A 140072-nucleotide genomic window follows, 5' to 3' on the forward strand; every position below is an offset into this window, starting at 1 on the left:
GTGAAAATGCGTCAACATCAGTACTGGGAATTCTTTACTCAAAACAAATGTTAAACTATCATGTTCAATACCGTTATGTCTTGATACCTACTCATTGTATTGTCTTCAAATTAGTTATTTAAATAGATCAGGGAGGGAGTCTAGATATTCCTGATAATTTGCAGGTAAACATCTAATATTAGAAGAAAAATATATAGATCGCCACGACATAGATAAATTAATTAAAATAATTAATGTAAAAACGATTATTGTATAATTTTTGCCAATAAAATGTCAAAATTAATCAAATGAAATGGGCAATTAAGATGTTAAAAAACATGTTAATCGTGCGTGCGTAGCGCTCTGTATGTAAACACGCAGTTTTTTGCACAAATATTTATTCTAACCATCCCGCAAATTACTCAACTGGTAATGCTCGTGACCTTCCACCTATCAGTCTTCTAAATTCGAAAAAAATAATCGCATAACGCCCTCCAATTAAAAAACTTCCTCGTTCGACTCTATGGTAGCATCTCCCTTTCTTGCACAACTGCCATACCTATCCTTTCTCCGCCCCACCGCGGCCATTTAGCTATATAGTACCTGATAGCATCCAAGAACATCACACTACTTCACTAGTTACCGAAGTGACCCATCACTAAGCATCATGAAAGCCTTCGTAGCGGTAAGTCCAGTGCAGTGCCCGTGCCAAGTGAATTAAAAAAACTAAAAAGTGACAAGTGATTGTGACGTTCCGAAATCAAGTTTGACAGTGCATCGGTATTTTAAATTTGGAATCCGAATTAATCGATGATTTAATGATTATTGAAATGTGTTTTGGTTCACAGGATGTGATTAAATTTTTTTGGACTGTTTTTATGCACTGAAGTTGATTTCAGAACTTTTCAGCTTGAGTTTAGTGACCAACACTATTTAATTACGATTAAATTAATAACTTTATCAACACGATATACAAGTTAATCCTATTTATTTCAAAGTGATGAATAAGTTCAGATAATTTAAGAAATTTAAAACGGGAAGTTTAAGCAATTAGTTTGATCATCTTGAACACATTGTCAACATTGGCGTTTTCTTTAACAATTATGTTTTAAGCAACAAAATAATGAGTAATGTTGTATCTCTATTCAAATTGAGTTCACACCATAAATCGTTAGTCAACTGTTTTTGTCCCATCACTCAGTACGCTCCACACAATATATCATTACCTAACGATAATTATCTATTCTATGGTTTTAGTAATGATGGTATCTAAATTCTGTCTACTCTGAAACGTATCAGCTATAAGTTTTCAGAGATTTGTGTGATCAGATCAGGGAAATCCTAAAAAAAGGATAGGTCAAGAGCACCCTAAACCGGCGAGCGCGTATGAGGAATGTTATGAAAGTGAAGGAAGCGAAAGAGGTATGTTCAGGATCGTAGCAAGTGGAAATCCGTGGTCTCTTCCTACCCATCCGGGAAATAGGCGTGATTATATGTATGTTTGTATGTATAAGTTTTCTAGCGGGTCAAAAGTTCAATTGCTTCCAGACATTATTTATGTAGTAATGGCCCTAAAGTTAGCACGTAGGTGAAAATGGCGATATTTTATAGGTTCAAACAACATTTTAATAGTATTTAATTAAGGCTGTAAAAGACGAGATACTAAGGTACAAGCTAACTTTCCGTAACATTAAACTTTCTGTCGTTTTGTTGTTCTTCGGAAAATTTTACGTCTTGGTAACATTTATAGTGATAAATGAATTATTAAGTATAATATGAATCTTTTGCCGTTAACACACATGTAGTACCTACCGTTTACAGTTTTCATTATTTAGCCATTGTGATGCTATGAAGTACAATTTTCAATTTTTAGTGTTCTTTGTTTTGACAAACTGAACACTTATGAGATCACTTGGGTCTTGCAAATCAGTTAAATGCGTTTTTCTCAGAGACCGTTTGGGGTAGATACTAGATACCTAAAATTTGAAACAGTTATAACAATTACCACCACTAATATTGTAAATATTTTATCAACTGCTGTCAGAATATAGCAGAGTGTTATTAACATTGAATATAGCAATGTATACCCAAACATCTATAATTTGAAAACAGAGAGAATAAGCTAAATAGCATTTCTTTCAAAAATTAACATATATACAAAGTATAAAAATATAGGTAACCAAAGCAGCAATATTTTTTTAAGAAGGACCAATTTGCTCTTACAAAATTGTTTTAAAAATACCGACATAATTTTTTGGTGCGTACATTATTTGGATATTCTAGGTAGGGTCCAGTTTGGCAACAATCCTTCAGTTTCCGCTCCGTTCACTTACGCTACGCAGTATACTACGCCAATTATATTCTATTGCACAAGTGCGTATCTTTCCATGAGCAAGCCTAGACCGCGGGTCAGAGGTTACGCATATCTTAAAACTTACAAACTCCAGTTAAAAGTAATTAAATTCCGATGTAACGTTCAAGTAATTGAGCATGCATTGCTTAAGTCTTTATAATACGATGGTAAGTAATTCAATAATTCCTAAATAGAACTTTTTTAACCGAGTAAAAAATTGGAATCACATAATAAATTGAACCATATCAATTCTCCGTAAAAAAAACAGACTTATATTTATGACAAAGCCAATATACCTAATATTATATAACGCTACCTATAGTCAAAAGTTCCACTCTTGTTCATGTGTTTAGATGAACTTTATGAGCGGTTTAATAATCGGTTTAATTTTGAATAAAATGACGAGACACACACACAGCGTAAACAAATGAGACGTAGAGCTCGTCTTCGTCAATATTGAGTATTGACTTTACGATGTGCTTAAATACAAGCTTTGATACAATAGTTATTAAAAAACAGTATGTATACGCATTATTAAGAATTGCAAATTGATAATGATAAGGATTTGAGCGAATAAATATTTGCGTTTACGAATTTGACACATTCTTTATTTAAAAAAAATTGTGTAGGTACGTTCTTAGTCATAATCAAGTATAGACAAATTGATTGGGATTGAAAACTTAAAATAATATTAACATCTTAACTCATAAGGCTTAATTCGCTAAAGATAAAAGAATGCATTATTTAAACTTGTATATTGTACATACTACTCTTACATAACAAAACACTTAAATACCTATCTGATTCCTAACACGGACCCTGCTGATTTAATTCAGAAATCGAACACCGTTTGACTATCAAAATGTATCTACGGTTGAGCAAGTGAGCGAAATTTATTTTTTCCTAAATTTGTATATTATTTTTAATACGCCATTTTATATTACGTAGTTTTAGATCGACATACAATTTAATATACATAGGTACAGTCGCCAATTAAGATATGTTTACATTTTTCGCCTTAAGTATTACAAAGGAGTAAAGCAGAAAAGTGTAAACATAACTATGAAGTCGACTGTACCTACCTATAAAATGTAATTAATAGGTTTTAATTGTATAAGCCTCAGAAAAAAAACAATTAAGTACTTTTTAGTATACTTAAATCGTTTATTTTCTATAGTTTGTCAAAGGACTGTCTCATTTCAAACATAGACAGAGAGAATCATACTATCTTTGTCTTACACTAGTACTAGCACCCAAAAAAAAGGATGAGTATAGTTTTTTTTTGTTCTCATTTACTGACAATTTGGTTTGACCAACTATAATTATATCCGGGACGTTATTACCTATAAAGTTTATTATGAGAAAACTACCCATTGTCTGTGCCTAATGCATAAGCATAGCATGATCGAGCACCATAGACATTAGACATCTCGATCGTCGAAAGCTCAGAACTTAATGACACTAGCGTGACTTCCGCCACGGAAGCCTTGCATAACCTAGTGCATCATCATGTATCCATAGAGCATAGAATTAAAAAAAGTAAGTATGTCAATTGAACATGCGGAGACAATTTAAATTTGGAATACAGACATTTTTTATTCATTGTTCAAGATTCCTCGTGATAACATTTTGGAAAATTTTGCTTGCTTGGATATCAATATTATAGCATAAGGGGTTAAATAAAACCGGACAAGTGCGAGTCGGACTCGCCCACCGAGGGTTCCGTACTTTTTAGTATTACTTGTTATAGCGGCAACAGAAATACATCATCTGTGAAAATTTCAATTTTCTAGCTATCACGGTTCATGAGATACAGCCTGGTGACAGACAGACAAACGGACAGAGAAGTCTTAGTAATAGGGTTCCGTTTTTACCCTTTGGGTACCGAACCCTAAAAACAATTTGGCGCGGTAAAAAAATATATTTTAATATATTACATATACTACTTCTTTCAGTTGGGTACTGTCAATCTGGGTCATGAATTTATCTTTTATTTTTTTAGTGTTTATGAGGGCAAAAGATCATCTAGGGCGTCTAACATTTAAGCCGAGTGCATTCGTGATGTAACAGAGACACTATATCACCTCTGACCTTTCTTGTGAACTTTCACTTGCCGTTTCCGATGTTGTTTCATCACGTATTAGACAAAATTTTATCGCGTTTAAGAAAACAATCCATTAAATTCAGTAATAAAATTATAATTGTATAATTTCGCTTGTATTTACATACAACGAGCAGCGAATGTTACGTGCGTGACGCGAGGAAAGTAAAATTATTAAGAATGGCGACATGCTGCCTAACCTTATGCCACTTGACCCAAACCATGCTCGTGAGAACTTAACAAATTTCACTTTCAACTCACTCGAACATCTTAAAAAACAACTGAAGTCCGTTGGTCAGAGATTGTGCAACGGTAGCTCACGTATTTGCATATTATACGGTTTATGGTAGCGAAGACTTATTTAGCAAATAAAATGCTCAGAATTGGAAAGCAAGATAATGCACGTTTCACATAATTTACATTTGCGAATGGTTGGGTCATAAAGCATTTTAAGAGAGGCATTAGCGTTTGAATCACCATATTTATGTAGATATAGTCTCAACTTAAGTAGTAACTTTGTCACGATTATTATCAGATTTAAATTTCATTTTATTTATCGATTGTATGAATAGTTCCAGTTGTCTAATTAGTATTCTTTTTCGCAGTGCATAGCCCTCGCGTTGGTGGCGGCCATCCGTGCCGAGGCTCCCTTGTCTGGTGGCGGCTACAACTACAACCGCCCGTCCGGCGGCTCCGGCTTCGGTGGTGGATTCAGCGGTGGCCTGAGCGGCGGTGGCCTTAGCGGCGGTGGCGGCTACCGCGCCGTCTCCTCCGGCTACCAGACCTCAGAGGGCCAGAACGTTGACCAGCAACTCCTCGAGCAAGTCCGTCAAATCCTCCTGAAGGAAGAGTCCTCCGCTTCCTCCGGCAGCATCAGCGGTGGTTTTGGCGCTAGTGCTCCTTCCTCCTCTTACGGCGCTCCCTCATCCTCCTACGGTGCTCCCTCGTCGTCCTACGGAGCGCCCGCTTCCGGTGGCCGCGTCGTTGGCATCAACCTTGAGGGAGTCCGTCAGGCCATCCAGGTCGCGCAATTCGAGCAGTCCGGTGGCTCTTCCGGCGGATACCCATCTGGCCCATCCTCCTCCTACGGAGCTCCCGCCCGCGCCCCCTCCGGCAGCTACGGTGCCCCCTACTAAGTCTCTAACAAGATTCCGAACGCAAAACATCGACTGGACCCTCCCGTGATCGGGTTTTACCAACTAACAAGCGAATAGCTGAGTACTCCGTTACTTCTAGTCCATGCGAAGGTCCTCGATAGCCACTGAGCGTTCGGATATTGTTTTATTCGGGCGACTTCGTAAAATCTCTGGAGCGGCCGAATGTTTAATCAATTTGGTCGGCAGTCACGTACAATGTAGGTGATGCCGGCCTACCAGGCTCTTGTCTCACCAAATCCAACACTTGCGACTATGCACGCGAACGGGTTGCAACTTCCCAGCGGCCGGCCAGTCGTCATTGGCTCGCGCCCTGGTTATACTGAGAGCCTCCTGCGGCTCTCAGCGGCTGGTCCGTGTGCCGAAACGCGCGAAGTGGCCGGCCGTTGGGCTAAACACTTGTATAAAGTTAATTATAAGTATAGCTTAATATTTTTATATTTTAAGATTTATTGTTTTTATTTTTATTTACAAAAAATAAATACATTTCGACACCGTAAAACATAGTCTCTCTTTAGCGCAACTGTCACCCCCTGAAGTTTTCTAATCGTACATATATAAAATATGTATATGCTGTTCTTCACCGACCTTGGAATGCAAATCGAAGCAGTGACGCAACTCTTATTACCTACTATATAAACCGATAATTGTAATTCTATTCGGCGATTGTTTATATCTATTCGATTTATATTCCATCCGTAACTTTATAGGCCGAATGTAGATGCAAGGTGTAGAATTAGGCCGTTGCATCACCGTAAAAGGCGAATGCAAGGCCAGACCACCATCGGAGTGAACTAAGCTATGTCCATGCAACGATCTCGCAATGGACCCTAAATAAATAGTTTTAAAAATATTTTAAGATTTACTACTGAGCAATATGCGTACCTAATGGATAAAATGAGTGACTTATGAACTTATCTATGTAATGTAACCATTAGAAACTAACGATCACTGAAGCTCCTAGTGAGTAAGCTGATACCTCAGTAAAAAGTAATTAGCTTTTCCCCTCACTAACTCGGAAAGCCGTCTTTTATCCTTTAAAACAAGCGGGGAAAAACGCATTTTATCCACTAGTGGGGAAAGTAATTTGACCTTGGATGGAGCGTGTTTAAGTAGCTTTTGACAGATAACAAAACGTAAAACGCTCATAATAATGGTTCGTTCGATATTAAATATCATTAAATAAATAGTTGGAGAATTTAATAACGAATACCAAATTTAGCTATATTTAATGATTTTAAGTCATAAACCTTAAATTCCATAAGAAACATTTGTTTTTTTTTAATGATGCTGAATGTAATTCTGAACGCACAAGTTGAGTCGATGCAAGTTCAAAACGCATCGTCAGAAATGTCATTGTCAACAAAAAAAATCTCACCAACACGTAAAAATACACAACTTCCAGAGTTTTCTGTTATAATATCGTATTATCGTAAAAAAATGAGTGATTCCAGTGATGATGATCTAAGTGGATGTTGCACTTTCCTCGCTATAGTGAGGGGAATAGTTTTGTGTTACACACGGGTGCAAATGTATTTTACTTCTCGTGTGTCAAAACACTCGCTACGCTCAGGATTCTATTTTAGAACCACTCGCTTCGCTTGTGGTTCAACGATAGAATCCTTTCGCTTGCTCGTGTTTCAATTCCACACTCGCGGGTAAAACACAACTTTGCACCCTTGTATAACAAATAACTATTAAATACTTCAGATAATACGAAGATAAGGTCTAACGTCAAGGGATTTGTCAATCAGCGATAGTCTTTATATCTCGCCGAGTCGATTACGTATGTATACATATTATAAGTCACAAGCTTAAGCAATATCGTAGGCACTTCAAAATCGACCACCATATAGCACTTTTAAATTGTTACTTAACATAACATAATGTTGATCTCAGCACTTCCTAACCACAGACAAGCTTTCGTCTCAGCCAAAGCAATATAAGCGTGATTATCCTATATATAGGTAATTAAGTAGATGTAAAAGATTACTTTGATGCCGATGCCCGTGAGGCAAACAAGAGCTTTATTCACTTACGGAAAAATATCGCGTGATACTAACATAAGATACTATACAATGGAACAAGGGACTTTAATAAATCAGTCGCTTACGTTGAAAAGTCATTAGTATGTTGTTATATTGAAGCAACACTCATAATGATGTAAGCGCCGGCCGCACTAAGGTCACATTCCCTTGAAAAAGACACATTCAAAGTTAATATGTACCTTTGTACATCTTCAACGGTGGGAGACAGGGATTATGAAAGCAGTCCCACGTCTAATCTGCGATCGCATGATATCGTGTTATGTAAAGTTGCATCATGTCGAACAATGGTCAGCCTCTGGCAATTCGGTACATCTGTGATCTGTGAGTAATATAATAATTGTAGCTTTTTGGTTGAAAAGCAAGTAAATAAGACAAACACGGTTATCCCTGCTATCCCATTCTATCCCACTCCCTCAGCCAAAAATAGAACATAAGACATCAACGAGCGTTTGGCTCATTAGACCTGTAAGTACTTTATTTCGCCGGGCCTTAGACGTTATACATTCATTAGATACCTAGTTTGTTTGATTTGGTCTTTCGGTAGACCTGTAGAAAAAGTATTATATACAATATTATATACAAAAGTATTATATACAAAAAGTATTATATACAATGACATAATTATCATATAAATTTCTTAGGCCAACACAGAAGACTTTTCAATCGAGATTGGAAAGCTTATTCTGTTAAGATCTCACGATTGTACCTATAAAATACTAGGTACATGTTTAGGTGTTTTTAAAACTAAGTAATAGATACTATTAATTACGAGTACTTACTTAGTGCTGTGGCGCAACGACCCGAAGTGGATGTTGGCCGAAGTTATAGGTGCAAAATGTAATTAATATCAAGCCATCCATGTACAGCTAGCTGCAAAATTGCATGGACACTTTATGATTGAGTTCATTCACAAAGTGGCCATGCAATTTTTCAGCGCAAGCTGTATTATACATTTAAGACCTGTTGTACCTATGTTTAACAAATAAATAATTTGGAATTGGAAAGCCTTTAAAGGACGCTCAAAGAAGTAGTCAGACGTCTAATTTTGGATCGCAAATATCGCAATGACAAAATTGTGGCCTTTGTAATATTGCATTGCGCACAATGGAAATGGCCAGCAACCCCGGTGATTCGGTACAGCAGAGCTATTCTCAATACGATAATTACACCGAAAGTCAGATAATGGAGTACAATTGCTGACTGTTTGTGGGGAAGTGGGTAAGTAGGGTAATGTGGCAAATATGCTATTTTATAATAAATATTCAAAGGACTACATAGATAGAGCTGCGCTGCTCAAGTAACTCGTTTTAAGCCAGGATGCCGACGTGTTCGCCGATAGCTGGCACACTTTGATTTACATATATTGTTTCATTATGTATTGTTAAATACTGTTGTTAGCATTATTAGGCGCTTTGGCTGTAAGCTTATAATTGAGGAGTGTCTTTTCAAAAGGGTTTATTTATATATGAAAACCATACAAAAATAAGCCTTTCAAAAGACACACAAGGCTTATTTTTGTATGGTTTCTAATCACTTTACAGGCAAATCGACCCAAGTATAAAATACCAAAGACCAAATAAGAAAAATACAACGAAACTAACGGTCTAACGTCCAATAACTAGAATCAAGTAAAAGTCCGTCTTAGAAAACTTACCTCCGATTTGAATAGAACATAGTGAGGGAATGTCAATATAAACGTTATATTTTCATATAAATTTGACATCAATGATGACATGGCTACACTTTGTCAATACAATTGCAGATATTGCAGAGTTAGCTTGGTCAGACTACCTACCAAGCAAGCTCTAAAATATCTCATCGATTTTTTTTAAAAGCAGAAACCATTCTCTTAACAGGTTCTGGATTGTGGTCGTCTTAATTATTCTTCTGGCATATTCTTTATTATGAAATTTGAAAAATAGCTTATTGAGCACTTACCTTCCATATCCTGGTACCAGCACAAAGCACTCAAATCACTTTACTACGGCTATCTCTGTTTACACTAAATAAATTCACAGCTTATTTTATTATCACTAGATTCGGCTATGTTATTAATATTTATTTCCAAATATGCAAGTTTACAGTTCTAAACCAAAGCACTTACATACTATTGATGTTATATCGGTATTTCATATTTTTAAAGTTAATATTTATATTAAAGCATAGCTTGCCTATGACAATATTGACAACTATTTGCAGATTGTTTGTCACTAAGTAGACTGACGTTCAGTTATTCTGCCTTTTCTATATAAAGGAGGTATGTACCTGATGCATAGAGGAAGGATTTTATTCGCAGCTCGCCGATTTCTCTGGTAGAGCTATAAAAAAAATTCGTTATAGTCAGCCTCCTATTGCTGGGTACGGGCCGCTTCTCATTATACAAGAAGATTTTTAGTATCCACACTGACTTACAATGTTTCAGGGCTTAGTGTACAGTAGTTTGTGAAACAGCCGGCGCACGAAGCCTGAGGGACAAGGCAGCGGGAGGATTGGCGTCACATCGTGCCAGAGAGCGGATACCGGTATTTTTGTATGGGAACGAAAACGGTATTTTTCGTTTTTTGCTAATTATTTCATTTCTAAATTGGGCAATCTAATAATGCGATGTCGTTACCTAAAAACACAACTGAGCCCTACATTTCGAGTACAAAATAATTCAAAATATATGGATATTTCGAAGTTTTTGCAAAAAACCGGTTCCGATCCCTGCATCGTGCACTAAACACGAGGGCGCAAGGGGCAAGCAGGATTCTTCTAGTATCCAGTGTGCGGTCTCTTCTTCCCAGATCTTATCCCATTTACTTGGGGTCGGCCCTCCCTGTCCTCTTCTTCTATTCTGCACGGTTTAGTGCTAGGTGTGCGTCCTTTATCCCTTGCTCTCTCAGGCTTTTCTCCACCGTCGTCAACCAAGTGGCTGGTGGTCTCCCGCGTCCTCGAGTGACCCGCGTCCCTGGAGTGTGCGGTATTGGTATAAATAAATATGAGAAGGTTGTTAGTCTGATCCAAAGTGGTCATCAAAGCGGGTGCGAGGTGCGTAGCAGGATGTGGAGTACGTAAGCTGCCTCGTAGCACAACACAGACTAAAGGTTATGTGTGGTGACTGCGATTTGTCGTAAGTTAAGGTAGTCTGCGCGTATTCCTTAGGGCGTCCTCTAGGTGGCGCGGGTGCACGGAGCGGGCGCACCCACGCTCGGCACGTACCATTGTAGGTAAAACCCGTCGCATGCATGCGCGCCAGTTAGTGTCGGTTGCACCAAACTGTTTGTCATCGTTCGCTAAATTTTATTTTATATGGAAAGTTTCATAGTAAACCGCCGCAGCGCGCTGGTGACGTTGATCGGTTTGTCAAGTGCGGACGGTGCAACTGGCACTAAAGGGGCCCACTGATTACCAGTCCGCCGGATGATATCGGCCTGTCAGTTGTTAGGAACTGTAAAATTTTTGTTCTAACTGATAGGCCGATATCGTCCGACGGACTGATAATCAGTGGGCACCTTTAGCCCGCTCACCCGCTGCGTGCAACCGTGCCATCTAATGCTTACGCCCTTAGTTATAAGGTATGTGACGTAATTGGTACGACATGTAGAAAACTTATGTAGTACAGTCAGCATCAAAATTAGCGAATCAGACGTGTCAAAAGTACAGTTGGTCAAACCAAATTGCCAGTAAAATCTCTACTTTATTTGGAAAAATTTCAGGGTGGCAGATACTTTTGAAGCGTTGTTTCATCCGCTACTATTGTTGCTGACTGTACTCATGACAGTTACCGAATAATGAAAACACTGCTGTAGATAAAAATAATATTTAATTTAATTTCGTACTTTCAATCACTTTCAAATCACATTGCCGCTTCCGTTCAATAAAAACATTAATATCAACACAAAAATATAACGGTTTGCGTTCAATTCTAATATTTACCTACTTACGACTAACGATTGGCACTTAACATGTGAGCACATGACATTTACAGCTTATTTACAAAATATATCGTCCAAGAAAAAAGAACCTTAATGAGATTAACATGCGTTAGCCTTAGCCCTATGAACTCCTATCGTATGCGGCGCGTCAATGTGAACCTTATCGGAATGCAGGAAGGTTGATATTGGGCTGTAGCCTGATTTAATAAAAATACAATAAGCAATTTATGATACAAGCACCAATCATCACAAAGTCCTTTTAACCGGAGATTAACAAAAAAAAACTTACCTACAATAATTTATTATTATGACAAATGGGACGTTTTCGACAGTGAAAAGTGGCCAATTTTTTACGTCATACCAAATATTTATTAATTGTGTAAGATGAGGAAAGTCTAAGGGGGCCCACTGATTACAAGTCCGCCGGACGATATCGGCCTGTCAGTTGTTCGGAACTCAAATTTTTGTTCTAACTGACAGGCCGATATCGTCCGGCGGACTGATAATCAGACAGACTTAAGACAATTTCGTGTTTTGTATTTGACGCCAAAACGAAATGGCGCTGTACGACGATACGATTATTACGATCTGTGCCCTGTTTATCAAAAGCTTGTAGCTTGTAATACAAGTGGAAGTCCCTTTCTAACAAAAGCTGTCAAAAAGTGAGTTCCGCTTGTATTACAAGCTACAAGCTTTTGATAAACAGGGCACTGATGTTTGACAACAATGACAACAAAACACATGGTGCAGTACAGCACCAACTGTTTCGACTGTCAAACTAGCGGGCATGTTTATCTTAGACTTTACTCTCTAAAACATTTAATAACTCTTAGTTATACTCGTACCACAGATCAGAACACAAAGTGTAAGGTTAGCATCCACCACTGCTGCACTAAGTTGTGAAGCGGTGCGAGCGAAAAGGCATCCGTATTAATTCGTGCGTTTCTATTCGGTACTGGATCTATTAGTTATACTTAATTATATTCTCAATTTTCTCAAGAATCTGCATCTCAAGCACTCAAATGTAGCAATGACGATAGAGATGAGAAAAACCTTTTTCCTCGTGCTTTGCTCCGCTGTTGTGCCTCGCTTAGCTCTGGTGGATGCCTATTCGCCAATTCTTATTATGTAGGCACCCTAGTAGACACGTGATTCTCAAACAAAAACAGAAATGGTATCTATCTTTATTTATCCCCAAAAACGCTAATTAAATGGTGAAAGAATTATAGAAAAAGTAATTTGGCAACGAATTTTTATATAGAGTAAACGTATCTACTATAACATTTGTGATCTGTAGCGACATTTTTGTATTTTATAAATAAAACAAATACAGTTTGACAATTAATTTGGTCCAAACTTACAAGTTGTGACTTTTTAGTGTAACTATAGTAAATCTACAAAAACAGTAAAATTGCGACATGTAAAAGTTAAAATCGCGCAGGTAAAAGTTGTTGTGTAATATTGTACATATCTACAAATGCTCAAGAATGTTCTGAAGTTATTAAATAAGTAATTATTGCCTTTAAGTGATAGCTTGTACAAAATATATGTTTAGTTCACAACCAGCTTAGGGTAATAATACAGTCGATCATATAACGAGTATGTTTAATTCAAGTAAAAGGGAAAGAAATATGAAAAGGTAAAATATAGATAAGATTCCATAAAGGGGTATAAAACAGCTAAGGTTCATACTTGGAGCATGAGACCCATCGGTTTTATAACCTCATTAGGTAATTTGGTTGGCTAACAATTGAAAGAATAAATCCAATGCGCTTAATCTAATTAAAATTTAAGAGCATCACCACTATCACCAGGTATGATCTAATATTTTCCACCTGTCTCAATTTATAAACTAAATTTTATTCAATAGTTCTTATAAAGTAACTATTGTCATATACGGCAGTAATACTTTCTTGCATGCTCCAAGAAGTTATTGATAGTATTCATCAAGTACGGTAGTAACGTAGTGAGAATTTAACATTTATTTGTCTAACTATAGGAACAATTATACCTAAGTGAATTTAACTCTGTTAACACATTCACTGCCAGAAACCCGCTTAGTGGGCAGTCGTATCTTTTACTCGGATGCCCATCAACTCACTAGGCGGGTTGTTGCTATAATATTGCTATACCCACTTAGCGGGCACACATTGTAACGACTATCGGGGTTGACACCAGCAAAGAAGTTTTAATTATTGTATTAAGCAACATGGAAAAGTGGCTTTACCATGTTGCTTTAATGCTCTTGATAGAAGATGAATTCTGATTAAAAGGCTGCGTTTCCTGCAGATACGTGCGAGCATGCGTAGCGAGGGAAGTATTATAGTACACTACACAGAGCTGCACTGAGTGAGGATAGGTAAATGATTCTATTGGTTCTTAACAAATACAATCCTCGCTACGGATCTTCGTACATATCTGGTGGAAACGCAGCTTAAAGTTGGTAAAGTTTTTTTATGGTAATGATTACATGGAAAGACTACTTTTCCACCAATATTCACAATTAAATGCTTTTAATTGTTTACGTATGTTCTGATGGTTATACCGTTTTAACAAAAATAAATAGAGAATTATGCTTAGTAATGAACAGATTGCTAAAGTCAAGTTTTATATAAACTGACTTCAGACTAGCAATCTCTAAGTAAAAATTAAAAGCCAGGTTTTTTATATAACTAAAATAAAAATTGTTCATTAGGATAAAACAAAACTACAAGATATCATGTAGCATTCCTCATAAAAATATCAAACTTTTATAGTCTTCATCTTCTCAAATGATTTTTACGTTTAAGACGGTAATTTGTTAAACAAAAGCCTTTGTCTCTTTTGTGCTAGCGGTCGGCCTTTGTGTGCCATGGTGTGTGCCGCACGCGCCGTGGCACGCGCCAACACCGACCGATAAGGCCGATAGGTAGCGAAACAATACCTTTTGTTTAACAGATTAGGGCCCGATCCTGAAAAAATGATCTGAGATAATTCATACTATACTTGTTGTAATTACTTGAAAATTTTGCCAGTTTTTTCTATTTACATTATTTCATGAAATTTATTTTTTTTAAACGTAAAAATACTAATAATGGTAATTTAATAAAACTGACTAAAAAAGTACATACCTATATAATATACGTTTGACTTTCGTAATAGTTATACCAAATGCAGATTGAGTAGACGTAATTTTAATTACATTTACAATTACATACAACCCCTTCACAAAAGGGGATTCTTAGTTATAAAATAAGCTAAGCCTGAACCCTGTACTAGCTAGCACCTTTCTCCGCGTCTGGCCACAGCACATCCGGGTGGTTCAACATGTAATATGTCATGTGTTTGTCATTACCATGAGTCGAAGCCTTCGTCCCTAGGCACATCAAAAACTGACTCTTCTCCAAATGCTTATCACAGTCTACCGAGTGGAAGATATGTACCAAACTGTCATCTGGACCTCGATACACAGTCAAATTCGACTTGATCATAGTTTCAAATAATTGAACGTCTTCCAACCCCCAACCCCTAATGGTTAGATCGAACCCGCCCACCCTTTCAAAGTCCCTTTTAAAGATACTCAGTATACCAAAACCGTATTGCCTAAAGTACCCATAATCGTCATGTATCTCTTTACTGTACTTCAAATTAGTGAGTTCTCGCTCCGATTTAGCACCACTTTCGGAACTGTCCACGTACTTACCTAAATCACTATTTATAACGAACCTTTCGCCTTGGAATTTGTTATAGTCCTCTCCATTAACAACGTCCGGATCATATTCGCTGAACACTATAGGGAAGTACACTTGATTGTATTTGATTGTGTTTATCCTTATCCGCCTAAGACTTTCGAAATTGAACATTACGTCGACGTCTATAAAGGAAACTAAGTCGTCGTTTAAGCACTGCTTCAGGCCTTCGGTGAGCGCAGCGCCTCTTGAAAATGTCGTCGATCCCATTCGGACGACTTTTATTTCTTTTCCGTATAGATCCTTATAATAGGTGATGAGGGATTCTGTATTACCGTAGTCCAGCGGATTCTTACTGTCTAAATATAGTACGACTATTAATGTCACAGCCTCGTTAGTTTTCAGGACAATGTCTTCATAATTTTTCATGAAACGTCCGAAGATTTCTTGCCTGCCCATAAGCGGCAGTATAAAATTGATTATTCTACTATACACGGGATACTCTTCTATATCAGCGTCGCTCCATTTGAGAACATTAGGTAGATTCTGGAGCTTCATTAGTCCCGTTTCAAGAGCCTCTTTGACCCCCAATTTCCCGAAGTCGAGGAAGCTATTCTGTTGCTGACTAGACTCGTCAAAGTCGTAGTCCATGGGGTCCTTTGAGTCGGCATTGTCCGACAACTCAGGGTCCTCGCTCGGTGCTGGCTCTCCCATTGGAAGTTCTCTTATCTCCATGCCTGAAAATATAAATAATTTAATAAATTTCATGTTCATTTGCTATAACTTTCTGTAACCGCATCCGTCCTTATTCCTCATTCTACCATTTTCCTCAAATACGTCATATTCCATAAACCTCACATTAAATATCATATTTTAACTTTTCTTTCTTATGAACTCAACTATTTGGGGTATTCATTCGAGATTTGGTATACGAATTCCATGCCAAATTTAAGACGACCGACCATCACTTTTCTATCGCTATGGCAACAGTCACTCATCGTAATTATGTTGGGAACGAGATGGAGTACCTAAGTGTAACTCGAATGAACAAGTAAATATTACTTACCAGCAGCAAGCCCCCTGACTAAGGGGATAGTTTTTCGTTCCTGATACCTACGGTTCCGTGGTAGGTAAATATAGGATGATATATTTGGTCAGCATCACTGCACCATGTAAGGGATCAAAACTCCAGTCCTGTGTAGCCATATCTTAGAAGCTCATTGAAGTCGATTACGTACTTATCAAGCTGTAGCATTATTATAAAAACATTTCCTACCAGTAAACGACCGCTGTAAATAAGCATGCCTTCTAACTGCAGCGGTTATTTTGCATCCTCGATACCTCAGCAGGTCCAGTATATGATCAGCACCATCATCCTGTACTGGCTGGTTTCGGCCTCGGCAACTGAGCTTGTACTGGCTAGTGAGAGCGATGATCGTGAGCTGTCAGATGGCTGACGTAGCCTATAGGTATTTTTGCAGTAGGTAAATGTACGTCCACACTCACCGCAAGTCAGCACCCCTCCGACAAAATTGTAGTTTATGACCGCAGGTGGTCGGGCCTTTAACTCGTCACGCTTCGCATCGAGATCCACTCGCCTCTGCTCTTCAAAGGCTTACACTATAGTACTCACTGTATGCCTCTACTTCGGCCGATCTTGTGCCTAAGTCTCCCAGTGCGATAGTTCAATGTCACACCTCCGCATGTGACGCTTCAGCACATCTTTGTAGCGCAAAAGTTGTCAGCGCGATGCAGTGATTCCAACCTCATGTACCTAACCGTATTTATAAAAGCTTATAAAAACCATAATTAAACATTTCTTACCAGTAAACGTCTGCTGCAGATAAGCATGTCTCCTAACCGCAGCAGTCATTTTACGTCCTCGATACCTCCGGTACCGGAGCAGCAGGTCCAAAATATGATCAGCACCGTGCAGCGGATCCAATCTCGTGTAGCCGTATAGAAGCTCATTGAAGTCGATTACTCGACCGCGCTGTCTTGATGGCGCGTTAATTATTTCCATTACCTGGAATTAAATAGGAAACATATGATTTTTGATGCAATAGTAAGAAAAGTAGTATCAGTCTACTTTATTTTGATCTTAATTATGGCCTACGGTTCCTAATTTTACTTCCTAAACACAGTTTCTCCGAAAACCCAATCTTTAATTGTTTTTCTTTTACTTTAACTTTTCGACTAAGTAAAAATTGCATAGAGTCGAACCAAGCAAGCAAGTCTGTATTGCATTTACTCAGACAAAGTATGTAAATGTCATCATAAATGTAAATTTTCAATGTAAATATGATATAATGACACCCACACTTTGATCTGTCAAAGTCGGTGCAGAGTTCGTCTAAGGCCTAAGCTACCTCATATTATCTCTGGGCGATACTGCCTGTGCCTTGATGCTCGCAAGTAGGGGATACTTGTGACATATTAAACCTCTATATCACTCGCCTTGTTAATCGCTGTGCTGGTGCTGGCCAGCTGACGAAAAAAAAATTCTTGCGCGGGGAGCGGTCTGTCATAAAGAACAAATGTGAATAATCTACTAAATATGGACGGTATAGAAAGGACGACAATCTCTTATGGCAGAACTATTGCAAAAGTGACCAGCTTTCAGCTGTAAATAATAGTTCCTAGTCTCTCCGGTGGCGCTAGTTAGGCTCTGGGACATGAGTATAACATGAACCATATAAGGCAACAAATAACCCGACCAAATTATGTAGGTTGTTTTTGGTAGTATTTCGGTGTATGGTGGGGCCGCCTAATTACCGTTTTTTGATGGACACTTTTCATACATAGAGATTTGGCTCCTTTATATAGTCTCCATGCTACTAGTTTTCAAAATTTGTTACCTTAAATTTAACTGTCAAGTTAACAAAGAGTCAAAAGTTAATTGGGGACGTAGGACATCCTACGTAGGTACTGTAGGACGCGGGTCGTCAGGAGGTTAAGTTGTCAAGAAATAATTTTAACTGTTCCTGTTTATGTGGCACCGATGTCAAAATATTGCTTTCAGATAATTCAGATAACTTAACAAGCCTACATTTGCGTTGAGGTTGTATTTGCCGAATCGCAGTCACTTGTGCAAGTATCGGACTTTTTCTTACATGTCCAATTCTTAGGGATCAAATCTGGGGAGTAAAGAACTATAGGTAAGCTCTCCGACCCACGGCCGCAAGTGGTCTGACGCATGACTAACGTACGCGATTTATTCCTGTTTAATGTTCTTCGAACCCAATTCTATTCTGAATAAAAAGATATACTGTCAAATGAATAAAAAAATATACCTACTACTTACTCCTGGTGCTGCGTTGTGAAAGGGAATGATTTTTAAATACTTGTTTTACGTTTTATGCCAAAGTCGAACTCCGACCAGTCTTACTGTATAGGTACTATTCTTCCTATCCTACAGTTAATTTTTAATACACAAGTTTCGTTACCGTTTTCTATAACTAACTATCCGAAATGTCACAATTCATATGGTCGGTAAGGTCCACAGACTGGCCAATATTCTCTCTGAGGATACTCATAAAAGGTAAAGGATAATGACATAATGAGATAACATACTTCTCGAATAACGTCGTCCAGCGCCTCTTTCAGCGGGGACTCGATCCTTCTCTTCGGGTTTGAGTGCATGGTGGAGTATATCGATTTGCTGATAAAGTCGAACGTCAGTATGTCATTCAGAGTCGTCGGTTGATATCGGCTCATGTCGATGGGGGCACCTGAAAAAAAGGTAAACAAGTTGGAATAAATACTTTCTATACAGATGTGAAGAAGTTAGTATCTAATCATTATTGTGGATCACAAAGTAGAAAAAACGGACAAGTGCGAGTCGGACTCGCCCACCGAGAGTTCCTTGCTTTTTAGTACATATTTTTTGTTACAGCCGGCAACAGAAATACATTAACTGACGTCCCAGCAAAATGTCAAAACAGATATTTGTGTGTCCGTTAATTTTATTGTAAAAGCGATTTAAACCTCATAAGTCCCGATGTCCTTTAATAGGACAAAATCATTTTTTTTTTAACTGTAATGAAATAAAAGAAGGTTGTTTCAGTCCCAAAGCTCAGCTGCCTTCGACTAGAAAATCACCGAGCAACTTCTTTTCCAACGGTCTGAGATAAGTGGTAAAACTAGATACAGATATAGATGTAATGCACAATCCTTTGCCATCGTTCTACAGACAAAAGATTAACTCACCTGATATAGTGTTGTCTCCCGCGTAGTAATTGTCTCCTATCTTGGCAGGGAAGAGAGATACGTCGTCTGGAAGCATGTATAGGTAGTCCACCACTTGCTGTTGCGGTAAGTGCAAGTCCTTCCACATTGCAATGTATCTGTGTAGCTCTACAGACAACTTACCCAATATGGTGTTGTCTCCCGCGTAGTCCTTGTCTCTGATCTTGGCAGGGAAGAGAGACACGTCCCCTGGAAGCATGTAGTCCGCCACTTGCTCTTGCGGTACGTCAGATACGTGCAAATCCTTCCACATTGCAATGTATCTGTGTAGTTCTACAGACAACTCACCAAATATATCTAGTTTTGTCTCCCGCGTAGTCCTTGTCTTCTATCTTAACTGAGATAGAAGACAAGAGTCAGTCGTATCTTGAGAGAGGTACGTCCCCTGGAAGCATGTATAGGTAGTCCACCACTTGCTGTTGCAATACGTGCAAGTTCTTCACAATTGCATTGTATCTGTGTGTAGTTCTACAGACAACTTACCCAATATGGTGTTGTCTCCCGCGTAGTCCTTGTCTCCGATCTTGGCAGGGAAGAGAGACACGTCCCCTGGAAGCATGTAGTCCGCCACTTGCTCTTGCGGTACGTGCAACTCCTTCATGCACATCGCTATATCTCTGTGTAGGTCTACTGATAGCTCACGGGTGTCTTGTATACGGAGGTTCTGAAATAATAAAAGGTATCTATTATTATTGATGACAAAACAGAGGTTTTATTTAACAGAGGTCATTATGATCTACGCAAATTATTATATGATTAAATTTCAAATAGATTTTTAGTGACAACAAATAATAAAAGCAACTTAGGTTATAATTTATGCCGCTTAGTGTTATTTTTCTACGTGTCTACGTGTAAACTACTCATAACAGAGCCATGAAGGTTCGCAGAAAATTACACTTTGAAGTTTCACAGAATAGAAGAGACACATATTTGCTTATTTTAAAACTAAAGGTTTACAAATTGGAATTCTTTAGGAGCGTCCCATGTATCTATCTGGACTCTGTTGACAAGACGTTACATGTTCAGATGTTAAAGGAAACCCTGTTTATGTGCTAGTAAATTCAGATATATTTGAAGCAAAGAATTCCGAAACTCATTACATTTGGTATTAAGACAGAGAACGCACGTGTGTTTAGACTTGGTACAAGCGGTGTATAGTGCTAAACTACAAACGTCTTTGATGTTTTACGATCATTACATGGCTGTTACATGGTCAGTTATTTTTAGTTAGTCTTGATCTTAATCACCATGCAGTTTATTAGGCCTTTGCCCTTCGTAGAATATGTTCACGTACGGCCTATGGATACCAAAACTAGTAATAATCAAAAATAGCGAAACTGAAATAGAAATCTGGACCAAAGTCCGGAAAATGACACAGTAAGAAGTCAGTCAAGATAATACATCAAGACTGAAATCGATTTGTATGAAACCGATAGTTAGTTGTCCTATTGACTGCAATTCGAGTCTATTCTATCATATTATCTAGTCTAGTTCTAGTCTATTGACACCCTAATTATTGACTAGTACCAAAAAAAACCGGCCAAGTGCGAGTCGGACTCGCGTTCCAAGGGTTCCGTATATTACACAATTTAAACAATGTATTTTTTATGTAAACGTGAGTGAATCAAAAACTAAGTAATTAAGTCCGACTCACGCTTGACTGCAATATCTAATAGGTTTTCCTGTAATCTATAGGTAAAGATCTATTTTATTTATTTTTTTCAAAATTTTAGACCCAGTAGTTTCGGAGATAAAGGGGGGAATGGTCATATTTTGCCTATTTTCCTGAATAACTTCTAAATTGTTTATCCTACAATTATAAAAAAAATATATTTGAGATTCTCACAGCTGAGCTCTTTCATTTGATATATAACATGATATAGTTTGAAAAACTTTATTTTTTAATTTTCTCATTTACCCCCCAAAAGTGGCCCCCATGTTTAAAATTCATTTGTTTGGGTTACATGTCAGTCTTTGGGTCACAAACTTACATATGTATACCAAATTTCAACTTAATTGGTCCAGTAACTTCGGAGAAAATAGGCTGTGACAGACGGACAGACAGACAGACAGACAGACGCACGAGTGATCCTATAAGGGTTCCGTTTTTTTTCCTTTTGAGGTACAGAACCCTAAAAAACGATGAGAGATCAACCATTAGCGCCTACCTAAGTAAACTTACTAATCAATCTTGTCACTCGGGCAATGTGTGTCACTCGGACAGTGACCATAAAGGTTATAAGTCTTTTCAACTCGAGGATATGATATTATTTATTATTATTTATTTATTCAAGAGATAATTCCAGGCCGTTGAACTAATTAAAATTATCATATCGCAGTCGAAGAAGCTTGGATTGTCTGTTCGTGAGCAATGGGCATTAAAAATAATAATGGCATTGTTCTAGGCCATTAGCTATACCGACCAAGAAATATTGCAAATAAATGAGAGTGAAGCGATAGCGGATTTCAATGAATAATAAATACCTATACCTAACTACGTTGTAATTAAAACTAACGCATAGAGTAAAGAACGAAAAACCACTCTCTTTTTTGGGCAGTCGTGTAAAAAGGAAGTCGTCGGCCGTACCTATACACGAAATTGATTAGAACGCACTGCGATTAATTTCTTGCGGTTTCAGTCTTTTAAGTGCGTGCGCTTATGAAGCATGCCGTACGTTACACTTTTTGCGGTTCTGAAATCGCAAAAAAATTATCGCAGGTGCGTTCTCAGCCTTACCTCTGAAAAAAAACTTCATTTCGATCTCTGGTTGGACAAACACTTGTGTAAAAAGTACGTAGTACGTACGTATTTAAATAGGTTTATTTAAATAATGTTTGCCTCAGTGACGTCAGTCGCACGCGCCTGTCTAGCTCTCAGAAATAAATTTGTTGCGAAAACAACTCGTGTGCAAAGGAAGTGTTGCTGTTGCCTACTTAGTCATTCATTTGTTATAATTGTTAGACGCCTCAACTAAGTAAATAAAGAGTATTAGTAGTTTTGTGAGGAATAGCGAAGGTGCACACGGGACTAGGTGGAAAAATATAGCATGATCATGCAAAAACAACTATTGCAAATAGTTACAGCTTTAACGAATTTAGCACAAATAATAAGAATTTTTGTCTAGATCTAGGTACGTTGAGAAAATCGTGATCAAAGGCCAATGCAAGAAATACTAAAATTTAAGAAGGTGTAAGAAAATAACGTCCACTTTTGTTTGTTTTTCAGGCGATACCCTATTTCATCATTTTGTCAAATGAGATGAGAGTTAAATAATAATAACCAGCTATAAAGCGAGGGTTCAACATTTCTATTCAGCGTTAAAACAACCCTTACGCAAAATAAAAACCTAGACAGTGAATTACAAACAATCAATAAGCTCAAACTAGGAACTAGAAATGTCTATATAGATATGTCATATTTCTAAAAGTTCATTGCCACTTGTAAAGGTCTGCCACGTGTCAAAGTATTTGCAAGGATTGAAATTTAAAACAAGGTTTACATTACGAAACTACCTGTTGTGTTGTCGTTTGAGTAACGACTGACGAGACTCAGCATAGTTGTCTGATTACTTAGTTTGAAGTTTTGCTTTGTATGAAAGTTTTTGTTGTCATGAAAACATTGGTGTTTCTGCATTAAACGGAATCTTTTTGGACGCATGGCAATGGTACTTTCTCAGTTTCATGTTTCTGTTTCGTTGTATACCCGGTCTTACCATAGAGAAAGCCAATTGTTCTGCAGAAAGTGAGTGTAGGTGTTAAGTGTGTAAGCAATCAAGCAGTATTAGCTAATAAAGTGTCTGTTTTATTACTGAGGAGGAATCACATACTATGAACTGCAGTATATTGTATCTTTACGACTCTTTTTGACAGACATGAATTGAATTCTAGCTTAGTCCAAACCTAAGCTAGGGTTTAAATAAAAAATCTAAATGTTAATTAAGGTTACAAATTGAATTCCTAAATTCTACCCAAATGTGTTAATTTTTTTATTTAATCCCAGACACTATGACAGATTAATCGGATTCACTTCAGCCTAGCTAAACGGCATTTAATCGTTATTCAACGGAGCATCGCGTCGCCGACTTTAATCACCTGGCACCTGCCAAGTATTTAAAAGTAGCATGATAGGAGCAAATTTTATTTAGTGGTATGCAGCTTGTGCATGGGTCTTCACGAGGTGCAGCGCCACTTTAAACTAGTTCAAACGCCAGGCATATGTACCGACACTACCGACTGCTGTGGTGCAAGACCTTTTAACAAGCTAGGACTCTTGACAGCTGAAATCGAGCTCGGTACCTTAAAGTAAGTATGCAGCCTGTACATGTGGCGGTGGTCCTTCACGGGATGCAACGTGATGGCTCGGTGCACTTCGCGCCGCTTCAGACGCCCGGTGTACGCTGCTGCGCCGCTGCCGTTGTGGTGTAGGATCGTTTGCATCTGAAAACGAAAGAGGATTATATGCTTTTAGCACTTGCGAATTTTTAAAATAAATTATGCTATATTCCTTTAACGTTTTATAGTTCTCAGCTGAGTTTAGTTAATCATCAACCCATCAATTGTGATTGATGCAACCGGGCGGCCCGGGTCTAAGGTCTAATCTACGCTCCGTAAGGAGGACAATAATAAAATTATGTGGCCATCTGTTGTGTCAGACTGTAGATAAGTATGTTATAGAAAAAGTAAATTAAATCGTTTCATGTTACTAGAAATTGATAACGGTATAGTAAAAAATTGATTATTCATCAACAATTGTACGCATTCTCATTTATATGTATTGACTTAAAAGTTATCATTCTAACCACTTTTCGTGAGGATGCGTGCATGCATTATAATGGAGTCCCCGGTACGTCAAGAAAGTTATCACGAAAGTCGAAGTCACTATTCACTGGTTCTTCTGAAAACACAACTCGCCCGCGCCACAGAATAAATAATAGTACTACGTAGAGAAGGCTCACTGTATAACAAAACCACTGCAAATGGGCTTAAACGTTGCCGAATGGACATATTATATATACTTATGTGTAGTCAGCATTTTTGTCATTGTTCCTGCAACCAGCTGCGATGCAGTGTTTACTTGCTTTAGACATATTTGTATGCGACACCAGATCTGGTGACGGCAGCGCGACGCGGAGTGACACACGCCTGCCCGCGCGCAATAGCAATGACAATACACGACCAGTAAACATGCCTACTCAAACAAATCTAATTGAGCACACAATGCAACCAAAATCATCGCGCGCTCGAGATGTATGTGACACTATACGAGCCAGGGACGTTTTTACATGGCGGTTTATCGTTATGCACACACAGATTATCTCATACGTGACGCTATTTGGCATGACCGTGGTCTGAATGTCAATTTTGTTTGAATTTACAATTATACTGAGCGTAAAATTAAACGTCAGTATTTATCGGAAACTTCACACTACCCGCTTTGCATTACTCTAAAGTTATAGAGGTACTACATTATTGTATTTATTCCATATTACTTACTAACCGGTCGTTGTGGAGATCCCTGGGGGAGGCCTATGTCCAGCAGTGGACGCCTTTCGGCTAATGTGATAACTGATAACTCAGACAATGTAATACTTATAGCACAGAAAACAGTGCTAATTATAGCAGCTACAACAACCTCAAAGCCGACTATATCTACATATAATAGTAAGAAAACTCAAACATCTTTACTTGGCACCCTGGGTATCGAGTAAGCTACATAGGTACTTTGTATTTAAATGAGAAGCGACATTGCATTAATAACTGCCATATTAATAAAATGTAAATAAATAAGTAGGTAGGTACTTAATACTACTCGGTGCTATATCAGGCACAATCAGTGTTTACAAGTTTTTACTTAACTATGTATGTTCATTGTAAGGGTACCAAATCTTTCAATTTAAATTTGAAGAACAAGACGTTGAAAATTTGCATACATTTGTAAGTTGGGTGACATTGCAATGACCACCGAGCTGATCTTATGATGGAGACTGCAGGTGGCCATAGGAACTCGGTGAGTCGGTGATAACACAACACAATCTAATTGTGTTTGGGTTTATTTAGCATTGTACCTATGTTATACTCATTATTAGTTGCCTGTTGAAAGGAAAGCACATTCAGCAATAAAAACTTGAGTATCAAAATGAATGAATGAATGAATTTTTTGACAAATAAATTTATTATTTGCAACTGCATTTTGTCCATCAGTTTTGGAATATTTTGTTGCTACGAAGCGTTTGAGCAAATAGTTACACACTAATTCTACAAAAGTGTCGGCCACCTCTTAATGACTGTGGTAATTATAGTATGAACCTTCTCAAATGATTTTTAGCGGTCGGCCATTGTGTCTGAGCGCGTGGCCATTGTGCCACAGACACAAATGACACAATGGCCGACCGCTCGCACAAAAAAACAATGGCTTTTGTTTAACAGATTAGGGTCTTAGGCGTAAAATTAATTTGAGAAGGTTCATACTATAACAAGGGTGTTGTGGTGGTGATATGGTAGGGTTAAAAAATCCGCGGCTAGAAATAATTATTGAACTTTTATCTGTATCTATCAGAAGTACATTTGGAATTTGGGATCACGGTAAAGTTATTGTATCGAATAATGAACGTAACGTTGCTGCATTACCAAGATAATAGGTAATCATATGATATGACGTATGGAAGTAGTTCTAGACACTTATCAAACCCGAAACGGAGATTATAGTGATAAGATAAGAACAATCGCGAAGTGGCGCCGATGACTGTGTTAGCTCTCTATAAAGTGGTTCCGATCTTCCGATTTATGTTTTCTGCAGTGCACTTGCAACCAACACTAGAGACAAGTTTACTTTGGTAGGTCTACCAAAGTAAATTAAACACCTAATCTATTAGTTACTTTCAAGATCTTTTAAATCAATTTGAGTATTATTTGTAACGCACTTATAAATAAATGGCATAAATTAATCTGACCAGCGAGCTGATACCCTGAACATTGAGGTTATCTATGTCGCGATATGGGTTATACGTTAATTAATTGGATATTAATGAAAATAATATTAATATCGTATATTATATATTTCGATAAAACATTGTAGGCAGTTGTACAGTCGCCATCAGATATATCGGAGCGGCCGAGGCGCTCACAAATATCTGAACACGCCTCTATTGTCAGGGCGCTAGAGTGCGTGTTCAGATATTTTTGAGCACCTCGGCCGCTCCGATGTATCTGATGGCGACTGTATTTTACAGTAGCGTAGGTGAATTATTTCTGTGTATAGTGTATACCAATGAGTAGGCTAACGGGTTTTAGTGTCTTAGTTAGGTACTATTTTAATTGTTTTAGTTACACCGGAAGTTGTGTTCGACCGAAAATTATTCGGCGTCGGCGTCTAAACTGTTACAAACGCGACAGCAACTGTCTGTTTGTTATGTGAAAACGCTCTTATCCAGCTTATTTACAACTTATAGTTCTCGTGAGAATCCACAGCATCTGACATCTGATCTGAGCTCATAGCGAGTTTTATTGGGTAATTAATTACGTAATTTAAACATTACGCTACAGCAAGATCAGATCTCACTTGCAGTTTTACTTGTAAGAAAACGTATGACTCAGAACTTGCATGTTAGTCTTTTTTTCAATCTAGTAAATTATTCATACATAAATCATAAATGTTTCCGATCGCGACTAATTATGGTTTGGTACAAGACGAAATTTAATGGATAGTCAACAATTTTATGATAAGGTACTTATTTTTTAAAAATCAGTTATTTTCTATTCGTGATCAGTTTTATAGTTAGCTTTAGCCATGGTATAATACAATATAGTACAAATATTCCGTTCAACGAATTTAAGTAGGTACCTAATGTTTCAATTTATTTTTTCGTCGCAGGTGTTAAACTTGTCTAAGTAAATAATTTAACTTTTGACTATGTACTTACCTACTTTTTTTATTTAAGAAAAACTTGCAGTCGTTCAGATTTAGGATATATAGAAATATCTACGAGAGCATGTATTTGGACGCTGAAACATCTGGATTTTATCTACTTCCTGGTGTTTATATCTGAATGTAAATCACGGTTAATACTGCACACACTTTTATTAATCGTAGTTACGTATTGATTATTTATAACGCGTAAAACAATCTCTGAAGGAATTCTTTCAGAAATGGTAGTTGTTAAATTATATGTAAGTAGGTAGCATACTAGATAGTGAATTATTGGACAACACGGTCAGGTGATTTTTGTTTTTTTTTTCACGAAATTGGCGGTAATTTAATAAATTAAGAAATTACAAGAATATTTTTATCTGCTTGTGCCGCTAAAATGCTTTTTTTGCAATCTAAGATAGAATGAAATGATACATACTGTCATACAAATCCTAAAATTACGTTATGTTATTTATAATCCGATGACAATGAAGGTATGACTGGCAGTCTTAGCCGGCAGTACATTCATAATAGCATTTTGCCTATATGTGAGCCGTTACCTAGCAACAGAAAGTGAAATGATGACAGCCAATCATCGTAAGAGCATCACAATGATCTGATCTACAAGATAACATTATAGATATGACACACCGTCACTACCCACACGGAACGTTTAACTTTCAACAGCTGATATGATCTTTCGAAAGTGAATTCGTCAGTGACACTAGCACCGGTATGGCTGACTTTAGTATGTTTATAATACCTAATTGTTTCCAATTCAGTATCTTAACTTCATAATAATGAAACTAACTTTTTCTCCGTGTCAAAGAAATACGCCAAATTATTAATTTATTGAATGGTCAAGAAAAGGGATTTTACAACTTATTTTTTACTGATAGTATTTTATTATAAAAATCTGCTGTGATTTTACTGAGCTGACATAGTCATTATTTTTTAATGTCTTATGCCACCGACGCAATATTACCTACCTATGTTTTTTTGTTAGGCTGAAGTTGAAGATCATTGAAAGTACGTAGTACTGAAAGTTACAGTGGGCAATAGAAGCATGCGTTTATTTGATAACCGCACGAGACAATTTTGTACACCTGCATAATGGGTAGAACATAGAGATCTAACGTATATTTATGTATCTACCATCTTTCATGTAACCTATGTTTAACAAAATAAATGAACTGAACTGAACTGAACTGAAGTGAACTGAAGTATCTTGTTGAAAATTATATTTTTGTTCTGTATTTTGTTGCAAGTAAAAGTTACAAAAATATATTTACACGTCACCAAGACACTGAAAATAAGGTCCTATTTTGGGGACATTGGCTTGTAAAGATGTAAACTCGACCGTACCTAAGTAGGAATATTTTAGAAATGCTTATCAAACATCTACCGACATTGTGTGTGGCCATGAAACTTCGTGGTAAAATGTTAAAATACTGTAAGATTTTTATATTGCAGTTAGTCGAGTGCCCGACTTCTTGTCCCATTGTGTGGTAATCGGTCGCCTTAATATGTGGAACAAACGGACGTTAGGATCCCGTGTCTGCCGCGCTAACGCTAACCAACACATTTAAGTATCCGTTAGTACCTTATCTGATTGCAATAAGGATAATAATTGGTAAATGGTGAATCATTGTTGGTGCGGGTCACAAAAAGTGTCGTAAAAATGAGCATATAGCTGTGGAACAATGGTCGCAATTTATTTAGATAAAAAACAAAACAATCGAACCCGCTTACGCACTAAAAATCGTTATATTTAGGTTAGTGATTGAAAAAAAAATATTTCTAATTTAACCAGAAAAGAATTTGATTCTAAGCTTACATACTTATACTCCTTACATACTTATTCATACGTCTCCAGTTTTTAAATTATTTTTTACTCAATTCGGCAAGAGTGTATAGCTAATAATTATATACCTATTAGATTCATACGTCATGTTAGGTAAATACAAAGTGCGGTAGGGCATTTCTGAAGCTAACTGCTAACTGTATGCTACGGTTCAGTAGGTAACAATGAATTTATCAAAGTAGAAGATTGCTATAAACGAAATAAAATAGTACTTATTGTTAGTGTAAGTACTTAATTAAAATATTTTCATAGAAAGTAATTTAATTTGTTCTCAGAAGATTGCTCCCTAATTTTGCAGGATTTATCAGTCAACGTAAAAATCTATACATATCTATCTCAATTTTTTTCCTAGTGTTACGTCGTACACAATAAGTACATACATGTGTAATTTTTCTCCCTCATTTATGATGAAACATGCCTAGAAAATAATAATGAATAAGAATTAAGTATTTGTAAACTGAAATACCTATATTAAAGAAAAAGTGACCAAGCCCTCCAGTAGCCGAGGCCGGAACCTAACCGGCGTTACGTGACATCCTGATAAAAGTGTCCGTCACTTTCAATCCCGCGGTGTTAAAAAGTGACGGTTATTTTATCACGTGAATAAAGCCACCCATAAGACGCTTGCAGAATAAAAATAAACCTATCGTAACTTGACAGGGAAGACCTCATAAATATTATCACTATTATCAGCCCATATCCTCTCTCACAGTGAGACAGTCTTTCTCACGCTAATTACGACGAGTAATTAAATAAAGTGCGTTTGTCTAAAGTACTTTTAATCAAGAAACTTTTTGATAACCGTCTGGGCATGTGAGAGTCAGAATTCGATTCAGCTCGGAAATGGAAAGTGAGTTGTACAAATTGAAAGTAGGTACAGATGTAGTGCATTATTGTTCTCGTTCGTATTTTCTCGGAAACGTTCGTATTTGTCATGCTTCTTCAATCAACCTCAGTACTTTTTGTACCGAGGCTGACTGAAATAGGGAGACACGGTAGTACGTTTCCCTGAAAATACGAAGAAAAATAATTATGTATTTTGTTTCCTGAATGCTTTATTTATTTTACAGCAATGTGATATTCAAATAAAATTAACTTTTATATACGTTGCATAAATTAACGAGACTCGTACAAATATGGTAAGAATTTTGTGGTCATTTTCGAAACATCTGCAAATTGGCCGATGTTTTACAGTCCCAAGCATCTTTTGTCACTCTTTTTTACCATAATTATGCAGATTATTTAAATTGCTTTTGGAAGGCAACTAAATGGATTTAAGTACGGAAAAAGGAAATGAACCTTCAAGATATAATTTTATCGCTGCTTGTAAGTACTAAAAAGAATCAGGTGAGTGGAAACGCATTTTACGATGTTTTATACATAAGCACGTAGCACCCTAATATTATACCCAACCTATATCCAGTAGTGGGAGGACCGGAGGTGGGTACATAATATAGGCGCCTAGAATCTAGATAGCCTTGAAACTAGACCCAATCATGGCTTTCTCGCGTGTCTCGCGTTCCTAACTGGTTCCTCGACCCAGCTTCTCTGCACTACTTTGTACATCTCGTTACCTGGGTTGTTATTGCCATAGCTGATGTGCGTGATCATAGACGAACCAGAATAATCCCTTCCTGGAAGCTATAAACAATTAATCATCCGTTGAAACAGTCTTTTGCGCCAAAACAGATTTTTGTGAAAAGATCCAATAATTTGTAGTTTTGTGATTAGGTATCGTGATCACATTTCCTGTCAATGGTATTTACATGGATACCAAAACGAACTTAGTGGTCCGGTTAGCATGGTGATGGCCAAAGTGGTCAAATATATTTCGGAACACATCCTTAATTCAAAGTAACAAAGGGCCGGCCTGAAACTGTGACGTTACGATATAATTGGACCGTCACTCTTTTTGAAGCTGTCGTATGTCCGAAAATAAATAGCATGTAATACAATACCATTACATCTACAGTCGACGACAATAGTACATTATTGTCGAGGCTCGGAAGTAGCAACTTGCTGGCTGAGGATTTGTTTTAAACGGACGACCTTGGGAGTCCGTTTAATTGAATCCGAAGCCAGCAAGTAGCCTTCCAGCCGAGTCATATATAGTGCTTTTCTCAAAAATGGCGCAATAAATGCAAATATAATAGAAATATTTTACAGAAGCAACATTGTTATGTATATATTTTCACAGAAAAAAGTAAAAAGATTTGCTTTGCCGCCGTTTTATTTTTTTAATTAAAAATGGAAGTGTATTTTTCTGCTGAAAATACGCCAACCTATTTGAGACACCTAAATAGTCGCGGTACCAACATTATAATAATAAGTACTGATCATCTGTTTGGCTGTTTAATGGACCTATGCCTTCATTTGATATGGCCACTTCAACTTTTAAAAAGTTTGGAACTCGACAAATAATGGAATTTGTATGCAACATTGCAGTCCCGAAATCGAGACTGCAATGTTTTTAACTTTTTAATTTTTTGACTGACCATAAACTACGCACTTCGCGACCTACTTTTTAACCGGCAACGTCGACTTTGCCGTCCATTTTTGAGAAAAGATATGTTTACATATTACGCCTTATTGCATAGAAGGAAGGTGCAACAATTTTAATTAAAATTAAGGAAACTTTAATGAGTCTTGGTGTGGAACTCTGAACGTTATTTTGTGCTCTACATTCAAAAGTGGTAGGTATATTAAGTTTGTTTACAGTCATAATCATAACAACAAAATGGGATTTGTCACGAAATTTATGGTCCATCAACTTTCCGCTGATCTTGTCGTGAGTGAAGACAAAAGACGCTCGTCATCTTTGGTCACTTTAGGCCCACTTTTAGCCGATTATGGAGAAAGCACGGAACACTTCAAACACAGGCGTTTTGGTACAGTCGCCATCAGATGTATCGGAGTGGCCAAGGAGCTCACAAATATCTGAACACACCTCTATTGTCAAGGCGTTAGAGTGCGTGTTCAGATATTTTTGAGCCTCGGCCGCTCCGATATATCTTATGGCGACTGTAGAAGTGACGATAGACTTTCGTATTCGTATTTCGTTTCTTGTATTTTACAGTCTATTTTTATTGACAGTACATGACTAGGTCATCCTCACTAGGTTTCCGTCATTCATTTTCATTCGTTAGTTTTGTCCTTAATTTTAGTAATTTGATAGTAGGTAACTTAATTTTATGGAGACCGTTTACGTTTGTTTACAAACAATTTTTCCCTAACATTTCAATTTAGCATAAATAAATGTAATTCTGGCTCTAATAGTTCAGAGTCGTATTTTGCATAGCGAATTTAAACTTCATAATAAAGTACTTATGAAACAAATAAACTGTAAAATAATCAACCGACTCGGTCAATCTTCTCAATAAAGAAACGGTTACTTTAATGAAAGTGCACTTGCTTTTTTATAGGCCAACATATTTTCAGTCATGACCTAAATCTATCTAATTCAGTACCCAGACTTGCGTAGATACGAGTCCCATCTTTAAATTTCATTATTCACCGGTCATTCACTTGTTTTAATTTAGGTAGGTATTTAAATGATAGAGGATTGCTTTTATTTAAATTAAGAATGGAAAAAATTACTTCAATATCAGCAGTTTCAAATACATACCTACCATAATCACTCGCTTGCCCTTTTTCCATTCACTTGGAGTCGGCAGAGATGTATTTTTTTTCCACACCTCTCTGTTGTTCGTCATCTCATTATTCACCTGCTTTATTACTCTTTACCTTACCCTCATCTCCTTACTTTCTTGTCGCTCACACAGTCCATCCACATTTCCTAGGTTTCCCTTTCGCAGCACATAATGAAATTTGGAATACCCATAATCTCTAGTACAAAAGTCGAGTTTTAAGGATTACACATCAAGGATTAATTTGGTTACGTCAGCTTTTCAATTAACTGATTATTCTAATTAGCGTCCATTTTGTTTATGTTATCAGTATTTACTAAATATCATGATGAGTCCCGGAATTCATGTTACTAAATGTCATGATAAGTCCCGAAATTCATGTTTAAGGGGTTAAAATGCTGGTATGTTTCCACTGTAGTACATATTCTATTGATTATCACATTCAGATTAAACGTCCACAGAGAACCATTATGATATTAGGTAGGTAATATAGACTTGAAAATTAATATACACGGTGTTACTTGAGCCACTGAAAACCTGAGACACCCCAACAGATTTTTTTTATTTTAAACTCATCTTGAGTATTTATTCTTTAATCCGATAAACATTTAAAAAAATATTCGTTGCAATTCTATTCGACTGGTAATTCTTCACAAGATACTTCATCGTTTGAGTGACATCAAACAATTGCTAGTTACCATCGTAAACACTGTTAACTGACCATTTGCATACTTTACTGCAACGAGATAAGGTTTACCAATGGACAGTTAAGGGTGTTGCTCATTGACAAATAACGTGTCAAATGCTAGTTATTGATGTTGTTGCATTACAAACTTGTAGACTGAGCATGTAGAAATAATAAAATATTATAAAAAAATTACCCCTATTAAAATATAGCGCAATCGATTCTCCTATCGATTCTGAACAAACTGTTTTTAGGATTTCAGTGGGTCATGAAACACCCTGTATACTTAATGCATAGGTAGGTATTACTGACAAGTAAATATAAATATTATAAGGTATAATTACGAGAAAATAGCTATGGTGCTTTATTACCAATACCATCACAAATTAAAAATACTTTTCAAAAATTAGCAGTATAGCAGTGCCCTCTGGTGAATTACGCTCTATCCTAGAACTCCATCGCTGATGAAATTAGTTTGTGCACAAACATACAAGCAACTTTTGCCCTACATAAAAAAAAACAAGAAAACGTAAGAAGAAAAACGAAGGTAAACGGAAAAAGAAAAAAACGGCGGGTAAAGAATGAAAACGTTAACGGAACTTTGTTTGGTGAAAACCACAGTTGTTTTCTATATGGCTTCATCAAACGTTGCAACATATATATGCGCTAAATAATTGCCGGCTTAGTAGGAGCCACAAATTAAAACGCTCGGTCAAATGCCGCAATGTATCGCAAATCGCATGCGATTATCAGTGACAATTGTAGAAGCCAATAATATCCGTCGACGATCCCAAACTCACAAGCGGTATTGAACCTTTAAGTCTAAGGAGAGACTTCGCCTCCTTATGCGTGTTCTACCGCTTGTACAATGGGCTGTGCTCTGAAGAATTGTTTGACATGATGCCAACGGCCGCTTTCTATCACCGCACCGCTCGCCATCGGCAGGGTGTTCATCCTCATACCCTAGCACCTAAATGGTCGCGTACTGTGCGATTTAAGAGGAATTTCCTCCCGCGTACGCTTCGGCTGTGGAATGAGCTCCCTGCCGAGATTTTCCCGAGGGGCTACAGTATGGGGTTCTTCAAAAAAGGAGTGTACAGGTTTTTAAAGGGTCGGCAACGCGCGTGTAATATCTCCGGTAATGCAGGCGTCCATAGGCTACGGTAACTGCTTACCATCAGGCGGGCCGTATGCTTGATTGCCACCGACGTGGTATAAAAAAATTAATAATATCAAAGTTATTTCCAAACATGTCAACAATTCTGTGTCGAGTACCGGCAGATCGCAATCATACAAGACAGAGGAAGCACTTACTTGCCCCCAGCCGTTTAACAACTTGGTCATCTCTGGACCATTACTTTAGGAATACCTATGTCGCGAAAAGAGCAAGTGAACATTCAGGAAAATTGAAGGATAACTATTATGCTGGAATGTTTGTTTCATTGCCTATCATTGTCCCATTACGTGCCAGGTTGTTTACCTGATACATTGGCAAATTGGCACCTAAATGAATGCACAGAGTCATATCAGCTCTAGAGGAATATCCATGTGCATGTGAGGTTCTAAAATCATTACATTAGGTATAATTATGATTTTTCAAGGAATAGACAGAGTTTAAAAAGGCCTGCAACGCGCACTTGAACATGTAGGCGCTATTGCCGTATATAAAGCGCATACAAGCACTCAGATGTATATGGTTATCTCTGCCACCGTTAAAGAAGGAAATGTGCTGAAAAAGGACACGCAGTGATTACACTGTCGCGAACAATATCTCACATCCCAATCATCAGGAGGAAGCACCCACTTGCCCCCCTAACATCTTGCGGTGTATAATCTCGCACGCAACTTCAGACACCCAATTTACTTGTTTCCTCCTCTCTAGAACGTGGGTGTTTACGAGGTGTAAATGCTATTTTAGGCTTCAGTACTAATGGCAGCAAAAACTAACCGTTGGTAGTGCTTATCTCGTGGCCATATGGTTTTCGAGTGGTCGACGGCGACATATCAAAGAACAGATAGCTGACCGTGGTCGTTGCGTTGGTGGCGTATATAAGAAGCGCATCAGGTAAGTCGAGTTCAAGGACGAAGTATGGGTATATACCTATATATATATACCTATTTACTTTGTTCTTTCAGGTGTTTAAGAGAAAGGAAATAGATCAATTATAAATGTAGCATCTGGCTCACACGTTGCAAGTGTTATAGAGAGCGCGCAAGATGCACGTGTGAGTGATGTCAAAATGGTATCAATTAACGTCAAGTTCGATTCGGCCTCGTTGCGGTTGCGTTCTAAATCCTAGCAAGTACCATTTAAGATTACATCGGATAAGAACTAAGAAGAACATAGTTTATTTTGCTCGGGGCAACATGAAAACTATGATTATTCCATAAACTGCTTTTCTCGTCCCAGTATTCGTCTTACCCCGTCTCACATATACCAATAATTTTAACTATAAAATTCCCGTGAGACTCAAACATATTAGATTATTTTTAACCGGGCACTCACGTCGACATGCCGAGCTATTCGACTTAATAATACGTGAGTGACCCGGTTTAAAATAATCTAATATACCAATAATTACTTTTCGGTAGCATTATAGGCGCTAAAATAGGTACCTATAGAGCATGTCAACACTACAATAAATACGTTTCGCTATTAGTTACCTAATCCGACATAAGTAATCAGTTTTTTCAAGGAAATAATCAATTAACATAGATTATCCTGTCATCGTCCATTACAAAAAGTATATACTTAATAGTCATAAATATTAACCCTAAAGCAATTATCAAATACCTACACAGATGCAGAGATATAATTCCTTTATCTATAAATAATCTGGTTGAATTTAGGTAAGCTTAATAAATGCATCGATAACATGTCAAGAAAACACTAACCTTGAAAGGTTATCTCAGTTCGACTTCCTATCTACCAAGAAACGATAATTAATTGATTTATCTAATTAGTCTGGTTGTCGGGCCTTTGATGATTGGTGAATATAGGTATTATGATAGCATAGCAAATCAAACATGTAAATCAAGCATGATCTGAATCACATGGAATCGATGGAAAATAATGTAAAATTATCGAAATTATTAATGTTTTTCCTTGTGATAAAGTTAATCATGTTAGGTATGACAGATTCCTAGATTACTCGGCTGCATTTTTACGATACAAACTGATATTAGTAGGAAAATATTGATTTATTTATATACATATAATATACATATTAGTAGTTTATATGAATGCTACATAATGAAAGGCACTAAAACTCGAGTGTGGGTTTATGAAACCAACGAAGTGAGTTTCATAATAGAATCACACGAGTGTTTTAATGCCTAATTATGTATAGTTACATACACTGCTTCATCTACACACATATTATAAACTTTCTATGGTTTATTCACTAACCTCATATTACAGCCGACATTGGGGCATAGTTGCTCTCTGGCGGAATTCGCGGATATGAGGTGGCGTCTCCGAAATATCTTTATCGCACATTTTACACGAAAATTTTGCCAGTTACATTAAAAACAACAAAACAATTTTTTTTTTACTTGCAAACTAATTAAAAGATAAACTGCACGTCAAATGGCGGCAAAGAAAACTTTTTTCACGCATGTCACGCATCTGTAGTTTTTTTTTTAATTCAGAGACAAACTAGAGTGGGGAATCGTTCGATACCTTGGGCCTGACACTCTTTTATAGAGAAAGATAGTCTTATTGCGATTCCTATAAGAGGAAAGAGAAAATAGTACCATGTCGCTGTGGCCGAAATCGGTCAGGAGAGCATCATCATCATCATCAGGGAGGAGGCGATGGCGAAATACCGAAAGAGTGAAAGAGAAAAAAATCCTATGCTGCCCAAATTTTATATGAATATTCTTTCTCTTAAGCGAGGTTTAGACTAGCAAGAACTTGCATGCAATTTTCATTACATTGCGGTATCTGATAAACATTTTGAATGCAGTTTACCTTTGTAGTCGGCAATGTAACGTAAATACGGTCGCTCGGTGGCGCGTCTATAACTACTTGTATATACTATGTCTATGTTCGATACCAACAGTTCAGTTCAGTTTTAGATTCTTATGGCATCTCTGCCGTGTCAGACGTATCTCTGCTATCTTTAGATAGCAGAGATACGCCTAACCAGTGCAAAATGAAACTAGACACTATGCTTTACATAATACTTAAACAAAATTTCAAAAAATGTCTTTAGTTACTGAGATATTTCATGTTTTAAGATAGACGTTTTCGAATTTTTGGACATTGAGTTATGCGTATCTCTTCTAACTCAAGTTAGAATAATTATGCGTAACTCTTCGCAGTTTTTTTGCGGCAAACTGGATATCTACTATCTCGAGTTATCATAGTTTCGCGTAACCATACTCAGGTAGTACGGCGATAGGCGGCTCGCGGTGAGGCGGGCCGCGGAGGGAGCGGCTCGTCGCTCCTTGCCACGTCTATTTGTTTATTTGTGTCGTTTTCAAGCAAAAGGTACCACATTGTCGCTTATCATAAGGACATTCTGACAGGTTTTTCGTATAAAGATACAAGCAATTTTCGTCCTTATGGTAAGCGACAATGTGGTACCTTCTGATTGAAAACGTCACATTTACATTTCATTACGTACGTAATATTGACCCGGTTAAGTTAGCGTTCCGGTGTTTTTTTATGTTGTTTGTTCAAAATATGATAAATTAGTCTTTAAAATGAGTTCTTTACGAAGTAAAGCCTTGTTACGAATGTGTAGTGATAGAAATGTCGTAGAAAACAAAACAAAGGTTGTGCGACTAATTATCTTAGCTAATCTTACTTTGTAATCATTGCTGAAAACCCTGTGAAAAACTAAACTATTTCGTTTTTTTTTTGAAATCTTAAGATAACCTACATAGGTACTGAACTGTTTATCGTCGTCCGCTGTCTGTCATGAACTAGTCGTCAACTGGTCTTGTGATTGTCATGTCATCAAGGCGTGTCGGATGACCAAAACAGCGTTTGCCTACGTTGCACCAAACCAGGGACCGGACAACCCTTTCCGCGATAAAACCCTTTCAATGGGCGACACTTAAACACGGCTAACACATTGAAAGACTTTCCCTTTTGAGCTGCAAGCCCATTCATACCCTTACCTTTGACTAACCCTTACCGAAAAGCTAACCAAAAATAAGGCTAGCTCTTAATAAGGGTTACCCTTATCTTTAAGCGCTTTTTATAAAGGTTTCCCTTTGCGTGAAAGAGGCAGGATTAGTATATATCTACGGTAGTGTATGAAAAGGAAAGAAAATACTTGCCTAGTCAAAGAACGCCGCCGTCGCCGCCGACGATCGCTCGGATTCGAAGTAATGTGTGCTTTATGAACAAGGTAGACGACTTAAATTAGCACGCTTATATGCTAAAAGGGAAGCCCTTTATAAGGCTAACCCTTATAAGCAATATGCAAGGTGTTGGTGAGCGGATGATAAGGGTTTTGTAAGGGTATTTGGGCTACCGATTACTCAAATGTGGTAGCTTTATATAAGGGTTTTTAAAACCAAAACAAAGGGTTTCGTCTGGCAAAGGGTATGGTGAGTTAAGCCTTATGCAATACCCTTATAAAACCCCGATAAGGGATAGCGGGCCGGTCCCTGCACCAAACCTGAGTTCCACTATTAGGTACAGCTCTCCCAAGTGCTCATCAAGGCGTGTCGAATGACCAAAACAGCGTTTGCCTATGTTACACCAAACCTGAGTTCCAATAGGTACAGCCGGGGTTCAGCATCAGCTCTATCTTGGGTACTGCTCTCCCAAGTGCTCATCAAGGCGTGTCGGATGACCAAAACAGCGTTTGCCTACGTTGCACCAAACCTGAGTTCCACTAGGTACAGCCAGGGTTCAGCATCAGCTCTATCTTGGGTACTGCTCTCCCAAGTGCTCATCAAGGCGTGTCGGATGACCAAAACAGCGTTTGCCTACGTTGTATCAAACCTGAGTTCCACTAGGTACAGCCAGGGTTCAGCATCAGCTATATCTTGGGTACTGCTCTCCCAAGTTCTCATCAAGGCGTGTCGGATGACCAAAACAGCGTTTGCCTACGTTGCACCAAACCTGAGTTCCACTAGGTACAGCCGGGGTTCAGCATCAGCTCTATTTTGGGTACTGCTCTCCCAAGTGCTCATCAAGGCGTGTCGGATGACCAAAACAGCGTTTGCCTACGTTGTACCAAACCTGAGTTCCAGTAGGTACAGCCAGGGTTCAGCATCAGCTTTATCTTGGGTACTGCTCCCCCAAGTGCTCATTAAGACGTGTTGGATGACCAAAACAGCGTGTGCCTATGTTGCACCAAACCTGAGTTCCACTAGGTACAGCCAGGGTTCAGCATCAGCTCAGCTCTATGTATACTAAAACCTTCTCCAGAATGTAACAAACACTTTTCTGAAAACCGCATCAAAATAGGTTCAGCCAAACGCGAGATAATCGCGGACAAACATACGGGTCAAACTGAGAACCTTTTTTTAAGGCGGTTAAAAATTTTGGAGTAACTGACCTTCTGCCGTTAATTCCGCCTTTTACACGTACTGGGATTCAATATTAAATAAAGTACATACAAAAAACACACACATACATACATATATACATACACACATACATACATACACATACATGCAAAACATGCATACGCTATTTTAAACATAAGGCTCTTTCCACCAATCGATTGATCTACTTTATAACCAATGATGTAAGGACTGATGGAAATCGGGCTCCTTGTATGTAATGTGAGTTAGCACATTATAAAATGGATTGTCTTGTGTAGTCTGGTTACGCGTTTTACTAGGAGCACTAATACAACGAACTCTTACAACTTAAGATAAAAGAACTACGCGTGACCACCTCAATATTCCCCATGCCCTGCTTATACGTTTTACTAGAAGTTGATACAATATAGTCTTCTAACTTTAGATAAACGAAAAGCTCAATAAGCCCGCGAGCCGTGGCCACGCGAAATAGTATGAGCGCTCATACAACGAACTCGTCTAACTTTAAGTTAACATAGTTACGCGCAACCACCAAATGTATGAAACAGTGGTTACGCCAAACTATGTTTATGCGTTTATTTCAAAAACTATGTACTTTTACAAAAGAAAAATAAAGAAATATTATTCTTCACGTCTATTGAAACACAAAACACATATTAAAAATGACTTAACTCAATAAACTCACGAAATATATGAGTTTATTAGTTTTCACGCTCACCAAAAACTTTAAAGTCGATTTACTCAAAACTGTGTTTTTTGAGATAGCAGAGATACGTCTGACACGGCAGATCTGTCCATTGGGCCAATTTTGCCAGCATCAAGGTTGTGGGAGCAGAATTTCAGTATCAGAACTTGATCCAGTCCGTGTAGATGCTCGATCGGTTGAAGAATCTAAACTACTATAGGAATAAAAATAGAAAAAAGGGACGACCAGAAAAACCAATAGGAACTATAGAAAGTAATTAGCCAACTGCCAGGATCAGGTTTTTTTTTATAAAGGAACATTACAGGAAAGTTTGGGTAAACAAACAGGTAAAAACTTTTGAAAGGAGCTAAAGCTTGATATTAAAATCTTTCATAAACTTAGCAAGGACATAAACAAAGGTAGTGTTAACCAAAGTAAGAATATGGTTTATGTTACTAGGACGTTGAATATAGTCAGGAAGAAAATCATAAAAACTGGCATGAGTATTGGGATAGTTAAAGAAAATGTGATCAAGGGTGCCTTCCTCTAGGCCGCATTCACGTAATGAATGATCTAGAATATGGATTTTAGCTAGCCAAGCAGGGGAAGTATTGTGGCCAAGTCGAAGACGAATAATAGAGGAGGTAACCATGGATGTAATCTATGGAGGTAACCGACTTGTGAATCTCATGGTTCGATACCAACTAACCAGCGAGATTTGTCATAATTGACATTTCATTTCGAATAAAACGTCATCTTGATTGATATTAGAACAGAGGTCAAATCAAATTTCTTTGTTTTTTAGAGATGTTCGAAATTTGAATAAAATAATATTATCAAAATCGATGTTATTATTCAGCAATAATAACATTTTCACACATGAAAAAATTTCCTGTAACAAAACAGTTTATCTTAATGTTGGCCATGTATTGGTTGATCAGTTGGGCAGTATGTATTCCGAGCGAAGTTTTCTTAACGATATTTTGTCAAATTAACAGCATAAAAAGTGTAATAAGCCGGTTTATACAGTTTATTTTAAGTTTTTCTTCAGCTGTGTGCTAATATCTATATATATATTACGCGAGGCCGATTTTTGTTCATCCCATCAGATCTACAGTTATGGTCCGATTTTGATAAATGATATGTCATTAGATTCTTCTCATGCTACAGATTTGCAATAAGCTCTTAGTTTTTTGATTTTTTCCCGAAAAAGTACTAAAAAGTTAATTTTAAAAAATGTACCACGTGACCTTTGTTCTGACTTGAGATTGAATTGAACTCAAACCTATATCCAATGTATGTAAGGTATCCAATCCATTCAAATATTTGTTTTGAGACTGTAACATGCATACACCACACTAAAAATTATATTAAAACACCATAAAATTTTATTTCCCCTCACTAGCTCGGAAAGCCGTCTATTATCCTTTAAAACAAGCGGGGAAAAACGCATTTTATCCACTAGTGGGGAAAGTAATTTGACCTTGGATGGAGCGTGTTTAAGTAGCTTGACAGATAACAAAACGTACAACGTTCATAATAATGGTTCGTTCGATATTATAATTATAATTAAGCCTCTTTATTTCCTTAATAATAATTTGATTTACAATTATATTGTGATTAAAATTTAAATTAATAAATAACATAAATAATAATAACATTTTTATCAAGGACCTCTTTATAGAGTAAAGGCCTCCTCCATTTTTCTCCACATAGATCTGTCATTCGCTTTGTCTGTCCAATTTTTTCCTGCTGCTTTTAAAATCTCATCGAGCCATCTCTCCGCAGGTCTGCCTCTGGGTCTCTTGCCTGCAGGTCCCTTCCATGAAGTTATCTGTTTGGCCCACCTGTCCTCGTTCATACGGGCAATATGACCGGCCCACTTCCATTTTAATCTTTTGCTGTGCTCTAGAGCATCAATCAACTTAGTTGTTTTTCTTATGTCTGTGCTTCTCTTTCTGTGTCTCAATTTTAGATTCAGAATGCTCCGTTCCATGGCTCTTTGGGTTGTTAATATTTTGTTTCTGGTTTGTTTGTTAAAAATCCAAGTTTGGGATGCATAGGTAAGTGAAGGTAAGATGCAAGAATCTAATATCTTTTTCTTTAATTTAATAGAAGTATTTGACTTAAGAATTTCTTTAAAGCTCCAAAATTTATTCCAAGCCAGGTTTACACGTCTCATTAGCTCATCATGATGTCTTGTTTTTTTAAATGACACTTGTTTGCCAAGATATGTATATTCGATATTAATTATCATTAAATAAATGGTTTGAGAATGTAATAAAAAATACCAAATTTCGATTTATTTAATAATTTTAAGTCATAACCCTTAAAATGCCATAAGAAACGTTAGATTTTTTATAATGATGTTAAATATAATTCTGAACGCACAAGTTGAGTCGATGCAATTTCAAAACGCACCGTTGACATTTCATACGTCAGAACAGAAATGTTAACATTGTCAACAAAATTTTTACTATTCTTCTCTGTTATAATATCGTAAAAAAATTAGTGATTCCAGTGATGAAGATGATCTAACGCCTGTGGATGTTGCACTTTCCTCGCTATAGTGAGGGGAAAAGTTTTGTGTTACACACGGGTGCAAATGTATTTTACTTCTCGTGTGTTGAAACACTCGCTACGCTCATGTTTCAATTCCACACTCGCGGGTAAAATACAACTTTGCACCCTTGTATAACAAATAACTATTATTGTGTTTGACAACATGTCAGACATGTGTCATCCACATCGTACTCATCAAAATGACACATGTTTATTTTATTGTAGCTTTGGCCCATAGAAGGTAGGACCCTATAGAAGTGGCGTACCGCGTGCGCCCGTGAGGGACAGAATTTGTAGCCCACCAGCCCACCATAAACCATACAAATCGGTGGGGAAAAGCATCTATATTTACTTCAAAAAGCACGTACGGCGAGGTTTGTTCTTATGAGGATGTTAAATGATGTCGGATCTTTAAGGTAAACGGTCAGTCAATGGGGTTGGCAACTGTCAAAGGTTTGCAGAGATGGCGCCATCATAGCTTGCCCCTTTTTCTGTTAGATTTGGCTTAAAGGGCTGGCATCCAGGGCATTAAAAAAACAAAAATTTGACACAATTCTAGGGATTGCCAGGGCAAGCTATGCTGGCGCCCTCTGTTAATTATTTCGACCGGCCAACCCCATTTGCCAAGCCCTTGGTGCAGTGCGGCGTATGTGCGATCGTGTGTAAAATCCGTAACAGACTACCGCACCGCACCGCGATCTTGGTGCGCCACACCCATAAGTGAGAGCGAGAAAGAGAATATCTCGAAAAGCCGTATTGGTGCGGTCAAAATATCTCTTTCTCGCTCTAACTTATAGCTGCGTCCTTAACGTATGTACAGTGACAACCTTGCACACTATCGATACGTGCGCCGCACCGCACCAAGGCTGCGGTGAGTTGTGGTAGTCTCTAACGGCTTATACGATAGTCTGTTAAATACGGCTATAATATTTCTTTCTCGCTCTAACTTATAGCTGCGTCCTTAACGTACGTACGGTGACCACCTTGCGCACTATCGATACGTGCGCCGCATCGCACCAAGGTCGCGGTGAGGTGTGGTAGTCTCTAACGGCTTTTAAGATAGTCTGTTAAATACGGCTATAAAGCGGCTAACACATTACCGCACCGCACCAAGGTCATTGTGTGACGCACCCATAAGTAAGAGCGAGAAAGCAATATCTCTTTCTCGCTCTTACTTATAGGTGCATCGCACAATGACCAGTGCGGTGCGGTAATGTGTTAGGCGCTTAAGGTGGGCTGCCGTACGCAGAGAGCGAGAAAGAGATATTTTGACGGTACCAAGGTCGCCGTCCAGTCGTTGTACATACTTTCAAAAAAGTAAATTTAAAAAAAACTAAATTAGGTTCAAGGGCCTAACACTCTTTGATAGAGAAAGATAGTCTTATTGCGATTCCTTTAAGAGGAAAGAGAAAATAGTGCCATGCTTTATCTTTATCACCGACCGGGCATTTTTTCATGGTCGGGTTTGCTATGATGGCATAACCCGACCGTGAAAAAATGCCGAATGAAATGGAGGCGATGGCGAAATACCGAAATTTATAAGAGTGAAAGAGAAAAAACCGGCCCAGTGCGAGTCGGACTCGCCCACCGAGGGTTCCGTACTTTTTAGTATTTGATGTTATAGCGGCAACATAAATACATCATCTGTGAAAATTCAACTGTCTAGCTATCACGGTTCGTGAGATACAGCCTGGTAACAGACAGACGGACAGCGGAGTCTTAGTAATAGGGTCCCGTTATTACCCTTTGGGTACGGAACCCTAAAAAGGATTATGCTACCATACATGAAACTGCCTTTCTCATGAATATGTCTTTCTCTTACCCCTGGTCGCTCGGTTTCATGTCTATAACTACGTGTATATACTATGTCTATTATTAGGTCAGAGGGGTCTACCGCGACAACCGAAATTCGCAAATTGCGGGGATCTTTCTCTTTTACTCCAATGAAGGCGTAATTAGAGTGACAGAGAAAGATGCCCGCAATTTGAACTTCGATTTTCGCGGTATAGCCCAGACACGGAATGTCACGGAGGAATGTTTGTAAAATGTTTGTAAACTTCAGTCTCATGAATAATAGGAAAAAGGGAATTATATATGAATTATACTCTAGCCCTATGAAATGTTAGGCATGAGAGCCAAATGACAAGAAGGCATCCTATCCACGAAATCATGATTTACCGTATCATATCGCGGTCGCGTATCATGATTTTTAGTTTAGAAAGATGCGAAAAGATAGACAATAATTATGTCTTTTTTGCATCAAAACTAACGATCACAAAACATGCTGGTAGGTGCTACGCGACCGAAATATAATACGCTAAAATTATACAAACGTGTCGCCATTTTATAAGAAACTAGCTTTTGCCCGCGACTTCGTCTTCGTGGAATTAGTAATTTGGGTATCTTAATTCTTAAACAAATCTGCTTTTTAATCCATCCTTTTTTCACCCCCAAATTGGTCCACACTATACATTTCCACCCCATTTTTTACACCCTTAAGGGATGATTTCGGGGATAAAAGTTATTTTATATCATTTCCCACAGCTCAAACCATCCCCATACCAAGTTTCATCTAAATCGGTTGAGCGGTTATTGATTCCCCATACAAATTTCCACCCCCCTTTTCACCCCCTTGAGGGGTGACTTCTGGGATAAAATGTATCCTATGTCCTTCCCCGGGACTCGAACTATCTGTATACCAAATTTCAACTAAATCGGTTTAGCGGTTTAAGCTTGAAGAGGTAACACACAGACAGACAGACAGACAGACAGAGTTTCGCATTTATAATATTACTAGCTTTTGCCCGCGACTTCGTCTGCGTGGAATTAGCAATTTGGGTACCTTAATTCTTATCTGCTTTTTAATCCATCCTTTATTTACCCCCAAATTTATTTTATTTTATTTTATTTTATTTATTAGGAAAGCAAACAGAAATAAGTGAGCAGGAGATGAGTTTACAAATACACTAAAACTACTCTTAGGGTACTAACTACAGTTAACAATTTACTAACACTAGGTGCAAGCTCATCAAACAAAATTATGACTACTAACGGAAAAAGAGCCAAAGTAAAGAAAAAAAAAACAAAAATAAACAAAGCAGTAACGACTAACAAGACTATTTTACAATAATAGTTACTATGTAGGTATTATGCCTATGATCTCTTATTAACTATCCATTGCCAATTTCAGTACTTTTTTCTTGAATTGCAGTTTACTATAAGATATCGACTGAAACCCAAAACTTATTGTACTCATCACAAATACGGTGCAAAGGTGCGCGAGCGCCAGCGTGGCTTGAGGATAGCGGGACGGCAAAAGAGTGAGCGCGCACTGCGTGTAGGGACTCTAAAGTAAAATTGCTTAAGAAGTTCGGAGCTTTTATAACAGCCCGTACAAATATTAAATAGCGTTGTCGCGTCAGCCATTTTACGCCGAGCTTTAAGAGTTGGAAGGTTATATTTTTTAAGAAGAGCAATGTAGGACATTTTTTACCTGTTAGTCTACGGTGCATTGACCTTAGGAACCGCTTTTGCACCATTTCAATAGCATTGGAATATTTATTATATTTGCGCTTCTAAATTACGGAAGCGTACTCGAGATATGGCCTTACGAGTGCCTTATAAAGCTAACTAACGCTAAAGTTAGCTAAGTATAATTGGTCCACACTATACAATTCCACCCCATTTTTTACACCCTTAACTCCCTTAAAGGATGATTACGTGGATAAAAGTTATTCTATATCCTTTCCCACAGCTCAAACTATCCCCATACCAAGTTTCATCTAAATCGGTTCAGCGGTTATTGATTCCCCATGCAAATTTCCACCCCCCTTTTCACCCCCTTGAGGGGTGAATTCTGGGATAAAAGTATCCTATGTCCTTCCCCGGGACTCAAACTTCATCTAAATCGATTCAGCGGTTTAAGCGTGAAGAGGGAACACACAAACAGACAGACAGATAGACTTTCGCATTTATAATATTAGTATGGATATAGTAAAATATATAGTAATAATATAGTTATATAGTATATAGTATGGATAATTATGTATAAGATTTCATATTCTGTGGGTATAGTCAGCACAGCCAGTGATTCATCTGAAGACGTCACATTTCCTGATTTCATTAAGCGTTCAGTCTTAGGCTGCCTGTCCACAGGAGCGGAGCGAGGTGGCGGAGCGATGAGCGAGGAAAAATCTCCGCTCTGAAATTTTAATGAAATTCTATTGCTGGATTTTTTCCTCGATTACCGCTCCGCTCCAGTGGACAGGCAACCTAACTTTTAGAACCATACTCTAGCGGCGTGTTGACGCCGCAACGGGTCTCTAGTTCTATTATATTAGTCAATAATTTAGAATATTTTGTGTAAAAACATACTGTTACTTTACGCTAGGGCTTGACAAAATGATCGTATGACTGTATCGATAACTTTATTAATTATGTAATTATTTCTTCACAAGATATCATTAACATATTAACCCTTATAACCGACTTCAAATAATAACGCTTTTTATACCTTTTTGAAGGTGCACATGTTTAACGGTAAATTTAACATAAATTAGCTGATATCCCTGCCCCTTCCTTTGCAGATATCCCAAGGACCCTAACTTAACCATTAACAGGGAAACTTTGACTGCACATAAATATTCTGTTGTTTGTGGTAAACATTTTGATTCAAAAATATTTCAGAGGAATAGTAAAAAAATCTCAAGATCGGCTCGATCCCAACTTAATAGTTTTCTACCTGATTTGTTTATATCTTTTAATATTGTCTTCGGTTACCGCGATAGTTACTCATGAAATAAAACTATGAAAACGGATTATATCGCGTATATTGAATTTATAATACATCCCGACGTTTCGAACTCTTTACAGCGTTCGTGGTCAACGGGTGACTGAGGAAAAATTACAAAATGCAAAAATACCCACATACTAAAATAATGAACAATCATAGACTACAAACTTTAAGGCTGGTTGTACATGCAAAATCGGTTCATAAGGCTAGTTATACACTATAATTATTTCCCATATTGGGATACCCTCCTACAATTTAGGAGGGAATTAAATCTTCTCGGGTCCGTGGTGTAGGGTTGGAGCCGGCATAGTTTATTTTTATCGCGTATATATATATATATATCTTTACTTGAAAAATAATTATAGTGTATAACTAGCCTTATGAACCGATTTTGCATGTACAACCAGCCTTAAAGTTTGTAGTCTATGATTGTTCATTATTTTAGTATGTGGGTATTTTTGCATTTTGTAATTTTTCCTCAGTCACCCGTTGACCACGAACGCTGTAAAGAGTTCGAAACGTCGGGATGTATTATAAATTCAATATACGCGATATAATCCGTTTTCATAGTTTTATTTTATATCTTTTAATTTAAAAAATACTGTGATACTCTCCTGGGCCTCCTGGCCCTCCGCGGCAGTTGTCAAACTCAAAAATGGTCAAATAAAAATAAAAATAATTAATAAAAAAAAAACAAAGGAAACAATACATTTGAAAAAGTAGATTATTAATATGTGTATTAATACATCCCTAAATAAATCGCGTAAATTGTCTATGTGAGATCAAAAATAGGGATGTATTAATACACATATTAATAATCTACTTTTTCAAATGTATTGTTTCCTTTGTTTTTTTTTTATTAATTATTTTTATTTTTATTTGACCATTTTTGAGTTTGACAACTGCCGCGGAGGGCCAGGAGGCCCAGGAGAGTATCACAGTATTTTTTAAATTAAAAGATATAAAATAAAACTGCCGTTATTGTTCTTTGTCATCCAGTTCTGTGACACGGACAGATCCGACCCATATCGTTTCTAGATCTAATTTTTAACGTATCGTATATTAAAATTAGAGTCAGGCCGTAAATCTCTTGACTATAAAATAAAGAAACATGCGTATTGCCTAGTTATTAACAATAAACTCGTCTCAATTACCTATTTTGTGCACTCATAATGCGTAGGTTGTTCTAATCATATTTTCGCATTCTCCGTGCAAATTCTTTGTTGTGTACCAAACATTCAAGAGAGATAGATAGACAGACCTAATTCAATACACATGCAAGACACAGAAATGTAATTAAATACGAAGCGCATTCACATGATGAAAGGCATATTTTTCGATATAGGTACATGTCGGTCAACCACAAACTTGCTTTGAGACAAACGTTCTTTATATCGAACATTCACCTTTCAAAGTTTCTTAGTAGGTACTTTCCAGGCATGAACGGTTCAGAGACAGAGACAACGACGAGCCGGAATTCTGACAAAAAAGTTGTGTAACAGTTTGTAATTCAATCTCAATTTATTTTACAAATTTCACAAACTCGCGAGTACTCTTGTGAACTCTACTCGAAACATTTGAGTTATGTAGGTTTGGTAATTTTCACATTTTAATCTTCTTCTTTTCCTTTGCCTTATCCCACATTAGGTGGGGTCGGCTCTCCTTATCCTTCGGCGCCAAGACGATCTGTCTTGAGTTGTCGGGTTGGGTAGTTGGGCTTTTTCCAATAGTTTGGTCATACTCGTCCACCACGTCAGAGGGGGCCTTCCTCTACCTGTTTTGCCTTCTGGCAGAGCTGGTAGAGGCAGAGTTCTGGCAGAGGTTTGGTAATTTTAATATGCAAATTAATTAATTATACCTGCTATACTTTCAAATATTGGTACGATATGGTATAATAAATGTTAACAGATACTTATTTATTAAAATAAGTAATAAGATAAACACTACTTACTATAAAATGCAAATTGCATATCTTGTAACGTTTTCTAACACCCATATCTCAATATTTCAAACATTTCACACTTTCGGTTTTACTTGGATTATGAATCGCAGGCTCTAAATTTGGGTACGCAGGAAGGTCAACGACACGCGCAGTGGCACTGCCCTCTACGCAGAAGAAATTGCCAATCTTCGTAATGAGTTAAATAGTTTGCCCGCTACTTTGAGTTGGTCTACCAGTGCTAAAGAAAACATACGTTTTATGGCGCTTTAGACTCACATCAACTGCATGTAAAAGATAATAACAATTAATTATAATGAATGTCTGCAGAACTTAAAAATCCTTACTAGATAGGTTTGTATATCATAAGTTTTATAACGTACTAGCGACCCGCCCCGGCTTCGCACGGGTTACACAAAACCTTTACAAATTATACACTAAAACCTTCTTCAAGAATTACTCTATTGATAGGTGGAAACCGCATCAAAATTCGTTGCGTAGTTTTAAAGATCTAAGCATACATAGGGACAGACATACAGCGGAAAGCGACTTTGTTTTATACTATGTAGTGATTTACCAAGTGCAACCGGACAAGTGCGAGTCGTATTCGCCGATCGAGGACTCCGTACAGATGTAACATTTTTTAGGGTTCCGTACCCAAAGGGTAAAATCGGGACCCTATTACTAAGACTCCGCTGTCCGTCTGTCCGTCTGTCTGTCACCAGGCTGTATCTCATGAACCGTGATAGCTAAACAGTTGAAAACAAATACCAAAAACCGGCCAAGTGCGAGTTGGACTCGCGCACCGAGGGTTCCGTACTTTTTAGTATTTGTTGTTATAGCGGCAACAGAAATACATCATCTGTAAAAATCATCTAGCTATCACGGTTCATGAGATACAGCCTGGTGACAGACAGACAGACGGACAGCGGAGTCTTAGTAATAGGGTCCCGTTTTTACCGTACGGAACCCTCGGTGCGCGAGTCCGACTCGCACTTGGCCGGTTTTTTTTTTACGTTAACTTAGAAGTTTGATTTTGTCACAGCTTCAAGGGACTGTAGACACTTGAGGTTTTAATTTCAACTCGATACGTCCACGCGTTCCCGAGATAAAGGGTCTTGATAGGCAGTCGGACGGATGGATGGACAACAAAGTGATTCTATAAGCCTTATAGCATAAGAGTTCCATTTTTAAAATGAGAACTTCTTTTTGAAGTGAAAACTTCTTTAGGCGCGTTGGGCATTTTTTGATATGGGAAAAATCCATTGAACTCGCGCCACCGTTACGCGACATCTAATTCACGAAGGCTGATATTTGCTTGTAATTTCGTACAAAATTTTAAGGACAGTAGACCTTATTAACCTTAAATACGGAAGAGCTATTGTCAAATTCAAATAAGTCAAAATACATAAAGAATAATGGGTAACTACGTTAGTAATATTCTACTTTATTTCTAGTACTTAGAGTTCATAGACTTCATAGTCTAGTCTAGGCGGAAAAAAGTGTAAGATTTTACCGTCACAGTCCAAACACCTGCGATAGATGCAAATGTTTGATAGCGTCACAGACCATACACCTGCGATAGATGCAAATGTTTGATAGCGTCACAGTCCATACACCTGCGATAGATGCAAATGTTTGATAGCGTCACAGACCATACACCTGCGATAGATGCAAATGTTTGATAGCGTCACAGACCATACACCTGCGATAGATGCAAAGGTTTGATAGCGTCACAGACCATACACCTGCGACAGATGCAAATGTTTGATATTGGCGTCACATACCATACTAGTGCGATAGATGCAAATGTTTCCTGACGATTCAAAAAATACACACGTAATTGTTCGTCACTTTTTTTCCGTTTGAGGCACGAAACCCTAAAAACTACCTTATTATAAATATAATGATAACATTTACAAGTACCTAAATAGGTACCTGTAAATATCCTCTCAAGGGTACGAAAATAAGGGATGCCTGAAAAATTTGGTACCTACTAACTTTTTGGTTCCTTTTTCGTCTCTCTATCATAATTTGATTTTCGAGTCAACAATGTCAAATATATTCATGACTTAATACTAATACATGTTTTTACTCAAAGTTTGACGCTTATCTGCTACTATGCCACAAGCCGTAATTTTCGGCGGCGGCGCCCGAGACTGCAAGTAAGTGGTTATTAACATCATGTCTTTTTGACCGTCTGCTCTTATTATTCCCCCGTAGCTAAATTGGTTTGCGTTCACGATGTAATTGAGACAGTTTTTGCTTAAATGAATAAGCTTAGGTTTTCCAGTACGGGTAGTTCAATAAATACACCAAGCATGTTATTCCTAAAACTCGCTGTATGCAACTTCCTGTTATCAACTTGTCGGGAGAAAAAGGCGCGCTTTCAAATTTTCCATGGGAGATCAACCCTTGGCGCCTATATTTTTTAAATTTGACGCCTTCTTCTACTGACAAAGTGGCTGTGCCAGAGTATAGTTCAGCAAGTTTTTTTAAGTTAAGACGTTCTTAAACCAAAGGTTTTCATTTATATAGGTAGAGGAGAGATTTATAATATTAATAATAATTAATATTGGTAGAGCTATATGCTCCAGGCGTGGAAGTGAAAGATGCATAAGACGCGAGAATGCACAGTGGCTGTTAACAGCCACTGGGTAGACAGCGGCGCACACCTCTCGACACCCCTGAGCCGCTCACACTGGTGTTGCTCCTGGTCGTCTTCACGACGGCAGTTTCAGGGGCCCATCTAGTCAGCGGAAAGTCACCACCTGCATCGATAACGTGTGTTAACATTGTTATGGCAGGTGTTCGGACTTCTTTACAATAGCCCTGTCTCATTGCCCACCCAAACTTCAATCCATAGACCGGTATTATACTGTTCACTTTTTCTACAATAGTCCCAATACCTGCTGCGACCGGTTCGTGGGTGTCTATTGTTGCGCCTGTGGACGGGTTCCAGCAGGCGTTCTACATGACATTAAAGCTCTCCAAGGGGCCTCTAGTGCCTCTACGTGTTGGATCTATATCCCCACGCAAGCCTATCAAAAGGCCGGGATAATAGGCCCGTGATATCCAAGGAGATACAAATATTATTATTCTCTATACTAATTTAGGATACGGAGTTGCTATCGAAAACTTATCGACCCTTCAATTGTATTCAATGTAAAAAAAACTGATTTACTGTAAAATTTAAATTGAATCGGTTGACAACGCACGAATGGTTTTGCATTAAAAGTGCAATTTCGTTAGAATCATTGAATCATCTGGCTATTTAGACATTTTATTCACTATTTTCCTGTTTACGGAACTCATGCAGAAGAAATTGCCTGACTATTCCAATAAGTGGTATATATTTACAGGCTTAATACTCCAAACTGGTACCTACGCTGGTTTTCACACTGTTCGATACGACTACAAAGAAGCAAAAAGTAAAAAGTGCCTTTTTGTATTTTTATATATAGGTATGTACCTATATATACCTATTGCTTGTTGTTCAAAAGAAAATGTTAGTAAAACATAAAAGGACTTGATGTCATAGAGCATTTCCTACTACATAGATGTTTTTCTCCAAAGGTTATCCGACATCCGATATCGGGTGCATCCGACATTGTTAAGTCAACAGCAGGTAAATTGTTGCTCTAAATCTTGACGATAAAGTTGTGTATAACTCATTTTGGACACATCGCCCACTTAGCCACTTCTGCTACAGACGTTGTCACAAAATAGCAATAAAATATGTCAAATTATGCCTCTGTAAAAGGGACACCGTTATGTCGTCGTGTTCGCTGGCCATACGACACCTAATCACGCAATAAATATGCCTATTTTTAGGGTTCCGTACCTCAAAAGGAAAAAATGGAACCCTTATAGGATCACTCGTGCGTCTGTCTGCCTGTCTGTCCGTCTGTCTGTCTGTCCGTCTGTCACAGCCTATTTTCTCCGAAACTACTGGACCAATTAAGTTGAAATTTGGTACACATATGTAAGTTTGTGACCCAAAGATGGACATGTAACGTAAACATATTAATTTTAAACACGGGGGCCACTTTTGGGGGGTAAATGAGAAAATTAAAAAATAAAGTTTGTCTAACTATATCGTGTTACATATCAAATGAAAGAGCTCTTTGTGAGAATCTCAAATATATTTTTTTTATAATTTTGAAGTAAATAGTTTAGAAGTTATTCAAGAAAATAGGCAAAAAATGACCATTCCCCCTTTATCTCCGAAACTACTGAGTCAAAAATTTTGAAAAAAATACACAAAATAGATCTTTACCTATAGATCACCGGAAAACCTATTAGAAATGTGCAGTCAAGCGTGAGTCGGACTTAATTACTTAGTTTTTGATCCGACCCCTACGGGATTTTTAAAGACATTTCACATAAATAATACATTGTTTAAATTGTGTAATGTACGGAACCCTTGGAACGCGAGTCCGACTCGCACTTGGCCGGTTTTTAAGTACCTACTTACCTACCAGAGTATAATGTGTAACCAACACATATTTTAGACTGCACTAGCAATAAACCGTTAGCCAACAGGATTAAAGTAAAGCACATGCAGGTATGATATTTATAATTTTTAATGTAGCAATTGTGTAGCTAAATTCGAACATGAACATATATAATATTAAATAGGTAATGACAAAGCAAAACAATTTTTTTTTTCTTGATGATGCCAAAATCTAAAACTAGGCAATGTTAACTGCTGATCGTTTAATAGTAAGTAGGTATGTACGTATATAAATGTTGCAATAGTTGTAACTATTGCAACATTTATATACGTACATACATACATACGTACAATAGCGTGTACGCAAGCATTATGTCATTGACTCGAACTTGTCAGCAATCTGCTGTAAACAACTTTACTCATGATGCGTGATGACGCATCAACAAGGCGTTCTACTTGTCATTTATACCGCCAACTAGTCTGCATTTTCCCAAAAATGACGTTCCACGGGAAAAGGTCGGCGCTTACGTCACGTAGCACCGCATTAGGGTCGGTTGCACCTTGCACGAACGGTTTGTCATCTGCATAAGCTTTAACATGTTGAAAGTTAATTCTGAGGAAAAAAGTTTTAGCTTGCCATTTCTGCAAGCGAATATTATCAAGTGCCGCTGGAGTAAGTGTCTCATAGATATGAGATGAGGCACTTGCTCCAAATGATTAAAAATGACATAGTAGTTATATTTATGATACAGGATTTTGTAATACTAAGTATACCTTATTCCTAAGTCAAAATTATTTTCGTTGTCTTATTTTTTGTCCCCAATAAAATAATTGTGATTGCGTCCTTAAACTTTTGGATAAAGATACATTTTTGGATACCAATTTTTTTTAAATTACGTACTCGTATTTTTAACGTAAAGTATATGATGATACAAACGACCAAAATCATAAGTTAATTAATTATTACATAATTATTATTAACACCGAATAGTAGGTTTAAGTACTGTTTTGAAAACAAATATATTAATCAGTTAATCTGTCCACTACATTGGGTTATTGTTGGTACACAATCGGAGATATTGAAGCTGTCATTAAACCGCCTGAATGCGGCCATTGTCTATAATCAGTCCTCCATTTAGGACATCAGGGCACATAAATAAAGGAACACATAACGGACTATTGTTCTCGTTCAAAGGGCCCGCCTACTATCCGGGACGCCGGCCGGTTTAGGAAAAAACGGAACTTCTCCGAAGTGTGAATAACGATAACATGTGCTGCAAACTTTACGAACTACTTTATTACCAGAATAATTATATTTCGGAGAATCCGTAAAAGAGCTGGGAGAGAAATATAAGCAAGTCAATTCGTTCAAAGTTAGGTACTTCCTCGTTTTAATTTTAGATTAATAGGGGTCCCTTTGTTTGACATAATTATTGAAAGTCATAATGTAATGATTGTCAGATTATCATTAGTCATAATTCTGAAACCGTTGACTTCTCAGGATTCTCGTAAGGTTATCCTATAGATAGGTTAGGTTAAGTTTGTTTTATGGCAATCCTGAAAAGTGACACGTTTTTGAGAGAAAAAAAAAAAACAATTTATGACTAACGAAAATGCGGACGAAAAACTGTATGGGAAACAATAGAGACCCAGATTTATAGTATAGCTACTGCATGCACTCGTTAAGGAGCGGGTCGCCGCTGCCCCGTCATTATCTTAAGGACTCAATGTTTGAGTGAGGATCAAACATTGACAGTCCTATAGCATCAGCATCATATCATTAACATCGATATTGCCCTCCTTATTAACAATTGTAGAACTTTAAGAAGTAGACGGCTCTCTAATATCTCTATACAGATTGCCTAATTAAGGCTAATACACTTTCACCTTACATATAACTTGAAGTGAACAAAGAAATGAGTACGTGGCAATGATGTTATCTAGCAATTAGCATAGTTTAGGTAGTCATTAAAAAAATCGTAGCCTTATCGTAGACTAGTGAAAACGGGTTTTTAAGGGTTTAGCTTACCCAGCATACCATTAATGGAACGTAAAAAACCGGACAAGTTCCGTACTTTTTAGTATTTGCTGTTATAGCGGCAACAGAAATACATCATCTGTGAAAATTTCAGCTGTCTATAGCTATCACGGTTCATGAGACACCGCCTGGTGACAGACAGACGGACAGACAGACAGACGGAAAGACGGACAGTCGAACAGTGGAGTCTTAGTAATGGGTCCCGTTTTTACCCTTTGGGTACGGAACCCTAAAAGAGGAAAGAATATTTTTAAGCCCACATGGTTACAAGAATAACCTATAGTATAGGTTAGGAGTTACGACACTCGAGACAATATCAATTATCAAGGTCTAACTTCAAAACCAATCAAGCCGTTTGGACTGCAAGGCAACCCAAAAATGTACATTGACTAAAAAAATATCAAACGAAACTTGTTTTTGAAACAGCACGGGCTACCTCAAATAATTAGTCAGCAGCCACTATCTTTTTCCAACGCAATCGTGCAAAGTTATTTAACGCCAACGGATATGAAATATTTACTTTCCAAACTCGCATGCGCCAAGTGTTAGGCCAAATATGTTCGCCAGAGTAGCTCGTGTACTTATTTGGATTTAGAATATACACTATATGTATTTAGGTATTACATAGATACACTATAAGTTTGTGTAAAAGAAGTTTCTAAGAGGATTATCAATCAGAAATCGGGTGACCGTTTCATTGATGGTACAATTTACATACTGTCATTTAACTGCCATTACTACGGAGCACTAACTTAATCCACGGTTTGTTGCTTACATCTGTGGAACAAGATTCAAATTCGTATAGTTATAATTAACTTGACATTACCTCCGCGTACTTCACCTAGATAGCGCGGTTCACTGCCCCAAGCCAAGATAATTAGTTCGCCATCAAACGGTTACTCAGTCATGGCATAGATAGTCATGGCTGTGAGCTTAAACCATGCTTGGGGCACGCGCACGTTTTTGGCGATCCGTGTAGGGCTGACACTGCTATCTGTGCGGGTTTCCCCGGGTTCGTCCTAATACTCCTGATTGGGAGACCGTCCGGGTTGGTTAAAGTGTCCGGATTAAAATCTGGAAACGTTAAAGAAGCAGAATTGATCTGCAGGGGCTGATTTTGGCAAAAGCTAAGTGTTTTATTTGTAAATATAGGTAGAATTACAGTGGTGGTTTATATAGTTACAGTTTATATATTTATGGTACAGTTTCACCATATTTTGCTAAACGGCGTACAACAAACAACCGCTTAATTATAGGTAACATACATTACATTACAGTCCTGTTCCCTAAGGTGACATTGTGTTCTATTTCGAAATTTTGATGGACTTACAGTAATAAAAGACTTGAGTAATTACTATAGCATCTGCCATCGTTTTACCGAATCTGTTCTTTAAGGTTTTTATATTGTTTAACCATCCGTGATGCCCAATGTTCCGTGTCGATTTTGAACGTTTTCAATAGCGATAGTTTATCGACGGTAAGTATACCTACCTACTACTGTTGCTCAATCAGCTTTTTCAACTCTAATGGACACGCCGAAGACAATACCTCCTTGCTACTGTCATAGAACTAGTTAATAGGGATATTAGTTGTAAATCAAAACATTTGATAAAATAAAATAAAAAAAATTAATAAAATAATTTGTTGGTTCCCTAAGTTGGATTGTTACAACCCTTAAAATAATGAAATAAAGCTCTCACTCCGACAGTCGTCGGGCCTAGCTGAGTTTCTTGCTGGAATCTTCTCGGCTAGGCTAGGTTGTAGCGAACCAGCGGCAGTAGAAAAGAAAGCAGTCGCTGTGGCCGAAAACGGCTAGGAGATGATGAACATTTCCCCTCGCATTTCGTACTGCATAAATTATTAAAAGGAACCCTGGCGTGTATGAACAAGACACGAACGTCAAGCTACACGGCGCCACATTTTTAACGTATGTAAGTAGGTATCATTACCTTCTTACCATAATTGTATAATACGTATACCGCGAGTCAATGACGAAATACCTTAACTATGTCACTTCTACCAGATAGGAATAAGAGTTTTTTTAACTATCTGACATTTATTATTCTGTTATCTTAATTTCTGATGACTCATCAGGTTTAATAAGTTTCTTTCTACTTTCTACCGAGGCCCGGTAGGTTCGGGTTCTTCTCTCACTCTCACTGAGCGTAAGCGTGAGCGAGATGGCTGTGAGTGCCCGGGATATTTTTTTAAGGGATAAGTTTTAACAAACAAAGTAATCAATGAGTTCGGTTAAATTTTCATATTTTTAGCTCTTGTGCAAAACTTATTACAAATTTTTAAGGTCCGTTGAAGACCTATGTTCTTTTTTTATGTTCTTCTTTTAGGATTCGAATCGATAAAGTTACTAGAGAAGGGCCTCAAATTAGCTAATTATTATTTTGGCAACCGTATTGCAATATAAAAATGCGTTACAAATTTTCAAAAACTGTTCTCTGACCCTACGGCACCTTAAAGGTTTTTGTTTCCTATTTACTTTTATAGGGTCCTAAATATCTGCTAGGAATAAACAAGTGAACTTATGGGAGAGATATTTTTCAATTACTTAAATTCTGTTGTGGTAATCAGTTGCTGCGTATTGACTGCGTACCTATAAATAACGTTCCAGATTATAATTTTTTTGAGATAAACGCCGATTTTTAGGGTTCCGTACCCAAAGGGTAAAAACGGAACCCTATTACTAAGACTCCGCTGTCCGTCTGTCCGTCCGTCTGTCTGTCTGTCACCAGGCTGTATCTCATGAACCGTGATAGCTAGACAGCTGAAATTTTCACAGATGATGTATTTCTGTTGCCGCTATAACAACAAATACTAAAAACAGAATAATATAAATATTTAAATGGGGCTCCCATACAACAAACGTGATTTTTTTTGCTGTTTTTTTCCGTGATGGTACGGAACCCTTCGTGCGCGAGTCCGAATCGCACTTGGCAGGTTTTTTTAGCAACTGAGTATACCCATCCTGCTCACAGCAAAAATAAATTGTACAATGCCTCAAGTTTATTGTGTCTGTTATTACCAAGACATTGCATACCTATACATATATGAGGGAAAAATACGACCCATGCCGCTGTGACCCAGGTGGCCCCAGGCGGTTTTAGACATCTGCCGCGATTGCGGAGGGCGCTGGTACTTACGTTTCTAGCCATGGGCACTGGAGGCCTTGGTTTCGTTATATTTTAAATTCATGGACAAATTTAGAGTAACACAAAAGAAAAGTTTTTCCCCTCACTAGCTCGGAAAGTTGTCGTTTATCCTTCAATACAAGCGGGGAAAAACGCGTTTTATCCTCTAGTGGGGAAAGTAATTTGACCTTGGATGGAGCGTGTTTAAGTAGCTTGACAGATAACAAACGGTAAAACGCTCATGATAATGGTTCGTTCGATATTAATTATCATTAAATAAATGGTTTGAGAATCGAACAAAAAATACCAAATTTAACTTTATTTAATGATTTTAAGTCATAAACCTTAAAATTCCATAAAAAACGTTTGTTTTTTAATAATTATGTTAAATATAATTCTGAACGCACAAGTTAAGTCGATGCAATTTCAAAACGCATCATTGACATTTCATACGTCAGAAATGGCAACATTGTCAAATTTTTTTTACTTAAAAAGTTCTCACGTAAAAGTACAGAATTTCCAGTTTTTGTGTTATAATATCGTAAAAAAAATGAGTGAGTCCAGTTGATGAAGATGATCTAACGCCTCTGGATGTTGCACTTTCCTCGCTATAGTGAGGGGCAAAGTTTTGTGTTACACACGGGTGCAAATGTATTTTACTTCTCGTGTGTTAAAACACTCGTGGGTAAAATACAACTTTGCACCCTTGTATAACAAATAACTATTATTATTAATTTTGAAATTACTTTAGGTGCTGTAATCCAGTACCTAATTAAATCTTTTTTTCTGCGTTTCTCTAAATTTGTCTATGTGTATTTGACATTTATTTCAGTTTTTACATTAAATTGGATGTCAAGGAATAAGAGTGATGTAAGAGTATCCTTTCTTGTTGTTCAAACTACGTTTGCCATTTATGTTCACGTAAAGTATATTTACATTCGACCCGGTTTCTACAATTGTCCGACGTTTACAGTGCTATAAATTGTAATAAATTTCAACAGAATTGTTTTACTTATACAAATATGTAGGTTGTAAGCACGCACAGTTTTGATTTTGACTAATAAGTATTTTTAATGGAAACACGATCAGTCAACACATAAATAACTATCTATATTTATTTGACGGCGACCGTATATAGCCAGAAGTTAGGTAGAGGAAAATGTTATAACCCGGACATTACCTACCTGGGATATTTGTCTGGGATTTGTTTGAATAGGTATTTATTAAAATAAAATCAGTAGCCAGGCCACCGTTAACAACCGATTATCAATATTTATTTATCAGTGCAATTTATCGAAATATATTTATTTTATTAGTAAGGAATACGCGAAAACAATGTCTTAGCAGAGTTTTAAGTGTTCAAACATTCGGTTTATCTTATCTCTACTTGTTCCCTATTCTGCTGCGCGGCATAGAATGATAATATAATGCGAAGAACGATCAGAATATCGTGACAAACGTAGCATATAATTTAATACCTACATTATGTCTACTTAAATATAAAAAAAAGAAAATAAAACAGATATGTGCTAGGGCGTCAGAAAATAGAGACAAATCGGTACAGAACTCATTAGGGCACAAGCATTATCAGCAGCATGGGTTGTTTTGATAGGTTGTATGTTGTATGGAAAATTGGACATATTATTCAATAATGACGTGATTACGATTTTACGATACCATAAAACTTAGTGAGGTAATTAAATTATTATTTTTTATTAAAAATTTGATAGTGTGACACTAGTAAACAAAAAATAATATATGTATGTATTTTGATGCCGTTAACCTAACCTTACTACGTATTTTAGACATTATTAGAAAAAACCGGCCAAGTGCGAGTCGGACTCGCGCACAAGGGTTCCGTACCATTACGGAAAAAAAGCAAAAAATCACGTTTGTTGTATGGGAGCCCCATTTAAATATTTATATTATTCTGTTTTTAGTATTAGTTGTTATAGCGGCAACAGAAATACATCATCTGTGAAAATTTCAAGTATCTAGCTATCACGGTTCATGAGATACAGCCTGGTGACAGACGGACGGACAGACGGACAGCGGAGTCTTAGTAATAGGGTCCCGTTATTACCCTTTAGGTACGGAACCCTAAAAATTAACAAAATTAACACTGGGAAAAGCAAGATTTTTGTTACCGGAACTTCTTTAGGTATAATCTTTGTAGTTTTTGGATATAAGTATATTTCCGAGTTCCAAAGCCGAGTTTCCTCTGGTGATGCTGCCAAATTATTTTTAACACAACAACGATCCGATCCGCCAGACCCAGAAACTCGTTACTTACACTACAACTACCTATGTGTGTATATGTCGTTTATTTTATGAATGGCACGGGTAAGAATTCAAAACGGGCGCCCATTGTGATCCTAATGATAACGGAGTTTGAAAAAAATACTAACCAAGAAGAAATTCAATCTATTTTAATTAAACTTCCAGGTAGGTACTAATACGTATCTTAATGAAAATAACCAAATAATAAAGAAAAAGATTGATGCCCTCTAGCTAGAAATATATTCACAGACTATATACCTACCACTATATGCAAACCGGTTTTTAATTGTATGAAAAAACCGGTTATTAACTGAAATTTCATACAAATACAAAAACCGGTTTGCATTCCCTAATAGTTAATAGTTACTTCAAAGTTTATTTATGAAGTTTGTTCATTACAAATGCATTATATTGTATTCACATTTAGTTTTGTAGCAATCACGCAAGCTGACAAAGTGAATACTTAGAAAAACAAAAAATGCAGAACCGAACATGCGAAAATACGGCAGCGCTTTCAACTTCAACTCCTTCTTTTTTTTTTTCTCCTCAAGTCTTTTGAGCCGGATCATTCACTCTGCCGTAAATATTCGTTATTATTATATTTTCCTTCGTATGATGCAGAGCCATATTATATTCTCGTTTATTATGGTGTATAACTACAGCAACTTACGCGTGATATACAGTCGTATGTAATTTATCTGTCTTTTATCGAAACTCTTCACCCCTCTTCGATGTTGATTCTTTGAAAGCAAATCACATGATAGGCCGGCTGAACCGGTTTCAAGAGACGCCAATTTCAGTTTTCGAGTAGACCTGTTTCGAATTCTGTGCGAGATTCGAAACTTTATTACCTACTACCAAAGCAAACGAAATGGACCAGTTTCGCGGTGGTTATCGACATCAACATTATTTTATGTTTATAATAAAAATATCCACTTTCGAACTTATTTGCATCTTTCTTTAATAACGCATGGCTATTATAAATAATTTTATTGTTTATGAAGTTTGATAAAACTGGTCGTAAATAAAACTTGTGAATAGATATACCTTGACATTTACACGCTTATATACTGATGAGTACCGGCTTTACCTACTGTTGAGTATACACTACTTATTGGTACTTGATTATTGTTAACAAAACATACATAAATACAATAACACACTTCGTACTTCAATGAAGATTTTATTTCTGTCAAATATTAGTGAATGTAAGTTTAAGGGTAACGTATTGTTACTGACGATTTTGTGAGCTCACTTTGAAGTAAAAGTAGGTAGGTATTAGTATCTTATCTAATACATATTCCAAAGCGATAGGGCCGGTATTTCAGTAGTAGGTATTGTAGGTAGTATAGCAGTAATCACTTTATTGTACACAACACAGGTTAACAAAAGTAGTACAGTAATTGAAGTACAAATGCGAACTTGTCCCTATAAGGGATCTCTTCGAGCTAACCTTCGAGTAGAACGCGGTAGTCGCGTCACGTCAATCGGTAGATCGCGAGTTCAAATCCCGCTCGAAGAAAAAAACCTCAAATGGCACTATTGCACTGTGGTTGGAGAGCCGGCAGTAAAGTTTCGAACCAACGTGATACCGCGATGAGATGCACAATGGTTTCCCATAAAAGTGATGCTAAGTCCGAATTTGATAGTCTGCCACGGCGGAAGTGGCCGAAAGTACAAAAAAGATAGCCACTTCCGGTGCGAAAAAGGGGGGGTCATTTAACCCATCTGATACTGCAATAATAGCTATGGCATCAGTTAGAAATTTACTGGTAGATACAGAAAAGCGAAATCTGCCAGTATGATTCCTGCCGGAAGTGCTTGGCATACGCTCTCAAAGGTGACCATCGGGACACCCTCGTGAAGTTGACCACCCCATTTCGTTTGCCCGCAAATGGCATATCTATATCGTTAGTTCATCGTTAGTTCACGTTTGTTCAGTAGGTAAAATCGTTAGGACCCGATTCCAAAGTCGATTTTTTTTTTTAAAAAAAGGGGGTGGCTGTCTTCACGCTAGCCACCCCAAACCACTTTTTGTTAGTTTTTTTGGTCTAGATAGCAAGATATTCGTTAGTTCATGATTGTTCAGGCATTGGAATCGTTAGGACCCGATTCCTTCATTTTTTATTTTTTTTTAAAGTGGGGTGGCTGTCTTCACGCTAACCACCCCACCCAGAAATCAGTCAAACTAACCATGTGAATCCATCGGGCGACGTTAGTTCACGTTTGTTCAGGCATTAAAATCGTTAGGATCTCAATAGATTTGCTATAAAAAAATAAAATCAAAAAATTCATATTGGCCGGCCGAGATAGTTCAGCAGGGGGGGCGTAACAAGCAATCGACACAGATACTAACGATTCTATGCCCTAAATAAGCATCTATAGACGATATATAACCGATACAGTACGGTAACTTGCGGGTATTCAGAACAGATTAAAAGATTTTCGTGGTTTTATATTTTTTTTATTCTATGGTGGTGGCTGTCTTCACGCTAGCCACCCCAAACCACTTTTTGTTAGTTTTTTTGGTCTAGATAGCAAGATATTCGTTAGTTCATGATTGTTCAGGCATTGGAATCGTTAGGACCCGATTCCTTCATTTTTTTATTTTTTTTCAAAGTGGGGTGGCTGTCTTCACGTTAACCACCCCACCCAGAAATCAGTCAAACTAACCATGTGAATCCATCGGGCGACGTTAGTTCACGTTTGTTCAGGCATTAAAATCGTTAGGATCTCAATAGATTTGCTATAAAAAAATAAAATCAAAAAATTCATATTGGCCGGCCGAGATAGTTCAGCAGGGGGGGCGTAACAAGCAATCGACACAGATACTAACGATTCTATGCCCTAAATAAGCATCTATAGACGATATATAACCGATACAGTACGGTAACTTGCGGGTATTCAGAACAGATTAAAAGATTTTCGTGGTTTTATACATTTTTTATTCTATGGTGGTGGCTGACTTCACGCTAGCCACCCCAAACCATTTATTGTTAGTTTTTTTGGTCTAGATAGCAAGATATTCGTTAGTTCATGATTGTTCAGGCATTGGTAGCGTTAGGACCCGATTCCTTCATTTTTTTATTTTTTTTCAAAGTGGGGTGGCTGTCTTCACGTTAACCACCCCACCCAGAAATCAGTCAAACTAACCATGTGAATCCATCGGGCGACGTTAGTTCACGTTTGTTCAGGCATTAAAATCGTTAGGATCTCAATAGATTTGCTATAAAAAAATAAAATCAAAAAATTCATATTGGCCGGCCGAGATAGTTCAGCAGGGGGGGGCGTAACAAGCAATCGACACAGATACTAACGATTCTATGCCCTAAATAAGCATCTATAGACGATATATAACCGATACAGTACGGTAACTTGCGGGTATTCAGAACAGATTAAAAGATTTTCGTGGTTTTATATTTTTTTTAATTCTATGGTGGTGGCTGTCTTCACGCTAGCCACCCCAAACCATTTATTGTTAGTTTTTTGGTCTAGATAGCAAGATAGCCACCCCTGTCTTCACGCTAACCACCCCACCCCGAAATCAGTCAAACTAACTATGTGAATCCATCGGGCGACGTTAGTTCACGTTTGTTCAGGCATTAAAATCGTTAGGATCTCAATATATTTGCTATAAAAAAATAAAATCGGAAAATTCATATTGGCCAGCCGAGATAGTTCAGCCGGCGGGCGTAACAAGCAATCGACACAGAAACTAATGATTCTATGCCCTAAATAAGCATCTATAGACGATATATATATAACCGATACAGTGCGGTAACTTGCGGGTATTCGAAACAGATTAAAAGATTTTCGTGGTTTTATATTTTTTTTATTCTATGGTGGTGGCTGACTTCACGCTAGCCACCCCAAACCACTTATTGTTTGTGTTTTTGGTCTAGACAGCAAGATATTCGTTAGTTCATGATTGTTCAGGCATTGGAATCGTTAGGACCCGATTCCTTCATTTTTTTTAAAAAAGTGGGGTGGCTGTCTTCACGCTAACCACCCCACCCCGAAATCAGTCAAAATAACCATGTGAATCCATCGGGCGACGTTAGTTCACGTTTGTTCAGGCATTAAAATCGTTACGATCTCAATAGATTTGCTATAAAAAAATAAAATCAAAAAATTCATATTGGCCGGCCGAGATAGTTCAGCCGGCGGGCGTAACAAGCAATCGACACAGAAACTAATGATTCTATGCCCTAAATAAGCATCTATAGACGATATATATAACCGATACAGTGCGGTAACTTGCGGGTATTCGAAACAGATTAAAAGATTTTCGTGGTTTTATATATTTTTTAATTCTATGGTGGTGGCTGACTTCACGCTAGCCACCCCAAACCACTTATTGTTTGTGTTTTTGGTCTAGACAGCAAGATATTCGTTAGTTCATGATTGTTCAGGCATTGGAATCGTTAGGACCCGATTCCTTCATTTTTTTTTAAAAAGTGGGGTGGCTGTCTTCACGCTAACCACCCCACCCCGAAATCAGTCAAAATAACCATGTGAATCCATCGGGCTACGTTAGTTCACGTTTGTTCAGACATTAAAATCGTTAGGATCTCAATAGATAAAAAAATAAAATCGAAAAATTCATATTGGCCGGCCGAGATAGTTCAGTAGGGAGGGTGTAACAAGCAATCGACACAGATACTAACGATCTAAGCCCTACATAAGCATCTATAGACGATATAACACCGACACAGTACGGTAATTTGGCGGCATTAAATAAGGTTAGACAGGCAATAATAAAATGCAAAAACTTTCTTATGCTCCTAAGTCGACGGCTGAAAAAAATACTCAGAATCGAGTCCATACGATGCCACTTGCAGAATAATATCAGCCGACCATGCTGATTCAAGATAGGTAGGTCATTTGCGGGTGATCAAAGCAGATTTTGCGGAAAAAAATAAAACTTGAAAATTTGAATAACCCAACTTATGCTCCTAAGTCGACGGTTGAAAAAAATACTCGGAATCGGGTCCTTACGATGCCCCTTACAGAATAACATCAGCAGACCATGCTGATTCAAGATAGGTAGGTCATTTGCGGGCGATCAAAGCAGGTTTTGCGGAAAAAATAAAATTTGAAAATTATAATAACCCAACTTATGCTCCTAAGTCAACGGCTGAAAAAAATACTCAGAATCGGGTCCTTACGATGCCACTGGCAGAATAACATCAGCAGACCATGCTGATTCAAGATAGGTAGGTCATTTGCGGGCGATCAAAGCAGATTTTGCGCAAAAAAAAACTTGAACATTTGAATAACCCAACTTATGCTCCTAAGTCAACGGCTGAAAACAATACTCAGAATCGGGTCCTTACGATGCTACTTGCAGAATAACATCAGCCGACCATGCTGATTCAAGATAGGTAGGTCATTTGCGGGCGATCAAAGCATATTTTCCGGGAAAAAAAAAACTTAAATACTCGTATTTTAATAACCCAACTTATGCTCCTAAGTCGACGGCTGAAAAAAATACTCAGAATCGGGTCCTTACGATGCCACTTGCAGAATAACATCAGCAGACCATGCTGATTCAAGATAGGTATGTCATTTGCGGGCGATCAAAACAAATTTGCGGAAAAAAATAAAATTTGAAAATTTTAATAACCCAACTTATGCTCCTAAGTCGGCGGCCGAAAAAAATACTCAGAATCGGGTCCTTACGATGCCACTTGCAGAATAACATCAGCAGCCCATGCTCCTAAGGACTCCGTACATTATAAAACTTATCGGCAATCTGATCTGGGGGCACGGCAGTGCCCCCGCCAAGTCGAGCAAAACAAAGAAGCACGGCCGTACCATCCTTTTCTCGAAGCCATTCAGGCCATTTTCAACGTCCTGTAATTTTGTGCTGGCTAAAGCTAGAGCCCTGAATTTTATATGGCTTACATATATTCCCAAGAACATTCAATTTGAACTTGTAGTTTAAGAATTATTGCACGTCAAAGTTCCTTATTTTTGTCACTGACACACTCACTCACTGATCATCATAATTCTAAGGTACTTCTAGCCAACCAACACGCTTCAAATTTTAAACATAAGTAGTTTTTAGCTTAACAAGCCATAAAAAACCTAAGAATATAGCAATATCAGTCTCGTTTTAAATATTTAGGAACTGCATAAGTAAGTTTGTATTCCCATATGAATATATTCTATTAAAAAGTTACTTTTGCAGTTCCAACAAATAGTAGGTAAAGGTCTAAGATGTACGATGTGTGTATAAAGATGTGTATAGTATGAGCAGGGGGGTGTCACTGCGCAGTTTAGGTATATTTGGCCGGCGCTCGGCTCGCACGATAATGGTGTCACGTGGCGCTCGCGCAAAATTGAAAATACGCAATGGCTTCGAAACCTAAATCGCGATCTAATCTGTATAAAAGATAATGTTCTGTTTACGGATGTCTGAATAAACGGAAGAACAAGGAAGCAGAAATTTTTTTTTTAATTCCGGACTATATTGACCGACATATTTTCAAAGGAATAAGTACTTCTGTGGCATACCTACTTCCGTGAGAATCAGACATACTATCTCCGGCTAAAAATTGTATGTTTACAGAATCTACGTTTGTAATTCCTACATATTTATCTTAAAAATAATAAATCAGTAGGTATAGGTGCAGAAACTTGTCAAGTGACAACCCCGTGCCGACACTCGCAGCTCGGTCATAAAACTGCGGCGCGCAAAGAATATTCACGGTTCGTGCGCGGTTATAAGTTTCAATTTTGCTTGCAGGCGGCGAGTGTAGGTATAATTTTATACCTAAATCTGGCTTTTGTGAAGAAGTGAATTTTCTGTATGGTAGTACTATTAGTTATTCTGTGGTATGAGTATGGTATGGCTATGAGTATGGTAAGAATATGAATATGGTATAGGTTCATACCATACATATGGCACTAGTGTGCGGGTATGGTGTGGGATGGGGACTTGGGTATGAGTATTGGATGAATACAAGTATAGCTTGGTATGACCATGAGTATTGTACAGGTATGAGTACGAGTACGAGTAACAGGTATAGTGTGAGACGGGTATGAGTATGAGCTTTCAGAAAAGTGGTAGCTGACGTACAAGAAGTAGTACCCGAAAAGACGGACTGCCTACAAAAAGAGATGAGATCCCAAAACTTCTACAACAAAAAAGTTTAGAGATGTAATATGATACCAAGTCTGTTATTTTAGTCAGTGCCGGGGGGTGTTAAAACCGCATCAACATTAGATAACTTTAATTTTTAATACATATAATGACTTGGCAATCGCACAATATAATGCTTTACTCGTACCGTACTCCTATAGTATTTTATACAATCGTGATATAATAGAGAGCTTTTCAGTCGAGTACCGTGTTTAAGCAACGAAGCTTGCTGAGTTGCTTAAGGTACGAGATTGAAAAGCTTGATTATATCACTATTGTATACAATACTTTTTTCTACGAGACAAAAAAATAATACTTACATCGATTAAGCCCGCACACGTTTCGCAAAATTTTCCGTACGGAATCACGTACAAGCGAGACAGCACTATGCATTTGTTTCCACCTGTCATTCGGTTTCCGTATGGACTGACAGGTGCAAGCGAGACAGCGCTTTGCATTTGTAGAGCGTCGTCTCGTTCCCACCTGTCATTCCGTATGGAAACCGAATGAAAATTCCGAACGTCTGCGGTAAGGCTGGCCTCAGACGTTCGGTTTCCTGATCAGGAATCCGAATGAGGGCTATCGTTTTTTTTCACCAGTTGGCGCCTCTGTTGATGGTGGTCCAAAAGACTAAAGAACAGCTGTAAGTCATAAATAAATAAATAAATATTATAGGACATTCTTACACAGATTGACTAAAGTCCCACGGTAAGCCCAAGGAGGCTTGTGTTATGGGTACTCAGACAACGATATATATAATATATAAATACTTAAAAAACACCTATGACTCAGGAACAAATATCTGTGCTCATCACACAAATAAATGCCATTACCGGGATTCGAACCCAGGACCATCGGCTTCACAGGCAGGGTCACTACCCACTAGGCCAGACCGGTCGTCAAAACGGGTGTCATTGAAGTGACAAGTGACATTTGACATTTCGAACTTGGCGAAGACCACCATCCACACTAGCGCCCCTAGCGGCGAATTCATACGCGTTAGCCCTCATTGGGAATACAGATTCGGAATTTTGTAACCATAGCGCACACATTCGATTATTTGCGTTAGGTCTCATTCTCACGAGCGCTTTTTCAACGCGCGTTAAAAAAGCGTTTGAATGACACTAATGGAAACATGTGTATTTATTCACACGATAGCGGTAGCGCGTTTTATGAAGCGTTGTTGGATTTCAACTTTAAGCCTTGGTAGTTAAATCGAATTTAGCGTGCGGGCAATTTCAAGCGTTTGTTTAACGCGCGTTGAAAAAGCCCTCGTGTGATGGGGCCTTAGGCCAGGATTACACTTGTAAGTTTTACTTACGTAAGTAGGGACAAAGCTATTTGCTAGAATGAGATAACGATATTCATATCTCATTCTGTAGTATAGCTGTGCCCCTACTTACGTAAGTAAAACTTACAAGTGTAATCCTGGCCTCAGGGCAAACATACGGAATTTTCGATCGGTTTCCGTACGGAATGACAGTTGCAAGCCATTATGCATGTGTATAGCGACGTCCCGTTCACACCTGTCATTCCGTACGGAAACCGAATATTCTGTCCGTGTGCGGCGAGTCAAATAAAATATACGTAGGCACTAGCTGTATTCGGGATGACGTCATTCGGTTTTTACCCGACTGCCAAAGGAGGAGGGTAATGTTTTTCGAGTGTATGTAAGTATGTATGTATGTATGCCTGTTTCTTAGTGGCCTCCTGTAGCCTAAACGGCTTGATGGATTTTGATGTATGAGGTATCGTTAGATTCGTCTTGATCACGGGAGTGTCATAGGATACATTTTATCCCGAAAGTCCTACTAGTAGGAGATACGGCTTATATGGTCGACCTTCACCCATACGTCTGACGGATGAAACTTATATTTTATGAAAGAAAATATGTTCCTGAACATAAATAAATAGGGTTGCCTAAAGAAATATGGTCAAGGCTATTTTAAATAAATTTTTGAAAATATATTTTTTTCTTTAAATTTCACCGATTTGTCTGACGAACAAAATAAGTTCCAATGGAAAGTATACAACTTGTACAACATGAATAAATTAGGTTGCCTATGTTTTTCCGGTCACTATTATGAGGTTGCCGTGTTTAAACGGGTGAGTTAAAATCGATAATTGCACCCATCTGTCTGACGCTTGAATTGTATATCAAAATAATGGTAATTTTATTGCGAATACAATGGTATAGGGTTGCCTGCAAAAATCCGGCCACAAATAAGGGTTGCCAGGCTTTAAAAGAAAATAAGAAGGTTATAAGTTGCTGATTAGCGAACTAGACTCCACACTCGCGTTCGCGGCTTCGCGCCCCGATTCCCGCACGAGTGTGGAGGGGGCTTAGTATATAAGTGGATCAGTCATGGATTCTCTTTGCTCGTACAAGACAGTCTTAAGCCACTCGTGTGTGGAGGGGGCTTTATACATGTGCGGTGGGGGGAATGGACCGAACGGGACAGTCTTATACTAGAAGACGCTTTCTCTGCTACACCTACTGAAAGATACTTGAAGATACATGTATATTTCAGTAGGAGTATGGTGCACATAGTATGGTTTATGGTGGGTAACAAATAAAGCCCATCACAGATACGGCATCTGCCGATATCTTTTAAGATCCCTCCACACTCGTGGGCGAATCGCGGAGCGAAGCCACGAACGCGAGAGTGGAGTCGAGTTCGCTGATCTGCGAAATCGACCACACTCGCGTTCGCGGCTTCGCTCCGCGAGGCATCTGCAGATGAATTGCGATGTATCGGTCTGTATATTTCGTTTCTCTCACAATTTGCAGTGTTGCTTCCCAGCGAGATCTTGGTGTCGTTATAGCTGATAACTTAACATTGGGAGGAACACATTTTGGGTTTTACCAAAAAGGCTAACTCTGTTTTATATATGATTAAGAAAGCTTTCCGTTATATGGATATAGTTATTTGTTATACAAGGGTGCAAAGTTGTATTTTACCCGCGAGTGTGGAATTGATACACGAGCAAGCGAAATGATTCTATAGTTGAACCACGAGCGTAGCGAGTGGTTCTAAAATAGAATCCTGAGCGTAGCGAGTGTTTCAACACACGAGAAGTAAAATACATTTGCACCCGTGTGTAACACAAAACTTTTCCCCTCACCATAGCGAGGAAAGTACAACATCCACAGGCGTTAGATCATCTTCGTCACTGGAATCACTATTTTTTTTACGATATTATAACAAAAAACTGGAAATTCTGTATTTTACGTGAGAAGTTTGTAAGTAAAAAGTTTGTTGACAATGTTGACATTCTGACGTATGAAATGTCAATGATGCGTTTTGAAATTGCATTGACTCAACTTGTGCGTTCAGAATTATATTTAACATCATTATTAAAAAACAAACGTTTCTTATGGAACTTTAAGGTCTATGACATAAAATCATTAAATAAAGCTAAATTTGGTATTTTTTATTAGATTCTCAAACCATTTGTTTAATGATAATTAATATCAAACGAATCATTATTATGAGCGTTTTACGTTTTGTTATCTGTCAAGCTACTTAAACACGCTCCATCCAAGGTCAAATTACTTTCCCCACTAGTGGATAAAATGCGTTTTTCCCCGCTAGTTTTAAAGGATAAAAGACAACTTTCCGAGCTAGTGAGGGGAAAAGAATATTTTAATTAAACTCTATAAAACATACGTAAGATCCTTATTGGAATATGCGTTCCAAATTTGGAATCCATATTTCCGAAAGGACATCAACCTTATTGAAAGAGTCCAAAGAAGAGCAACAAAATTGGCGCCATCTCTTCGCAACCGATCTTACGAAGATAGGTTAAAGGAATTGGGCCTGACAACAGTGACAACCTTGGAGCAGCGAAGGCAACGTGGTGACTTAATAGAAACATACAAAATACTCACAGGACACTACAACGTACCCGGGTTAAGTGACATTTTCACTCGGAATATGAATGACAGACTGAGAGGACATTCTCTGAAGCTGGCACGGACGCAGAGTAGTAGCAACCCAAGACGACACTTCCTGTCTAACCGTGTAGTGAAAGTGTGGAACAGTTTGCCCGAATCCGTAATCAGTGCGCCTTCAGTGAACTCCTTTAAAAACAGACTCTACAAACATTTTACGAATGGACAAAACACAAGTGCAGGACATTGATATGCACGTATCAGCTATTTTAAGCTGCCTGTGCATTCGTATATAGTAATAATAATAATAATGTAGGTGCTAAACAGAGAGCGATATATATTTTGGTACAATTTCCAATTTTAACATATAGTTGTTCAAGCAAATCTTGTCAGTAGAAAAAGGCGCGAAATTCAAATTTTCTTTGGTACGATATCAATTTGCGCCTACATTTTTAAAATTTGCCGCCTTTTTCTACTGACAAGATTTGCTTGCAAGATTTAATTTACTTAAAGTGACAAGTGTTTATTATTCAATAATTTTATTGTAGTACTAAAAAAAATATCTAATTATGACAATAGAACATAATTAGTTATTTACCTATTTTGTTTCACTTTATTTATCATTCAATACATTTAATTTTTTTATGCCTTTAGTCCTAATCATCTGCACTTTCAATCCGGAGGTCGCGGGTTCAAACCCCGGCTCGTACCAATGAGTTTTTCAGAACTTATGTACGAAATATCATTTGATATTTACCAGTCGCTTTTCGCTGAAGGAACACATCGGGAGGAAACCGGACTAATCCTAACAAGGCCTAGTTCCCCCTCTGGGTTGGAAGGTCAGATGGCAGTCGCTTTCGTAAAAACTAGTGCCTACGTCAATTCTTAGGATTAGTTGTCAAGCGGACCCCAGGCTCCCATGAGCCGTGGCAAAATGGCGGGATAACGCGAGGAAGATGATAAGTTCTAATCATCTGCGCACCACAGTTTGCTCCTCTCTCCAATTCCCTGAAATGTTGGTGCCTTCTATACATAAAGCCCCAAGCAACTACTTTATTTGATCACTGGTTTATCCGGCACTGATAGCATACCTTTTAGATAACAACCCTCCTGCCTACTGACAATAGGAGGATATAGAATTATAAATATAGCGAAACATATAGATTTATTTATAGGTACTGAATTTACTGATCATATACACTGTCAACATAGGTTAAAAAATACAATGTACAATTTAAGATCAAAATGAACTACAACTAGTGCCAAATATGTGCGATATTACATTGACTTTTTTTTTTATACTACGTCGGTGGCAAACAAGCATACGGCCCGCCTGATGTTAAGCAGTCTCCATAGCCTATGTACGCCTGCAACTCCAGAGGAGTTACATGCGCGTTGCCGACCCTAACACTCCTCTCCCTCGAGCTCTGGCAACCTTACTCACCGGCAGGAACACAACACTATTAGTAGGGTCTAGTGTTATTTGGCTGCGGTTTTCTGTAAGGTGGAGGTACCTCCCCAGTTGGGCTCTGCTCTAGATCTGGAATGACATCCGCTGTCCTGTGCCCTACCACACAAAGCGAGATGTTATTCACAGTGCCCATAACTCTCTTTTGGACGTAGTTTAAGGACATACCCGGGTCGGAAATACTTTTGTTATGTTATAATAATTATTATAAATTGCCTATCATACTACTTAATGTCTCAATATATTTTGATAATAATCAGTACAAAATGCGTAGTGACAAGTTTTGGTGTTATTTTTTTATACTACGTCGGTGGCAAACAAGCATACGGCCCGCCTGATGGCAAGCAGTCACCGTAGCCTATGGACGCCTGCAACCTGTTTATTTCAAGACTTGGCATAGTATAGTAAAGAACAAAGAAGTTTTAACGGAAACAGCCCTTTCTTGTCACTAACAATTTTTGATTGGTGGCATAGGAAGATCAATCAGTGATGGGGTTTCAAATGATTATTCCCACTAGGTACCACCAAATTGGTAACAGTGGTAACAACAGATTTTTTTTCACCTATACCCAGTGGAGGCAACCATGAAAAATAATTTCCAGAAAAAAGCGCACTGATAATAATCATCTTGCTGGTCAGTTGCTGATAATGCAGCTTAAGATATCATGCTTAGTACAAAATACAACTACTCCGTAAGAAAACTATTTATAAGTCAAAGTCGCCTGCAGCAATACATTTAATCAGATGATGGACTGGGCTCTGGGCATGATGTATTTGACGCTATTTTTATTTTTTTATTTGAAATCATTATACAGCGTGGAAAGATAAGTCGGGCCCTGGAGGGAAACTACCTTAAATCCTTAAGCTGGCTCATTTTACTTAAAGGAGACATTCCTTTATTTTTAAAAAGAAACAAAACTGCATTCAAAGATTTTTTTAAACTCGCTTGCCTCGCACGGGACTCGAACCAACTAAAATAAAATAAAAAAACACTCCCTATTTTATTATACTAATCGATAGTATTATTATTCAGGATAAAATTTCTCTAACCAACATTTGGTCTTAAAAATAAAAATGATCGTTAAATCTAACATTAATTTTATTTTACTATCAATTTGTTACACTTAAATTATTTAACTGATAAATTGTTTGAAATGAGCCCCCTCGTTCCGGCTACACAAAATTAGTCGCCGTTGAAATTCATTTCTTGTACCCTTCAGCAAAGTTGTAGCGGAGTTTTACTCCAAGGGGGATGTAATGATAACCTCGCTACATGGATCTCTATGTATACAAAGCACAGTATAAAATAGCTATTGCACTGACCAGGAATCAACACTCGATGGGCGCACAATTCCATCTGCTCTCAATCTCATACCTCTATTCTCTTGTTATGAATGTAACCTCAACACTCTCAGGGAGATTAGAAGGGCCCCAAGTCCCGTGGCTTGTATCAGTGGATGCACGGCACAACTGAATCTCGACAAGAGAACTCATCGTGCATCCCGCATCTCATAGGTATACTCTTCTCAACCTCATCCGATGAGTACTGAGGTGGGAACCATGTGGTCCCCGACGAGCCTCCACAACAACCCCTACAGCTCATCCATCAGCCTCCATAAGAAACCTCCAGTAACTCAAACCGATAAACTCCAGCCAATTTTTTTCAGCCGTCTACTTAGGAGCATAAGTTGGGTTATTCAAATTTTCAAGTTTTATTTTTTTCCACAAAATCTGCTTTGAGCGCCCGCAAATGACCTACCTATCTTGAATCAGTATGGTCGGCTGATGTTATTCTGCAAGTGGCATCGTAAGGACCCGATTCTGAGTATTTTTTTCAACCGTCGACTTAAAAGCTTAAGTTGGGTTATTTAAATTTTCAAGTTTTATTTTTTTCCGGAAAATGTGTTTTGATCGCCCGCAAATGACCTACCTATCTTGAATCAGCATGGTCTGCTGATGTTATTCTGCAAGTGGCATCGTAAGGACCCGATTCTGAATATTTTTTTCAGCCGTCGACTTAGGAGCATAAGTTGGGTTATTCAAATACGAGTATTTGTTTTATTTTTTTCCGCAAAATCTGCATTGATCGCCCGCAAATGACCTACCTTTCTTAATTCAGCATGGTCGGCTGATATTATTCTGCAAGTGGCATCGTAAGGACCCGATTCTGAGTATTTTTTTCAGCCGTCTACTTAGGAGCATAAGTTGGGTTATTCAAATTTACAAGTTTTATTTTTTCCGCAAAATCTGCTTTGATTGCCCGCAAATGACCTACTTATCTTGAATCAGTATGGTCGGCTGATGTTATTCTGCAAGTGGCATCGTAAGGACCCGATTCTGAGTATTTTTTTCAACCGTCGACTTAAAAGCTTAATTTGGGTTATTTAAATTTTCAAGTTTTATTTTTTTCCGGAAAATGTGTTTTGATCGCCCGCGAATGACCTACCTATCTTGAATCAGCATGGTCTGCTGATGTTATTCTGCAAGTGGCATCGTAAGGACCCGATTCTGAGTATTTTTTTCAGCCGTCGACTTAGGAGCATAAGTTGGGTTATTCAAATACGAGTATTTGTTTTATTTTTTTCCGCAAAATCTGCATTGATCGCCCGCAAATGACCTACCTTTCTTAATTCAGCATGGTCGGCTGATGTTATTCTGCAAGTGGCATCGTAAAGACCCGATTCTGAGTATTTTTTTCAGCCGTCTACTTAGGAGCATAAGTTGGGTTATTCAAATTTAAAAGTTTTATTTTTTCCGCAAAATATGCTTTGATTGCCCGCAAATGACCTACCTATCTTGAATCAGCATGGTCGGCTGATGTTATTCTGCAAGTGGCATCGTAAGGACCCGATTCTGAGTATTTTTTTCAGCCGTCTACGTAGGAGCATAAGTTGGGTTATTAAAATACGAGTATTTAAGTTTTATTTTTTTCCGCAAAATCTGCATTGATCGCCCGCAAATGACCTACCTATCTTGAATCAGCATGATCTGCTCATGTTATTCTGCAAGTGGCAACGTAAGGACCCGATTCTGAGTATTTTTTTTTCAGCCGTCGACTTAAGAGCATAAGTTGGGTTATTCAAACTTTTAAGTTTTATTTTTTTCCGCAAAATCTGCTTTGATCGCCCGCAAATGACCTACCTATCTTGAATCAGCATGGTCGGCTGATGTTATTTTGCAAGTGGCTTCGTAAGGACCCGATTCTGAGTATTTTTTTCAGCCGTTGACTTAGGAGCATAAGTTGGGTTATTCAAATTTTCAAGTTTTATTTTTTTCCGCAAAATCTGCATTGATCGCCCGCAAATGACCTACCTATCTTGAATCAGCATGGTCGGTTGATGTTATTCTGCAAGTGGCATCGTAAGGACCCGATTCTTTGTATTTTTTTCAGCCGTTGACTTAGGAGCTTAAGTTGGGTTATTAAAATTTTCAATTTTTTTTTCCGAAAAATCTGCTATGATCGCCCGCAAATGACCTACCTATCTTGAATCAGCATGGTCGGTTGATGTTATTCTGCAAGTGGCATCGTAAGGACCCGATTCTGAGTATTTTTTTCAGCCGTTGACTTAGGAGCTTAAGTTGGGTTATTAAAATTTTCAATTTTTTTTTCCGCAAAACCTGCTTTGATCGCCCGCAAATGGCCTACCTATCTTGAATCAGCATGGTCGGCTGATGTTATTCTGCAAGTGGCATCGTAAGGACCCGATTCTGAGTATTTTTTCAGCCGTCGACTTAGGAGCATAAGTTGAGTTATTCAAATTTTCAAGTTTTATTTTTTCCGCAAAATCTACTATGATCGCCCGCAAATGACCTACCTATCTTGAATCAGCATGGTCGGCTGATGTTATTCTGCAAGTGACATCGTAAGGACCCGATTCTGAGTATTTTTTTCAGCCGTCGACTTAGGAGCATAAGTTGGGTTATTAAAATTTTCAAGTTTTTTTTTCGGCAAATTTGTTTTGATCGCCCGCAAATGACCTACCTATCGTGAATTAGCATAGTCTGATGATGTTATTCTGCAAGTGGCATCGTAAGGACCCGATTCTGAGTATTTTTTTCAGCCGTCGACTTAGGAGCATAAGTTAAAGTTTTTGCATTTTATTATTGCCTGTCTAACCTTATTTAATGCCGCCAAATTACTGTACTGTGTCGGTGTTATATCGGGCTTATGTAGGGCTTAGAATCGTTAGTATCTGTGTCGATTGCTTGTTACACCCTCCCTACTGAACTATCTCGGCCGGGAAATATGAATTTCTTGATTTTATGTTTTTATCTATTGAGATCCTAACGATTTTAATGTCTGAACAAACGTGAACTAACGTCGCCCGATGGATTCACATAGTTAGTTTGACTGATTTCGGGGTGGGGTGGTTAGCGTGAAGACAGCCACCCCACTTTAAAAAAAAATGAAGGAATCGGGTCCTAACGATTTCAATGCTTGAACAATCATGAACTAACGAATATCTTGCTATCTAGACCAAAAAAACTAACAATAAATGGTTTGGGGTGGCTAGCGTGAAGTCAGCCACCACCATAGAATAAAAAATGTATAAAACCACGAAAATCTTTTAATCTGTTTTGAATACCCGCAAGTTACCGTACTGTATCGGTTGTATATCGTCTATAGATGCTTATTTAGGGCATAGAATCGTTAGTATGTGTCGATTGCTTGTTACGCCCCCCCTGCTGAACTATCTCGGCCGGCCAATATGAATTTTTTGATTTTATTTTTTTATAGCAAATCTATTGAGATCCTAACGATTTTAATGCCTGAACAAACGTGAACTAACGTCGCCCGATGGATTCACATGGTTAGTTTGACTGATTTCTGGGTGGGGTGGTTAGCGTGAAGACAGCCACCCCACTTTAAAAAAAACAAAAAAAATGAAGGAATCGGGTCCTAACGATTCCAATGCCTGAACAATCATGAACTAACGAATATCTTGCTATCTAGACCAAAAAAACTAACAAAAAGTGGTTTGGGGTGGCTAGCGTGAAGACAGCCACCACCATAGAATTAAAAAAATATAAAACCACGAAAATCTTTTAATCTGTTCTGAATACCCGCAAGTTACCGTACTGTATCGGTTATATATCGTCTATAGATGCTTATTTAGGGCATAGAATCGTTAGTATCTGTGTCGATTGCTTGTTACGCCCCCCCTGCTGAACTATCTCGGCCGGCCAATATGAATTTTTTGATTTTATTTTTTTATAGCAAATCTATTGAGATCCTAACGATTTTAATGCCTGAACAAACGTGAACTAACGTCGCCCGATGGATTCACATGGTTAGTTTGACTGATTTCTGGGTGGGGTGGTTAGCGTGAAGACAGCCACCCCACTTTAAAAAAAACAAAAAAAATGAAGGAATCGGGTCCTAACGATTCCAATGCCTGAACAATCATGAACTAACGAATATCTTGCTATCTAGACCAAAAAAACTAACAAAAAGTGGTTTGGGGTGGCTAGCGTGAAGACAGCCACCACCATAGAATTAAAAAAATATAAAACCACGAAAATCTTTTAATCTGTTCTGAATACCCGCAAGTTACCGTACTGTATCGGTTATATATCGTCTATAGATGCTTATTTAGGGCATAGAATCGTTAGTATCTGTGTCGATTGCTTGTTACGCCCCCCCTGCTGAACTATCTCGGCCGGCCAATATGAATTTTTTGATTTTATTTTTTTATAGCAAATCTATTGAGATCCTAACGATTTTAATGCCTGAACAAACGTGAACTAACGTCGCCCGATGGATTCACATGGTTAGTTTGACTGATTTCTGGGTGGGGTGGTTAGCGTGAAGACAGCCACCCCACTTTAAAAAAAATAAAAAAATGAAGGAATCGGGTCCTAACGATTCCAATGCCTGAACAATCATGAACTAACGAATATCTTGCTATCTAGACCAAAAAAACTAACAAAAAGTGGTTTGGGGTGGCTAGCGTGAAGACAGCCACCCCCTTTTATTTTTTTAAAAAATCGATTTTGGAATCGGGTCCTAACGATTTTACCTACTGAACAAACGTGAACTAACGATGAACTAACGATATAGATATGCCATTTGCGGGCAAACGAAATGGGGTGGTCAACTTCACGAGCATCATCGGGACCCCTAAATTAACCCATCTGATACCAGCATGAAACCAATTCCAGTCGGTAGATATGAACCTTCTATTCAGGAATATATAAGTCTGCCAGGGCGTTTTCAGCCGAAACACCTTGACATACGAGATTTTGTGGCGCAACATCCGTGGTACCCGTATTTCGGAATTGTACATATTACGGACATTTCAAATACTGCAGGCTTATTAATTTATTACTCTATGCTTATATTTGTATATGATTACGTTATTAATAACATATATTTCAAATTTATTGATATACACAATATAATTTGGGCATTAATTTAATACCTGCTTACGGCTTTGTACTTCTTTGTTTGCCTTATAAAGGCGCTAACAAATTAGCTACCGATATCTTTACAGTTGATAGTACTCGGCTCCTGAAGTATATGTAAGTATGAAACATTATAGGTTTTATGATGTTATTTTGAGAAAATTGGAAAACAAATTTGCTTTGTAAAAAAACTCTGTTAATGAGATAATTAAATGAGACCTCATTGAACAGATTCTAAAACCTCTTTTAAATATAAAACGTAACTGGCCACTTCACGTTGATTAATCAAATGACACGTTGACAATGACAAACAAGCAGTTAAATACATGATGATTATTTTTTAGATATAATTATAGTTTATTTATTTTGTTCGGTAAACAAAATAAAAATTATGAGAAAATTTATTAATTTCTGTTGAAAGTTAATTGTTCTAGTGTAAAGTACCATCTCGTAAAATTTCTGTAGCTAATTTGTTAGCACCTTATATATAAATAATAAAATAATTTTAAATTACAATATCCTTTATTTACCAAAATGAACAAAATTATTATTATTACATACTTATTGTAAACGGGTGTGAAAAGACAGGATTTTCAACGTCAAGGACGATTTTTACCAATAATCCAAATATGAGCATTTTACATCATTTTTAGGGTTCCGTACCCAAAGGGTAAAGACGGGACCCTATTACTAAGACTCCGCTGTCCGTCTGTCCGTCCGTTCCGTCTGTCACCAGGCTGTATCTCATGAACCGTGATAGCTAGACAGTTGAAATTTTCACAGATGATGTATTTCTGTTGTTATTTATAAATATTGGGAGTATTATGGGTACTAGGCGAGGATATACATACATACTTATATAGATAAATATATACTTAAATACATAGATAACAACCATGACTCAGGAATAAATATATGTTTTCATCACACAAATATATATGCCCTTATCGGAATTCGAACCCAAGACCATCGGCTTTGCAGGCAGTAAGTAGGCCAGACCGGTCGTCAATAGATTAGTTATCTCAATTTGTAGTGTTATAAAACAACACCCTGAATATTAAACTACGTCATTTTTGCGTCAACGTCAAGAAATGTAGGGGAGAGGTGGGAATGACGGTATACTTAATGTTTCAAGTCCAATAAAACTAAAAATGCTATTCTTTTTAAGTTTTTGTTATTTTTATTATTATCTTTGGTAATCAGTCTTTCATAATCAACACTTACTAGGAACTCTCTAGTTAGATAATTAAATTAAAAATAAATTTAAATGGCCAAAAGTGCCTACTCTCCATCTTGCCCCCCAGGTATGGTAAGATGGGGAAACCCCTACCGGACAAGATAAGAATGATTCATAGAAATATTATATTTAGGGCCTAAACAAAACTTCAATTTTTGGATATTGGGTCCATCGTCTAATACCTTCTCACGAACTGTTTTACTTTTATTTCTTAAGTCGTCTGAGAGACAGAAAATCTGTTTACAGCTAACATGTACCCCATCTTCCCTTTATAACAGCATCCACCGCTTTTTTATTGGCCTCTAACCACTCTCCTCTATTTGACTTTCTTTTATACTTTTTCACCGTTCTACAAGTGAAGAATAAATAAATTCAAATCCGCAATTCTTCATCAGTTTATCACTTTAAAACTACGGCCGTCAACCCTATCTTGCCCCATGTGCCTAATGAAATTCGAAAGTAGAAAAAAAACCGTACTTGAAACCAAACAAGTCCTTAGCTGTTGGCGTGATTGCTGGGCCATAGGAATAAATTAACAGTATATATGTGCTGGTGATAATAAGGAAACAAACGCAAACCAAATAAAACACAAAAACCGGCCAAGTGCGAGTCGCGTTCCATACCATAATACCATTACGCAAAAAACGGCAAAAAGTCATGTTTGTTGTATGGGAACCCCACTTAAATATTTATTTTATTATGTTTTTAGAATCATTTATGCATCAATTGTGCATTACAGGTAATGAATACAGGTGTTATAAACAATTAGTTATAGTTTGTTGTTATAGCGGCAACAGAAATACATCATCTGTGAAAATGTCATCTGTCTAGCTATCACGGTTGATGAGATACAGGCTGGTGACAGACGGACAGACAGACAGACAGACAGACAGCGGAGTCTTAGTTATAGGGTCCCGTTTTTACCCTTTGGGTAAGGAACCCTAGAAATAACAAGGAATATGGCAAAAACAGTTTTGTTGCAAATAAATAATTAACGACACCATTTGTCTAGCCGGTCACTGTGCGAACTGATTGCCATGATGGCGACGCATCGTCATGCACTAACGGGATTCTGATGGTTGGTCAGTCGTGTCGCCATATAAAGCCGCTACCCCGTCTTACTCGTCTTGCCCCTCTCTCCCCTACATAAGATAGTGATTAGACACACCAAATAGGTGAAAAAACGCCTCAAGCGTAAAAGAAACCACCAAAAATCATTTTATGTCGCATTTCAAGCCTGATTTAGTTATGAATACTAATACCCCCTTATTCGTAAAACTTTACGAGCCTTAATTAGTTAAATTATGTTTTATCCTTTTCTTACAAATACATAAGTCAAAATGACAGACAAAGACAAACGTTTCATATAGCTAATTCAATGACTATCAATCATATTAATCACATTATTTAATTTATTTTAACTTAATTTATTATAAATATATGTTATTAATAACTTAATAATATACAAATATAAGCATAGAGTAATAAATTAATAAGCCTGTAGTATTTGAAATGTCCGTAATATGTACAATTCCGAAATACGGGTACCACGGATGTTGCGCCACAAAATCTCGTATGTCAAGGTGTTTCGGCTGAAAACGCCCTGGCAGACTTATATATTCCTGAATAGAAGGTTCATATCTACCGACTGGAATTGGTTTCATGCTGGTATCAGATGGGTTAATTTAGGGGTCCCGATGGTCACCTTTGAGAGCGTATGCCAAGCACTTCCGGCAGGAATCATACTGGCAGATTTCGCTTTTCTGTATCTACCAGTAAATTTCTAACTGATGCCATAGCTATTATTGCGGTATCAGATGGGTTAAATGACCCCCCCTTTTTCGCACCGGAAGTGGCTATCTTTTTTGTACTTTCGGCCACTTCCGCCGTGGCAGACTATCAAATTCGGACTTAGCATCACTTTTATGGGAAACCATTGTGCATCTCATCGCGGTATCACGTTGGTTCGAAACTTTACTGCCGGCTCTTCTACCACTGGCAATAGTTACTTAATTGCAGCTGAACACCAATTGTTGGTGCCCTGTTCATTTAAAACACGATGCTCAGTAAAAACGTGATGACCTAGAGGCACCTATGTATATATATATTGTACTTACTTCAGAGTTTTAAGAATTTTAAAACAATTACTAGTTGGAGGTAGGTATGGCATCGATGATTGCAAACGGTGAATATTCGAATGGATACCTACCTATTATGCTCAGCCGTCGGAAATGTGCACCAAGAAATTAAGCATTCAATTTGTCAAACAAAACAATGCTCGTCGTAAACCCGTTACTCATGCGTCATTGCCTCACGTCGCCAAATCAAGTTATGATTATTGCCTATTATAGCTAACTAACGTCTATTTACTTACGTCATAGCTCCACGTGCATGACACCCCGGCGAACTTAGCCACGCACCGTCCCAGCTCCACATCCTCGTGCGTCGTGTACAGGTGCTTCAAACAGTACTTCACATGAGGAGCCACCCTCCTCAATGTCTCCCTCGACATCATCACTCCCGGCCCACCCATACAAAAATTCTCATTATAATCCAAAGCCAAAGCGTCACGCTCATCGTTAGTTCCTCTTCCCGCCTGACCGATGAACTGTGGCTTCCTACTGTCCACCGAACGCAAAAATTCACCCAACTTATCACCTCTCACGTAAATGTCATCGTCCGCGCGCATAAACCACTCAAACCTATCACCGTACTTCTCGTACATGTATAACAACATGAGGAACGACTTCTTCTGTGGCGGATAGCTGTCGTCCACATTCCGCAGCGGCACCAGCGGGAGCCCCGGGGCTCGAGACACCTCTGAACTGAAAAACGCTATCCGACCGGGCAAGTCCTGTGCCCACGTTTCCATTACAGCCTTCGCTCTAGAATTCAAATACTGCTCGGCAGTCATCACTCCCACGAACACTAAACTCCTATTGGAGTTCTGTATAGTCTCTTCCGGGCTTAAATCTATCAACGCCAGCGGGTCCGGCGATATAAGTTTTGCTGCTTCACATGCTTCTATAGAGGTCCTCGAGGACGGCTTTAAGCAGAGCTTGAGGAAGACCCCGAGGGTGACGCCGGCGATGACGCCAGCCACCAGATGCATCCACTTACTCCTGCGGGGCATCTCGATGACACTGCGGGATCAGTAGCTGCCTGTTACCCGGCGTCGACATGTGCGCATTCCAGGAATAGCCCTTTTATCCCTTTTTTGTAGGCGGGATACATTAGCAGGCGGCTTTTTTGTTCGGTTTTCGCTCCCATCGGCGGGGAGCGATCACATGGTCGGCGAGCGCTCTCGTAACATGGATGTTGTCTCAGTATCGGCCGAATATCGGATTCGCAGATTTTATCGGCGACGCGGCGAGGCGCAGCGAGCAGCGTAACGCGAGACGATCATGTTGGGTACAAGTTCCGATAGCGGAGCGCTACGGGCATGCGGCTCGAGCGCGGGCCGACGGCAGACTGGCCTGCTTGTAACCTGCAACTTTCTGTCTCCGTCGCCTTCGCACACCCGGTGTTATCTATCCGTGTACTCGTTCTTTAAACTTTAAAAGTAGCGCCAGACTATGCATATTGCCGGCATCGGGGCAATCCGGACAGCTGGATTGTTGACAATGTTGACGTCCATTTGACGTCACGAATGCTGCGACACATTCCGAAAGCGTATCGTTTATATACAGGTCAAGTTCGAATGTAGAATAAAAACTTTTTTCAAAAAATTTACCACGCGATTGTATCGGTACATTCTGGCAAGCACTTAGAAATAAAGAACCATGCCAAGGGGTAAAGTAATTTCTGAAGCCATAACTTGAAGCGGACTTGAGAGGGCCGATATGTACAATTGTATAAAGGTCCTGAAAAGCAATAAATTAAAAAGGGAGTAAATACTTATGCTAATTTACCTAATTAATAACTTCCCATATGAGAACTATACCCGATACAGGTATACCAAAAATACAGTGTTTTAGTATTTTTGGTATACCTGTATCGGGTATCGCCAGTCGCCTACCTGTCTAAGTCCCAGCATCAGAAACACATGTCTTATCCTCTGCTCTTCAATATTGTTCTCTATCTACTTGTGTGAAAGCATAATGTTGAAACACTTGAAACGCAGCCAATTGTGCCAGATTTCAATAGACTTGATCCATTCATAGCGGTGTATGACAATGTCCAGTGTCCACTGTCTGCATTGTTTGGGTGATTCCCAGTAGTTACCATCACAATATCCACAATCAATTGGTACAGTCGCTGCAACTTTATGTCGTTTGCATAAGGTTCACCGGCAACTGAGGGTTTAAAATGATAACTTGTCTAAGATCCGGGAATAACCCTATTGTTGACCGTTGACCAGCCGGTAGCGGACGGTGCGAAACATGGAGACTTTTACCCTTATCACGCTTCCAATTTAAATTTTAACCATGGTGCTTCCTGACTGTTGAACCTAAGACTCCGCTGTCTGTCTGTCTGTCCGTCTGTCACCAGGCTGTATCTCATGAACCATGATAGCTAGACAGTTGAAATTTTCACAGATGATTTATTTCTGGTGCTGCTATTATAACAACAAACAGAATAAAATAAATATTTAAGTGGGGCTCCCATACAACAAACGTGATTTTTTGCCGTTTTTTTAACGTTGATTCTTAACGAGCCTTTATGATTTGTACTCGTTACATTTATTTTGGACCTTAGAATAAGGACACTAATGCTCTTTCTATATTACTCAACATAATTTAAGTATACATATTTTACTGGAACTTTAATGTGGACCATAGTTGTAAGTTGTGGACTAAAGTTACCTGATTTTACTGTACCTAAATCTAACCTATACTGATGTCGCCGGAATAAAATGAGGCGTGCAGGCGTGCTAACTGCTAACCTTTATCGTTAGCGCTCAACAATCGTGGTTAAGCCGGAGCAAATTTAGCTAGCCTTTATTTTTACTTAATTACCTACTTATCGTCTTCTCGACGTCTCTTTTCCTGCTTCGCTGCTATAATAACAGCCTATGGTTAGGTAGATACAGACTTTTCTCAAGTTCTTGCGATTAGCTGGTTATCTACGTAAGTAGGTTAGTATCTAATTTTGTTTCATTTATAGCACGTTCCAATGCTGAAATTTGTGCCACTTCTCCTAAGAAGGAACTACGCTATTCTCGAGTATAGCGGAAACAGTTGATTATTTAGTTAGTGTACGCGTAAGCATCCATTGTATTTGTAAACTGCGGACATGGCAATGCTAATTTGTGCTAATGCTCGAGTAAAATTAACGGTAGATGCCGAGTTTGTAGTAAAACTGGAAAGTAAGATCGCCGTCGGTGTCTGATAACAACAAAAGTCAAGAAAGTGTGAACACAGGTAATACATTCTGCGATGAATTATTAGGGGTATTTAATTTTATATCTTCCTCGTCTTAGTATGTTCTTGGTATCCTTAAGTAGCTTTGATAACGTTTTGGCAACCATATCTGAAGAATTAGCGCAGGATTTTTACGACTATGACGCCATCTAAATTCTGAATTTCTTACAACTTTTTCCTTCAACGAAAACCAATTGGTAATTACATCGTATAAGTTCCAAGCCTGAAACTCCGCTCTGAAAGCCACGCTTTACCGCTAGGCTACCAACGACGCTACACTTTTTATTTTATATTTTCATATCTGTAACTTACCTATTCGAGAAACTGAACATTTAAAAATAGGTAGGTCTGGGTATATAAAATATTCACAGTTTCACAGTAGGTAATTGTCATCAAACGCAAGTAAATACAAACATTAAATAATTTAGCATCAAAATCTAAAATACCTTTATAAATATAAACTAAAAAACTTTACAAAACCCTTATCTTACCGAAAATGCTTGACATTGACCTACTACCGCCGAGCTAGATGATAAAACTTACTATATAAATGCACGCCTTATTATTCCATGAATTTTGTAGAAGCTGTGCCTATCGCCAAGAGAATAAGGACCTTATCTTGATAACGGTGAGGTTGAACTTTTGTTTAATGGTATAGTTGTAGCGTAAAAGAGTTCAGTGTTCAGACCACGTGTGCTGCTGACACCATTCTGTGGGATCGTTTTGAGGATAAATGTGTTGTTTCAATCAACACCCTCGGATCTCGGATTAGATTAGTTAGAGTAACGTAGCCAAATTGATAAACAAATACATATTCAGTTTTTAAGGTGACGGGGCTGCTCTGGATAACCACATTTGTATAAAAGGATTAGGGTTTCTGCTCGAGAATTCTCGAGACGGGAAAAAAAACTCAATGCCATGAGAACTAGAGAAATATAAATCTCTTGTGTCTAGGCCAGGCCAGGTGATATGGCCATCACCTGGCTATTTTCCCAAGTTTTAAAAAACTAATCACAAGATCTAAGGTATATCGTATCTGAAGGATACAATCTTGATATTTTGTGTCAAAAACAAAACAAACTATACCAACCGATGAAAAGGCGCAGTAAAAGGGTTAAAGAGGTATTTCCCGTTCGATATATGGATATTACGTATCATTTTATGATTAATATGTACCATATCTGCAGTACAGTTCCATAAGTCTCGTAAAATAGGTATTGAAGTAGAACTGTGTCAGTTTGTAAAATTGAAAAATTAAAAAAAAATGTTAATGATATTATTTTCAAAATTGCTTTCTTGGGGTTGGATATGAGGATATCACGTATCATTTGTGGTATATTGTACGAAAAAAATCAGCCATATCGTATCTGGAGGAGCCCAAACTTGGTATGTTTCGAAAATTCTTTTTGTTTTAATTTAAAAAAATTGGCCGAAATGTAATGATGTGATATGTTTTTAGAATCGCCTCAAAAAGCCCTTTCGTATGATACCACACACGATAGGTTTTGGATTTTTTTTTTCCATACAAATAAAATAATGTTTTCACTTTTTTTCGGAACTGCGGGTCAAAAATGTTGTTTTGACCTCTAGTATGCGTCTGCCAAACGGCTAACCTGTACATCGATTTGCGGTTTTTTAATGCGAACGGGTTACACTACTAAAAACAGATGGCCCCCTGGTCACGGAATTAACGTAATTTTTTACATCGTTCCAAACTTTAAAAACGCGCTTACGGTACCTACTCAAAATGTTACTTAAGTCACAGATTATATAATAGTTCTTACTAAAGTAACTAGACATGTTCTTTTCGTCTGCCCTTCATGTGCACTCACAGCGCATTCGCTGGACGCATTTTAATCTAGGTTACATACAGGTCACTTAAAATACCAAATTGAAAATAACTCTTTATTTATACATTATTTCCATTGATGTGAAGCCGAAGTATAAAATCACGCACTCTACCAAGCGTTCACTTATAGTGCGACATAAAATAGTAGAAATTAAATAAAATGGAACTAAAAAAAATTCCATACTAAATGGTTGCCATGTTTAAGCATTTTACGTCAAAAATGTGACAGTTACGTAGGAAGTGGCGCCCTCATTTATTTTCTACAATTTCATGTCGGACTATACAAGTTACAAATCTTAGACCGCGGGCCAGGAACAGGTAATTACACGAAGCTGTGGTTTTTGTATTGCTTTTGGTCAAAGCACGAAAATCTCGAAATGTCACCATGGTATGAATGAGCATATACACGTAAAAAAGTCAGTTTTGGGTTTTATAGACAGATGTTGTACATTACATAGTATACAGAAAGCGATAAGAACAAAACAGATTTTTTATATATGAGTGTTGAGTATCATCGGATAAAGTTTAGAATAAAAAGGTACTGAAATCTATTACTTAGTTTCCAATAGATTACGTATAAAATAGAATTAAGGTTTTGCAAGGTACGAGTATGGTTTACAAGGTGCAAGGTAAGGTATTCCACAAATTTTTATTAATGGTATCAGTCGATCAGGTTTGTTTTGAGGATCAAATGTCTGTATGTCTTAAAGTAGTACAAGTCACAAATAATGGTCAAAGTCTGGCACCCGCACTTTACTGACAAAACGCTTCTAACAAATTGGCATTACATCGTGACGTCAGTATGTAACGTCGCTATTGCTTAGAAGCCGTGGAAAACAAGGAAATCGCGCTTTTGTCGGTGAAATAATGCGTTTATGTATATTGTTGCTATACCGACAATATATTTTTTAATAAAATGTAAGGAATCAAATAATACCATTATTATTTCCTATTTGGAAGTTAATTTTGCTTTTTTTTTTAACTGAAGTCTTGTATTTATTTATTATTCCTATATATTTTTTATGTTTTCAATTTATTGTAATAAATTGCTCATTTTCTATCTAGGTATTTAGCTAGATGTAGTTATAAAATTCAACATGTGGAAACAACCCTATTTGGATTTCTTCCAAATTACAAAAAAAATATTCAAAAAATGCTTCAAAAGCACGTGTCGTGTAATTGAGCACTTAATAGTGACAACCAATATCAGTAATATCATATACCCATAGATATAACTCTCTCATTTTTAACGTGGAAACAGAGCAGGAGAGAACACTAAGTGCATTTATTGGATATTATTGATGTTTGTTATTCGTTTTCAAACTACCATGACAACAGAGGGCCTACCGCTAACACCGAAATTCGCAAATTGCGGGCATCTTTCTCTTTTACTCCAACTAAAGTGTAGTTAGAGTGACAGAGAAAGCTGCCCGCAATTTGCGAACTTCGGTGTTCGCGGTAGCCCTCTGCACCCTTAATACTAAAGAGTTAACGTTCATTTTCTATTGACGCAACTGTCATCGAAATTCAAACGATATAATATGTAAAATGTCTTAACATGTCTATTGAATAAATAAAATGGCGTTTGCATCAATGTTAGTGACATATCTGTTCAATTTGTATGTAGTAAAGCAGAAAACATTTCATATCATTGCTACATCTAAAAATGCTCAAATGGCGTGGCGATCTAACGGTCCTCTATTTATTTTACAGTACGTAACGTTAAAGGCCTGTGCACACCGGCTGCGTGTGCGTATAAACGTGCACGTGCGAGTTGTAATATACAGATCCTTATGAGAGACGGCACAAGGCACAACGCTTGCATGACGTGTGCACTCTACGCACACCACACGCATTCGGTGTGCTCTGGCCTTTCATCTAATTTTAGGATAAAGGCAAACTAGGCAACCAAACTGAAGTGCGTATTACTTTTAAAGTATTTATACATACTTCCATGCTTGTCTATGACAATAAAATTATCCTCGTCCTTTCTAACTTTTATAATTATAATAATCGTCGTGCTAAGTTATGTTTTTTTTTTTTAGTTAGGTGCTGAAACTTTTTATGTATAATTTCCCAATAAACAATATTTAACATTCCTTTTTATTTCTTTACGTTTTCTGCTTAACTACAAATATTCATATCGTTAATACATATACATATATACATATTGACTACGAAAATACTTTTTACATACATGGTAAGTATATTTATTTATATACATTGTGATGTTTAAAACAAAACATAGTGTTTGACAATAATTACAATATTCGTTTTGAATTTTACGAATTTCATTTCAGTACATATTAGCTAATAATTTATTAAATGGACGAATATTTGAAATATAACAAAATGCATATCATTCACTTACTGTAGAAATAAAATATGTTGACCACAGAAAATTGACTATGTACTAAAAATAGGGACTGTTTGAATGTTATCGTGAATACTTAGGTATACTGATTTACAATAGTCGCAGGCATAGTTTTTGGTTAAAGCACGTGATATAGGGTTTTGAATACATAACAAGCAAGGGTCGGCAAACTTTTGGGAAAGAGAGCCAGCCGTAGTAGAAATCGCCGATATTAGAAATCTTAAAGAGCCGCAAATTAACGTTTTCAGTGGTCTCAGTGTAATTTACCCAACCAAAAATTACACTAAGTGTAATTTTTGGGTGACTTTAAGAGCCGCAATCGTACCTATCTCCAAAGAGCCGCGGTTTGCTGACCTCTCTTAACCAGTTTGTGCAGCCAGCATCAATTAACGACGGCCAAAATTGCTGAATATATTGGAATGTCTTACTGTCGCGACAGGGCCGGAGCCATGTCAGAGCAGTAAAAGTAATTGTGACGTTTCAATCAAAAGGTACCACATTGTCGCTTACCGTAAGGACTAAAATCGCTTGTATATTTATACGACAAACCTGTCAGAGCATCCTTATGGCAAGTGACAAAGTGACAGATAAGGGCTGGAGATCTGCGCCTTTACCTATTGTATACAAGAATTAAAAGGTGATGAAGGCATAAAAATAAATAAGCTCTCTACTTTAAGTAGGCTAAGAATAGCATCTTACCACAGACAACTGAGTAACCATAGACTCACGGAGTTGTTGATTTCGTAGCTGTCATCTTGACAGCTGCAGTAGATTGCGCTGCATAGCGTTAACGTTTTGCGCTAATCGAAATTTTGAAAGTTAACTTTTGAAAACCCAGTTAAAAACGAAACTCCGAAACTGCAAAAAATCGTCCTGTGTGGAGAAAGAGGACTTTTGAAAGAAGAACTTTTAAAATCCCAGTTAATGCGTACGATACGAGTATGCCGTTGTGTAGCGCCATCTAGTGAAAATGAAAGTGACTGCGACGAAATCTTATTTAATTCCGTACGTCTGTTAAATTAGTAGTTTATCTACATAGTCTATGACTATACTGAGCAATGACTGTTAATTGATTGCAGTTATCCTGTAACCTGCAATAGAAACGACAATCTCTTTCTAACAAATATGGTCCACTTGTACTACAGGCTACAAGCCTTTATAAAGCGGTCTTCACATTGGATGCGGGTCCTCATCGTCACACCGCTTCGGTGTGCGAGCGGTACATCGTTATATACGTGTATAGAGCTGTCTCGTTCACACGGATCCACATCAGGGTGATAAACGCGTAGAGCTGACACGGAATGTCTATTAAAAAATTGACAGATCAGCACACATCTCGTGCCAGCTCTCATGAACACCTGTAATTTTTTTTTATATAACTGTAATATTCAGAAATCTTGTCATCGCTCAGTCTTACATGATTTTCTAGCATAATAATTATTTCGACACACTACCTACTCTTAATATATTATTGAAAATATATCACTCTTTCGCTATTATCGTTTTATAAGATTGTCTATCATTTCGCCGAAAAAAATGTTAGTTAAAGACAATGGATTTCAAAGATATGTAGACCACCATCAGAGACGTGTAATTAAAAAGACTGCCAATACCCTCGAAAAGTTGTCATCCTCTAAAAGAATAGTTTGTCCCCGAATGGTATTCTATATGTACAAGTCCAGTGAGGTCTCATATTTATAATAAGTAATAAAACTTTTTGCCGACTTATGTCTAAGTTTTTTTGGCGTAATGATAGGTAAGTAGCGTTTATAAAAATAAACGCTCGCAAAATACATTAAATTACAAGCATTTTTTGTCAACCACTAAACGTATTATAATTTGGGTATTTATAGCAAACACCAAACAGCCTACTCAAATGTGGCCGATGGAGAGCAGTAGATAAACAATAATTACTCATTTTAATCGTCAACTTTTAGTAAGTATCATTGTCCACATTGTTAACTGACTCTTTGCCAATCTTATTTCTATAGCCCCCTCCACACTCTTGCGCGAATCGCGGCGCGTAGCCGCGAACGCGAGTGTGGAGTCTAGTTCATTTATCAGCGAAATCGACTCCACACTCGCGTTCGCGGCTTTGCGCCGCGTAGTCTGGAGCGGGCTTATGATGAACCCATAAATCTATCTAGTATAAAGGTCCTTCAATGATCAGTTAACTCACGTTAGGATGGTCCAGGTCCGGGCCGACTCTTCCGAAAATTTTCTTTTTCTATGATGGGTGATTGGTGATCCCATGATGCTATGTGTAAAAAACTGAACCGTCCGGAACCGCACCGTTCTGGCGTGAGACTCCTTTAAGGTCTGTCTTTAATCAAATCTTATACCTGTGGAAGTTGACCAATTTCATGGAGGTCAATTTTTTATGAATGGAACTTAGATGAAAATGTAATAGTATTGTAAACTTGATAGGACTGAAAGGTGGCCAATGATTGTTTTAGTAAACCGTGAATCATTTCTCCTTACTGGGTTTTTAGGTAAGTATATGGGAAGCATCATATTTTGTTTATATACTATCTCTTGACTTAAGGCAGATATGTTGAGAATGAAGATACGAAAGAGTCTGCTACTAACATCCATTCTCAATAAACGATTCAACATGGAATCTTAAGTGTACCATACCTTGTCATACAGCGTGTCATTTTCCCACCCCATATAGGAAAAAGTATAATTATTAAATTAAAGTATATCCAAATTAAGCATAGTATATTTTTGGTCACTACTGCTCAACCACCTAAAACGTCTTACGGGCATCCACATATAATTCGTTTCAATACCGTTTTCCTTTTAACCGTTACGACACCAAATCGTCCAACGTCTTGTCTCGGTTAAACTCGTGTTTCGCCAGGGCGGCGGACACTCGGCCTTCTGAAAAGCCAAGGTCCATCAACTCGCCCATTATTAGAAGACCCTCGATCACCTGGAAAATGACAACGGACACGGGTCAACTTATGCTGGCATATATTAAAGTTACGTTCGATATTAAAACCTTCAACTTACGAAACTTTTTAGAAATGCTCTAATGAAAAAAGTGCAAAACTGTAAACTTATATTTGACGTCTTCTGTACAAATGTCACCAAATTATTCGAAATGAAAATTCAGGAGTTACATAACTACCAATAACCACAGAATAAATAATAGTACTAACACTAAGTACAGAATTAAGGTTCACTCTCAAACAAAATGCGTCTATTATGACAGATTCGACCGCAAGGTGGCGCAAGCGCGAGCAGGCGTCCGTTCCGTAGCGGTACGCGGCAACTGCTATGGCTAGACACCAAAATTGGTATGGGCCCCATGTACTTGTAGCGACGCGACGAAATCGCGGAGTGAGCCACGCCTGCCATAACTTTGTTTTATAGCGTACTGTTCGACCGAAGTTTCGGTTACGGTATTGGTTCGGCATAAAAATTATGTTTAGGCCGAAGGTTCGTTGATATTGAAACTTTCGGCCGCGCCGAAACTGTATTTTCGGTAGTGACCGACCGAAGATTCGATTTCGGTTTCGGCAAAAAAATCATGTTCAAACTAGAGCAAAACCGAACCTTCAATTTCTGTTCCGGAAAAAAAAATCAGTCAGGCACTAATAGCTACTATAGCTAGTAAATAAATGGTACCGTGGATACTGGTACCTGACAATTTGTAGGTAACCCTTATTGCACAGAGTTAAGGCACACCTATGGTTAATAGTGTTCTTTTTAGTAGGTAATACAGACTGGTAGGCAGATATGTCGTATGCTAATTAATGTCTCATGAATAGCACAGACACGGGTATATTCATCCAATTATACCTGTGACCTACTTTATGAATGTCACTTAAAAAAACATTGTGGATATTCTTAGCACAATATTACATTGCAACTATGTCTCATTATGTGTATTTAAATTGATAAAATACACTCAGTAAATGGTATGTAATAAAGATAGTGAAACACAATCGAATTTAAACTATCGTGAGACATATTAACTTAACTAACTTAGCGGTTTCACTCACGTGTTTTTAGTCACTAGCGCGACATGTCGAGTGACTAAAAACTCGTGAGTGAAACCGCTAAGTTAGTTAAGATAGTAATACACAACACTTTCAATTATAAGATAAATGCTCTAAAACAGAAAGATGAAGGTTTTTCTGTACAACAATATTTACTTAATACTTGAATTTAAACTGTTGTGAGACATACCAACATTAAATAGTTTCACGGTTTATATTCACTTGTTTTAGTCACTTCGACCCCGTTCACGACGACCGTGTGTTGCATGCTGTACGCAATACACGGGCGTCGACGTCGTCGTGAACGCTGCTCGCACTATTAGTGCTTGAGAAAGGAGACCTAAGCTCTCCGAAACACGTCGCGAGTGATTAAAACAAGTGAGTCTAAACCGTGAAATTATTTAAAACAATACTTTTTTTACATTTAACTCTTTGAACAAATTTCTGAATTAAGATGTTTTGTCTAAATAAAGATAAGGAAATAAGTTTGGTTTCTCACCTTTTTATCATTATCACCTACAAGCGTACATACTCTAGCAACCCTGTCAAGTGGGAACCCCATGCCATGTATCTTCCTACACATATCCTGGAGCTTTGGAGACAGCTTTTCCAAAGGATTGGGTAGCTGTTCCGATTTCCTTTTGCTTTTCCTTTCCTTCTTTTCAGTGCTTGAAGATGGTTGTGGAATGTTTGTTGGTGCTGGGCTTACATTGTGTGAAGACCTTTCATTTGCTCGAAGCCTTGCTGACATGATTTCTTCATTCAATTCTCTAACTATGTCCGGCACACTTCGAGACCGTGATTTGATCTGAGTACTTGGGTTTTCATTTATTTTGTTCCCATCCTGTACTAGATTTTCAGTTGGAATCTGTGCAGGCATTGGTTGGTATTGATGAAAATAATATGGTTGCGGAATGAATGTGGACTCACTTTGTGGTTGATTAATGTCCGTACTGACTGGTAATGGATTGTTATAGTACTGAGGGTTAGCAGGATATGGATTTGTAGGAACATAATATTGATAATTTGGCATGTACATGTTTTCCATTGGCATTTGGTTATCACAGACATTATCAGCTGGTACATAGTAACCATTAGAAACCGGATAGTGCTGCGGTGTTATATACATTAATCCAGGGCCTTGCATTTGTTGTTCAGTGTATGAATTAGGCAGATAAGCAAGTCCCTCTGTCTGAGCTTGGGATGCGCAGCTTGGAGCTGCAAATGTTTGGTCAGATATATACTGTTGAGGATTGCAGCTTGTTGTAGATTCTTTCTGACTCTGCAGTATCTGGGCTAATAATTCCATGTCATTTATTGTCTTTAGCTCCACATTATCAAACGGGCTAGAAGTATCATTTTCAAAATCTCTAAATGTAAGGGCTTCTACATTGTGATTATATTGTGGTCTTTTCTTAATCTTATTATTAGTTTTATATTCTTGCAATGGGTCAGGATCATCTAGTAAGCTGTTCTGCGGGTAGTTAGCTTGTAACTGTATAGGTTGTAGGATATTCAGCTCTGGTTCCGGGTTACTGCATGTCTGATAGGTGACTTCGGGAACAGCGGGCTCCATTTCAGGAGACTCTTCTAACACAGGAGTAGTATCACAGTTTTTGTCATTTTTCTCATCAGGAGATATTGCACTTATCTCGTCAGTACTCGGGTAAGACACTTCAGAGACGCTGAGCTGTTTAAGTTTTTCCTCGGCCTCAGCGGCCGCGATCGCATCCAATTTCTTCTGTTTGGCTTCCTCTAATAACTGTAAGCGATGTTTACGTTCGTTTTTCTTGGTCTCTTTAGCGCTCCGTAGTTCTTTAAGCTTCGACAGCACGTTGGTCTCAAACTGATTGCAATAAACAGCGTTGTTGACCACATTTTGAGCTCGTAGTGGGCATTCGTGCACGCTGTACGGCAGATCTATTCGGGGCGGTCGCTTGTATTTTTCAGATATTTTCACTGGGACGCCGTCCATAAAATCGACAAAATGTGACATATCAAAATATCTCCGCAGAGATAATGATTACAATCAAACAATGAGACGACAAAGTTTGTTTCTATTGACTCTAAAGATCACATCGTCGTTGCTCAACGTCATCACTCGGTAGTATGGTTAACTTCGCATCTCCAACATCGACGATGCTGAATTTCGCGTGTTTTGCATTATCACTATAATTAATTTTAATTAATAAAAGTCGTATTTTTTTACACAAAATTCAATTTCTACGTACGTGACAACTATCAAAATCAAATCATCTCACATTCACAATGTCATTGCACTGTCAGATTGACAACAGACAACAGCATGCATGAACGTCATAGAAATTCCACGAGTTTACCAATCAATGACATTAATGACATATCGGCTATACTATACTAAGCTGTGATTGGACTAAAATCAGAGAAGTTTTGTTTTGCATTTATTTATGCCAAATAAAAAAATTCGTATAGATTTTTTCCTTGATCTAAATAAATGTAGATAAAAAAAAAAAAAAATGTATGATTAATTGATTTAGCTAATTACGATTATAAATTAAGATTAATTTGTGATCGTAATTAATTACATCTTTAACTTTAAAGCATGTTTTTGTAATGAAACTGGACTTCGTACTTAATTGAGCTTCATACCAACTGGCCTAAAATGGAACATGCGAATTTGAAGTTTAAAAAAAAGAAATCACGTGTATTCTTTATTGACTTCCGCCAGATGTCGCTGTTGTTGCTTCCTAAAGTCATGGCGGATTTTTTCTCAAATTTACAGATTTTAGCCTGATTCGTGGGTAGATTTTATTACCTATCTTAACCGGAGTCGAAATAATAATAGCTCGTCCTATTAGTAAGTGAAGCATAACGATACGGGCGTCTAAACTGATTCTGACATTGGCCAACATTCGCCATCGACTCGGTGAAGACGTCTGACGGATCTTCTCGAATTTCGGTGGTTCAGTAAATAGATAGAATTATTCAATTTCAGCGTCGCACCGTACGTTAATTAATTTATAACGGCTATTATGACGCAATAGACGTACCTACGAAGAGTTCGGACGCCATCACATTATTTTTACGCTCGAAATACAGGTTGGTATGTGGAAAACTGCATATTAATTCGCCGGTGGAATTTGTAGTAACCTTTTGTGTGTTGTGCAGAAAACAGAGCAGTGATGAGTGAAGGCGCGCCTATGCTGTACCATGGAGGGGGTGGGTTCGGAGGGCCGCGCCAGGGCTTCGCGTCAGGAGGGCCTCTGGAGCGAGCGTGCCACTTCCCCGCGCTGGAGCTGCCGCCGGGACCGGCCACACCGCATCACCCTGAGCGCCCTGCTAAGGACAACACTGCCTTCGGTTACGAGTCAGATGACTCCAGTTTGTCCAGCAATGCATCAGGATCAAATAAAAGTGGTGAGAAAGGTATTGTCTTTGTTTAATTAATTGATTATTTTTGTAGGTGTATCTTGCATGTCAATGTCACATTGTATTCTATCTCTGTTCTGAATGTCATTTAAATATTTATCAAATAATATATTCAAGCAGCTTTGTGATTTAAAATCTATTATTGAATTAGGTAAATATTACACTAACATCTCAAACAGATATTTAAAAACTTGAATCTTGTGAGACACTTAAGACACATATCTGTATATAAAATTTTATGAATATTTAATCATTATTTCTATGTGTATTATTAATGATACAAAAGTCATTTTAATAATATACAAGGATAGCTAATTAGACCACAAATGTTAGTTTTCTGTTAAATTTGAAATTTTAAACTACCTACTTTTTAAAGATATGAGCCTGTTGCTAAGGAGATTATTTTATAATACTTTGTTTATTTCGCCATTGAACTTTTAGATCACCAGTCAACTTTTAAATTACATATGGTTTTAATAGTAAGAATGCATAGGTACATATCCCTATAAGCTTCATACTTGATGTAGCACTTGGCATGAAAACTTAGCTATACATTTGTATAGCTGCAAACGAAATCTTGGTTCTGCAGTAAAAATCTACATAGCAGTAATTCTATACTTTGTACTAATGCAACAAATTCAACTCAACAATTTCATATCAAGTATAATGTGCATGCACTAAAAAGGCATAATTATTATGTCCTCCTTTTATTATGAAAATTAAGGGGTAAGGGCCCGTTTACACATTGATTTAGTGTTTAGAGAGTTCATACATTTGCTACTTGTGTTTAATAGCAAAAAGTATGATCTCACACCAGGCTGTCCCTTATTTTGCGATTTTTTAAATTAGCAATGCATACCCACTAAATATAATACTACCCCAAAACACCCTGAAAAAATTTTCAGGACATGCCGGAAACAGACAGAATTTCGCCAGACAGACATTTTTCATTGGTTTTGTGTTTTTATAGAGAATCTTTTTGTTAAATAATGTTTATATGGCAGTATTATATAAGGTGGATATGAGAAGAGAAATCAAAAAGGATTTTTTATTTATTTTTGATTTTGTTCTCATATCAACCTTTTAGGTATAATACTTTTTCATACATTGTATGGGATCATCCCATGAAAGTTGGCACAGGTTACAGTTACAGGGATAACCTGAAATTTATTTTCAGTGTTTTAGGATAAAAGAAACCGATTTAGGGGGTAAGCGTTATTTATTTCTGAAATTTGCAAAATCAAATCAATAAACAAGCCATGTCATAAAGGGGCCCACTGACTATCAGTCCGCCAGACGATATCGGCCCGTCAGTTGTTCGGAACTGTCAAATTTTTTTTCTAACTGACAGGCCGATATCGTCCGGCGGACTGATAGTCAGTGGGCCCCTTTAGATTGGTACAGTTTTTAACATCATAGATACATTGCAAATAGGGTTTTCTTTTATATTTTGGTAAATTCCAGAAATAATCTGGGTGTCAAATGTTGCTAAGCTGGTATAACCACAGGGCAGACACGCTTTTCATCAAAAATCATTTGCGTTTTTATGTGTGAACGGTACGTCTGTACACGCGGCATGCGTCATTGTCTGAGTAAGTTGCTTGAAAACAGTACTGAGCGGTCGGCAAAAGGTCGTCAATCTGCTGTCGCGGGGCGAGGTAATTCGAATCGGGGCGCGGCGGTGCGTGGCCGTTCTGTATGATAATACTATTACTTATTCTGTGGTATAACCTGATAGTTGCCAAATAGTATGTAGATAACACTCAAATATCTGGCTATCTAATTTTTGTGGCCTTCACACTACACTCAGATAAATATTACAGATTGTGACATCACAAAACAATCTTTTACACTTCACTTCACATACAAATATTTTTATTTATTGAATTAGTTTTAGAAACAATATGATTATTGATTATATTCAGTCACATCACTTATAACCGAATTGTCTATTCATTAGCAAAGACGACAAGATTAGTTATCAAAGAAATCCTTTAAATGTTCATGTTTTTATTAAAAAACCGGCAAAGTGCGAGTCGGACTCGCGCACCGAGGGTTCCGTACTTTTTAGTATTTGTTGTTATAGTGGCAACAGAAATACATCATCTGTGAAAATTTCAACTGTCTAGCTATCACGGTTCATGAGATACAGCCTGGTGACAGACAGACAGCCGGACAGCGGAGTCTTAGTAATAGGGTCCCGTTCTTACCCTTTGGGTACGGAACCCTAAAAAAGCAATTACAAATGTTTCTTATAGGTAGTTAACATAAAAGCAAGATTCTTATTAGAAAGTGACTCTTTTTAAACCTTGTTAATGATATTTATAAATAACAACACGTAACAATGTACGTAATATGTAAAAGTGTATGCATAATGTAACATTAGCAATAAGGTTTTCTCAATAAATTATTCTTATTCTCTAATATTATGGACATGGATAAATGTATTTTTTACTGCATTAAAAGCCACCTGCTGATAATCGATCGACATTCGTAAAAAAATCTCAAATATCTTAAATAAAAATAAAACAAAACTCTTTAAAACTATGTAGGTAGCACTTCCACGCCCACAATTCTTTTAGTAATTTTAGCAGCATTTAGATCAGTAATCTGCGATCTAAATTATTTGATTTAGCGATTGACATGTTGTCTATGGGGCCTGGATAGTAATGTAAACAGACCTTCTAAAAATCCATTACTTTGTTATCATTGTATTAGCACAAGTTTTGTTGCTAACCGAAATGCTCCTAGATTTTTATCATTTTAATAAACAAATTAAAATTAGCTTGCCCTTATCTCATTTTGTTAGAGTTGTAGCACCATGCATTACAGTTATGTAAACTTTAATACTAATACCCATAATTATTACTTTTATTAGGCATAGCAACCAATAATGCTTACTACAATGTTTTGGGATTAAGCCAGCCAATATCAGTTAATACTGAACTCTTAGCCTTCAATTGAAGAAATCAGACAGGTCTAGTAAGACTAATAGTTATTTTAAGATAAATATGATCGTCATTGGTTGAATGATTTCTAGTGATATTGTTCATCTACATACAAGAAAATTAAGTCATACCATGTCAGATTTCAGATGCCAATTTACTTTCTAATCTTATTTCAACAAACTATTGGGAAAGCTGTTTATAAGCTCCTTTAGAATGCAACGCCTTATGTGATGGCAATCAAACCTTAAAGCCAATTAAATTGGCAAATGACCTGTTGCGATTCTGCTACAACCTCTAGATCAAGAGCAATGAAAATAAGCTTTTTTTGAAAATCGAATTATAAATGACTTATTTTCATAGATCTTCTTGTGGTGGGCAAACTTTCTTCATGGGGGCCAGAAAGTTTAAGAAATTTAAGTGGAGGGCCAGAATTACAGCTAAAATGTATTTTGATTTGCGATTATCGTGGGCCAATGCTATATACCTACACCTACTAATTATTCCGTGGGACCGGCGGCGGGCCGGATAAAATTCTTTCGCGGGCCGTACTTTGCCCACCACTGAATGTAGACTTTTAACTTGAATAATGTGTCCCTAGGAGAAAGCGCATCCAGTGCCTCAGAGCCCAACACGTCGCCGCAAGGTTACGCGGTGCGTGAGTGGCGCGGGCGCGTCCGCCGCGAGCCGCACCGCCCGCGCCGCATCGCACCCGAGCGCTACCTCAACGCCTCCTACCCCTTCCAGGTCAAGTTCACGCCCGACGACTTGCTTAATGGTAAGACCAAACACCCCACCGTCGGTTGCCACCTTCAACTTTATTTTCAGGTAGCAGTAGGTATTAGTAGATTCCGAGACTCCTATCTTAACCTATATTACAAATTTGCCCGTGGTACTAGGAATATCTGAAAGCTTCTGTCTCCCAACTATCAAGAAGTGTAAGAGACGAACATAGCACATTGATGTAAAACTTCAATCTCATATCGTTTCAAAACATAACCTCAACGCGTCCCAACTCTTTGTGCTCAATTTAGATATGTAAGTAGGTATGCGTTAAAAGGTTAACTGTAGGCCTTATCGCCTAAGGAGACAGATACAATTCTTCTAAACGCTTCTTCAAAGACCTAGGCCACTTCAAGTACAAGGATAATTTGTTTAGTTCTAGCAAGGTATAAGTACGAAAAAAATAACTACATCGAATGTTGTTGTAGTAGTTCTAATATCAAATGAACTTTTCAGTTTGAGCTGGTGGAGGGAATAAGTTCGCCTGATATTAACCACTAAAAACAAATAAAAATATACTCATTGTTCATGAAAACTACCTACAAAACCTCAATAAGGGGCCGGATAAAATGTAGATTCTGAACATTTTTTCACGCATTTGAATGATTAATGTTAAACTGTAAAGCAAATATTGTTACTACAGCAAAACATTTGACTGCCCGTAAAATACATCTTAAATCAATGTAAAAAAAAGTTTACTAGTGGTTGGCTGTTTCAGACGTCGTATGCGAAGTGAAATCTGGACCAAATTCAATGTCGTATTAAATAATAACAACATTGTTGTTTTGTACACTGTAAATGTAATAAATAATGTAAATATTTAACAATGTTACATGCAAGATAAAGTTTACTCAAATGCTAGATTTTTATCGGCAGTTATGGTACTTTAAACCCATCGGTGGCGAACAAATGTTGGATTTTTTTGTTTTAAGTTACAAATTTATCTTTGTTAGGAAATTTTTTTTAGGAAGCTTCATATCTCAATTTTTTTTTACTTTCGGTCCAACTGGAATAATAATCTTATTTTTAAAATCGGTATCATCGATATAAAATTATGGAATCGTAATACATATACTTCACTTTTCACTATGTTGTTCTTTTAATGTATGTCTATTGTCTGTGTGTTTACGAATAAAAACTATTCTATTCTATTCTATATATGCATACTCCTATTTAGTTCTAACCTACGGTGCACGGACTTGGTCTTTGACTAAAGCTCAGAAGTCCAAACTCGGGGTATGCCAACGAGCCATGGAGCGTAGCATTAAGTGTCAAATTGGTGGGTCGAGTCCGGAACACCACGCTGCGCTCCAAAACCCAAATCGTCGATGTAGCTCGGAAGGCGGCCAAGCTAAAATGGGACTGGGCTGGTTACGTCTGCCGAATGCCTAATGAGTTGTGGGGCAAAATCGCCACAGAGTGGGAGCCCGAAAACTCAAATCGGGGACTTGGCAGACCCCGCCGGCGATGGCGGGATTGAACTAGACTCCTTTTTGAAGGAGTGGCCAGACACAGCATTGGAAAGAGATCTGTGGATAAATTGGGGGAGGCCTTTGCCCAGCAGTGGGACACGTAAGGGTTTAAAATAATTAAACCTAACTAGACAGATGCGACTTAAACCAATGTTCTTGATCGGGATATTGTTTTCTGAAAGTTGATTTTATCAAGTGTTCTTAGCTGTTTTAATACTTTATATTACCGGCAAATTTCTAAGGGACTACATAAACTTTTGTTTCAGGATCCAAATGGGACAACCTGTCACAGGAGATCTGGGACAAGTTTGTCAAGTCACAGCAGACAGAGGAGACATTCCGCAAGAAGATGAACCTCTGGAGATACCTCTACGTCACAATAAAGGTAGTCTTATTATATTGATGCGTTTGTAGTGAACAATGATGAAAGTTTATATAACTTCCTGTCCAGCTGTGAAATAGGTACGTAACTGTATTCTTGCCCATTACCTAAGCCGATTAAGCAAGTGCTTAGGGCACCACGTCTAGGAGGGCACCAACATCTCAGGTATTGATCAAATCTAAAGGCCTAGAAATGCTAAGCGCATTAAAATTTCATCATCACTATCATCAGGCCAGGTCTGTTAGTCAGGGGATGAGGGACACCGGCAATCCAGGTTTCTTAGTGTAAGTCATTTTATAACCCCTCACTTATTGAAATTTATCATTGTTACAGTCAATATTTCCGCGCTACGGGCTGTACGTAGTAGGCTCCACGATGTCGGGTTTCGCGTTAGACTCGTCGGACATGGACCTGTGCCTGTACGTGCGCGCACTGGGCGACACCGAGCCGCGGGCGCACGCGCTCCTCCACCTCAACTACATACTCGCCTACATCAAGAGCTTCGATCGCGGTCAGTGTTGCTGCAGCCTTAACACCGACAGCCACCGAGCTCATACTTTGTTTCAACTTGATAAAATTATCTAAAAACGGTTCATTCGTCATATGCTCAGATGTCAAGAATAGAGAGCAAAATAAATAGCAACATTTCTAAGAGCAAGGTGTGCCATAGGGCAGTATTCTTGGACCATTACTCTTCCTGTTTACAGAGTTATATGTATAGTTGTGGGATCAATAAATCCACATTCAATAGTTGAAGCAAAATGATAAATTATAGCATTAACAAATTATATTCCTAAACAAAAAAATTAAAATCGGATTGCATTTAACCGCAGATGCCGAGCTGATCCAGGCAAAGGTCCCGATCCTAAAGTTCCGCGACGCGCGAGCCGGACTACAAGTGGATCTGAACTGCAATAATGTCGTCGGTATCAGGAACACCAGTCTGCTCTACTGCTACTCCCGTCGTAAGTACTTTGTTCACCTTAAACACTCATGTTTAGGCTTTTTACAAGCTATTATTTTAGGACTGTATATACAGTGTATGTATGTAAAGTTAAATTTGACCCACTTCCTGACTTCCAATGAAGCTGAAAATTTGCATACATATGTAAGTCAGGTTACAATGCAATATTATGGTACCATCGAGCTGATCTGATGATGGAGACAGGAGGTGGCCATAGGAACTCTGTGATAAAACAACGCAACCTAATTTGTTTGTTGTTTTTTGTGTGTTTGAGGTTTTTAGAATTGTCTTGATGAGTATTAGTTGCCTGTGGAAAAAAAAGTACAGTCAGCGATAAAAGCTTGTACCAATAATGAAATATTTGGCACAAACTTATTTAATAATGTTCTCAACCAGAAATTGGCTTAAAAAGTGCCTAACGGAAACTATATAAGGGACTATAAGAGTTAATTCCGGTTGCAGCTGTCAAAGAAACACCGTTGTAAATTCTGTCCGCGAATAAATTAGTGAAAAGTAGTTTTTTCTCGACAAATTACGCCACACGTAGCAAAAATCAGTGCTAAACATCGATCGCCACATATTGTGTAATGAAATACAGACTGTTCTGCCGAAAAAGTGATCAAAAAGTGCTTTAAACGTGACGAAAATATACGTAGCTACTTATACACTTGTAGTTGTGCAAGATTTAACGCACTTCCGACAGTGACATATGACATTGACACTCCAGTGTTGCTAGACTAGAGAAACAAAAAAGCGCAGAAAAAGATATTGCCACAGGAAAAATAAACTACTATTTAATAAAAACTGGTTAATTGCGGAAATGGGAAATATGGACGCACAGATGGAAACGCTTTTTCTAAAACTGAGGGAAGAGATGAAAATCCAAACAAAAACATTATCAGAAACTTTATCTACTACTATGGATAAAAAATTGAAGCCTCTTCGAGAAGAGAACGAAAAACTCAAGGAAGAAGTAGGAACATTAAAGACGAAAGTCCATATATTAGAGAAGGAGAATAGGAAAAATAACCTCATACTTCATAAAGTTAGTGAAGTCGAGACATCCAACAACGATCTATTACAACTGGTTGTAGAAACATTGAATAAACTAAGTGAAAACGCAAGTATGGAAAAATGGGATATCTGGGAAATCAGTAAAGCACAAAGACTTGGGAAGAAAGGAGACAGACCAAGACCAATACTAGTGACAGTAACATTAACATGGAGGAAAATCGAAGTTCTTAAGAACAACAAGCAGTTCCATGACAACATCTATGCTACTGAAGACTTTCCAAAGGAGATTCTTATGAGGAGAAAGGAGCTGAAAGAAAAAATGAAACAAGAACTAGAGAATGGAAAGAAAGCGTACATCCGATATGACAAACTTATTGTAAAGGATGTTCCGAGTGGAAACGAAACTCCTAAAGAAAAAAGGAAGCGATCTCCCACCCAATCTCCAAATAATGCTCAAGGGAGCTCAGAGAATCCAACCGAAGCACTTGAGAAAAAACAACCAAGCAAAAAAAATAAAGTAGATGCTTATGCTCTTATGCGTTCGAACACAAAGCAATAACAATTAACAGGCATCCGGGAGAAAGAACCAAAACTAAAACACAAACACAACAACTTAACATTCCCCAACCCGGCTGGTCCCCGTGGGGATTATGACCACCACCCCCTAGAAGAAATAGAACTAAATGTAAAGAACTCGACGAAACCCAAATCGAAAAGAGAATATATCAACATAGCAACACTTAACACGAGAACCCTAAGAACGGACGAATCACTGGTAGAATTAGATTATTCCTTAAACCTAATAAATTGGGATATAATTGGGCTAAGTGAAGTAAGAAGAATAGGTGAGCAAATACAGGAATATGAAAATTACATCTTCTACCATATAGGCATTATACCAGGAATGTATGGAGTGGGCTTCCTTGTGAAAAAATGTTACAGAGAATATATTCAAGATTTTGTCGGAGTGTCAGACAGAATCGCACAACTTAATATACACATACCTGGTATGGATCCACTATCAATTATACAAATATATGCTCCTACAGAAGTTGACACAGAAGAAGCAAAAAATTCATTTTATGACCAACTGGAATTAACACTAGAAAAAACTTACAAAACAATATTCCTAATGGGAGATTTCAACAGCCAAATAGGAGAAAGAAGAGTAAGTGATGGGAACGTGCTTGGGCTCTTTGGCACAGGAAAGAGAAACAACAATGGACAACGACTAGTAGACCTAGCTCAAGCAAATAATCTTAAAATAATGAATAGCTTCTTCAAAAAATCTAAAAATAAAAAATGGACGTGGATATCTCCTAATGGAGAAGTTAGAAATGAAATAGATTTCATACTTACAAACAAACCTCAACACGTTGCCGACGTTGATACAATCAACCAACTAAATTTTAATACCAACCACCGCATGGTAAGAAGTAAAATCTATAAAGAGCAACCTAAAAACAATCGAAAACATATTAAGAAGAACAAGAGACCAAACCTAATTCCTATGCCACTGCCAGAGGAACTACTCACCACATTAAAAGAAAACCTCTCTTCAAAAATAAACAACTCAATGGATACCCAGCAAAAATATAATTTAGTAGAGGAAGAGCTCAAAAACATATCGGAAAAAATTATTTGCTCGAAAACACAAAAGGATAAAATAGGAAAGGAAGCAAGAAAACTAATTGAAGACAGAAAATTACTCTTAGAAAACAAGAAAGGAAATAGGAAACATATACAGGAAATTAGCAAACAAATATCTGGAAAAATTCGAAATCATAGGAAAGAACTAAGAAGGAGAATAATCCAACATCATGTAGAAAAAACCGGAGGAATCAAAAAAGCCCTGAAAGAGCTGAGAGAAACCACTCCGTCGATACCTAATATTAAAAGCCAGGCAACAGGGAAAAGAATAACAAATAGAAGTCACATTACTGAACGAGCAACACAATTTTATAAAGACCTATACAATGACACAGAAAGCAACGATGAGCGACAAGGCTTCTCAAAAGAAGAAGGAATAATCCCGGTTATATTAGTAAGTGAAGTAGAAAAAGCAATCCTGTCCCAGAAAAATTGCAAAGCCCCAGGCGAAGATAATATACTGAATGAAATCATTAAAGGAAGTTTAGAGGCCATCGCTAAAATCATAACGAGCATATTTAATGAATTTCTAGAAAAGGAGATAATACCTAAACAGTGGTCAACATCAACAATTGTACTGCTTCACAAAAAAGGTGACAAAGATGATATAAATAATTACAGACCAATATGTTTAACGTCTAATCTGTATAAAGTATTCTCGAAGATTATCCTTAACAGAATCGGCAACACACTAGAAGAGAACCAACCGAAAGAGCAGGCGGGATTTCGAAGCGACTACTCTACCATTGACCATATTCATACCATTAGGCAAACTATAGAGAAAAGCAATGAATATGGCAAGACATACTATTTGGCGTACATAGATTATAATAAAGCCTTCGATTCCCTAAAACATAAGCACATTTGGGAAGCCCTGAGATGTCAAGGTGTTTCACCAAAATACATAAGGATAATTAAAGAAATTTATAAGAACTCCACAGCTAAGATAAAAACAGAAATGGTAGGAAAGGAATTCAACATAAAGAAAGGCGTCAGACAAGGAGACCCACTTTCGCCCAAGTTGTTCTCGGCTGTGTTGGAGCACATATTTAGGAAGTTGGACTGGGATGCTTATGGTTTAAACATAAATGGTGAAAAACTAAACCACTTGAGATTTGCAGATGACTTGATTCTATTGAGTGAAACACCAGAAATCCTACAAGTTATGGTTCAGCAGTTAGCAGAGGCAAGTGAACAAGTGGGCCTCACAATGAACTCTGGAAAGACCAAATTAATGACTAATGGATTACAAAAACCTATACAACTTAACAACAACACAATAGAATATGTAGATCAATACACATACTTAGGACAAATAATTTCACCAGAAGATCAAATCCAAAAGGAAATAGATACAAGAATAAGTAACTCGTGGAAAAGGTACTGGTCGCTTAAAGAAGTAATGAAGAACCCAAAATTCACTATGGAAGATAAAAAAAAGGTTTTTAATACGTGTATATTGCCATGCCTTACGTACGGGTGCCAAACGTGGGCCCTAACGGAAAAACAAAGGAAAGCTCTGAAAGTGTGCCAAAATAGAATGGAGAGAAGTATGCTGAACATCAAACTGAAAGACAAAGTTAAACTAACACATATCAGAAAATTAACAGGAGTAGTTGATGTCACATATACAGTAAAGAAATTAAAATGGAAATGGATTGGGCACACGATTCGTAGCCGGAAAGACAAATGGTCCAAAAATATCACTGTCTGGTACCCCCGTGATGGGAAAAGGAGAAAAGGAAGACAAAAGAAAAGATGGGAGGACGAAATTAGAGGAATAGCTGGACCATTATGGAGAAGGAAAGCCATGAACAGGGAGTTATGGCAAATTCTAGGGGAGGCCTTTGCCAAAGGGCAGACTGACAATGAAAACGTCCCGGATGTCAGAAACACAAATTAGAATAAGTGAAATATATATATAAAGATGTTTTTTTATTGTTAAAAATAAGTCAGTAATAAAGGCTTTATTTATTTATTTATTTATTTAAGAGTTAATTTAGGAAACTAAACTTGTACACTCCAACAAATCGGTGCAGCAGAGCGGGCAGACGCAGATTCAGCTCGCATTTTTTCGATATAAGAACATTGTTTCAAAATTGAGTTAGGCTATGGGTTCCTTAGCCTTTGAACTTGTATAATAATTAATTATTTTGCAGTGGACTGGCGTGTACGGCCATTGGTGGCGGTGACCAAACTGTGGGCACAGGCACACGACATCAACGACGCGAGGCATTGTACGCTCTCGTCATATTCGCTCACGCTCATGGTCATACACTTCCTGCAGTGTAAGTATATATTTAAAAAAAAACTTAGTTTTTATAGAGAATCCTCAATACTTCTTGCATATAATTTGGGTATATTGTGTTCCTGCAGCGCTGGTGGCCTAGCGGTAAGAGCGTGCGACTTGCAACCCGGAGATCGCGGCTTAAAACCACGGCTCGTACCAATGAGTTTTTCGGAACTTATGTACGAAATATCATTTGATATTTACCAGTCGCTTTTCGGTAAAGGAAAACATTGTGAGGAACCCGGACTAATCCCAACAAGGCCTAGTTTCCCCTCTGGGTTGGAAGGTCACATGGCAGTCGCTTACGTAAAAACTAGTGCCTAAGCCAATTCTTGGGATTAGTTGCCAAGCGGACGCCAGGCTCCCATGAGCCGTGGCAAAAATGCCGGGACAACGCGAGGAAGGTGATGATGATGTGTTCCTGCAATCTCATTTTTGTTAAGGTCAATTTTCAAAGTTACATCGTCTACTTTTTAGGCTTCCGTACCCAAAGGGTAAAAACGGGACCCTATTCCTAAGACTCCTCTGTCCGTCTGTCTGCCACCAGGTTGGGTCTCATGAACCGTGATAGCTAGACAGTTGACATTTTTACAGATGATGTATTTCTGTTGCCGCTATAACAACAAATACTAAAAAGTACGGAACCCTCGATGGGCGAGTCCGACTCGCACTTGTCCGGTTTTTCCTATTTGTTGCAGACGGACGATTTACCGGCGTTAGAAAATGATACTGAATTTGTTACATGCCGCAATAGGCCAGATGACAAATTTTCATTAATGGTTTCAATCGATCTGGTTTATTTTTATTAGGATCAAATATCTATATGGGACCCATTGCATCAAAGAAATACATAAGTCAGAAATGATAGTCAAAGTCCGACAGTCGTATTTCACTCGCGAAACGCTCCTAACTAAACGATAAGGGAACATGACGTCAAGGTCACTGAGAGCCCATTTTGAATGTATAGACAAAACGACAAAAAAGCAATTTTCTCGGTGAAATATTACGTTTATATATATAGTTGTAGTACAATCTTTTTTTGGATAAAATGTAAGGAATCGAATGGTACCATTATTTTTTTCCTTTTAGAAGTTACAAAATTACTTAAATTTTGAAACTTGTCCTGTATTTTTGTATTAATTCCATATATTATATCTACATTATTGATAAACTGGTCATTTCCTATCTATGTTACTAGATTTTGTTATAAAGTTCAGCATGTGTCATCATCCCTATTCAACATGATTTGTTGATGCGATACGTCGTCGGAAGTACAGAGGCGGTCTTAGCTCTTGCAGGGGCCTCGCGCAACATGCCGAGCAGTGTTTTTTAGGATTCCGTACCCAAAGGGTAAAACGGGACCCTATTACTAAGACTCCGCTGTCCGTCCGTATGTCACCAGGCTCATGAACCGTGATCATCATCATCATCATATCAGCCAGAGGACGTCCACTGCTGGACATAGGCCTCCCCCAAAGAGTGCCACAATGACCGATCTTGCGCCACCCGGGACTCCGCTGCACCGCGATAGATAGTTGTAATTTTCATCGATGATGTATTTCTGTTGCCGCTATAACAACAAATACTAAAAACAACAAATAATAAATATTTAAGTGGGGCTCCCATACAACAAACATGATTTTTTTGCCGTTTTTTGCGTAATGGTACTTCGAATCCTTCGTGCGCGAGTCCGACTCGCACTTGGCCGGTTGTGTTTTCAACTCACTCGTAAACTCGTATGTATTGCAGGCGGCACATCGCCGCCAGTGCTGCCGTGCGTGTGCGTGCGCGGCCCGTGGGAGGTGCGCGCCGCAAGACACAACCGCGCCTCGCTCGCCGAACTCTTCCTGCAGCTGCTGCGGTATTACGCTACCTTCCCGTGAGTACTTCTATATGTATTGCAGGCGGCACACCGCCGCTAGTGCTGCCGTGCGTGTGCGTGCGCGGCCCGTGGGAGGTGCGCGCCGCAAGACACAACCGCGCCTCGCTCGCCGAACTCTTCCTGCAGCTGCTGCGGTATTACGCTACCTTCCCGTGAGTACTTCTATATGTATTGCAGGCGGCACACCGCCGCTAGTGCTGCCGTGCGTGTGCGTGCGCGGCCCGTGGGAGGTGCGCGCCGCAAGACACAACCGCGCCTCGCTCGCCGAACTCTTCCTGCAGCTGCTGCGGTATTACGCTACCTTCCCGTGAGTACTTCTATATGTATTGCAGGCGGCACACCGCCGCTAGTGCTGCCGTGCGTGTGCGTGCGCGGCCCGTGGGAGGTGCGCGCCGCAAGACACAACCGCGCCTCGCTCGCCGAACTCTTCCTGCAGCTGCTGCGGTATTACGCTACCTTCCCGTGAGTACTTCTATATGTATTGCAGGCGGCACACCGCCGCTAGTGCTGCCGTGCGTGTGCGTGCGCGGCCCGTGGGAGGTGCGCGCCGCAAGACACAACCGCGCCTCGCTCGCCGAACTCTTCCTGCAGCTGCTGCGGTATTACGCTACCTTCCCGTGAGTACTTCTATATGTATTGCAGGCGGCACACCGCCGCTAGTGCTGCCGTGCGTGTGCGTGCGCGGCCCGTGGGAGGTGCGCGCCGCAAGACACAACCGCGCCTCGCTCGCCGAACTCTTCCTGCAGCTGCTGCGGTATTACGCTACCTTCCCGTGAGTACTTCTATATGTATTGCAGGCGGCACACCGCCGCTAGTGCTGCCGTGCGTGTGCGTGCGCGGCCCGTGGGAGGTGCGCGCCGCAAGACACAACCGCGCCTCGCTCGCCGAACTCTTCCTGCAGCTGCTGCGGTATTACGCTACCTTCCCGTGAGTACTTCTATATGTATTGCAGGCGGCACACCGCCGCTAGTGCTGCCGTGCGTGTGCGTGCGCGGCCCGTGGGAGGTGCGCGCCGCAAGACACAACCGCGCCTCGCTCGCCGAACTCTTCCTGCAGCTGCTGCGGTATTACGCTACCTTCCCGTGAGTACTTCTATATGTATTGCAGGCGGCACACCGCCGCTAGTGCTGCCGTGCGTGTGCGTGCGCGGCCCGTGGGAGGTGCGCGCCGCAAGACACAACCGCGCCTCGCTCGCCGAACTCTTCCTGCAGCTGCTGCGGTATTACGCTACCTTCCCGTGAGTACTTCTATATGTATTGCAGGCGGCACACCGCCGCTAGTGCTGCCGTGCGTGTGCGTGCGCGGCCCGTGGGAGGTGCGCGCCGCAAGACACAACCGCGCCTCGCTCGCCGAACTCTTCCTGCAGCTGCTGCGGTATTACGCTACCTTCCCGTGAGTACTTCTATATGTATTGCAGGCGGCACACCGCCGCTAGTGCTGCCGTGCGTGTGCGTGCGCGGTCCGTGGGAGGTGCGCGCCGCAAGACACAACCGCGCCTCGCTCGCCGAACTCTTCCTGCAGCTGCTGCGGTATTACGCTACCTTCCCGTGAGTGAGCTACTTCTCGTAGCGTATACACTTACCTATAGCTCCTTGGATGAATGAACGGAAGATTGTTGGTCACTTCTGGATAATATTAGCTTTGGACCGGGACGAGTTTACTAAATAAAGGCGTCAGCACTAGCAACCATTACAACTCTTGAGTACGAATCTTGCAGCAAAAAATATGAGCACCGTTTTAAACTTTACCTTTTGTAAATTTTTAACAAGCAGAAACATCTGCGAATAATATATTATGCTAAGAATAAATTTTAAAGTGGAAAAACTACTGCCTTGGGTGACACTTGAACTCACGGCCTCCGGATCGATACTCCAGATTCGCCAACTGAGCGAACTTTATTTTATTATTTAATTGCCGTTAAAAACTGTTAAATTTATGATTCGATTGCGTTAAAAAGATTGATACTTATGCGGGTGTATAACATTGGACATGTTGTAGGTACGACAAGATGGCGGTGTCGGTGCGCGCGGGGCGCTGCGTGCCGGTGTCGGCGTGCCGCGTCGCGCGCAGTCACAAGAACGATCCGCACCAGTGGAAGCTGCTCTGTGTGGAAGGTTTGTTCTCCCTAGACATGTTGTAGTACAAGGTGGCGGTGTTGGTGCGCACGTGCCGGTGTCGGCGTGCCGCGTCGCGCGCAGTCACAAGAACGATCCGCACCAGTGGAAGCTGCTCTGTGTGGAAGGTTTGTTCTCCCTAGACATGTTGTAGTACAAGGTGGTGGTGTTGGTGCGCACGTGCCGGTGTCGGCGTGCCGCGTCGCGCGCAGTCACAAGAACGATCCGCACCAGTGGAAGCTGCTCTGTGTGGAAGGTTTGTTCTCTCTAGACATGTTGTAGTACAAGGTGGCGGTGTTGGTGCGCACGTGCCGGTGTCGGCGTGCCGCGTCGCGCGCAGTCACAAGAACGAGCCGCACCAGTGGAAGCTGCTCTGTGTGGAAAGTTTGTTCTCTCTAGACATGTTGTAGTACAAGGTGGCGGTGTTGGTGCGCACGTGCCGGTGTCGGCGTGCCGCGTCGCGCGCAGTCACAAGAACGATCCGCACCAGTGGAAGCTGCTCTGTGTGGAAGGTTTGTTCTCTCTAGACATGTTGTAGTACAAGGTGGCGGTGTTGGTGCGCACGTGCCGGTGTCGGCGTGCCGCGTCGCGCGCAGTCACAAGAACGAGCCGCACCGGTGGAAGCTGCTCTGTGTGGAAAGTTTGTTCTCTCTAGACATGTTGTAGTACAAGGTGGCGGTGTTGGTGCGCACGTGCCGGTGTCGGCGTGCCGCGTCGCGCGCAGTCACAAGAACGATCCGCACCAGTGGAAGCTGCTCTGTGTGGAAGGTTTGTTCTCCCTAGACATGTTGTAGTACAAGGTGGCGGTGTTGGTGCGCACGTGCCGGTGTCGGCGTGCCGCGTCGCGCGCAGTCACAAGAACGATCCGCACCAGTGGAAGCTGCTCTGTGTGGAAGGTTTGTTCTCTCTAGACATGTTGTAGTACAAGGTGGCGGTGTTGGTGCGCACGTGCCGGTGTCGGCGTGCCGCGTCGCGCGCAGTCACAAGAACGATCCGCACCAGTGGAAGCTGCTCTGTGTGGAAGGTTTGTTCTCTCTAGACATGTTGTAGTACAAGGTGGCGGTGTTGGTGCGCACGTGCCGGTGTCGGCGTGCCGCGTCGCGCGCAGTCACAAGAACGAGCCGCACCAGTGGAAGCTGCTCTGTGTGGAAGGTTTGTTCTCCCTAGACATGTTGTAGTACAAGGTGGCGGTGTTGGTGCGCACGTGCCGGTGTCGGCGTGCCGCGTCGCGCGCAGTCACAAGAACGATCCGCACCAGTGGAAGCTGCTCTGTGTGGAAGGTTTGTTCTCTCTAGACATGTTGTAGTACAAGGTGGCGGTGTTGGTGCGCACGTGCCGGTGTCGGCGTGCCGCGTCGCGCGCAGTCACAAGAACGATCCGCACCAGTGGAAGCTGCTCTGTGTGGAAGGTTTGTTCTCTCTAGACATGTTGTAGTACAAGGTGGCGGTGTTGGTGCGCACGTGCCGGTGTCGGCGTGCCGCGTCGCGCGCAGTCACAAGAACGAGCCGCACCAGTGGAAGCTGCTCTGTGTGGAAGGTTTGTTCTCCCTAGACATGTTGTAGTACAAGGTGGCGGTGTTGGTGCGCACGTGTCGGTGTCGGCGTGCCGCGTCGCGGGCAGTCACAAGAACGAGCCGCACCAGTGGAAGCTGAAAAAATGAAAAAATGAAAAATGAAAAAAGTTTATTGTGCAAATTTGAGTATACAATAAATCACGGCCCTGTGTCCTGAGCTAGGAAACCCTGTTGTCTGCGCGTATAGACATACGTAGATAGCTCTGCTGGCCAGGATTTGCGCTGATGTGGATGGCAGGTTGTTGAAATGATTAATTCTGGATTTTTACTTTATTAACTTTATCTATAAAAAATAAGCAAACTAAAACAGGAGTAGGCTGGTAAGTTGTTCGGTGAGAAATCAAATTGTGTTGTCATCCTCTGTCTTCATTGGTGCGCGCAGGGATGACGAGCCGCTACACTATTGGCTGCCGATCACGACATGTCTGATGCACGCCTCTCATTGGCTGCTGGGGCATGACGCGATGACATGTGTGTGACGTCATGGTACTCGTGGTAGGGGCGCATCGCAGCCGGGGATAAGCGCGCGGGTCGCTAGGCGCGGGTCGGGCTGAAGGTCACGGGCCGCCGCCGGTTTCTATGCACTTTAGGTATTGCCGTAACATAAGCTCCCGGCCTTGGAAGAGTGCACTTCCAATGTGAAGATGAGACGGTGAAGTTAGTCGTCATCATGCGTAGGTAGCGGGCAGATTTTCGAAAAAGCTCGGCGTACAGTGCCGCGGGATGTGCGGATATCGGCTACTCGGGAGACGCCGTCTTTGCCCGGGTAAGTCTTGGTGATTCGCCCTAAGCTCCATTTGAGGGGCGGAGCATGGTCCTCCTTGATTAGGACGAGGGTATCCACCTTTAGGTCGTCCAAATTTTGCGTCCACTTTGTCCTGACCTGCAGCTCGGATATGAACTCCTTCGACCACCTGGCCCAGAAATGTTGTCGCATTTGTTCCACTCGCTGGTATCGTGACAGACGGTGCACGGGAGCGTCGTTGAGGTCAGCGCACGCAGGGGCTGTCAGCGGACGTCCAGCAAGGAAATGAGCAGGGGTTAAAGGGGCGTAGTCTTGCGGGTCTGAGGACAAAGGACTCAAAGGCCTGGAATTCAGAATGGCTTCGCATTCCGTCAAAATAGTGCTAAAATGCTCGTAAGTTAGCTTGACATCGCCTATCACACGTCGCAAGTGATGCTTGCAACTCTTAACACCAGCCTCAACCAGACCGGCAAAATGACTAGCATAAGGAGGCGTCATAATAAATTCAATTTTTTGTGAGATTGCGTACTCTTTTATTTCGCTCGAACATGATTTTAAAAACTTTGAAAAATCATTCATAAGACCTACAAAGTTCTGTCCGTTGTCCGAAAATATTTTTGAAGGTTTACCACGACGCGAAATGAACCTTTTCAACGCCAGTAGGTAAGCATCTGAAGAGAGATCGGTAACCAACTCTAAGTGAACTGCGCGCGTAGCAAAGCATATAAATATACATAAATACGCCTTGACAGTTGTGGCTCCCCGACCCTTGCGGTTTAAAATGTAGAATGGACCTCCATAGTCCACACCGCAATTGACAAACGCGAACCCTGGTTCTAATCGCTCAGAAGGTAAATTACCCATAATAGGAGTTAACGTTTTACCCTTTAAACGAACGCAAACAACGCAGCTGTGAACCACTTTCCTAGCGAGATTCCTACCGCTTACGGGCCACCAGGCCTCGCGAAGCGAGAATAATATATGCTGCGGTCCCGCGTGCAATAATCTTTTATGTTCAAATCGGAACAACAAAATAGTAAAATGATGCTTACTAGAAAGTAATATCGGGTGTTTTTTATCGTAATCAAACCTAGAAGAATTGGTAAGCCGTCCTCCGACTCTAATTAGGTTATTATTGTCAATGAACAAATTTAATTTGGCTAAGAAACCCTTTGCGATACATTTGTTCTTTGTCAATGCGTTGTGAACATCCGATAATGACTCCAATTGCGATAAGCGCGAGAGTAATATCTCAGATTCCCTCAGTTCATCTACAGTGAGCGCGCCGGTTCGACGTGCATCCTTATTGCGCGAGTTATGAATGAAGCGAATTACGTACGCGGCTGCGCGCTGCATTCGGTTGAACTGAGAAAACCTGTCGAATGTAAATAGTTTATTATTGTTATTGTCGTTGCATACCAGACTAGTCATCGGATTCGTTTTACGTTCGGGTATCTGGGACTCGTCTGGCAACAATGACGGATCTACAGTCTGAGCATTATAATTAATGTCATGAAGGAAGTCAGGGCCGCTCCACCAGAGACTGGGTGAGCGAAGTGCGTCCAACTGTACTCCCCTAGAAACCAAATCGGCCGGGTTGCACTTGCCGCTAACATGATGCCACGAATGTTCTTTCGTTAGTTCGTGGATTTCTGCATTCCTATTTTGAACGAAAGGTTTTAGTAAATTAGGCTGCATTCGGAGCCAACTTAGTGCGATAGTTGAATCGGTATGAAATATTACTCGGTTGAATTTCGCGCGGAACGATTCTTTTATTTTATTATATAATTTAGCGCCCAATAAGCACGCGGACAGCTCCAGTCGAGGCGTACTCAAAGGAGGCGAAATTGGGGCCACTTTACTTTTCGAGCATAGCAACCGGACGATAACAGCTGATTTATTATCAATCGTTCGCAAATAGGCGCAAGTGCCATAAGCTAATTGGCTTGCGTCTGAAAATATATGCAAATCTATACATATAGGGTCATTGCACATAACATGACGTGGTATGCGAATGTTAGGTAAAATAGCCAGGTTGCTTACGAAGCGGTGCCAGGCTTGCGTGACGTCATCGGGCACAGCTGCGTCCCAATCTACCTTTAATAAAAACAACCGTTGTAATAAACATTTGGCGATAATTATCATTGGACTTAATAATCCGAGCGGATCGAAAACCTGTGATGCCGTGGATAATATTATGCGTTTCGTGACAGGTTTAGGATTTGGCTCGTGTCGCGAGTGATAGAACAATTCGTCACTTTTGTTGTACCACCCGAGACCTAAAGTTTTACTATGCGCGTGCTCGCCTAATGATAATTCCTTTGACGTGTCGTCATTATAACGTTGATCATTACAATCGAAGTTAAATACCCATTTTCGTAATGGGAAGCAACCAGAACTTAAAACTTTCGCGGTTTCGTCACAAATTCGTAGCAATTCGGGAATCGTAGACGATCCAGAAATAAAATCGTCTACGTAAAAATCGTCTCTAATAGTTCTAGCTACTTCGGGATCTGTACATTCTAGCGCCAATTGTTTTAGACACCTGCAACTGAGGAAGGCAGCGGCCGCCGTACCGTACGTAACGGTACTCAGCTGATATATGTCAAGGTCGTCGCTTGGATTATCGCGCCATAAAATTAGTTGTAAGTCGCGTTGAGATTCGTCAATTAGGACTTGTCTATAATGTTTTTCGATGTCAGCGCATGCAACAAACCTATTTTCACGGAATCTTAACAATATAGCAATCAAATCGCCTTGTATAGGCGCGCCTACGCGTTGTATGTCGTTCAGCGATTTGCCACTGGTCGTGGGGGCGCTAGCATCGTATACGACTCTTAGACGTGTTTTTTGTGCATGTGCACGATAAATTCCATGGTGGGCCAGAAAGTAATTAGGGGTCCCGTAGGTATATACTCGTTTCATATGACCTAATGCGAGATATTCTTTTATAAAGTCGCTGTACATGCCTTTATATACCGGATCGCGATTGAGGCGCTTTTCCAACGACATAAAGCGTCTTTTCGCTTGCGCGAATGAGTCACCGAGAGACTCGGGAGATTCTTTGAGAGGAAGTTGCACGCAAAACCTACCATCCTCGAGACGGGTGGTCGTTTTGACAAAATGGTCTTCGCATGCAATTTCCTCTTCGCTGCGCGAATCGTGCGATTTGTTATTTACCTGCACCTCTATTTCCCAAAACCTACGTAATTGATTATCTAATGAGGTCGCGTCAAGAGATTGGAATTGTGTTTTTTGTTACACTTTCTGCACGGGCCATATCGGCATTCACTGGGCGCATGCCCTGTTCGTAAACAATTCTCACACAAACATTTATCGCGAACTAACTTTAATTTATTTTGCAAACTTAAATCAATGAATGCTTGACACGAGTACAAAGGATGTTTACCGTTGCACATAATACATAATTTTTTGTTAGGTGTTTGTTTGGAGTGAGATTTGTCCACGGACTTTTCGGTGACAACATTACAGTGAACCTTTGGAGCCGTGTGCGCGTTATGAGTGTATGATTTTTTAGCATCATGCTGCGGATAAGTGCTATGTGAGTTGGACCGGCTGTGCGTAACCAATAATGTTTCCAACATATCAGCGCGGTCGCGAATGAATTTTAGCAAATCATCTACCTTAAGCGCGGTTTTGTTTTCGTTCGACACTGGTAATAAAGTGCTTTTGTATTGCTCCCACTCACGTTCGGTGGTGGGATCTAATTTAGAGACGACTAAATAAATAATTAGTGTGTCCCAACTTTCTGTGGGCTCACCGAGCAATTTTAAAGCGCGTAAATTCTTTAAAACTGTATCTAATAACTTTCTTAACAGTGCCGGCGATTCTTTGTTAAGCGATTGTATAGAAAACAAGGCCTTTACGTGATTGTGAACTAGCAATCTACTATTGTCATACCGGTTCAGTAGTAATTCCCAAGCAATGGCGTAATTATCTGCCGAAAACTCAAGCGAATCGATAACAAGAAGCGCATTACCCTTGAGCGATGATTTTAAATAATGGAACTTTTGAATGCTGGTTATTTTTTGCGAGTTGTGCACTAAAGACGCGAATGTGTCTCGGAATTGCAACCAGTGTTCATAAGATCCGTCAAAGGTAGGTAAAGAAATGACGGGGAGCCGAACTGTTTGCGCCAAATTATTAGAAGCTTGCACTATAGGTTCATTAGCTTTCTCCGAGCATTTCACCATACATTGCGTTTGAGCTAAAATCGCGTAATATTCGCTTTCAAACACCTCTCTGGTTTCAAAAAGTGAGTCCATTTCGCTATCGAGAATTAAACTTTCTAACTGATTATGAATTTCACTAAAATCATCGAAAATACCCTGAGCTCCCTGCATGCGTAAATTGAGCTCTGTGCGTTGGGTATCGGACAAAGTTAAACCCTCAAATGTTTTTACAAACTTTTTGAAATTAGTCAGCCTACATTTTACGGAACCTCGTCTACGGTTTAAATGTTTTATCGTTTCCGAGTCCGCTTCTTGATTAGGACCTAACGCGGCGTGAAACACAAAATCATATTTGCCAGTCATTTTGCGAATCGAATAAAGGCAGACGCTAAGTACTCACAGTTGCAATCACCACCACGGTCGAGCACAGCAAGGCAGCTAGCAGTGAAGCTGACGCGGGCTGCTTGCAGACTTTTGCGAAGGTCGACTCGACGACGTGCGATAGGGTCACAACGAAAGCACAAGCACTGGAATTGAGAAAAGCACGGTATGACGCAAGCGTAATAGGGAAAGGTAGGATAGGTAAGCTGGCTCGTCTCACCGAAGATCTTCACCGATGCCGATGACTCTGGTCGTTTCAGCACTGCCGATGCGTTCTCACACCCAATCCGTGGATCCAAGGCTGGTTGATATCCGGTATCGATGGATCAAAATTATGTCTGCGCGTATAGACATACGTAGATAGCTCTGCTGGCCAGGATTTGCGCTGATGTGGATGGCAGGTTGTTGAAATGATTAATTCTGGATTTTTACTTAATTAACTTTATCTATAAAAAATAAGCAAACTAAAACAGGAGGAGTAGGCTGGTAAGTTGTTCGGTGAGAAATCAAATTGTGTTGTCATCCTCTGTCTTCATTGGTGCGCGCAGGGATGACGAGCCGCTACACTATTGGCTGCCGATCACGACATGTCTGATGCACGCCTCTCATTGGCTGCTGGGGCATGACGCGATGATATGTGTGTGACGTCATGGTACTCGTGGTAGGGGCGCATCGCAGCCGAGGATAAGCGCGCGGGTCGCTAGGCGCGGGTCGGGCTGAAGGTCACGGGCCGCCGCCGGTTTCTATGCACTTTAGGTATTGCCGTAACACCTGTGTTACAGGACCCAGTTTCGTTATACTAGTTTCTTAATCTAGGTATATATTGGTACAAATTGTACAGAGAGTTACTTTGAAACTTACAGATAGCTGTGCATACTTTAACAAGCTGCTCTGTGTGGAAGGTTTGTTCTCCCTAGACATGTTGTAGTACAAGGTGGCGGTGTTGGTGCGCACGTGCCGGTGTCGGCGTGCCGCGTCGCGCGCAGTCACAAGAACGAGCCGCACTAGTGGAAGCTGCTCTGTGTGGAAGGTTTGTTCCCTCATTAACCGCGAATTATAACGCGAAAATGAATTGTTTGACAAATGTAACTTTTAAGGTGTGTCTAGATTGCCCAAATGCACCAAACGTGCATCGCTCGCACGGTGTTCGTGCGTATGTCAGCTTTAACCCCTTGAACCCACGTCTGTGCGGCGCGTCATCGAGAACCTTATCGGGGTGAACCTTATAAGGTTGATATTGGGCTGTAGGGGTGCGCGTCAGTTGACGTCTTTGGTGGGCAAACGGATAATAGCTCGCCTTATTAGCGCCACTAGTGCAAGGTTCACTTAATGGCGCAATTAGCTACTTGACAGTTTTTTGTAAATACATAATGCAAAGATAGATATAACTCCGTAATAGATGGATACAGTCTAAGGAAAAAACGTGCGTCGAAAATCACGAAAATTTGATTCTCGATCAGATGGCGTCACTAGTTTTGGCCTACTCTCGTATAGAGGGCGTTGACTGTTTCGTTTGTTATTTATAATTTTAACGCATACCAGTGAAAGAACATGGGTCAAAATGATATAAAAATAATTTACCCATATTTAAATACATTTTACCGTATTTTTATAAATCTTCATTTTTAGTTTTAAAGTATGTCGATAGATGGCAGTGAATTTACAGTGGTTACAAAATTTACTATGACAGTACCGCTCTATCTTATTACATCTTCATTGATAATGTCAATCGATCTCGATTTTCCTGAGGATCAAATGTCTATATAGGACTTAGGGGGTTATTGTAATGTGACGTCACATTACTGTAGTCTGTCCTAAATGTATAGAAGATCAAGAAAATTGCTATTTTGACTATGAAATATTGCGTTTATGTATAGTAAATGTAAGGAATCCAATGGTACCATTTTCTTTTTTTCATTTTGATAGGTAGTTAAAAAAAAACTTAATTTTTGAGACTTTGGAGACTTGTATTTTTTTAAATTCCGCTTTTTTATATAGGATGGCTAATTTTCTATCCATTTAGCTAAATTTTGTTATAATATTCAACATGTGTCGAGTACCCAATTAAAATTTTAACCGCACGCAAGATTGCGAACCGTGCGCGGACGACGCAAACTTTATATCCAGGTAACGGGACATTTTAAGACGTATAACTGTTATTCCAGAGCCCTTCGACTTGACGAACACAGCGCGCTCGGTGTACGACCCGGATACGTTCGCGCGGATCGTGGAGACGTTCCGCAGCAGCGCCGCGCGCCTCGCCGCCTCGCCGCGCCTCGCCGCAGCCTGGCCGCAGCACCCGCACCCGCACCACCAGTACCAGCCCGAGCGATGATGCCCGCCCGACCACCACCACCCAGAGTGTGTGAGTATAGTGAGTACATCTACCTCGCCGCGCCTCGCCGCCGCCTGGCCGCAGCACCCGCACCCGCACCACCAGTACCAGCCCGAGCGATGATGCCCGCCCGACCACCACCACCCAGAGTGTGTGAGTATAGTGAGTACATCTACCTCGCCGCGCCTCGCCGCCGCCTGGCCGCAGCACCCGCACCCGCACCACCAGTACCAGCCCGAGCGATGATGCCCGCCCGACCACCACCACCCAGAGTGTGTGAGTATAGTGAGTACATCTACCTCGCCGCGCCTCGCCGCCGCCTGGCCGCAGCACCCGCACCCGCACCACCAGTACCAGCCCGAGCGATGATGCCCGCCCGACCACCACCACCCAGAGTGTGTGAGTATAGTGAGTACATCTACCTCGCCGCGCCTCGCCGCCGCCTGGCCGCAGCACCCGCACCCGCACCACCAGTACCAGCCCGAGCGATGATGCCCGCCCGACCACCACCACCCAGAGTGTGTGAGTAGTGAGTACATCTACCTCGCCGCGCCTCGCCGCCGCCTGGCCGCAGCACCCGCACCCGCACCACCAGTACCAGCCCGAGCGATGATGCCCGCCCGACCACCACCACCCAGAGTGTGTGAGTAGTGAGTACATCTACCTCGCCGCGCCTCGCCGCCGCCTGGCCGCAGCACCCGCACCCGCACCACCAGTACCAGCCCGAGCGATGATGCCCGCCCGACCACCACCACCCAGAGTGTGTGAGTATAGTGAGTACATCTACCTCGCCGCGCCTCGCCGCCGCCTGGCCGCAGCACCCGCACCCGCACCACCAGTACCAGCCCGAGCGATGATGCCCGCCCGACCACCACCACCCAGAGTGTGTGAGTAGTGAGTACATCTACCTCGCCGCGCCTCGCCGCCGCCTGGCCGCAGCACCCGCACCCGCACCACCAGTACCAGCCCGAGCGATGATGCCCGCCCGACCACCACCACCCAGAGTGTGTGAGTAGTGAGTACATCTACCTCGCCGCGCCTCGCCGCCGCCTGGCCGCAGCACCCGCACCCGCACCACCAGTACCAGCCCGAGCGATGATGCCCGCCCGACCACCACCACCCAGAGTGTGTGAGTAGTGAGTACATCTACCTCGCCGCGCCTCGCCGCCGCCTGGCCGCAGCACCCGCACCCGCACCACCAGTACCAGCCCGAGCGATGATGCCCGCCCGACCACCACCACCCAGAGTGTGTGAGTATAGTGAGTACATCTACCTCGCCGCGCCTCGCCGCCGCCTGGCCGCAGCACCCGCACCCGCACCACCAGTACCAGCCCGAGCGATGATGCCCGCCCGACCACCACCACCCAGAGTGTGTGAGTAGTGAGTACATCTACCTCGCCGCGCCTCGCCGCCGCCTGGCCGCAGCACCCGCACCCGCACCACCAGTACCAGCCCGAGCGATGATGCCCGCCCGACCACCACCACCCAGAGTGTGTGAGTATAGTGAGTACATCTACCTCGCCGCGCCTCGCCGCCGCCTGGCCGCAGCACCCGCACCCGCACCACCAGTACCAGCCCGAGCGATGATGCCCGCCCGACCACCACCACCCAGAGTGTGTGAGTAGTGAGTACATCTACCTCGCCGCGCCTCGCCGCCGCCTGGCCGCAGCACCCGCACCCGCACCACCAGTACCAGCCCGAGCGATGATGCCCGCCCGACCACCACCACCCAGAGTGTGTGAGTAGTGAGTACATCTACCTCGCCGCGCCTCGCCGCCGCCTGGCCGCAGCACCCGCACCCGCACCACCAGTACCAGCCCGAGCGATGATGCCCGCCCGACCACCACCACCCAGAGTGTGTGAGTAGTGAGTACATCTACCTCGCCGCGCCTCGCCGCCGCCTGGCCGCAGCACCCGCACCCGCACCACCAGTACCAGCCCGAGCGATGATGCCCGCCCGACCACCACCACCCAGAGTGTGTGAGTAGTGAGTACATCTACCTCGCCGCGCCTCGCCGCCGCCTGGCCGCAGCACCCGCACCCGCACCACCAGTACCAGCCCGAGCGATGATGCCCGCCCGACCACCACCACCCAGAGTGTGTGAGTAGTGAGTACATCTACCTCGCCGCCGCCTGGCCGCAGCACCCGCACCCGCACCACCAGTACCAGCCTGAGCGATGATGCCCGCCCGACCACCACCACCCAGAGTGTGTGAGTAGTGAGTACATCTACCTCGCCGCGCCTCGCCGCCGCCTGGCCGCAGCACCCGCACCCGCACCACCAGTACCAGCCCGAGCGATGATGCCCGCCCGACCACCACCACCCAGAGTGTGTGAGTAGTGAGTACATCTACCTCGCCGCGCCTCGCCGCCGCCTGGCCGCAGCACCCGCACCCGCACCACCAGTACCAGCCCGAGCGATGATGCCCGCCCGACCACCACCACCCAGAGTGTGTGAGTAGTGAGTACATCTACCTCGCCGCGCCTCGCCGCCGCCTGGCCGCAGCACCCGCACCCGCACCACCAGTACCAGCCCGAGCGATGATGCCCGCCCGACCACCACCACCCAGAGTGTGTGAGTATAGTGAGTACATCTACCTCGCCGCGCCTCGCCGCCGCCTGGCCGCAGCACCCGCACCCGCACCACCAGTACCAGCCCGAGCGATGATGCCCGCCCGACCACCACCACCCAGAGTGTGTGAGTAGTGAGTACATCTACCTCGCCGCGCCTCGCCGCCGCCTGGCCGCAGCACCCGCACCCGCACCACCAGTACCAGCCCGAGCGATGATGCCCGGCCGACCACCACCACCCAGAGTGTGTGAGTAGTGAGTACATCTACCTCGCCGCGCCTCGCCGCCGCCTGGCCGCAGCACCCGCACCCGCACCACCAGTACCAGCCCGAGCGATGATGCCCGCCCGACCACCACCACCCAGAGTGTGTGAGTAGTGAGTACATCTACCTCGCCGCGCCTCGCCGCCGCCTGGCCGCAGCACCCGCACCCGCACCACCAGTACCAGCCCGAGCGATGATGCCCGCCCGACCACCACCACCCAGAGTGTGTGAGTAGTGAGTACATCTACCTCGCCGCGCCTCGCCGCCGCCTGGCCGCAGCACCCGCACCCGCACCACCAGTACCAGCCCGAGCGATGATGCCCGCCCGACCACCACCACCCAGAGTGTGTGAGTAGTGAGTACATCTACCTCGCCGCGCCTCGCCGCCGCCTGGCCGCAGCACCCGCACCCGCACCACCAGTACCAGCCCGAGCGATGATGCCCGTCCGACCACCACCACCCAGAGTGTGTGAGTATAGTGAGTACATCTACCTCGCCGCGCCTCGCCGCCGCCTGGCCGCAGCACCCGCACCCGCACCACCAGTACCAGCCCGAGCGATGATGCCCGCCCGACCACCACCACCCAGAGTGTGTGAGTAGTGAGTACATCTACCTCGCCGCGCCTCGCCGCCGCCTGGCCGCAGCACCCGCACCCGCACCACCAGTACCAGCCCGAGCGATGATGCCCGCCCGACCACCACCACCCAGAGTGTGTGAGTAGTGAGTACATCTACCTCGCCGCGCCTCGCCGCCGCCTGGCCGCAGCACCCGCACCCGCACCACCAGTACCAGCCCGAGCGATGATGCCCGCCCAACCACCACCACCCAGAGTGTGTGAGTAGTGAGTACATCTACCTCGCCGCGCCTCGCCGCCGCCTGGCCGCAGTACCCGCACCCGCACCACCAGTACCAGCCCGAGCGATGATGCCCGCCCGACCACCACCACCCAGAGTGTGTGAGTATAGTGAGTACATCTACCTCGCCGCGCCTCGCCGCCGCCTGGCCGCAGCACCCGCACCCGCACCACCAGTACCAGCCCGAGCGATGATGCCCGCCCGACCACCACCACCCAGAGTGTGTGAGTAGTGAGTACATCTACCTCGCCGCGCCTCGCCGCCGCCTGGCCGCAGCACCCGCACCCGCACCACCAGTACCAGCCCGAGCGATGATGCCCGCCCGACCACCACCACCCAGAGTGTGTGAGTAGTGAGTACATCTACCTCGCCGCGCCTCGCCGCCGCCTGGCCGCAGCACCCGCACCCGCACCACCAGTACCAGCCCGAGCGATGATGCCCGCCCTACCACCACCACCCAGAGTGTGTGAGTAGTGAGTACATCTACCTCGCCGCGCCTCGCCGCCGCCTGGCCGCAGCACCCGCACCCGCACCACCAGTACCAGCCCGAGCGATGATGCCCGCCCGACCACCACCACCCAGAGTGTGTGAGTATAGTGAGTACATCTACCTCGCCGCGCCTCGCCGCCGCCTGGCCGCAGCACCCGCACCCGCACACACTCGTACGCATAAGGTACTCGCTTACAGCTAAGATACGCGAGCGGAGAGATACCTTCATACTCGTACGCGCCCCGGCCACCAGGGCCCGGCGGGTTGGTCAACGACACCTCCTCGTAACTCATGAGGCCCTGGTACCTGCTCCTTGCTAAATTCAATTTTAAGACAGTTTTTTTTTCTCGATTTTGGCCACCGTAGCCTATGGAGACTAACAAGAGACGCAAAGTGGTTGGTCTATGGATGTTGCTATATGAAGGGTATCACATGCGCGTTTCTGACTTATGAAGCTATTGTTTCTGCTATACAACATAAAATAAATAATTAATTTGAGCTATCCCTTTTGTTTCGTCCTCTTGACCGCGGCGAGCTATGATTGGCCAACTAATCGCAAAACAGACGCGACGCAGCAGCGTGTTTAAGTAGACAGAAATATGACAGATGCCGCGACGAAATTACGGTCCGAAACGCCATCGTTGGCTAATTTGCATTGAATCGAGTCTCCTTAAACAAGAAATATTTTATCGAAATGTATGAAGTTCTATTTGTTGTATGTATTTAGTTATTTGTGTATGTTGTAATTTTCACGAAAACTTACATATTATATGAATTAAGTAGGAAATTTATCTAACAACACTTATGCGGCAGGCATGGCCTAAATGGCCTTATAAGTCATCATGACATTTTAGCGCAAGCGCAGGTTAGATGGCGCTGACGTCACCGCAAAGTGGATGCGTTCGGTGATAGATAAGGCCGTGTTGTACGGTTGCGTTCGTGGCCCACAAATGGTCTCGCCGGAAGACCAGCGCTGACTTTAGGGTTAGCATTATCAAAGATAGATATAACTCCGTAATAGATGGATACAGTCTAAGGAAAAATCGTGCCTCGAAAATCAAGAAATTTTGATTCTCGTTCAGAGGGCGCTACTAGTTTTGGCCTACAGTCGTATAGATGGCGTTGACGGTTTCGTTTGTTATTTAACAATTTTAACGCATATCAGTGAAAGAACATGGGTCAAAATCATCAAAATAATTAATGCAAATAAAAAAAATCATTTATCTATATTTAAATACATTTTATCGTATTTTTACAAATCTTCAATTTTAGTTTTAAAGTGTGTCGACAGATGGCAGTGAATTTACTGGGGTTACAAAATTTACTATGACAGTACCGCTCTAGTATAAGTTACTCTATGGCATTATGCTGAGGCGGGACCATTTCGTGGTAAACTAGGTATATACCTGTTGTTTTAAATATAATTTTTCTTTGTAATACGTTTGTATGAAATGTAGTTGACCATGAATAAATGAATTCTATTCTATTCTTCTATTTCGAAAATTTTTATAGTTGACTAAACCGTATCGAAAAAATTCTTATGCTCGAGTCGGAAGTGCCATAGATTATCCAACGTTGAAAAGAGTAAGGTGTATGAAGTTGTAATACACAGATTATAATCGACAAGTAGAAAAAGAGATATTTTAATGTTTTTTTTTTTACACAATCATTAAATGTACCTAGATAGAAACAAGTAGTGAGTTTTTGCTGCTGAGACTTGTTTAACATATATACAGGGTTACCTCAGCCATTGGACTTACACTGAAATTCCACGTAGGGTTACTTCTCAGGAATGCTCTCACGTTAATATTTTTTTAAATTAGAACAAAAGATAAAAAAAAAATTTTTAAACAAAAATTAATTCCAATGATCGACAACAAAAAGAAACATGCTGTTAACTTGTTCGAAAATATGCGGCAATGATGACATTTGTCATAAGTCAGAATCTTATTAATGTCATAAATAAAAAAGATAATCAAATAGGTCGAAGAAGGTTTCATACTATTTATTACCTCAGGAGCTATTAACACATACAGGCTGCTCCAAAGTAAAAAATCGTAATTTCAAAATATTTAGATCAGTACAGTTATTACTCACTATTATTTTTAGTCGCTTTTGGCGACATGTTTCGGATTCTTTGGGAATCCTTCCTCAGGCACGAGTGTCCGCGGCGGTTGTCCGTCGTGCACTGCCGGCGCCGCCCGCCTCGTCGCTCGTTGCGCACGCGCTGATGGGGCGGTTGCGGGGGGCGCGGGGCAGTCCGCAGATGGAGTCGTCAAGTGAAGGTCTGGTAGGGCGGCTGTATCGAACAAAGTCAAGCACACTGCACTCACTATGTCCCCGCGATCGTCACAACACACTTGCCGCTTGACCCTAGGTATTATAGGCTCCCATGCAGGTGGCAACATCCAGCCTCCGTCCCGTTAGAAACGATATGTGGACGACGTGTTTGCTGTAGTGCCACACAAAGATCTGGACCCGTTCACCTGAACGCGCGGCATGCCAAGATTAAGTTCACCATTGAGAGGAAGTGCAATGGGGCACTCCCGTTTCTGGATGTCTTGGTGCAGCGGGACGAGCATGGCCGGTTGACTCATAAAGTTTATCGGAAGCCCACACACACACTGATCGGTACCTGCAAGCTGACTCACACCATCACCCCGCACATTTGTCTTCGGTTTCACGCGCGCTCATCAATAGGGCTTTACGGCTATGTGACCCGCAGTACGTGCAAGAGGAGCTGCAGCATGTAAGGCAGGTATTAGAGAGCAATGGGTACAATTGGAGACAGAGTCAGCAGCAAGTACGGGTACATTACGGCAAGTACAAACGGTCGAGAGAGCACCTGTCTTCTTGCCTTTTATTAAGGGGATAACGGATAGAATTGGACGCCTATTACGCCGGAGTTTTAGCATTAGGACAATCTTCCGTCCCCATACCAAAGTCAGGCAGTTGCTGCGCTCTCCAAAGAACAAGGACCCGCTGGGGAGCCCGGGGGTATACGAGATACCTTGCGATTGTGGTAGGGCGTATGTCGGTGAGACCGGAAGGAATGTCGGAACACATACGCAGCGTAAAGAACATGGACACCAGGAACTCAGCGGTGGCAGAACACGCGAACGATATAGGCGCGTCCCATTTCATTCGTTTCGATAAAGCGAGATTACTGGTACGGGAGAAATGTTTTGTGCCGCGTAAGATTCGCGAGGCGATTGAAATTGCACGCCGCCCTAATTTCAATCGGGACGGAGGCTGGATGTTGCCACCTGCATGGAAGCCTATAATACCTAGGGTCAAGCGGCAAGTGTGTTGTGACGATCGCGGGGACATAGTGAGGGCAGTGTGCTTGACTTCGTTCGATACAGCCGCCCTACCAGACCTTCACTTGACGACTCCATCTGCGGACTGCCCCGCGCCCCCCTCCCCCGCCCCATCAGCGCGTGCGCAACGAGCGACGAGGCGGGCGGCGCGGGCATTGCACGACGGACAACCGCCGCTGACACTCGTGCCTGAGGAAGGATTCCCAAAGACCCAAAGAATCCGAAACATGTCGCCAAAAGCGACTAAAAATGATAGTGAGTAAAAACCGTACTGATCTAAATATTTTGAAATCGTAATTTGTTAATTTCTTCGTAACCGCTACACAGGTTGTTATGATACTTGGTATACTGATTCTAAATACCCTAATGTATACGTACATTTCGGCTTTGTCCAATGGCTAAGGACACCCTGTATATTAATGTTTATATATATATATATATATATATATATATGTATAAGTTGATATTAAGTTTGTTTTTATGTTGTTCATATGAGATAGTGAGTTTGCCAGTAGCTAAAAAGTAGAGCAAATTTACACAAATTTACTGATGATATATAAATAAATGTTTTTTTTTTGTTGCAGAACATTTTATGGAGGCTGGTACTCGATGTTTGCCAAGACTTTATTGACGCGGAACAGTGCATTCCTATTTTGAGTATGTTGTGTAGTGTACGAGTGCGAGTAGTGAACCACTGACGCCCCGCGCGTGACAAGTGCTCTTACGTCGCCCCGCGGCGCTCTAGTCCAGTATTTATTGTTATCGTATACCGTTGTTGACACTAGTAAACTAACCGGAGGGTGCCAGTCTGTCCGAATTGAGCCGCGAATAAAACATAACGAGTTAGGAATTTCACAGGCTGTGATATGCGACTGATTCCCTTAAAAATATGTTGTAAGGTAGTGTTGTTACTGATAGCGGTAAGGACGGATCCCGCGCTAGCGGACGTCGCCTCCTAGAGCGAACGCGCCGCGCTGTTGAATTTACACGTACTATAACAAATTATATACATTTTAATTAAGATAGAGCGAATGCCACTATGAAAAATTATATGTTTACATTCCATAGTGCCATTGTCTGTAACTTTATTTTAAATCATAATTAAGTTATTAAGATGCGAACTTCAGTTTCCAAATGCAATCCCCACTTCAGCTCCCGCCTGTATTACATATCGGAGGTTTTGAAGCCGCAGAGCGGGGTCGTGGCGCTTGCATTTGGAAACCGTCGGTGGCCGCCGGCGATACTTGCATGTTTGTATGTCGGCCAACAATGTACGCCGAAACGCACCCTTTGCCGCCGGGCTACACGAGACTGAGGATTAATTGTTGCGAATATTCTCGAATTGTCGCTCGGCTCTTCGCGCAACGATGCTGCCTCACTACGCGTCCTATTATTTTTAATATTTATATTGTTTATATGTAAGTTATTTAATGTGTACATAGTAAGAAAGGAGAAAGATGAAGAAAAAATTCATATATATGAAATGCGTTCGTTGATTGTGACGTGTAGGGTGCGACCGTTCGCCGGGACTCTAGACATCACAGACATCGCTCCGTCGTTATTGACTATTATTACAAAAAAATGAATGTTTAAAGATTATGTACATTTTGTGTAAATATACTTTTATGGTGTGTAAAGAGTAAATGACAAAAATATGTAATAAAAAAATGATGTGGAGCCCGGCGCGAGCGCTCTTGCCGCTGGCGACTGACCTAATATTGTCAGTCTTTAACAATAACGCACAGAAAATATCCAAAGATGACTACACTTGTTCCTACAACGCCAGATTCCCTAAATACCAGATTTCCAGAATTATCGGATTTCGAAGACGTTAGATTTTTAACACCAAATTTGCAGTACCAAAGAGATAGTAAATAAATAAGAATCTCATATTTTGAAAATTCGGTATTACTACGTTTTAGGATTTGTTTGAGAAGGTCCATAGTACATATTTTAGGTGGTTCATACAATATTTTTCTCTGCGTTATTGTTAAAGACAGAAGTCGTGCTATGATGCTATATTGTGGTGCTAGTGTTATGCCACAAGCCAAAAATATTCCGCTCACCACGGAACCAGTTACCTATCTAATTTATTTGTAATGTTTATGATATAAAGTAATGGGTGCTATTATATTGTTATGTTGCCTTATTGTATAGGCCAAAGCCGCGGCCTCGCTTGCTGTTATATAGGTGCCTAGATTAAGAACTCAAATATAATGCTAGATCTCGAATTCCTACGTCAGAATGAGGTTAAATTAAGAACGGGCATATCTTTCAAAGTAACAATGACACTGTTACCTTCACTATCGTTAGGGATTTGTGCTACATAAACTAATAGTTCATAGTTCGTCGGTGCCTACTGCAAGTGTCGTTGGCGCTCGCAACGTAAAGTTGTTAATGAATTACAAAATTTATGCAATTCTGTTAAGCATTATTGAATTTTACTTAGATGAAGTCGATATTAGTCATTCGATATTAAATGTTTTACAGTTTCATATTATAAAAGTTGTCGCTTCAAAGTTTATTGCAAAGTATTATATTAGTATTGTTTGCTAGTCCGTATGTCTGGCGTCGCGCGTAGTACCTATATGCGATGCCCGCGCCCGCGCTCGCGTCGGGGTTACCTTTTGCTCAATGGCCTTCGCTGTCGGTGGCTAATGACAGAATGTTAAGATTTTAATAATTTGTAAGTAATAAAAACATTCTTGCATATCCTGTCATGCACGAGCGAGACGTTGTAGTTTCTCGACGTAAAAGGAAACGGCGGTACACTCCAGCCGCCGCACTCCACTCGAGCTCTTTACTTTTTGTAAATAATCGCCAGGCAATTTTATAGCGTTATGTATAAGTTTTATATCGATTTTACATTGGCACTCTGCCGCGCTGAATATAAAAGTACAATAAATAATTTTAAAACAACTTATACTTATATGTCTAAGAATACTGATTAGAATAATATTAAAAAGTGTCTCAAAACTGTTTAATTTTTGAAAAGATATAATAACTTGATGAAGCCGACATCAGAAAAAAATAAATAAAAACAAAAAAATATAAAAAAAACAAAAAAATAAATAAAAACGCCATAAAAATAACAAAAAGAGAAAAAAAAAACATTGACGACTTCGATCAGAGTCTGATCGAACGCCATGTCGTTGTGGCGAAAGGTTTTCACAGCTGTATTCGAGCGCAAAGTTGACGAGAGGTAGCTATTGTCTTTCCGTCAGTCTAGCGCTCATTTAGGTGACGTGATAAAGATGGGGGGCTCTTTCTAGTTAGTTCCTTTTCTACGCTCAGACGGCGGTGATCTTTATGCCAATGGCATAGAGTTCACTGCCCACTGCAGGATCGTATGGTAGTAACTACTGGCGACAGCCCAATGGTGGAACCGTCCTGCTGCGCGCCCTCTCGTGCGCAGGGAGTGCGCGCCGCGGTCGCGTGTCCACCCTGAAGTTTCCCTTTACTGGATGCTCTCAGCCCCCCCCCCCCCCCCCCCCACGACTGCGCGGCGACGAGATGATAAGTGGAAGCGAGCAAAAAATCATGGCTCACTCTCACACATGGTCGTTGACCGCTGCCGCGTGATGTGGTGGGAACAAAGCTTGGCTACTTTATCTTCCGAATATCTGAAGTAAATCACGGCAGAGTATCCACTTAAACCAAGGGAACAGTAACAGAACAAGCTCCAACGACCACAAAATCCACATAAGCGCCCTTAACAATTTCACCATCCAGCTGCAATAAAGAAATTAGATTTATCAAAACTTTCTTGTTATCTATCAAGCTGCTGTTTATTGGTGCTAAAGCCGGGCGGCCGTTGAAAGATCCGGTGTTTGATGCTTTAGAATTTAAGGAGGCTTTTAAGCCTCGCGGCCTTAAAGAGAACTTGAAACTGCCGTTTGTATTAAATTTTTGCTCATTATTATAATTGTGCAAGGTATTATCGTCACAGCCTATTGTTTGTTCCTTTGCCGCTTGTCCTCAAATCACCTCTCCAGAAGTACAAGATCCATAAAAAGAATCAGGATTTTTCACTATTCTATATTCTAATCCCATCTTCCAGAATTTAGGCGTATTACCTACACTCACGAAATAAAATAATTTCTAAATGCAATCTAGAATAGCCTACAGTTCTGCTACATGTAATCAAAATGATATTTTAGAAATTCGATATGTTGAGTTGGCGGCCTTTGTCGACAAGCGAAAGGTGCAGACTGGCTGTGAGTTCTCTTCAAATTGTTATAGGTGTAACGTAATAATTTGTGAAATTAAAATGTACTTAACATTTATTTTGATGTTCATATAAATAAAGTGCAAAATTATTTCGTGAAAATCGGAAGTTATTGGTATTGAGCCAATTGTGTATAATGTTAATATTGTAAAGTATTGTAAATGTACGTAAATCTCTAATTAATAGCTATAGTTTTTCAGCCCCAAGGCTTTCAAATAAAATTGTTTTGTAAAAATATTTTTGTCATATTTTTGACAAATTTTCTCATGTGTTGCATTTTATTTTATTGAACACAAGTAATTTTATTGTCCTTGTTATACAAAGAAATTATTGTAAAGAAAATATTCTGTAATAGTTAAAACATTATACAAACCGCCGAAATGTTTGTTTTATTTATTCCAACTTACCAACCAACACTAAATTCATTGTCCTAAAATAGAACTGTGGTGTTTCTACAAAAGGTACATTTTGATATGGTATGGACATCTCAATTATTACAGAGAAATAAAATTTACAACATACAGTCAGCAGCGGGGCTGGTGAGCAAAATGATAACAGGCGCTTTTACCGTCTATATCGGGTGTCCTAAAAACTTAGTATAAGCAAAGATAGATATAACTCTGTAATAGATGGATACAGTCTAAGGGAAAAACGAGCCTCGAAAATCAAGGCAATTTGATTCTCGATCAGAGGGCGCTACTAGCTTTGGCATACTGTCGTATAGATGGCGTTGACGGTTTCGTTTGTTATTTAACAATTTTAACGCATATTAGTGAAAGAACATGGGTCAAAATCATTAAAATAATTAATGCAAATAAATAAAAAATTTATCCATATTTAAATACATTTTATCGTATTTTTATAAATCTTCATTTTTAGTTTTAAAGTGTGTCGATAGATGGCAGTGAATTTACTGTGGTCACAAAATCTACTATGACAGTACCGCTCTATCTTATTATATCCTCCATTATACCAAAGATAGATATAACTCCGTAATAGATGGATACAGTCTAAGGAAAAAACGTGGCTCGAAAATCAAGAAGATTTGATTCTCGTTCAGAGGGCGCTACTAGCTTTGGCCTACTGTCGTATAGATGGCGTTGACGGTTTCGTTTGTTATTTAACAATTTTAACGCATATCACTGAAAGAACATGAGTCAAAATCATAAAAATAATAATTGCAAATAAAAAAAATCATTTATCCATATCTAATACATTTTATCGTATTTTTATAAATCTTAATTTATAGTTTTAAAGTGTGTCGACAGATGGCAGTGAATTTACTGGGGTTACAAAATTTACTATGACAGTACCGCTCTAGTATAAGTTACTCTATGATTATACTTTTTTTTTTATTACGCAGGGGTAAATGCATTTACGCATCTCACCCCCCGGGCTGGTAGTATATGGGACTCGCTCCTCCCGTACATCCTCTAACCAGAGGATGGGGAGGAGAATACCCACTAACATCCCCTGCGGCATCACCCTCTCAGACGTTGTATGGGGGCATCATGGGCTCGCGCATTCATTCTTCCACCATGCCCCCCGACTCTATGATTATACTAAGTTTTGTTGGGATCATGTGCCGTCTGTACGGTCAGGTTCAGGTCGGTTCATTTCTCAATTTTCTCATGCTCTGAAAGTGAGTCATTGTGCAGAAAATGATAAGTTTCTACACTAGAGCATTTTAAATTCCAAGAACATACGGTTTTTAGGGTTCCGTACCCAAAGGGTAAAAACGGGACGCATAATCTGACGGATTGATGCATCAAGGCGGCTTGTTTACAGGGATCTACGGCGAAACGCAAAAATTTAAATTTTGTTATTTGCTGCTCTATCGTTCGAATATGCAAGAGTGATAGAGAGGCAGATAACGAAATTTCGATTTTCATATTTCGCAGTAGACCCTCTCAAGGTGCTAGTGGCTCCTCCTACGAAGACTTTTGCGTAACATTCCCTATTCCTTGAGTGGACCTCATATCCACAGCGCATGCTTCGTCATCGTCATAGTCGCTACAAATAAAGTATACACGTGTTCCGCGCCCATTGGCTATATACAGTTCTTTTTTATTTGTTTTTACAAGAGAGTAAAGTTGTTAACTCTCTTGCTTATGTGTGCTGGACCTGAGCAAGCGCAAGATTTACAAAAGGAATGGAATTTGTTGGTTAAACGTTGCAAGAGAGGCACGAGCCAAAAAAAAATGCATACCTTCATAGATAGGTAGGTATATGAAGGTAGGCATGTCCGTTTATTTGTTTACTTTTTTAGGGTTGCGTACCCAAAGGGTAAAAACGGGACCCTATTACTAAGACTCCGCTGTCCGTCTGTCTGTCTGTCACCAGGCTGTATCTCATGAACCGTGATAGCTAGACAGTTGAAATTTTCACAGATGATGTATTTCTGTTGCCGCTATAACAACAAATACTAAAAAGTACGGAACCCTCGGTGCGCGAGTCCAACTCGCACTTGGTCGGTTTTTTTATACTAGGAAGGCAATTCCCTTTGTATCTTATGAGTTTTGAAAAGTGCGAGAGAAAATGTTGAAATTGTATAATTATATTAACAATTTCAGGGATGCCGTTAACTTATCAGATTTCTTTGAAAACATCGCTTTACGCAGAACTCCTTCTTTCAGCTCACTTAAAATGTCATGGACCTTAATTAAATGCCAATTAGACATCGCCAGGGATCGCGTAATCATAACGGTGGGGTTAATAGATGTGGCGTCTTGGCGTGGCGTGGCCGACGCGGCGTGAACTGGCGTGAACCGATCAACACCAGCGGATGCCGCACCGACCTCGACAATGACTACTGGTTAAAAAGGCCAACCTGCTTCAGATCATTCATGCTTATACGACCTTTTAACTGCTAGCATCGTATTCCGACAATTCGCTACTACAGCCCTTTTATGTGTCTCCCATAAATGGACTTACGAATTACTTGGACGAACATTTCGAAACACATAAGGATAAAGTGACGTTTCACACCTTATTGAATGTTTCAAGAATTTTAGTGGGAATATACCTATTATTGGCTCAACAAATACCTATGTGACTTTTTTGGAATGAGCGCCAATTGTGGTGAGCAAAAGCAAATTAGCAATATTCTAAAGATGAACAGAACTAAACTCGCCTACCTTTGGTCACATCGGTTATCCTAGCATCTTTTAAACACTTCACCTATTCGATAACGCCTATGACATGACAATTAGCTCCATGCATGAATTTATTTTTATTTTTGGATTCATAATTTATATCGTTGGAACACCGGAAATGATAAAAATACTTATGTAAACCTTAAAATTATTTTATTAAAAAATATTTAAAACGTTGAAAATTTTTGAGCGGTTGAAACGCTCATAATTTTTGGCGCGAATTCGACAGAGCGTGATGACGTCACACGTTGGGCGGCCCAACTGACGTTTGCTCTAATGACACTAATCTGTCGAACGCGTGACGTCACGTGGCGTTTCGAACGTTTCGCTCACTAGCTTTTCGCGGGCAAATTTTTGTACTTTTTATTTATAATTTTAAGTAATTAAATGGTAATTTAAAAACGGAAATGCATTTGTAACATGATATAACGGTAACAAAGATCCGAATAAAACATATTTCGTTCAAATATAAACTTCATGCATGAGGCTAATTCCGTTGAAATCACAATTAGGAAGGAGGTAGGTCCTACTGTAGATTTAAGTTTTCTTTATTTTTTTGAATAACTCGTATTTCCATTGTTTTCACGCAGGAGCATTACCTACTCGTAGACCTACCTAGCTCTTCTAGCAGAAGATATGTCAAGGAAAATATCAAGAGGCAACTTAATGTCTGACCGAAGTTTCGATTTTGGCATAGAAATCCTGTTTCGGCCGAATAACTACCGACCCTTTCGGCCACGCCGAAACTATTTTAGGTACCCTAACAGCATTTATACGTCATAATGACGTCAGCGACGTCACTTTGCTACCTGGGTACTGTTCGACCGAAGTTTCGGTTTCGGCATAAAAATCATGTTTCGGCCGAAACTAAGAGTAAAACCGAACCTTCGATTCGGTTTCGGTCGGACCCTATCAATAAGAGATTTGAATGATTCACGGTTAGTTTCAATGGACTTATATTGACCGGGATATGGACCGTGATTACCTTTTGTATTGAACCCGTGAACAAGATGCATTTAACTGCGTCGAAATATCGGGAGCTCAAACACAATACAAAAGGTAATCACGGTCCATATCCTGGTCAATATAAGTAGGGACACTAGGGACCCTACCAAATACGCGATAACTCAAGGCGAAAAGATTGGCCCGGGAATCCCAAGATTAAGTTGCCAAACCAATCATTCATTCAAGTCGATCATTCATGCCACCTGACCGGTGTCCTGTCCTACTGTTCTTAGTAGCTATCATACCACATACATGTATTGTTTCACATCTAAAAAGGTTCTCAATTTTATGTCTACTTTTTGTCAATTTTGATTTCGCTACCTAGGTACAGGT

The 140072-nt window shown here is 40.0% G+C and overlaps 6 protein-coding genes and 1 long non-coding RNA gene across 7 annotated transcripts; 5 read left to right on the top strand and 2 right to left on the bottom strand.

Annotated features, from left to right (window-relative positions):
* Positions 1-409: 409 nt before the first annotated feature.
* LOC134748849 (pro-resilin) lies at positions 410-6089 on the top strand. The gene is made up of 2 exons (XM_063683670.1): positions 410-664; positions 5039-6089. The coding sequence occupies exons 1-2, from the start codon at positions 647-649 to the stop codon at positions 5567-5569; spliced, it is 549 nt and encodes a 182-aa protein (XP_063539740.1). The 5' UTR covers positions 410-646; the 3' UTR covers positions 5570-6089.
* Positions 6090-11421: 5332 nt separating this feature from the next.
* Positions 11422-85686, bottom strand: LOC134748980 (chondroitin sulfate synthase 1). The gene is made up of 6 exons (XM_063683852.1): positions 84505-85686; positions 23765-23905; positions 19952-20132; positions 18794-18951; positions 17045-17246; positions 11422-15957 (listed from the first exon to the last, which is right to left on the bottom strand). The coding sequence occupies exons 1-6, from the start codon at positions 85261-85263 to the stop codon at positions 14807-14809; spliced, it is 2592 nt and encodes an 863-aa protein (XP_063539922.1). The 5' UTR covers positions 85264-85686; the 3' UTR covers positions 11422-14806.
* An 8197-nt stretch (positions 85687-93883) lies between these two features.
* Positions 93884-97974, bottom strand: LOC134748971 (uncharacterized). Its single transcript, XM_063683839.1, has 2 exons — positions 96223-97974; positions 93884-94651 (listed from the first exon to the last, which is right to left on the bottom strand). The coding sequence occupies exons 1-2, from the start codon at positions 97717-97719 to the stop codon at positions 94526-94528; spliced, it is 1623 nt and encodes a 540-aa protein (XP_063539909.1). The 5' UTR covers positions 97720-97974; the 3' UTR covers positions 93884-94525.
* Positions 97975-98412: 438 nt separating this feature from the next.
* Positions 98413-123878, top strand: LOC134748785 (poly(A) RNA polymerase gld-2 homolog A-like). The gene is made up of 10 exons (XM_063683565.1): positions 98413-98801; positions 98871-99128; positions 102678-102854; positions 104598-104716; positions 105047-105224; positions 105547-105678; positions 110501-110629; positions 112381-112510; positions 114512-114627; positions 123685-123878. The coding sequence occupies exons 2-10, from the start codon at positions 98885-98887 to the stop codon at positions 123852-123854; spliced, it is 1395 nt and encodes a 464-aa protein (XP_063539635.1). The 5' UTR covers positions 98413-98801; positions 98871-98884; the 3' UTR covers positions 123855-123878.
* LOC134748878 (uncharacterized) lies at positions 106150-107274 on the top strand. Its single transcript, XM_063683711.1, has one exon. It carries the CDS (start codon positions 106498-106500, stop codon positions 107248-107250), a length of 753 nt encoding a protein of 250 aa, XP_063539781.1. The 5' UTR covers positions 106150-106497; the 3' UTR covers positions 107251-107274.
* Positions 123854-124384, top strand: LOC134749092 (uncharacterized). Its single transcript, XM_063683995.1, has one exon. The coding sequence runs from the start codon at positions 123854-123856 to the stop codon at positions 124382-124384; it is 531 nt and encodes a 176-aa protein (XP_063540065.1).
* Positions 124385-128028: 3644 nt separating this feature from the next.
* LOC134748952 (uncharacterized) lies at positions 128029-135960 on the top strand. Its single transcript, XR_010128450.1, has 2 exons — positions 128029-128129; positions 131936-135960. It is a non-coding gene; the product is annotated as an uncharacterized LOC134748952 (long non-coding RNA).
* Positions 135961-140072: the final 4112 nt, after the last annotated feature.

Source organism: Cydia strobilella, chromosome 17, assembly GCF_947568885.1.
Source record: "Cydia strobilella chromosome 17, ilCydStro3.1, whole genome shotgun sequence".
NCBI lineage: Eukaryota > Metazoa > Arthropoda > Insecta > Lepidoptera > Tortricidae > Cydia > Cydia strobilella.

Bases quoted from the DNA above. Each gene is read 5' to 3' on its own strand.
- LOC134748980 (XM_063683852.1), bottom strand. From the start codon at position 85,263: ATGCCCCGCAGGAGTAAGTGGATGCATCTGGTGGCTGGCGTCATCGCC. The intron at 20,133-23,764 runs GTACCGAGCTCG...TTATTATTTCAG, and splicing joins GGCTGCATACTTACTTTAAG to AACCTCCGTATACAAGACAC. The intron at 18,952-19,951 runs GTAAGTTGTCTG...CCTTTTTTTCAG, and splicing joins GGGAGACAACACCATATTGG to GTGCCCCCATCGACATGAGC.
- LOC134748971 (XM_063683839.1), bottom strand. From the start codon at position 97,719: ATGTCACATTTTGTCGATTTTATGGACGGCGTCCCAGTGAAAATATCT. The intron at 94,652-96,222 runs GTGAGAAACCAA...GTCATTTTCCAG, and splicing joins TAGGTGATAATGATAAAAAG to GTGATCGAGGGTCTTCTAAT.
- LOC134748785 (XM_063683565.1), top strand. From the start codon at position 98,885: ATGAGTGAAGGCGCGCCTATGCTGTACCATGGAGGGGGTGGGTTCGGA. The intron at 99,129-102,677 runs GTATTGTCTTTG...ATGTGTCCCTAG, and splicing joins AAATAAAAGTGGTGAGAAAG to GAGAAAGCGCATCCAGTGCC. The intron at 105,225-105,546 runs GTCAGTGTTGCT...ATTTAACCGCAG, and splicing joins CATCAAGAGCTTCGATCGCG to ATGCCGAGCTGATCCAGGCA.
- LOC134748878 (XM_063683711.1), top strand. From the start codon at position 106,498: ATGGGAAATATGGACGCACAGATGGAAACGCTTTTTCTAAAACTGAGG.
- LOC134749092 (XM_063683995.1), top strand. From the start codon at position 123,854: ATGCCCGCCCGACCACCACCACCCAGAGTGTGTGAGTATAGTGAGTAC.